Below are 130,403 nucleotides of genomic sequence, written 5' to 3' on the forward strand. Positions count from 1 at the left end.
TTCCAGTACTATTCCGGCTCCACTTCCTCTCACATTGGAGGCCCCATCAACTGAGAGTGTCCAAGACGCCGTTTTTTCTGTTGTTGGCGGAGTAGACATTTCCAATACAAAATCAGCTAGTCTTTGTGACTTGATGGCCCCTCTAGGTGAGAAGGTGATGTCAAATTCTGATAGTTCAACGGACCACGCTACCATCCTTCCTGCCAAGTCTGGCTTTCGGAGGACGTTCTTTATGGGGTAATCTGTTCTAACAACTACCTGGTGGCCTTGAAAGTACTGCCTTAATTTCCTGGCTGTGACAACTACTGCGAGAGATAACCTCTCTATTCTTTGATACCTTGTTTCTGCTCCCCTTAGGGTTCTACTTACAAAATATATAGGTTTTTCTTCGCCCTCTATTTCCTGAACTAGAGCTGAACTCAAAGCTCTATCCGAAACTGCGAGATATAGGTAAAGGGTGTTACCTGGTAATGGGCGTGTCAAGATGGGCGGTGATGCTAGGAACTCTTTTAGTTGTCTGAAGGCTTCTTCACATTCTGGTGTCCAAGAGAATCTTTCATTTTTCCTGAGGGATGCGAAGAAGTGGAAACCCCTTTCGCCCGCACATGATAGAAATCTGGATAGTGCCGCTATTCTGCCTGTCAAGGTTTGTACTTCTTTCACGGATGTAGGGCTCCTCATGTCTATGATGGCTTGGCATTTGTCGGGGTTAGCCTCTATTCCTCTGCTGGTGAGCATAAATCCTAAGAATTTTCCGGCTTGTACTCCAAAGGAACACTTCGCTGGGTTTAGTCTCATGTTGTACTTTCTTACTGATCCCATGATGTCCAACAGGTCATCATCATGGCGACTTCCCTCGGAAGTTTTTACTACCATGTCGTCGATATATACCTCTAAATTCTTCCCTATTTGCTCAGCAAAAACCCTGTCCATCAACCTTTGGTATGTTGCTCCCGCATTCTTCAATCCAAAAGGCATGACGTTGTAAAAATAGTTGCAGGTATTCGACATAAAGGCTGTATGGCAGGCGTCAGAGGGGTTCATCTTTATTTGATTGTATCCGGAGTAGGCGTCCATAAAACTCAGCATCTTGCACCCCGAGGCGCCATCAATTAACCTGTCAATGTTGGGCAGAGGATATGGATCTTTGGGACATGCCTTGTTTAAATCTGTGAAGTCCACGCACATTCTCCACTTTCCGTTGGCCTTTTTCACCATGACGACGTTTGCCAACCATGAAGGGTATTTTATTTCTTCGATGAATCCGGCCTCTTTTAGCTTCTCTACTTCTTCCGCTATAGCGACTCGTCTTTCTTCTCCTACCTTTCTCTTTCTTTGGGAGACTGGTTTTGTGCTGGGTGATATTGAAAGTTTATGTGTTATCACCCCTTCGTCAATCCCTGGCATATCTGAAGGCTTCCATGCGAATAGGTCAGCGTTATCCTTCAAGATTTTGATGATTCGTCCCCTCTCCTCGCTGGGCAACGCTGTTCCCAAGCTTGTTGTCTGGTGTGAGTGATCGCCAATTTGAACCTGCTCCAGGTCTTCTATAGGGCTTACCCTTCGATCTTGAAATTCCTCCCTCGGATCCATATCTGCGCTCTCTATGATGTTTATGCCGCCTGGGATTGCGGCTTGTCTTCTTCCGAATTTTCCGCTTGCGCTGGAAGTTCGGTGTCGTATCTTTAAGCTAGACTCGTAGCATTTCTTGGCGAGGAGCTGATCGCCCCTTACTGTTCCTACCCCCCCATTCTCAAGGGGGTATTTTATTGCTAGGTATAGAGTGGACATGGCCGCCCCTAATGTGTTAAAGGCGGGCCTCCCTATAATAATATTATAGGAGGTAAAAGGAGTTTTAACTACCAGGTATCGCACCTTGATAGTTTTGGCGTTGCTGCCTTCTCCAAACGTGGTAAGAAGGGAGGCGTAGCCCATTACGTCCACTTGTTCGCCAGAGAACCCAACCAGGGTTCCGGAGTATGGTTGTAGTTGCTCTTCTGCTAATTGCATGGCCTTGAAAGCTTCCCAGTACATAATGTCCGCTGAACTCCCTGAATCTATCAGTACTCTTTTTACATCACAGTTCAAAATTTGGACTTGTATCACTAATGGATCATCGTCATGGGGTGCTACCTCCAAACCATCCTTTGCCGTGAACGCCAAATCTGGTACGTCTAATGGCTGGGGCTGACTTACGAGGTATATTTCCGAGATGGCTCGGCGTACATACCTTTTCCTTGCTGAGCTTGATTCGCCCCCGCCTGAGAATCCTCCTGCTATTGTATTCACGGAGATTCTCCCCTTGGGAGGTTCTCTATTTGGCCCAGGAGGGTCTCGTGGCTCCTGTCGGGGGACTTTTGGCACGACAACCCGCCCTTGGGCGGCGTCGTCAATGAATTTGCGAAGGTGTCCGCTTTTTATCAGTTCTTCGATTAAATCTCTTAAGCGGAAGCATTTTTCTGTGGAGTGACCTCTACACCTGTGATATGCGCACCAGGCGTTATCGTCCAGCCCCATGGGGATGTTACTGGTTCTCCTTGGGGGGAGGTTTGCCAAACCAGTGGCCAGAATCTCATTTAAGACGTAAACTTTTGAGGCGTTTAATGGCGTGAGGTCTTCATTGGCGGGATGATTCCTGAATTCTCTTCTGGGCGGTTGGCGGTAGGGCTTCCCATGATGCCTCTGCCATGGGTCTCCTTGGTGGCCTCCCGATTTTGGTCGTGGGTGTTCGGGCGCTCTAGTGGCACGGCCCACGTATTCCTTCTCCTTAACGTCTCTTTGCCTTTTCTCGGCGTTACTTTCTTCGCCCTTTATATAACACTCCGCCCTCTTGTTCACCTCTTGCATTGACGAGGCTGGCTTTTGGGCTAAGGACTCATTGAAATGTCCCGCTCTTAGCCCATTGTGGAAGGCTGCCACGAACATCTCCTGATTTGGATTTGAGACTTTGATGGTGGCTTCGCTAAATCTGGCGAGGAAGTTACGCAATGACTCGCCATGGTTTTGGCGGATGGAGAAAAGACTGGTTGATGTGACTTTCACGTGTTTCGATCCAGCGAACTGGTGAATAAATTTTTTATGAAAGTCAGCATAACTCTCAATTGAGTTTCTTGGAAGGTTCATGTACCAACGCAGGGCGACATCCTTGAAGGTGCCGGCTAGTAATTTACACTTTAGATGTTCCGGAGCATTGATTATGGCGGTTTGTGTCCCAATTGCCATCAGGTGCTCCCTTGGATCCGTCTTTCCGTCGAAGGTAGGAAGGTGAGGAACCTTGATTGTTTCCACCACTTGGGCATCCCACAAGTGTTGTGCTAAGGGTTGTACGTCCATGACGCCCTCTCCCTCCTCCTCCTCCAAAATCAATTTTGCTTTTTCTTTCTCATTAGTTCTTTCGGCTTCGATGGCCGCAATCTGAGTTTGTAAGCGCCGTATCTCTACGACGGCGGCTTGCAGGGTGTTAACGCTAGAGCTATCGTTGTTTCCATGCTCTCCAGCCATGTGAAGATGTTTGATTTCTTGTCTAGTTGCTGTGATAGGCTGGGATCAAATGATTTTACCGCAGCCCCACGGTGGGCGCCAAAATGTTCTGGTAAAAAACGAGGGGGTTTGTATTATTGATCAAATGGTGTGATTACACTCAGTTCAATCCCAACAACCCTGGGAGTTTTATAAGTCAGAATTCGATCCTTTTACAAATGAGAGTATGGAGCTATTTATAGAGCTTCTAGTCTTCTTCTCCAAGCAAGGGTTCCTAAAAATCCGGTCCTTAGCATCTTCTTCGGTGGTATAGCGTGAAAATAGGGATGAGAACCTTGGTCTCCAAGCTATGGCAGTTGCGAGAAGTTTATTTCTTCCTTCTTAAGTCAGCGGTTGATACAAGGAAGGGGAAGATATTTACAGTAACACAGAATCCACCTTTTTTGGCATTGCCTTAGAGTTGCAGGTCACGCCCTAGCTTCTAATCGCCTATTGGGTATTTTAGGGTTTACTTGATTTGGGCTTATCATCCTTTTTACTCTAATTGGGCTTACTGGATATTTTCTTAAGCCCATTGCCCAGTCCAGTACCTAATAAACATTCAATCTCTCCAACCTAACATCTCTTAAAAAATTCTAAACGGATCCCACAAATAACTTTACATCTCATCAATAACTATACATCTTTATAAATGCATGCATAAGATGTTGTACCAGATGCTGGAGCATTTGTCCCTCTGTTTCTGTTAGTTACTTGCTTTGTAAGATAGTTGTTAGTTTGTTAGTTATAACAGGTTGTTGTAACTACTTTTGGTTTGTTAGTTAGTTAGTAACTAACATGAGTTAGTTACTCTAGTTAGCTTGTTAACCAAGCAATACACTACAATTTGTATCTCTATAAATTGTATTCATATGATCAATAAAATCAATGCTTATTGATGAAACTATTCCCTCTCACTCTCCTCTCCACTCTAACAAGTGGCATCAGTTAGCCTTTTAGGTTTTCGATCCAATTCCCTTTTCACTCAGAAAATAACCATTCTTTCTCATTCTTGTTCAAAATGAATAACAATAACAATTCCTTTCCTGCAAACCTTCCGATTCTTGATGGAAAGAATTGGGACCAATGGTGTGTGAAGATGAATGTAATCTTCAGCTATCAAGATGTTGAAGATTGTAAGACCCAAAATTCCACTTTTAATTTATATGAGTTTTTGGAGTAAATTAAGTGTGGAAAGGATGTTGAGTTTGGAAATGAAAAAAACAAGGTTTTGGTTGTTTTGTTGAAGTCTGAACAAACTCGTACCTTTTTGACCCCTTTACGTTTTGATTTGGTTTTTATGGTCAACATGAAAGTTGTAGATCTCTTCGTTAGCTTTCCAACGAATATTGGTGCGTCTCAATTGGACAACCAGAACTCAAGTTATGATCGTTTCCGTAAGAGGCGGATTCGCAGAAATTTTCCCACACTTCCTAGCACTCGAGCCAGGCACAGCAGAGGCCCATTTTAGGCCAAAACCTGACCATGGGGGCTGAGCATAGGCGCATGGTACTGTTCACAGGTGGACTTTTGTGACTTTTAGTTGACTTTAGGGGTTTATGCACCCAGGACCTTTGTTGCTTAGTTTTTCGCGTAGATTTCATTTCCGAGGTTTGTTGTTGGGCTAAGGAATGCTATTTGGATTTGTCTTATGGAAGACCATTAGTTATAGATAGGTTGATTAGAGTTCGAGAGTTATTAGTTCGAGTATCGTCGTTATTACGATATATTTTGCTGAGATCGTGCCTGTTTTGTGTTCGAATGTCAGAATGACACGGGGTTTGTTTTCCTAGTCTTCTTATAGGAATGAGGATGATCCTGTGTCTTTAGAATTTCATTTTTCGCGTTATGCTAGTTTTTGAGAAAACGGGCAATAGTTTACCCGCTGTCGTAAAATTCTACGGTTTCGGAATTCAGTAAAATTTTAGATAGAAGATTTATATGTCTGCGCGAGTTAGGATATGTCCTGAGAATATTTTTAAGAGTTAGGGAAGAGAATTACAGTCGCGGAAAAAGATTCGGCGATAAGTTTTGGAATTATTTTGAGACGGACTTCCGTTCCGTAAGTTTTCTGTTTTTACGAGTTTTGCTCGTCGCGGCGCGCGAGAGCTGTGGGGCGTGAGAGAAAATATCTAGATATTTGTTAAAGTAAAATGGATGGCTAGGATTTGATCTAGAGAAAGTGCTTTTGATCCAATGGCCAAGAGTGACCAAGACCAATGTATAGTAAGGAGGTTTAGCTTCTTTGGGGGACTTAGAAAAATCTGAATTTTTCCATTTCTCTTCCTCTCCAAACCGTGAAGCCATCCCCCATTTTCATACCTTCACCAATTTTTCATTTCATCACCAAATCATCTCATTCCAAGCTAGGGAAATCCATAGAACTTGCAAGGAAATCACTTCTCTTAAGGTAACTAACCTTCTCCTTGTCTTTTGCTTGGTTAAAACTCATGATTCTAGGAATTTTTGGTTATGTTCTTGAGAATTAGTTTTCTAGAAATTAGTTTTGGTTGTTTGTGGTTCTAGGGAAGTGTTTAGGAGTAGTATTTAAGCTTGTTTAAGCTTGGCATGTTGTGATTTCCATGGTGATTAAGATTTTCATAAAATCTTTTGTTAGGGTTTGAAAAACTTATTTGAAATGATCATAACTTTGAAAAATTGTTTTGTGCTTTTCTTTTTGGTGTTGTTTATGAGCTTAGTAGAGAAATGGATGTTAGATTATGGCTTTAATTTTGTGAAACAAGGAAAAATAATTTTGAGTGTGTTCTTGAGGATTTTATGAACATATTTTTAGAAACTTTTGTTTTGATGCTCAAAGTGGTTTGGTTGATCAATTCCATGGCCATGTGAACTAATAGATGCTAGCTAGGACTTTGCATTGGAAAATTTTGAGTGTGGTCCTTATTTTCAAAACTTTTGGTCATGAGAAATTTCGGAAAAGTGTGGGAGAGGTTTCAAAATTTGTCAGGGCTTTGAGGGAGGCACAATGGTGGCCTAGGGCGAATTACCATGCAAAAATTTTTGGGAAAAAAATGGTTTTAGTGTTGTATGTGTGTTAAAGAACCTAAAATTGAATTTTCGAAATTTGAGGCTTTGCCCGGAAAATTTTTTGGGGCTTGGATTAGTAACTCAGGGGTATTATGGGATATTACCATGCCCTCGGAAGCGAAAAATTTTGAGCGGAAGGGCCACTTTGTTTTTCAAGGGCAGAACCTAGAGCTTGTGTGGGGGGGGAAAAATTGTGAAATTGTGAAATTTTTCTAAGTCCACAATTTTGTGAAAAATGAGCATGCTTTGATGAAATGATCATAGGTGGGTCAAAGTTTGATTATAGGATTGTATTTGGAAAGAAAAACTTGAAACTTGCGACGCAAGAAAAACTCGATTATTTTGTCGAGATATTTTCGTAAAATTTTTAGGTTGTTTTCAAGTGTTTTGGTAGTGTATGAAAGTGTCCTTTGAAGTTTAAAACCATAGAGAGCAATGGTATGCTTTGAAAATGAAAATTTGTGGGAGAATGCCTTGATTTCTCAATTCTGGACGAACTGTGCAGGGGCATTTTCGTCCATTTAAAATTGTTTCAGTTCCCTCAAAACTTAACCATTTGATCCGTCTTTTCGAGACGAAGAGTTTGGCGTATGGTTCGTCTCGAGTGGACAAGAGTTGAATTAGTTATGGTCATTTTAGTTTGAAAACTATTTTGTCGAAAATGTGTTTGTTTTGTGAAAAATAGTGTATTTAACTTCGGGAATTTTTAATCACTATGGGGAGGACTCGGAAATAATATCCGAGAGTGTTAGGAAGTGCCTTAGATGCCTCTAGACCTTTGTTGATAGGTTTAGTTTCATTATAATACTTTGGGCGTGACTTATGGATTGTACGCTCCACTATTTTAGGGCGCACGAATTGTTGCATAACTCGGAATCGTTTGTAATTGGAAGTTTCGCCGAGGTAAGGGCACCTTTTTATTTCCGTCAATAGCATTAGGGTATGCTTGTGGTTATGCTTGTTGTGGTTCCATGCTTGTGTGCTTGGTTGTTTTCGATGTTATTTGTCTTACGTATATGTGGGAAATATATGTGTTGACATGTGGTTATGAATATGTGTATGTTTGTTGCATTAGTATATGTAGGGACGTATGCTCATGCAAACATTGTCGGTATTTGATCTGGGTGATTGTACCGGGTGATACTTCCGCCTTTAACGGAGACGGTATTTGATCTGGGTGATTGTACCGCCGTTAACGGAGCCGGTATTTGATCTGGGTGATTGTACTCCGGAGTATCCACCAATTGAGTTGGCATTTGATCTGGGTGATTGTGCCGGGTGTAATCCACCTTTTTCCGGAATTCATGCATGTGGCATTCGATCTGGGTGATTGTGCCACAACCATTCATTAGAGGTCTTGCATTAGGGTATGTGTGCACTTTATTTATTCTTCTTGGTGTGAGGATGTGATAAGTGTTTACCGCTTTCTATTCTGGTATGTGTATTCGGTATTTTATTACTAGTTTCCAGTTGGTGACCCTTATTTTGCATGCCATATCGCGGGCTCCTCCCACCCCCAGACGATGGAGCGCCATCTGAGACCGTAGGCCGTGTGGACGGCGAGGACTTCGTGGACTATCCCGGAGTGTAGGGAGTAGCGCTTGTTAGGCTACATTTTGGTTAGGCTTAGGGCCTAGTTTGTATTTTGGATGACTGTATGTCTTATACATTTATACTCAGACATGTTTAGTGCCTTTTGGCCTTGTGATATATTCGGTTCATAACTCGTGTCTTTTGGTTGATGAACTTAATGTATCCGCTGTGTGTAAATTATTCAGGTACACACTTTGCTTCGAGGAAGCCCTGTAATATAATGTGTTGATGTTATATTTATTTTTCTATTGAATGACGAATTGCCGAGATAGCTGCGGGCGTTCACGCGCGCCATTTTATTTAAGCGTGTTGTTAAAAAAAAAAAAAAAATAATACCCCTTTTTATGCTTTGAAAGACGGGGTGTTACATTTTGGTATCAGAGCTCGGCAGTAGATCTTCAAAGGGAAAGTGTGTACATGAGTTAACAGTCTGAGGTCAGTTAGTTTAGAGTTGGATTCGCGTCGGGTTAGCGAATCATTTATGGGTAGCAGTGTTTCTTGTTTGCTAGTATTGGCGCATTAACTCGTTTCGTTAATGTGTGTCTTCAACCAATCCGTGATTCAACTACGTTTGGCGCTTATCAAGTCGGATGTGGAATTGGAAAAAGATTTATTAGGCCAAGTGTGTCTCCGTGGGGAGCATCAGTCCTATGGGTGAAAAGGAAAGATGGACTTGGAGCGAATCAAAACTACAAGGGATTCTTGGAAGTGGCATTGGACGTGGCCACTCGACAATGTTGAGTGTGGACGAGTGGACGTCGTTCTTGTAAAGGATTGCAAGTACGGAATTATTTAGGGGAACCTCTTAAGAAAAATATTGGATGTCTTCTACGATGAGTTCGGGACGAGACTCGATGAAGCCGTTTAGTTGTCAAGAAGGTGCGACCGTTGTGGAATGGTGGAGCAGACAACGAGGTCAATTGGTATTAATTACGACGATTGGAAAATCATCGAGGCAAGTCGCACTAGAATTGAAGGACGTTGCGTGTCAAGAGTGAGTGAACCTTGCGTGGCTAGACGACGGTTATACCGACAATGGGTACCTTAAGGGTTTAAGTTGAGTGTTTAAGACATATGGGATTATGAAATGTGAGTATTAAGGTAAATCACGTGATGATTTAAGGTAGGAGAACAAATATCACGTTGATAAGTGATGAACTATGCGTAGTTCAGGGGATAGTAAGTATAGGTGTCGATGTGAGACAAGAATATAGTTGGTTAATTTTTGGATCAAGGGTGAATTTGGAGGGATGTTTAGGTAAAGAACGAGTAGTTCAACCTTGGAAAATGAGTTGTGTGTCGATGTTAAGCGATGCTAGAGGTATATAGTGTGGAAATACCTAGAGAGTTGTAGCCGTGTAAGCTAGAATTGTTAGTTTTGGCGGGTAAAACCTAAGAGAAATTAAATTTCTCAAGTAGTTTGACGGGATTAGACCATGAGTGAGTAGAGGCTCGGTATGAATGGGCATTTAAGTTAACGATTTCGATCGACCGAGAGGGACGAATGATCAAGTAGCACCTTGAGTTTATGATATCATAGGAGTTGAAGTGGAAATTTTTTGAGTAAAACAAGTTATGGACGGAAATTTTTAGAAAATTTTCTAGAAATGTCGTAGATGAATAAAAAAGGGGTTCGTTAGTAAGAGTACTAAGACAATGAGAGTGATAGTTGGAAGGACATTTTGTTGAATGTTAAGATGTAATGGGAAATTTGGATGATATGGCTAGTATTTTAAGTTCTTGAGGATTAGATTCAAGGAGTTGATTTATGTATCGGACCTATTACGGAAGTTATGGTAGCGTATGATTTATTCTTGGTGGGTAGTCTCAAGAAGACGAACATTAAGATTTGAAATAAGTGTCGGACACTAGATGGATGAGCAAGATGAGTCAATTTGGAAGTTAATCATAATGACGTTCTAAGGATAAGGTTAGAGATAGTTATGCATAAAGGGCTAATAACTAGGAACATGGATGGTTAATTATTTAGAGTGTTCGATTACGAGGAATGTGTTGGTTGCATCTTAGAGAAGGCTAGAAGTGAGTAAGAACTTTTTGAGTAAGTAGATGCGTCGAGATGAGCGGCAAGAACTTGTGCGCGAAGTGGGTAATTAGTATTAGAAAATACTATAACTTTAGATAGTTACGACGATTAGGGATTGGTCGAACGGAGAAGCACATGGCAACGGGGCCTGTGAGAACTAAGGAATTCGCGAAAAGGATTACCTCACACATAATTTGGAAAATTATGATTGTGCGTGTATGTTGAGGAGTCGAAAGCACCACATGAACGGAGGTCATGGCGGTGTGTTTGTTATATGTGGAAGTAAAAAAAAAAGAGGTTAGTAATTGTTCTAATGAAGATCGGCGTAGCATAGTGGAAAGTGCGCGTTGAGAAAATAAAGGACATCGGATGTTAACAATAAAGAGGAGAGGTTGGAACAATTAAGGAGGTCGAGGGTGACGAACTCTTTTGAGGAAGAGAGAATTTATTGGTAAGAGGAAGGAAACTCGACGAAGTTTTAAAATGGTTTGGGAATTTAACAAAAGATTTTATAAGTTGACAACCGCCAAGACAACTTGGGGAGTTGTAATCACCAACCGGATGTTGGGATGGTATTATTAAAAATGAGATTGGAATGAGATTAGTGTATGAACGAACGGTGCGGCGAAGTTACGAGATCAAAAAAAAAAAAAAAAAAAAATTTTAGGGATTTACGGACATTGGTGAAGTTGTAAGGTTCTACGGAGATGACAACTTCTTTCGGAGTATTTATGTTGTGGGCGGTTGCGACTCGTAGACAAGATCGAGGTAGTAAGAATTGAGGAGACATGTAGAAAACCTCGAAGAAGACGTTGGACCTTTGTGATTCAGATGAATTGAGTACAAGTGGCTGAGAGTGCTATTGTAGTTTGGTAAAGATGGTCTATGTCACCATCATGGTTGTCGACTATCTAGTGACAAATTGAGGAACTGATCGTCCTTAATCTCTTGTTATTAGTAGGCGGAATCGTGTTGACTGGAATGGACTAGTTTGACCAGCTTTGGTAGTGCGTAAAGTTTTTGAAAATTCTTTTTGGAAGGTAGCCGTCACTGTTTCGTGTAAACTTAATGAAATGGACTATGATGCGGAGGCAGAAGAATGTGATGTTGGAAACGTCATGTGATAACTTAGGTTGCGGACTTTCGTGAAGTTAATCTAAGTTATTACTCTCACTTTAGTTTCGAGGACGAAACTTCTTTTTGGTGGGTAGTAATGTAAGACCCAAAATTCCACTTTTAATTTATATGAGTTTTTGGAGTAAATTAAGTGTGGAAAGGATGTTGAGTTTGGAAATGAAAAAAACAAGGTTTTGGTTGTTTTGTTGAAGTCTGAACAAACTCGTACCTTTTTGACCCCTTTACGTTTTGATTTGGTTTTTATGGTCAACATGAAAGTTGTAGATCTCTTCGTTAGCTTTCCAACGAATATTGGTGCGTCTCAATTGGACAACCAGAACTCAAGTTATGATCGTTTCCGTAAGAGGCGGATTCGCAGAAATTTTCCCACACTTCCTAGCACTCGAGCCAGGCACAGCAGAGGCCCATTTTAGGCCAAAACCTGACCATGGGGGCTGAGCATAGGCGCATGGTACTGTTCACAGGTGGACTTTTGTGACTTTTAGTTGACTTTAGGGGTTTATGCACCCAGGACCTTTGTTGCTTAGTTTTTCGCGTAGATTTCATTTCCGAGGTTTGTTGTTGGGCTAAGGAATGCTATTTGGATTTGTCTTATGGAAGACCATTAGTTATAGATAGGTTGATTAGAGTTCGAGAGTTATTAGTTCGAGTATCGTCGTTATTACGATATATTTTGCTGAGATCGTGCCTGTTTTGTGTTCGAATGTCAGAATGACACGGGGTTTGTTTTCCTAGTCTTCTTATAGGAATGAGGATGATCCTGTGTCTTTAGAATTTCATTTTTCGCGTTATGCTAGTTTTTGAGAAAACGGGCAATAGTTTACCCGCTGTCGTAAAATTCTACGGTTTCGGAATTCAGTAAAATTTTAGATAGAAGATTTATATGTCTGCGCGAGTTAGGATATGTCCTGAGAATATTTTTAAGAGTTAGGGAAGAAAATTACAGTCGCGGAAAAAGATTCGGCGATAAGTTTTGGAATTATTTTGAGACGGACTTCCGTTCCGTAAGTTTTCTGTTTTTACGAGTTTTGCTCGTCGCGGCGCGCGAGAGCTGTGGGGCGTGAGAGAAAATATCTAGATATTTGTTAAAGTAAAATGGATGGCTAGGATTTGATCTAGAGAAAGTGCTTTTGATCCAATGGCCAAGAGTGACCAAGACCAATGTATAGTAAGGAGGTTTAGCTTCTTTGGGGGACTTAGAAAAATCTGAATTTTTCCATTTCTCTTCCTCTCCAAACCGTGAAGCCATCCCCCATTTTCATACCTTCACCAATTTTTCATTTCATCACCAAATCATCTCATTCCAAGCTAGGGAAATCCATAGAACTTGCAAGGAAATCACTTCTCTTAAGGTAACTAACCTTCTCCTTGTCTTTTGCTTGGTTAAAACTCATGATTCTAGGAATTTTTGGTTATGTTCTTGAGAATTAGTTTTCTAGAAATTAGTTTTGGTTGTTTGTGGTTCTAGGGAAGTGTTTAGGAGTAGTATTTAAGCTTGTTTAAGCTTGGCATGTTGTGATTTCCATGGTGATTAAGATTTTCATAAAATCTTTTGTTAGGGTTTGAAAAACTTATTTGAAATGATCATAACTTTGAAAAATTGTTTTGTGCTTTTCTTTTTGGTGTTGTTTATGAGCTTAGTAGAGAAATGGATGTTAGATTATGGCTTTAATTTTGTGAAACAAGGAAAAATAATTTTGAGTGTGTTCTTGAGGATTTTATGAACATATTTTTAGAAACTTTTGTTTTGATGCTCAAAGTGGTTTGGTTGATCAATTCCATGGCCATGTGAACTAATAGATGCTAGCTAGGACTTTGCATTGGAAAATTTTGAGTGTGGTCCTTATTTTCAAAACTTTTGGTCATGAGAAATTTCGGAAAAGTGTGGGAGAGGTTTCAAAATTTGTCAGGGCTTTGAGGGAGGCACAATGGTGGCCTAGGGCGAATTACCATGCAAAAATTTTTGGGAAAAAAATGGTTTTAGTGTTGTATGTGTGTTAAAGAACCTAAAATTGAATTTTCGAAATTTGAGGCTTTGCCCGGAAAATTTTTTGGGGCTTGGATTAGTAACTCAGGGGTATTATGGGATATTACCATGCCCTCGGAAGCGAAAAATTTTGAGCGGAAGGGCCACTTTGTTTTTCAAGGGCAGAACCTAGAGCTTGTGTGGGGGGGGAAAAATTGTGAAATTGTGAAATTTTTCTAAGTCCACAATTTTGTGAAAAATGAGCATGCTTTGATGAAATGATCATAGGTGGGTCAAAGTTTGATTATAGGATTGTATTTGGAAAGAAAAACTTGAAACTTGCGACGCAAGAAAAACTCGATTATTTTGTCGAGATATTTTCGTAAAATTTTTAGGTTGTTTTCAAGTGTTTTGGTAGTGTATGAAAGTGTCCTTTGAAGTTTAAAACCATAGAGAGCAATGGTATGCTTTGAAAATGAAAATTTGTGGGAGAATGCCTTGATTTCTCAATTCTGGACGAACTGTGCAGGGGCATTTTCGTCCATTTAAAATTGTTTCAGTTCCCTCAAAACTTAACCATTTGATCCGTCTTTTCGAGACGAAGAGTTTGGCGTATGGTTCGTCTCGAGTGGACAAGAGTTGAATTAGTTATGGTCATTTTAGTTTGAAAACTATTTTGTCGAAAATGTGTTTGTTTTGTGAAAAATAGTGTATTTAACTTCGGGAATTTTTAATCACTATGGGGAGGACTCGGAAATAATATCCGAGAGTGTTAGGAAGTGCCTTAGATGCCTCTAGACCTTTGTTGATAGGTTTAGTTTCATTATAATACTTTGGGCGTGACTTATGGATTGTACGCTCCACTATTTTAGGGCGCACGAATTGTTGCATAACTCGGAATCGTTTGTAATTGGAAGTTTCGCCGAGGTAAGGGCACCTTTTTATTTCCGTCAATAGCATTAGGGTATGCTTGTGGTTATGCTTGTTGTGGTTCCATGCTTGTGTGCTTGGTTGTTTTCGATGTTATTTGTCTTACGTATATGTGGGAAATATATGTGTTGACATGTGGTTATGAATATGTGTATGTTTGTTGCATTAGTATATGTAGGGACGTATGCTCATGCAAACATTGTCGGTATTTGATCTGGGTGATTGTACCGGGTGATACTTCCGCCTTTAACGGAGACGGTATTTGATCTGGGTGATTGTACCGCCGTTAACGGAGCCGGTATTTGATCTGGGTGATTGTACTCCGGAGTATCCACCAATTGAGTTGGCATTTGATCTGGGTGATTGTGCCGGGTGTAATCCACCTTTTTCCGGAATTCATGCATGTGGCATTCGATCTGGGTGATTGTGCCACAACCATTCATTAGAGGTCTTGCATTAGGGTATGTGTGCACTTTATTTATTCTTCTTGGTGTGAGGATGTGATAAGTGTTTACCGCTTTCTATTCTGGTATGTGTATTCGGTATTTTATTACTAGTTTCCAGTTGGTGACCCTTATTTTGCATGCCATATCGCGGGCTCCTCCCACCCCCAGACGATGGAGCGCCATCTGAGACCGTAGGCCGTGTGGACGGCGAGGACTTCGTGGACTATCCCGGAGTGTAGGGAGTAGCGCTTGTTAGGCTACATTTTGGTTAGGCTTAGGGCCTAGTTTGTATTTTGGATGACTGTATGTCTTATACATTTATACTCAGACATGTTTAGTGCCTTTTGGCCTTGTGATATATTCGGTTCATAACTCGTGTCTTTTGGTTGATGAACTTAATGTATCCGCTGTGTGTAAATTATTCAGGTACACACTTTGCTTCGAGGAAGCCCTGTAATATAATGTGTTGATGTTATATTTATTTTTCTATTGAATGACGAATTGCCGAGATAGCTGCGGGCGTTCACGCGCGCCATTTTATTTAAGCGTGTTGTTAAAAAAAAAAAATAAATAATACCCCTTTTTATGCTTTGAAAGACGGGGTGTTACAAAGATCTCATCACCACTTTTTATGAGCCCCTTGCAGCCAATGCAACACATGATCAACAAAACTGCTTTCAAAGAACTCAAGAAGAAAAACAGTAAGGCCTTGTTCTTGATCCATCAATGTGTGGATTCATCGAATTTTGAGAAGATTGCTGGAGCAAAGACTGCAAAGGCAGCTTGGGATATTCTCAGTAATGCTCATGGTGGAGGAGATAAAGTCAAGAAGGTGAAACTTCAATCTCTTCGAAGGCAATATGAATTGCTGGGCATGTTGGATAAAAAATCCATTGGTGAGTACTTTACAAGATTGCAGACTTTGGTCAATTCAATGAAAAACTATGGTGAAACAATTTCAGATCAGCTAGTAATTGAGAAAGTTCTCAGAACATTGAACCCTCAATATGATCACATAGTGGTAGCAATTGAAGAATCCAAAGATCTCTCCACAATAACTGTAAATGAACTACAGAGTTCACTTGAAGCACATGAACATAGGCTGCAAGAAAGAAAGGAAAGGAAAGAAAACAAAGTCAGTCAAGAACAAGCTTTGTATGCAAAGAATGGAGGACAATGGAACAAGAATGGTAAGGGAAAGAATAAATGGAATAAGCATAAGGGAAAGACTGAGTTCAGTAATGATCACAATGGTGATCAAGATCAACCTGAATCTTCAAAGAAAGAAAGTTTCATCAAGGGCAAGAATGGTGGAAAGAAGAGTGACAAAAGCAAGATTCAATGCTACAACTGTGAAAAGTGGGGTCACTATGCTTCTTAGTGCAGAAGGAAGGGAAAGAAGAAGCAAGATAGTGAGGCACATCATGCAAGGTATGATGAGTCAGATTCAGATGATGTTTTGTTGATGGTGACAACAAGCTCCGATGTTGATAACTCCAAGCTATGGTATCTTGACACTGGTTGTTCTAATCATATGACAAGCCATAAAGATTGGTTAATCAACTATGATAGCTCAAGAAAATCCATCATCATATTTGCAGATAACAGGACAATTACATCAGAAGGAGTAGGTGATGTATTGGTCAAAGGAAATGCTGGTAATCAAGCACTAATCACAGGAGTGATGTATGTTCCTAATATGCAAAGCAATTTACTCAATATGGGTCAATTAGTTGAAAAAAGATTCACAATGCATTTAGGGAACAATGAAATGAAGGTTTTCAATGCTCAACACAAGCTGATTTTGAATGCTCCATTGTCTCAGAGTAGGACATTTCAAGTCCAATTTACAGTTTCAGATTCACACTGCCTTGCTAGCAAAGCTATCCATGACGCAACATGGTTATGACATCTAAGGTATGGACATCTAAATTTCAAAAGCCTCAGTAATTTGAAAAATAAAGATATGGTCCATGGATTACCAGAAATTAGAGTGCCAAAGGATATGTGCAGAAATTGCTTGGTTGACAAGCAATCAAGAAAATCTTGTGTTGATCATATATCAGTAAGAGCTAGGGACAAGCTTGATGTAGTACACAGTGATGTATGTGGTCCTTTTACTGAATCATTAGGAGGAAATAGATACTTTGTGTATTTTGTTGATGAATTCAGTAGAATGATGTGGGTGTATCCCATGAAAAGTAAAGATGAAGTGCTGGTAGTTTTTCAAAAGTTCAAAGCAGTAGTTGAAAAACAAGCAGAGAGTAAGATAAAGGTATTAAGAAGTGATGGAGGAGGTGAGTATACATCTCACCACTTCAGAAGTTTTTGCAAAAAGGAGTGTATTTCACATGAAATTACACCTCAACATAATGGAGTATGTGAAAGGAGGACCACAACCATTATGGAAATGACAAGGTGCATGTTGAATGAGAAGAAGCTACCTAAGTCATTTTGGGGAGAAGCAGTAACAACTGCCTGTTATGTGTTGAACAGATGTCCAACTAAATGCTTAAACAAAGTGCCAGAGGCTATATGGAGTGGTTCAACTCCATCTGTGAAGCATTTAAGAATTTTTGGCTCCCTATGCTACATACACATACCAGGTCAGAAAGAAAAAAGGATGGATGACAAAAGTGAAGCTCTAATTCTGATTGGTTACCACACTGCAGGTATTTACAAGCTATACAATTCAGTCACTAAGAAGGTTATAGCAAGCAGAAATGTGACAATCAATGAAAAAGAACAATGGAATTGGGAAGCTGCAGGCATAAGCTCAGAACGTGCCTTACCATTCACTTTTGAAGATCAAGAGACAACTGACAGTCCACAAGCTACTGCAAAAAATTGAACCAACAGTAGCACATGATGAATTTCAAGATAGAAGGTCAGAAAGAGGTAGAGTATCAACCAGAAGCCTTCAGGACTTTGAGACTATTTCAGACAACTTGATCACAAATGATGGTGACTTAGTGCATTTGGCACTACATGTTGTCACAGAACCCTTGAACTGCACTAGTACAGTAAAGTCACATGTGTGGAGAAAAACTATGGAAGATGAAGTCCAATCCATTGAATCCAATGAAATGTTGTGGCAATCAGGTGTTGCAACAGGTATTGGAACATCTGTCCACAATGTGCCAGATTTTCAATTGGAAAGCTTGGCACCAGTTGCAAGATTGAAAACAGATCAAGTCAGCAAGGAGAAACTAACTGTGGTTCACTGTAGAACCAAATGTTCAAGTAGCAGATATCTTAACCAAGCCACTGAGGGCTGACAGGTTTAAAGAGCTAAGGAACATGTTGGGTATTGTGAAAGCGGAGAGATTGAATTGAAGGGGAGTGTTGAAGAACAATTCAATCAGTTGCATAAGATGTTGTACCAGATGTTGGAGCATCTGTCCCTCTGTTTCTGTTAGTTACTTGGTTTGTAAGATAGTTGTTAGTTTGTTAGTTATAACAGGTTGTTGTAACTACTTTTGGTTTGTTGGTTAGTTAGTAACTAACCTGAATTAGTTACTCTAGTTAGCTTGTTAACCAAGCAATACACTTACAATTTGTATCTTTATAAATTGTATTCATATGATCAATAAAATCAATGCTTATTGATGAAACTATTCTCTCTCACTCTCTCACTCTCCTCTCCACTCTAACACATACAAAATCATATTAGATACTATGAAAGACAGAGTGCTTATTTGAGAAGTTGTACCTAATTATTTTTTGCTCAAATAGTAGTACCTAATTAGGTACCATTTCTTATTGAAATAGGTACTACCATTGGAAATGGTCTAAATTACTTTAGAAACAAATCTATTCAGTATGTTGAAAGAGGGAATCTTCGGGAGAAAATTTGCACCCTATATGTGGATTTTACCAGAAAAACAAGAGGATGTCATTTCATGAGAGAGAGAGAGAGAGAGAGAGAGGTGATTTGTCAAAGATTGAAGAGACGATGCAGTTTGAAGGAAAATAGGAAAGAACTTATTTTTGGTGGTTTTCGGTCGCTTCCTTTGTTGATGAAGATGATTTTTTGGTGTCAAAATGATGAGAGGAATAAATCTTTTCATGGCCAAGATCATGAAACAGATACAAAGCTAAGTTTTTTTTTTTTGAAACAGATACAAAGCTAAGTTTAAAAGTCAAAAACCTGTATCCAATCTTTAATCTCAACCGTTGATTACTATAATGTTAAAAACCACATCTTTAAAACTGCGCAAAGCAAAATTGCAATTTAACGTTTCAAAGATTATGCAGACTTTGGAAGAAAGGAACGAAAACAGCGACGACAAACAGGGTTCATTTCACCATTATGACGAGTCCTGTATGCTTACTTCACAATATACAGTACAAAACAGTGTAAAGAGAGAATGACTGATATCAAACTCCAATGACATGATAAAATGACTTAGCAAATCTAGGGAGCATGTAAAAGTAAAACCACTATGTGAATTAATCCAGATGAGGAACCCAAAAAAATAAATATCTGGGCCAAAACAAATAGGAAAAATATGAAACAAAAATATCTCCCTCGTTTGCTATGCTGCTGTCGCAGATCAGGCAGCTCTTAACTTTAATTTCCTATCCTTTCTTTCCGTGATACCAAAACTCAATGTACTTTCGAATAATTTATTTTCTCCATTAAATAAAATTTGACCAGAACCCTAAAGAATCGTGTTTCAGGGTCTTGCTTCCCTTATTCTTCAATTCATGCAGGCTCTGATCTTCTCTTTGTTAAGAACAAAGGAAAGAAAGGAAAAATAACTGAATGCAACAGCATAATGCAGGACACACACATCATTGGTGAATTCCGCAAACCAAAGTCTATATAATCCATAAACTGTCAATCTCTCCTATCATCTGCCCTCAAGATTGGACAGCCAGCCTTTGCAGATGCTCAAAGAAAACTTGAAGACTAACATCATCGGTGAAGATTACATCTGAACCAGCAGCCATCTCGTGCGCATTATTATATGTTGCCGACGGATTCAGCTTTGCTAATAAAAATCTAGCCTGTTAAAGACAACAATGAAACCCTGGTAAGTTTCCGATTATGAAAAATCTCGACTCGGGGATCAACAAAAGGGGGAGGGGGACTGATGATGTTAAAAAAGTTAAATACTTCACATCATTATTGCTCGTGATATGATTGAATTGGGTAAGAAACATAAACAAAAAATCAAACAAATAGTGATAGAGACCCGAGTAGGAGTGATAACAAAAAAGGGATATCATGTAATAAAGAGTGTGGTGACTATATATGGTAAATAGTGGGCTATGCTGCTTAGTTGGCAGGTTTGTTAAGTTATGGGCCGAGAGAGAATTTTCTCCTTCCCTGGCGAGCTTAGCTCTAGGGTAGATTGGGATTATTTCCCTTTAGAGTTTTTCTTTCATCATCTACTGAATACATACTATTTTCTACTGTTTCATCTCTTTCTTTACTTAATCTCAGACTCTTAATTTCGGGCTCTCATCAAATAGCATTCAAATCAGTCTTGCTAAAAAATACTGACCTGGGAACCATGTTGGTCGCACACTACCAATCTGGGAACAGGGAATCGATCTCTAATAACTGCTTGGGCATCATCTTGTGGAGCTCGTAATAGTTGTGCAAAAGCCTGTACCATAAATTAAAGTTAGCAACAGAGAGAAAAAAAGAATAGTGGTAAATGCAACTAACTCTTGACAACAACTATGAAAATGCCTCTAAGCAAAACAACTCCCACATAAAAACTAACAGAAACTAACGAATACATACAGATTAAATTCTAAAATCTGAAGATAAATCGTGAACAGAATTCTCAGGTAATGACAATTTGTTTGGCAGGACATGACTGCACATGACTGCACACAAACCTGGTGTTCTGGTTGGTTCTGGTATCCCAAGTTGCGCCATTGAGCTATTGTCATCCCGTGAAAAATAACCACACTAAAATATGAATCTAGCAACAGAATCCGGTCTGCAGCAATGGAAGCAACATCCAACAATGCTGGTGCAGGGAGTGAATTAAATGAATATGATATTAAAGATGGCTGAATCATAACAGCCGCGTTACTAATATTTTCCCGGTTCAACAACATGCGAAAGTATGCAGTCTCATCTGGACTGTTGTTAAAAACCTGTCAATATATTTTACCATCAGCTAACAAGCAGAACTACAGAACAGGAGGAAAACAACAATAACAAGTACCTGTACAAACTGTGAGCGTCTGAGATTGAACATAAACTGGGGGAAAAGAGAAAATGATGGATTTAATGTAAAAGATGATGGATCATCCTTGCGGTAGTCCCCAAACTTAGAACAGAGGCGAATGAGGAACCTATCCAACCACCGTGTGGCGTCAAATGTTTCCTGATCAAACAAAATTGATGCTCAGCAATGCATTTATTTATATAATGTTGACTTGAAATTTTTCCACAGCTAACACATGACCAACAACTTCAATTTCACAATTGATAAAGTGGTTATTCATAGCATATTATTAACAAAACAATGGAACAAGCGCAAATTCCATCAATATCAAAGCAAAGCTATTGGCCTAATTTTATGTTTTACTGAAACTCCCCACTAGCACCCATTTGAACAAATATATAATTTGAAGCAGCTGCTTGAGCAAATAAGATCTATTAATCATCTGAATATATTTTAGGAATACTAATTACTAAGAGAACAACAGATATTAAGACGACCTATCACATACCTCTGTCTCCATTTTCAGAGAAGCATATCTAGCCATTACAACTGCAGCAGTTTCTTGGTCAAATCCTTGAACCAGTTCCTGAATAACACAATAATGTAAGTAATTAGAAATCCTGCTATTAATCAATCTAGAGAATAAACAAATGTCTTTCAGGTAACGGCATAGATATACACAATAAATACTATGTAAATGAAAACATTTAGATTACGTATTCACAACTCTACATATGACATAGCTTGAAAATGATATTTGACAGAATGAAGAAAGAGTAAAATTTTCATGCTTCTTTACAACATGATAAAGAATTTCATTCACATTGACAAACAAAATTGCCATCCGCAGCCACTGACAAAAAAAAAAAGACTGGAACTACCTCAGTGCTAACAGCACTATCTACCCATCTTCTAGTTACTGTTGTCACACGAAGCACTAATTGACCATCCGGGCTCTGGTAACTGCAATAAGACCATGACCATTATTAATGCTCAAGACCCAATGATATAGTAGGAAGACACACAAAATCATATATTAAGATCCTATTTATGAAATTTCCCAAACATAACCTTGTAAGGAACTGCAGGTACAGTTGTTGGTTGACAGCAGCACCTGAAGCATTTGAACGGTCACTTGATGAAAGATCAAACAGCACAGTCAAGCATGTACTCTTGTCAAGGCCACACATCTTCCATACTGTTGTGTTGCCCTCTCCTATGACAGTATCAGCAACAGAAGGCCCTTTCTGCAGTGTTATAGCAACAATCAAAATCAAGAAATATCATACTACGATTCAGTCTTAGTTCATTAACCAAACACAATCTCTAATTCCAGAATCAATGAGAAACACAAAATGAGGAGTTCGAAACATAGATCATCTAACCTTCTCCAACGATGTGCAAGGTCCAACGACTCCCTGAATTTTGATTTCCTTTGAGCAATTTATCTCAAGGGTTCCACTGAAACAAAAAAATAAATTAGCAGCAATCATGTTTGATCAAGGATAAGTGTTATTATGGCATCTCACTTGGCACCCAATTATCTGCAGCACCCAGCAAGTATTACTTGAAAAATAAGAAATAAATAAAAATAGGCAAGGAGGGGACATTAAAGGGGACAGAGAAATGGAACTGTATAAATAATAACTAAATATCATTAAAACATTTGAAATGAGAGAATGCTCACTTGAAACAAAGACCGAGAGATTGCTCCCCATCCTCAAAAACACGCTTAAAAGAGTCCTTGAAGACTGAATGACCAAAACTTTCAGAAAGGACAACAAGGCCACCAGTTCTTTCAACTGCGACTTTCATTTCTGCAACTCCAACCTTATAAATTTAAAACATCCATGAATCAGCACAAAACAAAAAAATAGCAAATTAGTTGCTAATTGTTTTTCAAATTCAGTGCAACATTGTGATGATATACTAACAATATTCATGAATTACTACTGCATAACATAAACAAAAACTTCCTTGCAATTTACAGCGAGAATTATCAGCTATTCTCTCAAGAAGATAAACGAATTCGTAAACTCGATGCCGTCAATATGAACAACCAGATGGATATATTAACCACATTGAATATATAGCTTTTCAGGTCTTGTAGCCAAGCGGTTCCAGATAGGGAGAAACAAAGGTAAGTTCAGAATATATACTTACTTAATCCCAAAAACTTTCCCATAAGGAATCTTATGGGTAACACGGTTGTAGTTAATGTATCACAAAAACGGTATAAATTATAACGCATGTTTATGAAATTAAATCAAGAAAAAGTACTCCACTTGTGATGTTGAGGGCGGTTTGTTTAGGCTAATTTTAAGAAAAAAGTACTCTTTAACTTGGTATATATCAAAACAAAATTAGACATTTGGAAATTCTATTTAAAAAAAAAAGAAAAAAGAATGACTTGTTGCATTTCAAAGCGTATCCAAGTGAGCACAAAATTGTTTAAGAAGAACATTTTCAAAAAAACCTAAAGTATTGAAACTGTCAAACCACACAGCAGAAATGCTGGATTGATGCCTTCCAATGTGGAATTTGGAAAAATTGAGCTGCATGGTAATTTTATATTTGATTATCAGAACTAACACTACATGTTTCAGCAGTCTTACTGAGCACTATGTATGATCTGCACGCATGCATTCCATTATCCAACTAACAAGAGAAATCATTATTATAAAAGTATGAGAAAATTATTAAAGTGGCACAAACCTGATCAAGTGCTGATGCAAAAACATCTAAAACATGACCCTGGCTAACCAGCTGTTTTGCAAGACCCTCGTAAAATTTGACAGCTTTCTTAAAGTAAGGTGCTGCATCTTTATCAAGATCTTTATGAGAACGCACCGGGTCAGATAGATCTTTCGACACAATCTGCAAAATCAAAATGTAATCAAAATCTCGTCATCAGAGACATTCTGTGGATGGATGATTCAGTGATTGTCAACATAAACAAAAACAAGCAGAAAATAAACCATAGTTCCCTGTATGTTATTCAAAGTTTACCACACAACAATTTGAACTTTCAATACCCCAACAAAAAAAAAAGCCATCTCTATCATGCATGACAAAACATAAATATTTAAATTTCTCAACAATAATCTGATTGCAAGTACATTATCAATTTATCATCATCTACCAACACAACCATGAAACATGGATACCGAAACGCCTAACAAATCATTCCACTCCTAATGATGAAAAAGCTTGATAAACAATTAACACCATTTTCCTATCACTAACTAGCTTTCTTTCCACCCAAAACAAAAACCATAGCACAGAAACAGCCAATTAATCAATTATACAGCAAAAAATAAAAAATTACTATTATATCATACCGTGCCAGGTCCTTCAGTGCATGGCCCTCCAACCAAAGCTATGATTCTAGCCCCAGTCCCAGGATTACAAGCACTGAGCAATCCAGCTGCAACACTCAATGCAACACCAGTGCAGCGAGCAGGACGTTTGCCAGGTGGAACAGGCCACTGATCTCTCTGCAATTCCTCTAACAGCTGTAAAAAAGAAAACAAAACACAATCAGATTTACGGAATTAATGGAAATCAATGAATGAATGAATGAATCATCATGAATTGAAATGGAACAAGCATTGGCGCATTACCGCATTGAGAGTATATTCACAATCAGATGCAGGCAATAAAAACCTTGAAACACCAGAATTAGGAAAAGGAGCAACACCCTTAATAGGTCTCCTACCAGAAACAACAGAAGAAGCAAGACCAAGGTGTTCTAAAATCTGATCTTTAGGAATCTCTTTAGAACCACGAAAAACATAAACCTTAGACATATCAGAAAATCCCAATTCATGAACTTGAACCTGAGTCCCAAAAGAAAGAAATCCAACAAGAGCATTATCAGGTAAAAGACCAATAGCACGACCAAGAGCAGATTTAACAAAATTGATCTCTTCTTCAATGATACAAGTATCAAGGAGAAAAAGAAAAACAGGTGAAGGAATCGGATTAGGATCAGAATGAGGAATAGCATATTCAAGGGTTGTATATTGAGGGTAAAGTTCACCAGGTAGATTTGTTTCAGAAATAGCGTTGTAATGAGGAGGGAAATGATTACGTTGAAAACAGAAAGGACAGATCCAGATCTTAGCGGTGAAATCGACGCGACAGAAAGGGTTGAGAGCGGAGGTACAGGTTTTGCAACGGAGAGGAGCGTAAGGGAGGCGGGGGATGTCGGGAGATGGACGGATGAGAGCGATTGTGGCGGCGAGTGGGATCACGCATTTGCTTGCTTCTACTTTGGTGCGTGGCCAAACGTTCCATGTCATGCGAACTCCGTCGACACCTTCGGGATCTGTGCTGGCGATTTCCGACATGGTTATGGGTTGGTTTCGATTAATTGATTTTGGAGTTAAGAGAATTGAGATTGATTTTGATTTTGATTTTGATTTTGTTTTCTCTATACACCTTTGTTTTGCTTGTTATACCACAATCGTAACGCTGCACAATGATCTTAAACAACAACAACAAACAAAAACACATTCAACGCCAATGCTATTCACCTTTTCACTCTTAATAAATTCCACTGTTTTCTTCTTTACTATTTTTTATTTTTTTATTATAAAATCAAATCAAATCAAATACTTCATTCTGTTTTTTTTATAAAATAAAGATAACATATATATTTATGTTTTTTTTTTTTTATAATCAACATATATATTTATGTGTTTAATGGATATGTTTGTCCTACGTCCAATAAAAATTCTCTATTTTTCTAATGTGATGTCATTAAAGTGAATGCACCGAGGTGAAATGGCGAAATACACTATTGTTATTGGATAACCGTAAAAAATAATGCTTAAGAAAAAAAAAATTATAAAATAAGTTTACATTGTCGGTGCAAATATATATTTATTCAATGATATTAACGGGTACTCGTACTCCTCTATTCCTTTTTAAGCGTTTTTTTTTTTATTTTTACACATTTTTTCTATTATACCCTCATTTTAATTAATCAATAAATTCTTTTTTTTTCACATACTTTCCCTTTCCAATAAATTTAATATATTATGTACAAAAAAAACAAACTTTGATATTCCAAATATATAGCATTAATTAGTTTTATTAAAAAATATGAGTAATTGACAAATGTATAATTGATAAATAGTAGAAATTCCACGGTGAATAAATGAGATGACTGAAGTTCGAACTTCAGCCCTTTTGCATATATAATATAATGTCTCTGTCAAATGTGTTAATACTCTATATTTCTTATTAGATTATTAAATCAGGCATCAAATTAATTCATGTTATCATGTAGATATTATGGATATTTGTATGAATATTTTAAGAACTAATCTTAAGTTATGAGTATTCTTTAGTTTTCACAAAAGTAAGTTTTTAATACAATTGTGGGATATTTTGTCAAAAAAAAATACAATTGTAGGATAATAAAACATACCAAATTACATGTAAAAAAAAAAATACAATCGTCAGTTGGTTCAGTGGTGATTGACTCTGAACTTGGTAGGAAGAACCGCAGTTCGATCCCCGCAACTGCGATCGGGAGGAGGTTGGAACCACTTGATGCTAGAACTTACCCCGAAACAGATTTAACTGGTGATGAAAAACTAAAACATAACAAATTACATGTACCCAAAATAAAAAATTAACAAAATACTATTCAACAATTGAAAGTTCAAAAGGAAAATATTTTTGGAATTAATAATATTTACTAAAAGTATTAAATATACATTGACTAGCACGTTTAGGATGTTTTGTTTTTATGCAACGTTTTTTTTTTTCTATATTGTTTTCATGACTGTTTTGGTGTAAAAGATTTGTGGTGGTGCCAATGGGACACTGTTGGGTCTGTTTGATTCGGGCATTTTGGAGGGGAGGTGGGGAAATATTTTAGATTTTATGTGTTTGGTTTATTTTTTTGGAGGGGAGGGGAGAGGAGGGGAGCAAAATTCTTCATATGGCAACTTTTTGCTTTCCCCCAAATTGGGGGGATTTGGAGGGAGGGAAGGAAGGTGAGATAGGTTATTATAAATTTAATTACATTGACAAAATTATCCCTAATTTTGTATTGAAATCAAAAACTATCCTTATTAAAAATTTAAAGATTAATTATATCTCTTTATTATTCATCATGCTTTCTTCAGAATAATTTTTTTTTTGGCTTAAATGCAGTTTTACCCCCCTATTTTGAAAAATGCGGAATTTTACCCCCTATTTTATAATTTGTTGGATTTTGCCCCCCACCAAAATTCTGCACAAAATCTACTTCTGAGCCTCAAGTTCAAAGCTTCGCACAGAACTCAATTTGGATCAATAATTCACCAAACTGGTACCGAACCGACCGAAATCGAGTTAGTTTTTCACAGAATCAAACTCTACTAAATTTGGAGTTATAGAGAGAGATTAATTACCGTTTTAGTGAAGGTATGTTCAAATTAATTATCGTATAAAACAGAGAAAAATTAGGTAGCTATGATGAAAATGTATTATTATGCTTGGTTGTGACTGGCGGTAAGAAACTAGCTAGGGACTATGGAGTTGAGTTGCAAATTACCACATGCAACAAGTGGAATCCCAACAATAAATTGAAACTCACTTGCATTCAAAGTTGGTATGGTGAGGCCTCGTGTAGTTAGTTACTAGAACTTGCATTTCAACTACTTGAACATAGAAACAATATAGAATTGCTTCCAACAATCATCTGTTTAACAAAGGTTTTCGTTCGAACTGGGACCAGTGTCTATACAAACAAGTTAAATTGTAAAATCATTGTCAAACGACTGAAATGTTGATATGGAACACAGCACACCAGACATGCAATAGAACTAGCAAGACCTGCAGCAGGTTGACATTGATTCAATGTTGCCATCAAATGAATGTACTGTATGACAATATGCTTGGTTGTTCCGCATCATTTTCATGTTTTCTGCCCACCGACGCGGTATCCAAGTTACTGTGATATACTTAGTCCCCACTATGAATGGCTTTTTTGCTGCATCTTGTGGTTTTCAATTCGTACAAGGTTTGCATTTGTAACCTTCTCACTGTATAGGTGCTTGAATCTGCAAAATTGCTAGAAATTGTGGTACTGTTAGTTGATCATATACAAATTTAGATATTTCCCTCCCGCTCCACCTCTCTTTCGTTCCCATGTGTTCCCACTCAAACATGTTCAGGATATGCCCGACACAACAAAAATAGAGGAATAAATTAAACACCTAAACACCTAAACAGAAATCAATTCCAACTTAACTGAAGATTAGTAAAGACACGCCAGTGAAAACAATATACTCCAAAATCGGCATTTTAAAAACGGGGATGTCTGGTTCTATTACATTACTATCTATAAACAAATAGGAGCATTATGACACAATAACTCACTACTATCTATAAGTTCTGGTTACTGATTTGAAAGAGTAAAAATAGAATAGGAATGTTACAGCACATGACTAATCAAAACAAGACAAACACATAGCATACTTAAGAATAGGAAGCAAAAGAGATAACCAATTAGTTATTAATCTCGTTTTCAAAGTTAGGATGGCCATTCTTTAAGTTAAAATGTTACCTCCAAAATTTGAGGACCGGACATGCCATTTCTGCACACACAAATTTGGGTGAAGTAGAAGGTCGAGTGAGCTTCACAAATAACATGGATTGTTTTCTGCGATTATCCAGTTCTAACATCGTTATCATCGGAGTCTAATTCCCACCAAGCACCTCTGTCATCCTTGTAGTCATCATCAACATCGCCGAAGATATCTTCAACATCATCATCTCCAGATGTTTCAGCAACCGCATCATCCAGATTGAGTTTCTTTGTATCCACATCAGGATTGTACGTCCACTCCAACCTTTTCAACATATCACGATATTTCCAATTTTCCACAACGGATACATCCTCCTTCTTAGCCTTCCCCGTCAAAATTTCCTCCCAAGAAAAGGCAGTATCAGCAGTCCTTTTCAAGACTCTGTCACTACTAGTATCCCCAATAACAATAGTCTTGAGACACCGTAGTTTTGCCTCCTTTATTACATCAACAAAATCAGAATCATCGGATACAAGAACCACACACTCAACCCGCCTATGATCCATCATATCCACCATATGCTTTTGCAACGCAATATCTGCAGCTTGCGGCCTATCCAACACAGTTTGAACCCAAAACCCTGCCCGTTTCAGCTCATCGGCCAAACCATACCCAACTTTAGGAGTCAAAACAGCACTCACAACCTTCTTATACTTTTCCATTTTCATAGAATACTTACCCACCAATTTCACCTTCCTACTCCCTCTAGCCGACTCTATCTGATTCACTCTTTTCGCATTCTCACGCTGATGCAGTTGCTTGAAATGAAACCATAATTAACCAATAGGTTATTCCTGTTCTTTTAGAAATCAAATAAACTCTTAAGAACACAACTGAATCCAATCAAGTTTCTAAAATAGAACAAAAGACAGATTAAAGAAGAATATATAATACCAATTTTTCTAAACAGATAAAAGATTGTGAATTTGATGATAATGATTGCTTAAAAGAAGTGCAATGCAAGTAGTCAAGTAGTGGTTATTAAGAACATGTCTTACTTACAGGGAGAGTTTCATTCCTACAATTTGATTTGAAGGAAATAGAAAAAGATAGAGAGAGAGAGAAGGGAGTGACCACTCCTGCAACGGTGGTTGTAGCAAAAGGAGAGCTTTGGGGAGAGAGATACAGAGAGAGAGAGAGAGAGAGCTTCAAATGTTTATTTTATTTTTTTCGACTGCAAACTTGAAATGTTTATTAGAAGGTGTGATTTTAATTTTTATTTTTATCGTGTAGTGTAGCTCAATCAACAGAAATGTGAAAATTGTTAGTGTCGAATGTTATGATTGGAGTTCGAATCCAGTCACTCCACTTTGTGTACGTGAGTTTTCAATCACCTTGTCATTTCGTCTATCAATAAAAAAAAATATTTTTGTTGGTATTATGAAAACTATTTCAAGGTGATATTTCTCATTATAGTAACAATTTTCTAATATGTATGTGGATCGGGCAAACTCAATCGACCTCGTTAAACTCACTCAATCAAATTCAAAAAAGTTGGTTGGATCAGGTCGTTATTTTAAAATGAAAAAACTATATAAAAAGTTGGGTTTCAGGTAAAACTCGACTCAAGCCGAAAAAATTCACTACCCACCGTTTGTGCTATTGTATTTTATTTTTAAAAAATATTTTATAAATACCAAAGATTTTTGATTATTAAAAGAGAAAAACTCAATATTCATGTGTGTATTTCAAATGGTAAATGTATTTTTTCCTGGTTTCAACGCATTCTCTAGTCATTTTAAATCTTGACTCTTTGAATTTGTTTTATGAAATTAAAATATGATGATATTATAATGCTAAAAAAATTAGTGAAAATAGATTATACTTAGAAAATTAAAAGATTGAGTGGGAAACCAAACCGGACAAAATTGCAACCGGAGCATACCCAGACTGAGACTGAGACTGAGACTGAGACTGAGACACACTCTTTCTTACTTTTCCCGTTGCGCGCCTCTCACTTCTCTCTCACCAAAACGCGCCGCCGCTTCCCACCATCCAGCCACCACTTCGGCGCCGCCACTTCACCCTCTCCTCTCGCCACTGTAAGTTGTGTTTTAAATCTCTACTGTGTTGGTTTATTGTTTGGTAATGAATTTGATTTTATTTCCCATTTGATTTCCCGATAACCCTAATCAACGCATAAAAAATTGGGGGTTTCATGAATTTCAAACGGTGAAAGAATCATGGTTTTGGTTAGAACAAGACCTTTCGAGTTCATTTGCTCTATTTCATAACTATAGAGTAACAAATTTGAATGAATTCATCTACTATGTTAGAAACATTGTGACTTGTTTTATGAGTTATCATGAGTTTTGAGCTTAAAACATTCAACTTAAATGTTTCATTGTTTTGTATACAATATCATTTGCATACTTTGGTTTATTACTTTAAGGATTACTCGCTTTATAAATTTTAGTTTATTTTAGGGGCATCCCTAACTTTTTGGTTTGCCTCCGCCACTGAAAACAACACATTTCTCTCAAATAGTCTCACAAAACTTATGTTAGTGGATAAACTGATGTTTATTGTGTTCATTATATGTTTTTAGACCAAAAGAATGGCTTTATTTGTTTCCACCGATTGTTTCCTTCCTGCACTTAAGTCTTAGCTTGGATTTGTGCATCATGAAGGCCAAAATCGTGCTTGTGGTAGTATTAACCTCTTGCATCTTCAAAAACCTCCTAAAAGCCCGTTTTTGCTTTCCGCACGAGGTTAAATTCCCTGTCCTTTCTATAATTTTTAAAGTTATTGGTTAACATAATGAAGAATCCAATTTTTTTAGTTTCAGTTAATATTGTAACTATTATGAATATTTTCAGCATGCTTTATTGTGCCCTTGACTTTGGTCATTTCTCTTCTTGTATTGAAGCTGTTTTAGTGGCTGAACAATTCACTGCTTTCCTTCTCTAGCTTTAGAAATTAAGCCACTTCAGAGCAAGGGTCGATCATCTTTTTCACAGACAGCTGCTGTGAAGCATCTGACAGGCTCTGTTACCATAACTCAGGGACTTCGTTTTGCCGTCGTAAGTTTCCCACAAATTTTTATTGTTAGTCTTATATTGTTTCCCTGCTTTTTAAATTTCATTTCAGTCACTATACATATAAGGCTTAGTTGGGCACTCTGATGTCTGACAGCAGCAAGCATGCCAATATCTCTATGCATTTGACAAAAATTACCCTCTAACATACTCACCAGCTGTAGTAGCCAAGCACCACAGAAAGGATAGGAAGACCACTTTTCCATAGAAACAACAATGCTAAGAAATTATCATTGAAGTTCTGGCCTTCTCTCCAATTATAGTTGTAAAATCAAAGAATAAGCTACACACCACCAAAGGCTATTTCTTCTTTCCTCCTGCGAAATCTTTTAAGCTGCAGATAAGAAAATTTATCCAAATATTTGGATAATTCTAGTTTTCCACCAAAATACTTAATAGTATGCACTAGAAATGTCTTTTTATTGACATAATGTGAGATTTAGCGGAGAGGGATAGAGAGAGAGAGAGAGAGAGAGAGAGAGAGAGAGAGAGAGAGAGAGAGAGTTTGCGTGGTTTACAAACCTGTAACAATCATGTATATTATTGCTAGTAAGTACAACAGCCCATATAAAAGGTTTTGCGTTAGAGGGAATATTGGGCCTTGTCTTCTAGAGTTGGATTGCAAGAATAAAGTCGTTTCCAGAGACGGGGATGGATAAAGAATGCGAAGCACACAAACAAGATATTCTAGTTTTAAAGCTTTTTAGGTGATGAGTTAAGGTTTTGACATTAATAAAAATTTGAAGAAATGGAAGAATTTTGGACAGCAAGGAAGTTGTTAATGGGATTGTTGTACATAAGAGGAAGTTATAAGCTGCTTACAAATTTTACATTTCTTTTTTACTTTAAAATGGATTATAATCTCAAAGATTTCCTCATTGTTTTAGGTTTATTTGGTAGTTTCTAAACACTTTTCTTTTAGGTTGTCGCACGGTTTAATGAAATAATCACCAGACCACTCTTGGAAGGAGCTTTGGGTACTTTCAAGAATTATGCAGTTCAAGATGAGGACATTGACGTAAGTAATCTGACTTACAAGTCACTGGAATATTACTTATTACTGTTTATATGATATTACTTCTGTATTCAGCTAGTATTATGTGGATTTAATGTTTAACTGTTTCAGACGTCTTTACAATGGTTTTACTCTTTGTATCCTTTAAAATACTGAATGTATCCTTTAAAATACTGAAAAATGTCTTGTTCATTCTGAAAATACTGAAGTACATCTATATAGATTATAGACAAAAATACTTGTGTAACAAGAAGTGCATTGCTATGTGTCATGTAGCAGAAACTAACAATCTAACATATTAAAAAAAATTATGGGAATCTCAAACTAACAGAAACTATAACTGATAACCAACTAGCCGAAGTTGTCGCTTCCACCGACTCCATTACACGATGTGAATGATAGTTTGAATTTAAATTTAAAATTGAAAACATTACCATTTCCTATCGTAATACCCTTTTTTTTTTCTGCGCTTTTCATTTGTGTCTACTTTGGTATGTTATGTCACCATAGGTCAAGATTTCAAACAATTTTTTTAGCACTGTTTTCACTCACAAAAGATATATATGGATTGTGGCAGTTTTGCCTTGGTCTGAATGTTAACATCACTTTCTTTTGCAATAATTATTGGCAGATATTTGTCGCTTTATTTTCTCCCTTAGGTTGTGTGGGTTCCTGGTTCTTTTGAAATTGGTGCTGTTGCAACAAGACTTGGTAAATCAGACAAATATCATGCAATTGTATGCATAGGAGCTGTGGTATGATAAATCTTGACAAATTTATAGAATTTGTATGGCCAATGATTACCAATCATCTGTATTTACGTTGACTTAATTTGTGTGTCTATTGTGGCCAATATTTGTTGTTAAAAGATACGAGGAGATACAACACACTACGATGAAGTTGCTAATTCAGCAGCATCTGGAGTGCTTTCAGCTGGTCTAAACTCAGGTTTGTATTATGTTATTGTCAATAGCAATCTCCAGATACCAACAAAGCACGCTTGACATGCGTATTCAGCAGCTGTCTGTTTCCTTGAAAAAACAAATAGAATCTAGAGTAGCACCAAGGCCGAGAAGAAACTTTGAATTTTAAGTAATACTATACCCATGTAAGTTAAACTCAAGACTGATCTTCGCTGAATAAACACCAAAACCTTTTATTCCCTATAATCTAGTCACAGCTTGGAAAAATAACATTTATTTACCAGGACTTTCTTTTGTAATTAATTTCCATAAACATTAACAAAATACTTAAATTTTGAGACGGTTTTGCAGGCGTTCCATGCATTTTGGAGTCCTAACTTGTGAGGACATGGATCAGGTAAACCTATGCTATAGCCTTTGTTATGAAAGTCATGAATTTTTCTTCTTTGATGAGCATTATCATTAATTGGATATTTTTTTCATTCTTTTTTGCCTATATCTGCAGCTATAAATCGAGCTGGTGGAAAATCTGGAAATAAGGGTGCTGAGGCTGCATTGACTGCTGTAAGTTAGCAAATTGATATGACAAATTAATTATACAACATACTGTAGTTGTTCACCCGTTCTTGTGCTGATTTTTTTTTTATAATGAAATTTAACTTCATATATAAAAGGCTCAGTCATGAGTGACTTTTATTACATTTCTAAAAGTGGGTCCTTCTAATTTGAACTGGTTGAAAAATGGTCCAAATGTGCACTTGAGAGTTATGGCCGTCTGATATACTATAATTATTGTGAATAGGGTATTTACAGTAATTCTGACAATTTTGTGAATCCATGTATTTATGACTCCATATATATAATGTTCTCCTCTCTGGGTAATTGAAACACAAGGATTCTCTCACAGACTTCTTGTGTTTTCTTCCTCAACATGGTATCTAGATCCTAATGAGAAATGCTAATATGCACTTACCTGTAGACTCCCTGTCCTTTATGATTTCTGCTTCCCGCCGCTGTCTTGCAAGTTTTCGGTGTGTCTCTGCAATCCCCGGATGCGTTCATCGGGAAGTTGTTAGATATCACTTACATATTTGTCTTGCTTTAAATTTTAGTTGGTAGTTACAACATATATATATAATACGTCTGTTAATTAACAAACACGTAATAGTACCTGTCTTGGTTATAGCTTGAATAAATACGAGTCTTTAAGTTGCATTCTGCATGTCATTTTCTTGAGAATTTCGACGTTTTTTGCTTGGCTAAACAGTTTAATCCAATCAATGTTTCATGTTTTTGTCTGTGATACAGATTGAGATGGCATCTTTGTTCGAGCATCATCTGAAGTAGTTGTATTTTGGAACAGTGGGATAATCCCTATTTTCATCTCCAGAATGGTTATGTTCTTGTTCAACGGTATTCATATCTTCTCAAACTACTGCTGGTTATAAATAAGCATAGAAGTAATGATTTTTCCTCCCATTAATATATGTTTTTGTATGGGCACTGTTGTGTGGTGTTCAGAGATGGGAAGAAATTTCATGTAACAATAACTTTGTAGAATAGCATTTCTTCCCCCTTTTATTTTTTCTCGTTTGCTCAAACCTATCTTTTGTTTGTGTTTTTGGTCATTTTATTATTAGCGTATTTATTCACGGATATACCAGAGAGCAAAGTTCATGTCCTCATTTATACATGAATCATTTTCTTTATATAAATTGGGAAAAAAATATCATTCCTTAATTAGTATTTTTTTATTTATTAAAAACATGAAAATTAAGACAAACATATGGCAAATTCAAATTGCAGAAAATTTGAAGTGTGCCAGAATGAAGGCTGGTCCAGTTTTGTGCAAATTTGCAGCTCATGTTCCCCTATCACGGTCGGACCTGAATCTGGGGTTCTGCTTTTTATCCCCCGTAAAATTTGGAACAGATGTGAATACCCGAACTTTATGGGTTTGAGTTTGGGAAATGCAAAATTCGTCCTTGCCCCATTGTCATGCCTAGATCCTATCAACCGGACACACCATCTAACCATCGCATTATCAAAAATATTTTCGATACAAGTTAAGGGTCAATTAAACCATAGACTCTAATACTACTTTTAAATTATGAAGATAGTTTGGAAATCACCACATTAAACCATACATAAAAGTAGATTTGAGTGCATCATCTTTACTCAAAATTCTAAGATTATATATACATTTTCTGAACACATTTGGATATATATCGGTACATCATTGAAATGAATAATTCTGAAAGATTCACAAATAATATTTATTAATTTTTGATCTACCTCAACAGCATACAAATACATATCAAATAAATAAGATATGTATCGAAGTGTTCGCGATCACAACTTACATCTTTTTCATCTTGCCATCTTGGAACTTCAAACTCACATTTCACATACTAGCTCCCAAGTCCTAACTCACATTTCACATACCACAGTACTAACTTATGATAAATTGACAAGAACTCAAAATCAAATGTGTTTTATGCACTTTGGTCTAGTATGGAGTGAATGCTACTGCGTTTACAAAATATACAAAACGAAAATGAATGAACGCATGTATGCATGCATGATGCATATCACTCAAAACGTGGCAGTCTTTGAAGCCGATAAATGGCACTTGTCAGCCTCAAACAAAAACACCAAATAAACGATTACGCATTACAAGCGTGGACCTGGAATGCAGCAAAAATAACAGAGTAATATACATGATACATCGTCTATGTCACCATCACCAACTTGGCATGGCACCATAACCCGAGGTGATAACTCAATTATTCCTCACAAAACTCCAAAACACCCCATCTCTATACTATACCCACAACATATATCAAATACACGGCATGCCACAGTTTACTAATTTTTTCCTACTATATATATCATCATGCATATTGTTACAACACTCCTCAAATTAATCTCCTTTCTTTATATTCACATTCATCCTCGTGCTTAATTACATATATAATCACTTATTACACATCCTAGCAAGAGTTTTACATGATGGCTATGACTTTGCCGATACTAATAACCACCTTGCTCTGCATTCTCTCAACAACATCATGTGGACGCGTTATAGTTGGAGCAAAAACAGAGATTACTGACGTGACAACAAACAAGGAAGTGCAGGAGATTGGGAGGTTTGCGGTGGAAGAGTACAACTACAAACAAGGTTTAAGCAACAGCGGCGGCGGTGAAGCGTTGAAGTTTGTGGAAGTGGTGGAAGCAGAGAAACAAGTGGTGTCCGGGATGAAATACTATCTTAATATCTCAGCCGTTGATCATAAAGGTGTTCATAGAATGTTTACTTCTGTTGTGGTGGTTAAACCTTGGCTTCAGTATAAGAAGCTTCTTCATTTTGGTCCTTCATCCACTTTCCACCAAATGCAACATACTACTATGTAATTAGAGAGCTAAGATTTGGTAATTTTGGAACTAAATAATACTAATAATGCTAATAAACAAGTTATATATGATGGTTTTCGGGGTCAGTTCTGGCATCAAGTGGTTCTCCTCCGATCACAGTTGTGGGATCGAATTGTAGTATGATGGATTTTTTTATTAGGCTAAGATGGTGCGGTATTTGTAATATATGGCAACTGAGCTTTTCATTTCTTTCAATTAATAAAATTTTTCTATGTTTTATGGGGATTGAGAAAATGGGTCGAATTTGAAGCAACTACTATAGCCTAAAGTTTTGATCTTGTACTATCTGAATTCTTAATTAAGATGCGAGATTGCTAGTTTGTCAAAGGTTAATGGCAGAAGCTGCTATTGGTCTACATAAATCTCTAGACTATGGAGTGTATCTACTTGTGTTTTTAGAAATTTCCTCTGTTTTATCAAAAAACAGAGACGAGGATCGTTTGAGCATTTTAAGTTGGAGAAGTAGGATAGAGTGTATCAAAGACAAAAATAAATAAATTAAGACAAATAGTTATCGATAGAATTATAGTTTTTTCTACTTTTTCTTAAGGAAGATGATTTGATAATTACCAAAAAAGAAAGAAAAAAAATTATACACGACTATGATGAAGTTTAGCATTTGGTTGAAGATCTTCAACCTAATAATATCAACTTTTATTGGTTGACAACCGGAGCTTATGGCTCTTTCTAACTTTTTTTTTAAACTAGTATGTTATTATACTAGAATAAGACCCGTGCTAATGAAAATAAAATAATGGATAATCAAATCCATACATGCAGCTATTTGTGTTCGGTTTATCTCCAATTTTAAAAGTCGGGTGTGGAACAGGTTATGAGGATACTGATATCATCACGAATTCGTTCTCGAACCCGCTCCACTTATATCGAATTACATTTTATCATTCTTAAATTAGAAATCCTTAAACGAACTCTAAATTAAATTCATATTTTTAAGTCGAGTATTAAACAATTTGTTTTCTCTATTTTTTCCTTTGTATAAATATTGTTAAAATTGTTTAAAAAAAATAAATATTGTTAAAACAAAATAATTTTTCCCTTTTAACTTTTTTTTAATAAAAAAAATACCAAAACACAACTCAAGTTCATACAGAGATAGAACGGAATAAGGATACACGAACCTCATGGGTAGAACTATAAAAATGGGTCGGGCTATCTGGCCAGCCCATTAGCCCTATATTTTTACATCGGTTGGATTTCAAAAAATAACGAAAATATGAACGGGCCTTATCGGGCCAGCCCCCAGGCCTATATTTTTCATGAGTCATCCTGGGTTGTCCCCGTGGGCTTTTGGGCCGGCCCCTTAAAGAATTTAAATAAAAACAATTTTCTCTTCCACCCCTATAATTAACTCTTTACCCCTACATTTTTTATGATATTCAAAATTTACCCTTATTATTTTATTTTTTATTTTATTCTATTTAACTTTTTTGGGATCTCTGCACACCCCCTCATACCTAAACACTTTGCATGAGTGTTTCGGTATGAATATTCATACCTAAACATTTTGTTATGATATGAATATTCATATGTACAACTTTGTATAAGTATTCCAGTATGAATCTTCATACCTAAACACTTCGTTCTTGTATGAATATTCATACCTAACAACTTTGTATAAGTGTTCCGATATGAATATTTATACCTAAATACTTTGCATGAGGGTTCTGATATGAGTTCTGATATGAACCGGAACAATATAGTGAAGGGGGTGTGTAGAGATTTTGAAAAGTTGAATAAAATAATTAAATGAAAAAAATAAAAAAAAATAATACATTAAAGGGTAAAATTGGAATAACATAAAAAATATAGGGGTGAAAGATTAATTGTAGTGGTAGAAGGAAATTATTATTTTTTCTTTCAATTTTCTTTCTTATCTGTTCAGTTAGCAACTTTTGCTGTTCTTCTCTTTCAAAGTAAACAACTTTGCTTCCACCGCTAATATTCCTTTCCGGCCATCCCTCGTCACCATCCGGTCTCCTCTGATCATGAAACAACAACCCTTAGACTCTTCTAATTCTCCTATACAAAACTCATCCTTTTGTTTCTCAGATCTATTATATTGATTTTTGTCACCGCCACTTTACAGACGTTTCTTCATGCATATATACCACAACTTGTCCATTTCTTCTGATTGAAACCATGAAATCAACTTGTCCATTTCTTCTGTTTTTCACTCAAAAATCATGAAATCTTTATACACATAAATCAAGCTCGTGCTTTTAATGTCAAACCGCCACATACAGCGTGACATGGAGGTTTGTAGCAGTGAGGATGCGTGGTTGCATTTTTCTGTGCTAGATCTAAAAAATTTGAGCAGGACTCAGGTGAAATCTAAACATGATTTATTCAATTGTGTCTTATATGATCATCATGTTTCAACTTTTTTCTTATGTAAACAAAATACTTGAATAAGTTTGTAACTTTTTTATTCTGTTTTCGATTTTGATTTTCAAGACACATTTATATTTTTTTCTTCTCTTCAAAATATGAAAAAGATTCCCTTATTTCTAGTATATATAAACAAAATCTCTTTTGTAGATGTTCTGCTTTATATATATGAGGTTATTTGGTTTTGAGTGGTGGGTAATATTTTGAGAGTCACCATATTAAAGGGGTTGTTGCTGAAATACAGAAGGACAAAAGCACACCTTTAGTGCAGAAGGTCTCAATATATATTATTTGTTCTAATTTTGATGGTGCTTCATTGGATATATAGTTTGCTTCTTTGTGATCATCATCCGAGTCATATAAATACTTGCAATGAAACATTATTCAGCCTTCTAATCCTTCTGTATTGCTACATCTGGATATATCAACAATTCAGTAGAGAGCAACATCAACCTAATTCAATAATTCATATATTGGCCTCTTTTTATTTTATTTTGATAATAATTGATACAATTTTATCAATTGTATTCTAAACTCTGCTTCAATGATGTTCATTATCTAGATGAAAGATATGAATTACAGCAGTGTTCAACAATTATAGACCAAACACCATTACAGGGTGATGATTCCCTAACACCACCAATTCAAAAATCACAATCAACAAAAAAACCCAGAAAAGGTTTCTTTATCAAAATCTAAAAAGATACAAAAATTGGATGGAGGTGATCAAAACTGCAAAGAAAGCAAAATATGAACAAACAAAAATATTAAACTTTTTCTTATTGGATACAAATAGAGAGAAAGTATGATAAAAAGAAATAAGATAGTCAAATATATTAGATATAACATTCACTTTATCAACTTGTGTCATACATGTTATCACACAGTTGTTGTTCTATGTTGCTGGATTTTTGTTGCACCATCTGTGTTGATGCACCTCCTTTTCTGTGTTGTTGGGTTGCCTGCTGCTCTGTTTTTTTTTTTTTTTTTTGCTTGAAATTGAATCTTTTGGGTGTATAGTCTTTCATTGCTTGGCAGCGCTTTTGCTTCCAATCCTTTGTATTTGTTTTGGAATTGCGGTGCTTTTTGTGTGGCTTACTGTATAGGTGTTTTCCTTTTTGGCTCTTTATAAGTCTTTTGTAGCAGGCTGAACTTGTTGTTTTTTCTCCAACTTAGGCATGTCTTCTGCTTTAATATGTGTAGTAATATATAGATTATTTTCTGTTGAAAACATAATATTGTTGAAGATGATAGTATATTGTTGAAGATGATATATTATAATTATTGTTTTATATTTGTGGGTATTCATTCACCGTTGTTATTGTTGCCTATTTTCTCAGGTCTCATGTATTGGTGTTGAAGACAAACTATGTAGAGAGAGATGCTAAGAAATTGGATGAATACATCAATTTCCAATTTTGCTAGTGAATATATAGTAAGAGAGCAAAAAATTACCTCATGGATTTAGTATCTTTGTAGAGGAGGACAACACTTTTAAAAAAGTTTCCTTTTTTTTTATACTCAGTGTACCTGCAAAATGATAGTCAATTTTAGAGCATGAAGTATAATATGTGAAAAGTGAAAACAATAGCATAGCATGAAATACAATTTATGAAAACAAAATCTCAAATATGATTGGCATAAGAAGAAAAGGAGATTTGATAATATTGCAGAAGATATGAAAACAAATTCTCAATATGAATGGCATAAAAGAGGAAGGTTTTAACAAAATACACCTCAAGATTTGTTTGCTCGTTTCCATCTAAGGGTATTTATACACAAAAAATATTCATTTTTTAATCTACTGATTCAGGACAGCAACCTGTATTAGTAAAGATCTGAAAAGCAACCAGATAATAATCTGAAAAGTACTTAAGATAGCTGGTAAAAATCAGGTTTAGAATGGGACAGAATACGAAACCAGCAGGAACAATTCGGTTTAGAAAGGGGCAGAAACGCAAACCACCAAAAATTGGGTATCAACAGTGAAAAGGGTAGTTGCTCTCTTTGTGAAGAGTATAGATTATTTGTTTAAATGCACTATTAATATCCAATTTTAATAAACTAACAAAAATAATTTCTTTTTAGATTTATAATTTGTAAAAAAGTGACTCATAAAATGCAGAATTACAAAATTAACTTTAGATTTATCTTACAATTTTTTCTATATGTCATGTTTTTAAATTTTTTTTTTATTAAATTATACTTTTAAATTCGACACCCTTGCCGTCTTCAGCTCTCTTAGTTTCAGTGAGTCAAATCATTGTGGACTGGATCTCTATTTATAGGCAAAAATATGGGTTGTTAAAACTACACTGTTTAAACATTGATTTAAAAATCATCGGGCACGCAGAAACTTTTGTTTTATGCCTTTTTATTTATCTTCCTAAAAGAGTGTCTATTTGATTAACAACATATTGTGCACATATCAATTATAAATTTATAAGGGTAAATAGGCTTTTACCCCCTGCAAAATAGGCGAATTTTGCGTTACCCTCCTGCAATTTTATTTTTTTTACATTACCCCCTGCAATTTGAAGATTTCTTGCCTTTAGCCCCCGGTTGCACAACAAGCGGGTGACATGGACAAAATCTTGACATGACACGTACACGTGGTATTTATCTAATTTTTATTTATTTTTAATTCACATCAATTGTACAAGTGGAATTTACCTATTTTTTTTTTAAAAAAATCAAGATAATCATATATATATTTTATTTTAAATAAAAGCAAATTAATTGTCAAAAAAAAAAAAAAAACTGCAGAAACGTTCATCTCTTCTCTCAAATCACCATAACCTTTCTTCATCTACTTCTTGAAACTCTTCACCGTCATTTTGAAACCCTTAGCCGAAACTGACAGAAACATTCATCTCCTCTCAAATAATCGTGAATTAAAACTCTTCACCATCATCTTGAAATCCTTTACCGGCAATTGAATATCTTCTCTCGGATTGCCTTCGTTTTTGTCATTCACAGAAGCAGCCCAGAAAATTAAATTCATCAAAACCAAACCTTCATAGGTAAACCCAGATATGGGGTTGATTTTGGAAATTTTTCTTTTAATTATGCCCTGAAAATTGTGTGAGGTTTGTGGAGATGATGAAAGTTTAGAGGTTGGGGTTGGCGTTCATTATCATGGTGATAGTTTTGATGATGGTTTTAACTTAACTCAGATTACTATTTTTTTAGTAAAAAAAAAAAGAACTAAACAAATTATATATTCGGAAAAAAAAACTAAACAAATTATTTATATTATGAGGCATTAATTTGTTTTTAAAAACAATGGTAAGTTCCACGTGTACAATTGACGGCAATTAAAAATAAACAAAAAATAAATAAATATCACTTGTACGTGCCACGTCAAGATTCTATCCATGTCATCTGCTTGTTGTGCAATCAAGGGATAAATGCAAAGAATCTTCAAATTGTAGGGGGTAATGTCAAAAAAAATATTTGCAGGGGTAATGCAAAATTCGCCTATTTTGCAGGGGGTAATGCAAAATTCGCCTATTTACCCAATTTATAATTACATTAATAGAATCATGCACAGTTGGGATGACCTTGAGCGACTTAGTTATGGTTGATTCTATCGACCAACTCCTTATAGGTTACATCTCCATTGATATCTTCCAAAATGTTCATCAAATGATAGGAGAAAGACTGATCCTCGATGTCGAAGGGTGCTTCAAAGAACTAAGCGGAAGTCATGATCACTAAAGGCATACATGCCAACAAAAAATAAATCACAAACAATTTGATCATTTTAAAGAAATACTACTTACCAATCTCTTTTCATAATAATTTTTTTGCTAGCGAAATCTTTAATAACAGGCAAACCTGAAAAATAAGAAAAATGAGTAGTTCTGACAAAGGAAAAAAGGAGATGAAAGCAATCGAGAAGATGTTGTGAATTTGCAAAGCAAAATCTTTACCCTTAATAGATGTTTCGCATTAATGTCTTTTGTTTTCTTATGAAAAGGTTAAAACACTTGTTTAAATATAGTTTTGGCTCCAAGTTTTATAACTGATTGATTTTTGTTAACCTCACATATCTATTATAAATTTATAATTACATTAAAACAATCATACATGGGTAGAGTGTAGTAGTTTAATTTTTCGAATGAAACGACATTTGATCTCCGTGACCCGCAAACGACAATAACAACATATCCCCTCTTGCAATTTTCTTACAAATTCGGTGAGTTGATGCATTATAAGTTCTTTTTTATCATGATGATCAGACATTACCTTAACATTGTCACCACTAAACGCATACTTCTCTAGCAACATGTTTTTTAGTTTTTCAGCCTTCGGTAGAGGGTTTTTCAGATAATCACGGCCAGAATATTTCATTCCTACTAATATGACTCTCTTGCATTTCCTTTGTGCCATTTGCAGAGGAGAGAAAAAGAGAGGAAATGAAATATTTGGTAGCCGGAGAGAAAAGGAGAAAGCGCGGCAGCGGATATAAGGATTGCGTTTATTTATTTTTTACAAAGGTTTTTTTATGTGCTAAATAGAGTTTATATTTTTATTTTTAATGGACCTTTATACTATGTTAGTTAATGAATAAAATAATAGTATATAGTATATACTATAAACAAATGATATTGCATTATTGCTAAACAAAACTATATGAAAATATCAAATATTTAATTTATTTCAAAAAAGTTAAAACAGTTTAATTTACACTATTTTTTATATAATTATTTATACTATTATTTATATATATAATTATATGAAAAAAAATATTTATTAAAAGGTATCTTACAAAAAAAAAAATTATTTTATCCCAAATCTCACCAAATTTCCTTTTGATCCTTATTATTATTTTTTATCAACCATTGTATGAAAAATTAGGATGGTCTCTCCACCTCAGATTATAAGTGTTAAAGTATGGATTATTCTTAGATTTACTAACAAATGATCTGAACATTAGACAAATGACCAATCACCCTACCCACATCATAAATTGTTTTAGTAGTCGAAATTGCATTAACTTTAAAACTATTTAACTAAGGAGTTCAGATCCACTCCATTATCTTATGCTCATTTTCCTCCAGTTTTTCCACCGATGGATGACACGTGGCAATTAAATTTTTCGATGGATGAGATTAAAAACACTAACTTATGAAAATCACAGAGAAACAACAACAACCCTTGTTTCTCAGTCTTCTTTGCTTCATCGTCTGGCCTTCTTGCCGTCATGACTCATGACCATCCATATCCCACTCCAGCCAGAACAATTTCTCTCCGTCTGTCCTATTCCGTTACGGTGGCGTTTGATTTATTTCAAGGTTTCACCTTTGTAACCGCCGTCACAAACCAACCCGCATAAACATAATTTTACTGTTGCAGCTCTTCCAAACAAGAAGAACAGAAACTAATGAAAGACGAACAGCTAGTTTTTACTAACATTCAAAACTTAAAATTCCATAAACTTCTACTTACTTAATCTTAAAATTTCATTTTTCTCCATTTTAATTACAGTCCCAAATTGAATCCTAAAATTGATTATAACACAACCAAACAACAACTTCAATCAACCAATCTTCAATGACAATCTTAAATTTTAATCAAACAATCTTCAAACTGAAAAAGATGGGCAGATGGCAGCACATAGAAGACACCACGACGGCGAGATGGCCACAGAGGTGAAAATGGCGGCGAACTGTGCTGTAACGAATATAGACAGAATGATGGCGGCGAGATGTCTATGACTGACGGAGAGGTGATTGCGGCCGAGCGTGATGGGCGGAAAAGGGAGGGATGTCCAGTGGAGGAAGCGGAAGAGTGGTAGTGTAGAGGAGAAAGAAGACAAAACATTGTTATAGAGTGTTTTTTTTCTATTAATTAAACAATTACTTATTTTAATCTAGACCATTGGATTTTTATTTTGCCACATGTCATCCATCGATGGAAAAACTGGAGGAAAAGGAGCATAAAATAATGGAGTGGATCTGAACTCTTAACTAAGTTTGCCTGCATGACCACTTCTAACAAGAAAGAGTGAAACAAGTGGTGCACGGTGCACCACTTGTCAATATCTCGATAACGAAAATAAATTTTATAAAATCCACCGTTGGATTGAAACTTTATATCATATAGATCATTCATATAAATTTTTAGAAAAATTGAACATCATTTAATGTGTTATTGAGACCAACCAAAATTAACGGTATTCTACCTATTAATTCTCTAGATCCATTTATTATTAGATGTCTCTTAACAATAAACTAGTGTTCAAATCTAAGTTGATGTTGATCAATCAAAGAAATAAACATATATCATGAAAGCAAAATGATTAACCATAACAGATTTTTGTGAAATGTGTGAAAAATAATTTTTTTAAAAAAATCTTCCCACTATTTTTGGACTGTAGAGAGTATAGAAAACCCAAATAAGCAAGTCCAGAATCAAGATCCAGATCTAATAAAAATTCAAAAAATCTATTTCTAATTTTCTTAACCAAAAAAAAAAAAAATTCAAAAAATCGAGTTTCTCTCTCCATCCCAAGAGTCAATAGTGCGTCCCCTCTCTATTCATTCAAAATCCGTTTCAATTTCTCTTCTTCCCCCCAACGGCTACTTCAAACTTCCCCTCTCTCTCTCTCTCTCTCTTCTTACCTCTCCCATTTCTTTCTCTCTCTTCACCGGAAAAAATGAAGCATTTCATGCTTCCAAGAAACGCAACCGCAAGAGACGCCGCAGAGCTTCCATCTTCATCAAGTCCTAGCAGCTCCGCCAAATCTAGACCCACTCGTAAACACAGCCAAACCAAAGAAAACTCAGATCCAAATTGCACCGTCACTTCTTCCCCTTCCCATGTCAAATTGAAAAGTCCATTACCACCAAGACCTCCATCTTCCAATCCTCTCAAACGCAAGCTCGCTCTTGATACTCTCGCCGCCGATAATTCACTCCCGGCAACTTCCGATTCCGGTGTCAAGGTATTTCCAACTGCTTTTTTAGGGTTTCAGATCTTGTTCAATTTTTGTTCCGTTTCTAATTTTGTATATATCTGTGTATGTGTGCGTTGTTTAGGTTATTGTGAGGATGAGACCGTTGCGCAACGATAAGGACGAAGGAGATCCTATTGTTCAGAAGATCTCCGGTGATTCTTTAACCATTAATGGCCACAGTTTTACCTTTGATTCTGTTGCTGATGTTGATTCTACTCAGGTATGGTTTCTATTTTTGTTTCTGATGAAACTGATTCAGAATTAGTACTTCATTTTCAGTGTGTTTAATTAGTGCATTTTATGATCTCGTTTTTCAGCTTGATATTTTTGAACATGTTGGGGTTCCTCTGGTTGAGAATTGTTTGGCTGGTTTCAATAGTTCCGTCTTTGCTTATGGACAGGTTTCTTTTTTCTTACTATACTTTCTTATTTTGCCGCATTTCTGTTATAATGCTAGATTTGATGCTATATATGCTTTTATTTTTGAAATTGTTAGACGGGGAGTGGGAAGACTTTTACAATGTGGGGTCCGGCCAATTCTTTGTCTGAAGAAAATGTAGCAAAGGAGCAACAAGGACTAACACCGCGAGTTTTTGAGCGACTATTTGCACGTATAAATGAAGTGAGCATTCAATTTTGTTCATTATAAAAATTATTTGAAGATTGTTTGCAGTGTTTCGCGTTGTTTACTAAAGTATTTACTGCACAGGAGCAAATTAAGAACTCTGATCAACAGCTCAATTATCAGTGCCACTGCTCTTTTCTCGAGGTTGGTTGATTGACTCCTATTTATTTCAACGTTTCTGACCTTAGGCTTGTAATTTTAGTTTTAGTTTACATAATAACACAAATTGTTGTTGCCAGATATATAATGAGCAAATCACAGATCTGTTTGATCCAAATCAAAAGAACCTTCAGGTAAAATCTAACACTACATGTTTTATTTATTTATTTATTTATTTATTTTCTCATGTTTTATAGATTTTTACTGGAACTAACTTATTCTTTGTCCTTTACCCAGATTAGAGAAGATGTCAAATCAGGTGTTTATGTTGAAAATCTTACAGAGGAGCAGGTGTCTACAATGAAGGATGTTACTCAGCTTTTACTGAAGGTGATTCATCATATATAACATATCATCCCTGACATTGTATTGATGCAAATATTATCACTATTTTTATTTTTATGACATATCTTTGAGTGAGTCTATCAAAATAGTCTTAGCCTGCTGTTATGCAGCAGGTCAACTTTTCATACTCTGAAGACTGAAACCCAAGTAGCTCAGTGGAAAGAATTCATGCTCTTATTGATTACCAAAAAATTGTATAGTTTTGTGTTATTTAGACACAATTAAATGGATCAAATGTTTTTAAACTTAAAGTGTCATTGTGTGGGTCATTTACTCCTTCACTAGTTTTACTACAATCCACACTTCATTCATTGTGCAGGGATTATCAAACAGGAGAATAGGTGCAACCAGTATAAATTCTGAAAGTTCCCGCTCTCACACTGTTTTTACTTGTGTTGTTGAGTCCCGATGCAAGGTGATGATACATTATTCCCTTATGGCACGCAGATTATGTCGATTTATTTAATTTTTGTAACATCAGCAAACTCCCGATATCATATTATAGAGGAATTCTGTTAAGGAAATATATTCATTCCATGTTTTTTTTAATCTTGGTAACTGTTTTTTGAAGAACTTGTATTTGGGAGTTCTTAATGCCTATAGTTGAGCTTTAAATCTGGAAGGGGGTTTAAAGTAAATTCATATTCGCAGAGTGCAGCAGACGGTGTGAGCAGATTAAAAACAAGTAGAATCAATCTTGTTGATCTGGCTGGGTCAGAACGACAAAAATCAACAGGTGCTGCCGGAGAGCGTTTGAAGGAGGCTGGCAATATTAATAGATCACTCTCACAGCTTGGGTATGGTTTAGCATACATGTGTATTACATTTAGAGATATAGATAATACACAAAATGATTTGGTGATGTGAATTGAACTCATACAATTTTCTAGAAAAAGGCGAAGTGAGTGAAGCTTTAGCCAAAAACACATTGAAAGCATAAGTAACATTTTTTCAATCTTCAATGGAAATTTATTAACTGCAACGAGACCCAGAAATAAGCCTAATAATAACAGATCATCCTGAAATAGAAGCTAGAATAAATGTTAATAAGGACAGTTGAAAGCTGATTGTTACAATTTCTTAATTTCATTTGCAGTTTGAAACTAAAATAAATACGAATGGATTTTGTTTTGTTTTTTGTCAAGTAGCCTAGTGGCTAGAATTCCACCCTTAAGGTGGATAAGTGGGATGACCGGGGTTCGAACCCTGGTCCCCTGCATATGCAATGTCCTTGCCAACTGAGCTAAGCTCACGGGACAATACGATTGGATTTTAAAATAGGAAAATGTGGAGAAGTGGCCAAACTATATTATGGCAGAGTTGTGGGTGATTTTTTTTGGAATCAATGATTTCTATTGGAGGTAGTTCTAACTGAGGTTAAATTGAACTGTAGGAATTTGATAAACATTCTTGCTGAGGTCTCTCAAACAGGAAAGCAGCGGCACATACCATACAGAGATTCCAGGTTGACATTTTTGTTGCAGGAGTCTCTTGGAGGAAATGCTAAATTAGCAATGGTTTGTGCTATATCACCGGCACAAAGGTAGTATGTAAACCACCAGCCATTTGAAATGTCCTCCCTAGTAATCCTTTTGTATTATGATTTTTTACATGACTTGGTATTGCAGTTGTAGGAGTGAGACCTTCAGTACATTGAGATTCGCACAACGTGCCAAAGCCATCAAGAACAAGGCAGTTGTTAATGAAGTTATGCAGGATAATGTGAACCACTTGCGCCAAGTGATACGACAACTCAGGGTATATTCTATTCCAATATTCTCGGTCATGTTTTTTATTTTATTTTGACAGCTATTCTCAGTCATGTTTTTGATTTAGCCATTTTATGAAAATTGAAATTCAATTGAATAACTCATCAGTGTAAGATATGAACAGGATGAACTGCATCGAATTAAAGAAAATGGTTACAATCCAATGGACCCAAGTGGAGGTCATTCAGCAGCTTGGGTTCGAAAAAGCTTGAACATATTACAGTCTAGCCTCAATAGACCGCCACCATTATGCCGTGTCGATGAAGATGGTGATGAGGAGATGGAGATTGACGAGGAAGAGGTTGAAGACCAGGATCAAGTAAATTTTGCATCAGAAAATGGCAACAAAATGGACACTGATGATCAAGATTTTGCCCAACCGTGTGAGGAGAAAAATAATGTCTCTGCTGGCACTAAATTTCTAAATGAAGAATCATCCTGTCCTGTGGGTGAACCTGACAGTGGAGATTTCTCCGGTTTTTCAGCCTCAGACCCGTCCGGTGATTCACCCAGTGCCACAGTGAACTGTGTCTCACCCGGTGGCCTTAGCATAGTTAAGTGTGAAATATCCCCAATCCTGAAATCCCCAACTCCTAGTGTTTCTCCTAGAATCAGCACCAGCAGGAAAAGTCTAAGGACATCATCGGGGGTATCTCCTTCTGAGAATGATGTTCACGTTGAACGTGAATTGGGCATAAAGACTAGCAATCTGAAAAGCTCATCCACTGCCTTTTCTAGTCAGACAGGTCCAAGTTTCCTTACAAAAACTGAAAATTTAGCTGCAAGCATTCGCCATGGTCTTGAAATTATAGATAGTCATCGTAGTGCAGCTTTGAGGCAGTCATCATATAGGTTTTCATTACGACCAAGAGAATCCAGACAAACGTTCCCAGTTGACAAAGTTGATGTGGGCGTGCAGACGTTTCTTGATGACAATGTTGAAGAAGATTCTATTTTGTTCACCTGTAGTAATTGTAAAAACAGAACACAACTTGATGTCAATGAGACTGACAATAGCTCAAACCTACAGTTGGTACCTGTTGATGATAGCTCAAACCTACAGCTGGTACCTGTTGATTGCTTCGGGTCTGCTGATAAGCCAAGCAAGCAAGTTCTCAAAGTAAGTTCGAGTGCCAGTGGATTTTTCAGTATAACTTATTCTTTATATATTAATTAGAATTTCTTGCACTTGCGTTGTAGGCAGTAGAGAAGGTCTTGGCAGGATCAATAAGGAGAGAAATGGCACTAGAGGAATTTTGTGCAAAGCAGAATTCTGAAATAATGCAGCTTAATCGCTTGGTAGATTCCCTTTCTCTACCAACAACCATCTTATTGTTTTCTTTCTATGTCATGATTTGTGACTGTTTTCCCATGCTCTTTGTAGGTACAACAATACAAGAATGCGATGGAATGCAATGCCGTAATTGCAAAGACAAGGGATGAAAAAATTCTTCGCCTTGAGAGCCTTATGGATGGTGTCTTACCTACCGTGGAGTTTATGGATGAAGAGCTGGTAGCTCTTACCCATGAACACAAGGTAGAAATATGTTCTTTTAAGTTTTGCCATTATTACTTGATCAACGCTTATCATGTAATTATTATGAACAGGTTTTAAAGGAGAAATACGAGAACCATCCAGAAGTATTGAAGATGGATATAGAGTTAAAAAGATTACAAGATGAACTACAAGAGTATCAAAATTTCTACAAATTGGGAGAGAGGGAAGTATTGATGGAAGAGATACAAAGTTTAAGAAGCCAACTTCAATTTTATATTGATTCTTCATCCACAGCAAGGAAGCAGTATCCATTACTGCAATTGACTGGTTCATCTGAACCCAATTTGGCAGCAACAACTCTCACTGCCATTCCAGAGTCAACAGAGGAGAGGAACGACACAAATGAAATTCAAGCATCAATCAAAGACAGTTTTGAAGTAAAACTTGAACAAGAAAGAATTAAATGGACTGAGGCAGAAAGCAGGTGGATATCTCTTTCTGAAGAACTGAGAGCCGATCTTGAAGCTAACAGGTCGTTAGCTGAAAAGAGGAAACACGAATTAGATGCTGAGAGGGAGTGTACTAAGGAACTTCAGGAAGCCATGCATACGGCTATAGAAGGACATGCACGGCTTTTAGAACAGTATGCAGATTTGGAAGAGCAGCACGTCCAGTTGCTTGCAAGGCATAGAAGGATCCAAGAAGGAATTGAGGATGTCAAGAAAGCGGCTTCCAGAGCTGGGGTAAGAGGTGCAGAGTCGAAGTTTATAAATGCCCTTGCTGCAGAAATTTCAGCATTAAAAGCAGAAAGGGAAAAAGAAAGGCGAATCTTAAGGAACGAAAATAGAGGGCTCCAAGCCCAATTGAAGGATACCGCAGAAGCAGTGCAAGCTGCAGGTGAACTGCTTTTCCGGCTTAAAGAAGCCGAAGAATCTGTCGTTAATGCACAGGTAAGTAAGGAATCAATTTAACTCCCATTTTGTGTTATGAACCAAGTGGCATAAATTCGTCAAAATAAATTTTGTGGCTCCTTAAATTCATATAATTTCACTAATATCTAATGCTTTCCCTGTATTGGCACCTTCAACCTTCCTACTTTTCATATACTTCTCCAGTGTTATCTTATTCGAAAATGTCTGTTTGTTTCTTTGATCCCCAGTGGTGATTTTTGAACATATTAACATCGCTTGCCTTGTTATTTATATTGATGGTGACTTTTATTTAAAGAGCTGAGTCATTTTATTTGAGATTGACTTTTACATGTCATTTGCAGAAACGGGCTATGGATGCAGAGCAGGAAGCCGCAAAGGCCTACAAACAAATTGATAGGTTGAAGAAGACACATGAGAAGGAGATTGTCTCACTTAATGAGCTTGTTGCAGAAGCACGTTTGCAGAAGGAATCGGTACCACCAGTTTATGATGTTGTCATGCCCAATTATGATGACGACTCAAAGGAGCCACCCTATGTTAGTGATCAGTTTGAGCCTTTTAATAATAATATTGCAGAAGATGTCGAGCTTGCAAAATTGGCAGAACCATCCTGGTTCTCTAGTCATGACAGATGCAACATATAAATCATCATTCTGTGTCATTTTGTATTAGCTTGTTGATATGATTTGAAGAAATGATTGTATTCTTTCGTTCTTACCCTTTGTGAGGGCATAAATGAGTCTGTATCACCCCCCATACCCTATATATCTAGTTTTTTACTGCAAAGCCGAATATAAATTGGCAGATTGTCATTATAAAGTGCAAGTCTTGTATGTTGTATGTCTTTGAAGAATCAAGAACCTCAGTTGTGTAATAGCTATTGACATTGATGCAAGTCTTGTATGTCTTTTTGTCACCCATTTTTCCTGTTCTTGATTACATTTTGATAAGTTGGTATCATGATAAACTTTTGGTACTCAAACTTAGGCATGGCAAGTGTTACGGTGGACTTTTGCAGTAATATGAAAAATCCCAGTGGAAATACCATTTAAAGTTATGACAACAGAAAAAAATGTTGTTGATGTGTAACCTAATAAGAGAAGAAAGATTATATAATTTCCACTGGTGTATTAAATAATTAGTAACAGTCGGGGCAGGCTTGAGTGGTGTATTAAATGTAAAAATAATTAGTATCTACTATAAATATAAGAAATAAAGATGATACCAAAAAACCGATTTTGCCCTTTAGGCACTTTTTTTTCGTTTTTTTTGCTTCTTCATTTAAGGGCAATTTTGGAATATTTGGCCTAAAGTTCTCTAATTCATTCTACCCCCACCTTTTTGCATATTGACTTATTTGACCTTCACATATTACACTAACCAATTTTTGGTGCAAAGGCAAGACATTGACCTTTAATGGTATTTCACAAAATTTCTTCACATTGCCCAATCAAAATTTGAACTACTCTCTTCTATGTTGTCACTTCTTTAACATCTATCACTCCAATTCCAACATAACACTCTATCTCCCTCCACTTCTTACACCGAAAAAAAGCAAAAAGAGTGTGGGAGATCAAAGTTCAACATCATCCTATCAAATAAGATTCTTTATGACAAAATTTATAGTTCAACCTAAAGTATTCAATGTCTATCCACTTCAACTTAACTACTACACTTTTATCAAACTACTACTAATCCATTATAACTTTCATGAATATTCATATATGAATGACTAAAAATTACATACCCATTATAAAATTGTTGAGAAAATATAGTTTATATTAATATTCCTGTATTAATGTATTTAGCCATTTATATAATTGAAAATATAGTAAATATTTTTGTATATTTTCAACCACATAAAGTATATATTATATTTAATATTGAAGAGCTAATATTAGTGTCAACAAAAAGATTCATCAGTCAATCTTTTACAATATGAGATGTCAAGTCAGTTCCAAATATAAGTCTCAAGTTCGATTCTCCCTTGTGCCAATTTTTGTTAGCTAAATCAATACAGAGCAAAAAAACTCTGGCTTTAAAATGGGCCCCCGCAAATGGGCACAAGGGGGATTCACCCCTTAAATTAATCGGTCCTATGGCCGGATACCAAGTTTTCAAATAATACAAAAGATAACAAGTCAGTTCAAAATCATCTTATTGGCTTCAAGAACTAAGCATCTTATCACCTAAGATTCTCCAAATATATGTTACTCTACTACAACTTTAAAGCTATCAAGCACATAATAAAGATGAACTTACTTTTACTATCTTCAAAATCATATTATTATCCAACGTGTAACCAATTGTGTACTACAACTTTATGAAACTATTACTAAATTATTAGGCCTCCGTCCCAAATTATAAGAGAAATAACTCATTTCTTTGTCCCAGATTGTAACAGAAAATTACCCAAATTATTTTTTATATATAATTCTTTATGCTTATTCTCATAAAATTTTTTGCAAATTTCATTTAGATTTTATCTATTTCCACTTTTATCGATAAATAACATTTTCACTATATATTTATTGTCAAATATACAAATACATTACTTTTTTTTACTAAATATCCACGGTAATATATTACTTCAATTTCAATAATCATTACTTATTTAATCTACAAATACATTCCTATTTATTATCAATATTTCATTCTGATGTAGGTCGGAAACCTCTCTCATCTCTTTCCATCCATCCGTAAGAAGAGGATGGATTTCATCTTTGTTGTATGTAACAAGATGATGTTCAAATCGATAATCAATTATTTTCCATTCTCCAGGAAGTTCATGTCCAAATTCACGAATGAAATTTGGATCCACCTCTCTAAATTTCTAATTCAATTTTCAACAATCAGTGAATAAATTAGTTTCAACATATATGAAAGGATTGTCTTTCAACATTATCAAATAATCAAATCAGAATTTCATACAAAAAACCAGAAATTTCTTTTTACCTAATTTGTCAAGAACATAGTTTTAAAGCTCCCAAGAGGTGTAATATCGATTAAATCGCTATAGTATGTCTCCATGAATGTTTGCAAGAGTACAAGGCCAAATGTAATATTTGTTGAGTAATGTTATCCACCAAACTATGTTTATGTAAATATCAATATATGTTATATTTATATTTTGTTTGACATAAAAAACATCAATAAAAGTACAACAAAATATTAGATTACATTAGGGAAAATTTTATCCTATCCAATCCAACTATCATTCTTTACCATGACAAGGTCACAATAATTGATACTCCCTCCGTTCAAATTTTATTGACACAGTTGACAGTTGTGCATTCTAAACACATATTGATTTGACCTTATTTTAAAACTAAAAAACAAAAATAAATATTACCATATAACATGTTTAGTTTGTGTAGGTGAATATTTTCATAATTTCAAATTTTTAGTATTCTTACTATTATAAAGTTAAAAATATTTATTGTCAAAGTTATTCATCGACACTCTGTTTCAAATTATACAACAACTTTCGGCTACAAACAATGAATATATTTTTTAAATTTTTTTAAATAATTAAATCAACTTTACATAACTCATACATCAAATTGCCCTAACTAACTTTTTATTATCTTCCGGAACGCAAATAATATTTCCATTAATAACTTTTAAAAAATGAAATAACCTTCCTTTATTCGATACTATAAAATACGAATGTAATTGTTATGCACCGACTGTATAAAATATTAATACACTCTAAAAATATACCAACTATATTTTCCGCCAAGTGACCCCACCTTATTAGACGATTGTGTACAACTATTTTACACCGGCAATGTATATAAGTTAAATTGAATTTTTTTTGGTTTAGGGCATATTCTCATCTTCAAATAAGGCTTTTTACTGTTGTATTTGATAAAAGTTTTTTCGGTCCAATTATAAGATTCATTTGGCCCAGTACAATATACCACACTTCCATCATTAGCAATCACTTACCCCTAAAAGCAGCTGCAACTCAATCAGGTCAGGTTTTTTTCCCCTTCTTCCTTAATACGACTTTTTTTTTATATTGTTAAACATAATGTTAAACTTCAAATTAGGTTTAGTATTGATTAATGAATCCATACATAATTTTATGTTTTAATATTACTCATTATTTTCTGATTTTTTATGACTGATTATGATAAATTCGCATATAGGGTAAAAATGGATTTTTAAAATAACAGGTATAAATCGATATTTCTTTTCCTTTTTTATATTTCAACTTTATTTACAATAAATTATTCCGAAATTTATAATATTATTACTCATCAGCCACAAAATTATATTATAAACCCTAATTGTAAATACCATTCGATCAATGATTTAACTTATGTTATTTCATAAATCTTTGTTTAACTTATATTTGATATATATTTCATGATTCTTATTCAATTCCATATTTTATTTGGTAAACGATATTTTCAATTCTTTCCCTAAAATAATCAATAATATTTGCATTCCAATTTCATAATGTTTTAAATGTATCTAACATAATTTTAATATTTATTTTTCCTATAGTCAGTTTGATTTTGACGAAATGGAACCAGAATATGCAAAATTTCTAGATGACTATGCTAAAAACTATGACTATTATGAAAGTCAAGGAACAACTATAACTGATGAAGACACATCAAATATTGAAAATAACATACATCAGTGTACTGACAATGTCTACATTCAGTCATTCGCTAAATTGTCAAATGGTACTCAAATTACTGCATCAACTGTTTTTGAATTCACTCTTGCTGAACTAAATAAGGCTACACACACTGAAATTGTAAGCTGTTTTTCCTCATCAAGTTTATTTGTTTCACTTATTTACATAGAACAATTCATGTTACACTGTCATAATCTAATAGCTAACGCTACTGTTTGTAGACATTACCTTCTGAATTTGACGATTATGTAAGGCGATACAATTTTCATAAGCTGATTCTCAAGTACCAACGAAAAGCAGTTCAATAGTTTACTTAAAATATCAGAATCATCCATCAGAGACTATCAAGATTGCAAGGGGATGGAAAAACTTCTGTTTTGACAACAATATTGATTTGCGAGATAGGCTAAGTTTTGAATTCAAAGAGCGTGGCAAGAATGTTTGTGAGGTTTTGATTATTTAGATTGGCTTCAACTGTTGCTTCATTATTGTACTCAAATGCTATCTTTTTATATGTATTATGTTACAAAACTCAACAACATTATCAAAGGAATTATTTGTAGTCATATTAAGTTGTTTTGAAAGTTATTGATTTTGCGCTAAATTGTCTTAATGGATATTATTTTTATTTTTTTTAAATTTTTTTTAACTATTATTGCAAACATATATTAAATTTATGTTGATCATTTTTTTCATATTTATAAACTAATTACATCGATTTGCAATGTCGATTAATGATAACACAACCATTTAATTCAACTTATTGCTTCTATTTATAAAAAAACAACTTCATTGAACCCAACTTATTCGGCGCGTGAAACGCGCCGTAGGACCCTTGCGACCTAACTTGCCGATGCAATGTAACGCGCCCAAGGCGCGTCCCATGCGTATGCACGGGTATGTACCTAGTTGGCCATTAAATGAAATGCGAGCTTTCCTCTCTTGGGATGTGCCTTTTGTAAACAGGAAAGACAACACGAGCTGCCGCTGTCCGACTGACCAACTCGATACAGTTGGACTAGGTTGGGTGTTGTGGTGTGCCCCATAGGGTATCCAATTTTAGACAGTGCCGCGAAATGAAAGATACCTAGTCTGTGACTCGACTGGTAATAATTTTTTAAATAAAAAAACATTATATAATAAAAGATAAAATAAAGTTAAACTATTTTCATAAGTTACTTTCCTTGATAGCTTATGAAAATAAGCTAAAAATAACTTATAAACATGTTTAGGGTTTATGCCAATAATACGTAAAGAAATAAGATATTTCAAACAGTGTTTCATGGTTTACGCCAATAATAATCTCAAACAAATTCATCGAATTAAACTTATATATCTTAAACATTTTTTTTAGTATTTCTTTAGTGATATTTAAGAACTAATGAAAAAAAAAACTAATAATATAAATTATTAATCTAGTTGTAATACTTCAAATATATATTAAACAAATTAAGGAGAATTAAGGACATGAAGAGAAGAGTGAAGTTAGAACATGATATCTTATTGTTTTCAAATAGTATTACATGAACCAAATTGTCGTATTTATACCACTAAAATTATGAATAAAATAACTCACATTTACTATTGTAAGTTGACATTTACATTGATAATTTACATTATTATATTAAGTTGATATTTTAGATAAATATTTCAACATTAATAGTAACACATGCGTCTCATATTATTTTAGGATAATTTAGTATTTTTCCAATTACTTAGGAACAAAATTCATTTATAAATTAAAACACAAAAAATAAAAATTTAAGAAAGTGTACTCAGATTTGAAACTATAAACTCATCCCCTCGAGTACAAGATAAAACCCTGATTACTCCTCTCCCCTCGATAGTAACTTTCAAGTTCGAATTTGAAAACGAGGCGAAACCGTCACTGAGTACTTTTCACAAACACCTAGCACCGATTCGCAATAGCAGAATCAGAAAATAGTAGCACTTCAACACAAACATGGCCCTTCCTCCCAAAGTTCTCATGGTCGCTGAGAAGCCTAGCATCGCTCTCTCCATCGCAACTGTTCTCTCCCACGGCAAGGTACTCTCCTATTTTCTTCTTTCTCATTCAAATCTCTCTTCCGTTTAATGTTTCATCTTTCTTAGGAATTTAATTTGATTTTTAATTTAGTAGATTTATTGTAATAATCAAAACAAAACTAGGAGCTGAAAATTGGCTGAAAAAGGCAATTAAGCTGTTCAATTGATTTATACAATGTTGATGACTTTATGAAAGATGTTTATATGAACAGATGTATACGAGAAAAGGAAGCACAGAAGTTCATGAATTCGAGGGGAAGTTTCTTCGAGGGCCTGCACGGTTTAAAGTCACATCAGTTATTGGACATGTATTCAGGTCCTTTTCCGATTAATTTTCAATGAAAATGACACTTATTTATATATTTGTGGTATTCTATGATTCATCCATGCTCCTTTATGTGGTAGTTGCGCTCAATTAAATGTCATTGGAAGTTAGGGAAATGAAGAAATTTTATATTATGATGTTGTTTATAGCGCACTAGTTGTTCGATACGGATATCTGTATAGTTAGTCGTAAAATTATATTGTCATTGGAAGTGTAGCAAGCGGCAATTGTCTTGCTATGTAATTATCTTTTTGAAAAATAAATGGCAGCTTATTGCAAACCATGCTATTCAGTATCTTTTGATATTGGCATGTCCGTTCCTGGTTGATTTGAGTATTCACTGCAGTTTTTCTATCTTTTGTTGATGATCTAGTGTAGATTTTCCTGGTAAATATCAAGATTGGGCGGCCACAGATCCTTTAGATCTTTTTCAAGCTCAAGTTATTAAGAACGAATCAAATCCAAAGGTATTTCTTTAAGGATATTTCCTTTCAGTTTTAGTTCTTCTATATCTTATCATATAATCATTTATGCATTATTTGAGCTATTAGATTGTATTTGTCTGTGTTTTTTTTAACTGATTCCCCATTACAAGAAATAAAATAATATTTTTTTGTCAGCAATATGTCTTTACTCTGCATTTCTTAAAGAATGTCGAGGATATATTATTGTGATATGTCTCTATGTTGAGGAATGAGGATATCATGCATTTTTGTGGTTTCCGATAGCAAATAAATAAAACACTTTATCTCAAATAATTATGTATATATACCACATACTATTAAGTGTTTTTCAGAAGTTGTTGGGCGGCTAATGCTAACCGCACAACTCAGTGATGCGCTTCCCTGTGCAGATTTGCAAAAAAAGAAGAAAGGATAAAACTAATGGGTTACAGAGGTCCTTTTGACCTTGTACTTTTAGAAACAGGGTCTTAGTAGCTTTGAAAATCATTGAATTGGAAACAAGAATTTCTATATCTCTAAAATGTATGCTTATGTTATGCTATTAGAAGTCGATCAGGTTAGATGCAAGAAAACAACAAATGAGGGAAAATCTTAGTTCTTATAGAGAGCGGAGAGATATTTCAAACCGTTATTTCGAAATCTGTATTTAAATATAACTTCAAATCAGTACAGTATCGAGATTTTATAGACTACTGTAATTCTGTCAGAGCTGCAACAGATTGACAGTTGTGCTATCTAAAATCTGCTACAATAGAATTCAGTTACACCTTAGCTCCGAAGTACACATGTGGATTAATACAGATCTAACTGATGCTAACACAATACACGAGCTGCATTGCTCTGATTCCCTAACTGATACAATCTAATCTAATCATACTGCAACATATGCGAACATATGGAAAACTCATACGTTTTTTACAATTTTGTGTTAATAATGAACCACCCTTTGGAATTTGGATTTAAATCTATTTGATCTTCTTATTCTATAGAGCATAATTTACTTGGTCAAATATGGTACCATTGCAGAGTTTCATTTAATCTTGACTCTTAGCATGGATCTACAGTTTTTAATATGTTTTTTAAATTTTTGTATTGTTTCTTATTTTACCACCCGACATTTCAGTGCCGTATAAAGACTTGATGGTTGATGCCATTTTAAATGCTTTTTTCTGGTGTCTACAAAGCTGAATACATCTAAATAATAACTTGAACTGTCCCCCCTCTCCCTGCCCCCATATTGGAAAGTGTTAGTCCATTAATGCTAACTGCTTATAAATTGTGTATGACTGCATGTCGAGATGCTTTGTCTACAGTTGATTTTTTTTTTCCAGTGATTTCTCCAAGTTATTAACATCATATGTTTCATTCAGGCGCATATTTGTAGACATTTAAATCAAGAAGCTCGTGGATGTCGTTATTTGGTATTGTGGTTGGATTGTGATCGTGAAGGAGAAAATATATGTTTTGAGGGTAACTTTTGTATTTTTTCCTCTTAACATAGTCACCACTCACCATCATTGTTGTTGTTTTTATTTGTTATTGTAATGTAAAATTGTTAATTTGATGATTTGGTTCTTGAGAAAATAAACTTTAGCCCTTCAAACAAATATACTCCTAGCTGTCGGTAATCTTCACAAAAAGAAAGTAAAAGACCATCACCCTTAAGTTTTGTCCTTTTTGTGTTAGATACTCCTCTAGGTAGTAAAAAGAGATTTTTTGGCTAACATTAGCCCTGTGTGCCAAATGTCAATTTGGATTTGTTCAAGGAATTAATGTGCCACATATTGTCAGTGCCTTTTCTTTATGGCCTACAATTGGCTTTCTCAACAATAAAATTTCCTTTACATGTGTAAGCACTTGACCCTGTCTTAAACCAAGATATATTGCTACGCACAGAATCTTGCCTTCTCTTTTAGTGTTTTTTAAATGATTTATATCTAATTTCAAACAACGTAAGAAATATCAACATACTAACCTTTGTCATTCCCAAACTGCTTTTTAACTGTTTGAAATATTGAATGTTGTTGCAGTTATAGAATCAACCGGTTTCAATATAAATGATGTCTATCGTGCACGATTTTCTTCTGTTACTGAGAAAGATGTTCTGAATGCTCTCGACAACCTTGTCAGACCCAACAGAGACGAAGCAATGGCTGTAGATGCTAGGCAAGAGATAGATTTGAAAGTTGGTGTTGCCTTTACACGATTCCAGACGAGTTTTTTCCAGGGAAAATATGGGAACCTAGATGCCAGAGTCATCTCGTTGGTTTTCTGCTCTCTTATCTCTTGTATTTTCTGTTTTGCCATTTTTGTAATTAGTTATTTTTTAATTTTTTTTATGAAGTACAGCTTGTTTTTTTTAGATTTATTAGAAAGTAAAATAAAGCAACCTGTGTTCATCCCAGATTATTAACAATGAATTGAATAAAGATTCAATGTTTAATGCTTCAAATATATACCTGTTTCGATAATAATGTCAAAACTAATATTAGTGAGTCAGTGTGATTTGAATGAGGGGTAGCTTAGTTTTAGGCTTGTAACTTGAGCAATCTGACATAGTCTAGGACTCCTTAAACACAGTAAACTGCCAAGTATATTGAGATCACCAGGCTTGAGGCTTCGTTTTGATTCTGCTAGTTCCAAAGAAATTTATTTGGACTGACCAGCTTTTGGTTCTCACAATTATACAAGTGGTTTTTAGATTAGCTTGGTGATTATCATGAATCCTTTTCCTTTAAGCTTGAGGTTATGGGACAATTAGTAGTATGACATGGTATCCTAATTTAATCCGTTATCCGTTTTTAACAAAAGTAGCTGGTAGTACTCCCTCCGTCTCAAATTAAATGTCACATTTGGCTTGTGCGTTGTTTTTAAGGAAACAATTAGTTGGGTTGATTTCAATGGTAAAATTATCATTTACTAAAACAGCCTTATTAATTGTAGTTCTTGGAGTAGTTAAGTGGAGTAAAATTCAATAAATGAGTATATTTAGTGGCAAAAAAATAATAAATGTTGCATCGGTATTCTAAAGTGACAATTATTTTGAGACAGAAAAAGTGCAAATTTGAAACTTTTTATGAGACGGAGGGAGTAATAAATCAGTAATTATGTCTTTAATATGGCCTTGCTGTGCTTTGTTCTGTTCATGTTTCAATTATATGTTTGGGAATTGGGATTGATTATGTTTCTAGGCTAGATATGCATTGCCAACAGATAAAGCAAGATGCAATATCTCCCTCCACCAGATTTACTGGCTTCTCAACTCTACTCAATTGTAGGAATAATGACATTTCACTAAATATTTGATCAGCCAACGTACTTGACATTATATCATATTGGTTAAGCATAGATAACATTATTAATAATTGCTTTATATTTCAGCTATGGACCCTGTCAAACTCCAACTTTAGGATTTTGTGTGCAGCGGTATTTGCAAATAAATACTTTCAAACCAGAAAAGTTTTGGAGTGTGCACCCTTACATAATTCAAAGTGGCTATGAAATTCTACTAGAATGGCAACGCAGCAAATTGTTTGACATAAATGTGTGAACATTTCTATTCTCGCAAAGTATCAGTTTCTCATATTGAACTTACGAAAGACGTCCATTTGATACTTTTATGCCTTTTCAGGTTGCTACGATGTTTCAAAAACTGGTTGCTGAAGATGGAATTTTGGAAGTGACTGATATATCAGAAAAACAAGAAACCAAAGGTCGCCCTGTTGGTCTAAACACAGTGAATCTTCTGAAGGTTGGTGATCAAATGGGGAAGATAGTGGTCAATTCTTTAACAAGTAATAGCAATATTTTAACTGTCTATTAGATCTAAAATTCAATCATTATATATATTAAATGTGTCCTTCAAAGTTAACTGGTATTCGGAATTACATATTATGGGTCAGCAAGTGGAAGTCTAAATACTTTTTTGCCATGGTATTCATCCCAGGTAAGGGAATAGGTATATGAGTAAGGTTGCTTGAGGTTTTGGAGTCAGCTTAGGTTTTATTCTATTCGCAATTTGTGAATGCAATGGAGAATATCTTATCCGTTTTTATTTGATAACTTTTCTTTCTTTCTTTAATTGCATTTTGAACCCAAAATATTTTTTTCTCTCTGATGTGATGCTAAAAATGGAATAAAGGAGTTTGACTTCATTTTCTAAGGGGATGGAAATAGTTATTGTATACTCAGCTTTCTTTTTATTATACCTGTTTGATAAAATAACTTCTTTCCAGGTTGCTTCAAGTGCTCTAGGATTTGGTCCTCAGATGGCTATGCAATTAGCTGAACGCTTGTATACTCAAGGCTTCATCAGGTTTTCACATAATTTGGTAGTCTATTATATTATAATGTAAGATTTTCATAAACACATGAAATAATCTTTGATTGGTTCTTGTATGGTGCTTCTTAAGCTATCCACGAACAGAAAGCACGGCATACCCTCCGTCATTTGATTTTCGTGGTGCTCTCTCTGCACAAAGAAATAATCCAACTTGGGGTAACTATGTAGAAGGGCTACTCACCAGTGGTTATCAGAAACCTCGATTGGGAACAGATGCGGGTGACCATCCTCCCATTACTCCGATGAGATCTGCATCAGAGGATATGCTAGGTAATGATGCTTGGAAGCTGTACCAATATATCTGTCAATACTTCATAGGGACAGTATCTCCAGATTGCAAGTATGTAAGGTAAAATCTATAATACTGTCCCAACAACATTTCTCAACTATTTCCTTTTCTGGTTTTGGTTCATTCAGTTGTTCCACAAATGTCCTTTGTTATCAGAGACAGTCTGGTTTGTTTATGCTTATTGTGGTCTCTCCTTGTTATCATATTTAATCAATATGAATTTATGATAATGGCAAGCCAAGCAATACTAAATTACTAATACTTAGTATTTTTTTTTTATGGAATACTTAGTATTGATGTCAAACATTCTTTACCAACTTAATAGCCCAAGACAATATCTCTTCATAAGTTCATGATGTGTATTCTCTGGAACCTACTGGAGTTTCCTCTTGTAGGACTGCTGCAAAAGTCTGTATGATAGAGGATGCAGGATATGGCTCCCCCCAAATTTTTTGTTATTACCATAAATTTGTAATCATATAATTGTTTGGTACTCTCTCTGGTCTTAAATATAAGAGAACGTTTGGTCAACAAAAGCTGATGTATTTGGTCCAAGACCGGATGGAGTATTATATTGGCATATTATTTGCATTTTTCCATCTAAGCTTACTCTTTATTTAAACCTTTGCAAATTTTCACTTGTAGATGCTTTGTCTTATTGCATGAATTGGATAAACTATTAGTTTTCTTATACACCATTGTCCTACTTCCAGGAAAAAGGTTGAATTTTCAGTTGGTGGAGAGTCCTTTCATTGTACAGGGCAGCATGTTATCACCAAGGGCTTTACAGCTATTATGCCCTGGTTGGCAATAAATGATAAAAGTCTTCCATCATTTACAAAAGGGCAGAAAATCAAAGTATCAAAAGTTGAGCTCTATGAAGTAAGTGTGGAACCTCCTGCCTAAAATTCAGTTTCTCTATAGTTTTTTGGATTTGTCCTGACTACTTGTTATTAATCTTGTTTTGTCTTTTTGGGGGGGTGTCATTGGGTTAGCCATTAGGGATCTGTTCATGGGTCATTAATAATTAATAATAATACACATTTGGGTTGGATCGTATATAACCATTTCATGGAAGATAAGATGATGTCACACAATTTTTGTATGTATTAGTAGTATTACTGATAGCTAACACCATAAATTCCACAGGGGAGTACCACACCTCCAGATTTTCTTACTGAAAGTGAGCTGATCTCTCTAATGGAGAAGAATGGAATAGGAACAGATGCATCAATTCCTGTACATATTAACAATATATGTGAGCGGAATTATGTGCAGGTAGTTGACATAGAGCTGTAGTTTTTGTATCATTTTCTACGATGCTTGGATATTCACCTCATCAAATTGCAGGTACAAGCAGGCAGGAAGCTTGTCCCAACTACACTAGGCATAACTTTAGTAAGAGGTTATCAATCAATTGATCCAGACCTCTGCCTGCCCGATATCCGTAGTTTTATTGAGCAACAAATTACTCTTATTGCTAAGGGTCAGGTCGATCATCATCGTGTAGTTCAGCATGTAATTGAACAATTCAAACAGAAGTTTTGTTACTTTGTCAAGAAGGTTGGCTATCTACTTTTCAGTGCTTGTTTTTGGTCATCTGTATCTACATGATTTTTTCTTAGTTTTCATTTGTTTATTTCATCTCAACTAAAAAATGTTTCTCGATTTAAGTTTGTTTCCAATCCCAACCTGAACATCATTTAACTTTGTGTTTTGAACTTGTTTGATTAAAAAATTTAAAATGACTTCATATTCTTGTTTTTAGTTAGATATACCATAATTGGATTAGGCGATGTTTTATATATGTTCCCGTTATCTATTATCTTCCTGGTTTGTTTCCATCTTTTAGTTTTTATGTCAGACACCTGTAATCATGTGTTTCTGTCAAACTTTTTTATTAATGAAAACAAGCTTGTGTGAAACTTTTAATTCTTCTGCCTACGGACAGAAATAAAGTCATCTATATATTTTAAGAGAGATGCTATTTGTTACGAAAGATTTAAGAGAAAAAATGCAAGAATTAACACATGGCAATATCTTAAAAGATGATGTCACTTTAATCTCCTTTTTTAGTGGAAATCATGGGGGTAGTTGATATAAATATGGGTGGAGATTTATTCTTCCAATTCTTCTTTTTAGATTTTCTTAAGAAAAAGCTTTTCCCATATTTTAAGTATGAGTTTATGGTGTGCTTTATGAAGCTTACTTTGTAAGTTAGTATTTATTATGATGCTACTCCAATTTTGTCAGAATGTTAATAACTTTCTCTGTCTATTTTTTTCCAAGCCAACATCATGATATATAATTGCATAATGATTTTGAACTTTTTATGGGAAAATTTCCAAACATGACTCATTTTAAAATAGCAAGTTTCACTGTAAAATTGTATCCATTCGAACTGGGGTCCGGGGTACTTTCTAAGAATACAAGTACTATTGATGTATGGCATCCGTTGCCTAAGTTTTAGGACTAAGTTTTGAAAGAATGTAACTGTAGAAATATCTGGGTTCCAGGAGATTGTATGGATGAACTGTTTAGTATCTGTGAGCTGCTGCATGTTGGATTTATTTGATCATGAGATGTTCCATAGCTTCTTTATATATTCTTTCATCTCCAAATTTTGTAGACCCTGAGTCACCATGATATTTGCAAATAAGTTGCTGATTCATGGATGTATTCTACATTGTTCATCTACTAATTGTGTTTCTTTTTGTCCGGGCTCAGATTGAAGCCATGGATGCATTATTTGAAGCACAATTTTCTGCACTTGTAGATTCAGGGCGTATTATGAGTAAATGTGGCAAATGCTTGCGGTATATGAAGTATATTTCTGCTCAGCCACCACGTTTGTATTGCAGTACATGTGAGGAGGTTTATGATCTTCCACAGAAGGGCACAATAAAGGTAGTATAATATAACCTGTTTAATGTATCAAAATCTAATTTCCAGCTTATCCTGTCTTTTCCTCTTTGTTTCTATTTATCATACATGATATTTTGATATATAGTAAACTGTTGAAATTGTTGTGTTTTTAGATAAGGCGGGAGGGAATGGAAAGTATAATATTTTTGAATTATGGTTTGATGCAAAAGACTAAGCACCAACCCTTATTTATATAAATATACTCCTAATACTAATCAGATAAGGAAACTAATCCTAATGACCTATAAGATATTGTAAATAACTCTAAAATTCAACCCAGGTATTATGAGAGACATTTTTTTAAAATATTTTAACCTAAATTATCAAACTTCCTTAACACTTAAACCCTATGTTTACAATTCTAAACAATAAGCCCGCTGTTTTCACTTTTCACCTGTTGTCCCTTGCAAAACAGTTCAGCTGTAGTGAACTGTGAATGTTTTCTATCAAAAGAAAATAGTATATGACCAATTGTGCTCAGTAGTCTTCCTTTTTCTTCCTTCTTATTCTGAAGAGTAAAGATTTCCCCTCTTTCTGTTTATAATTTGTCTCTCATTCTCTCCTGTCGATTGACCCTGTTTATATTCATTGTACAGTAAAAGTGTACTGTCTCTCGCACTACATCAGTTTTGTATTGGCCTGACTTCCTTTCAACCATCTGTGCCTTTTGCCTTGAAAAGAATATTGTGCAAAATGCTATTACAAAAAAGTCGTACAAAACCCTGATATTCTAAGCACTCAAGACTTCTGATCTGCACATATATTGTCACTTCAGAAGACTGTTAGAGTTTTGCCATTTTATTATCAGAATCTTTGTTATAGCTTTTGAACTTAGATCTCTCCCTCAGAATAGTTGCATTGAACAGCTGGGCCCTGCCAGTGACTTAAGATTATTATGAGTTATGACCATATTACATGTACTCTAGCATGCACCAGTGATTTAACCAATTTGTCTGGTCATGACCCTGAAGTTTTGCAGCGTGCCTTTCACCATTCATTCCTTACTAGCTTTGGCTGAACTCGTAATCATTTGCGTTACTAGGGATACTCTCACATGTGTATGAAGAAAAAGGTAAAAATGAAAATGCATTGGGTATCTGTAATTTGATGTCTAAGAAATTTGCTCCTGCGGGTTGAGTAATACCTGATTAGCAAAATTTCTTTGGAAGGTTAAAAGTGATTAGGAGGGAATCATGGTATCTTTCCATTTGATATTCATTGTTTTCATCATGCATTTGAGAATGCTTTAATTGCTTTATTATATTGCTCGAATCTCGATGTGCCCCATATCTCTTACCCTATTTTGCACTATCTGCTTCTGCAGCTGTACAAGGAACTGACTTGTCCTTTAGACAATTTTGAGCTTTTGATCTGCTCCGTGGCCGGCCCAGAGGGTAAATCATTCCCACTATGCCCTTACTGCTACAGCAATCCCCCATTTGAAGGTATCGAATCACTCATCAATATGGCTAAAACTAGTACTTCTGGCAAGACTGGCAAGGGAGCTGGCATGCCATGCAACCTATGCCCCCATCCCACATGCCCAAATTCTTTAGTTTCCCAGGGTGTATGTGCTTGCCCAGAATGCAGCGGGACACTTGTCTTAGACCCTATAAGTGCTCCCAAATGGCGACTTTGTTGCAATATGTGCAATTGCCTAGTTTTTCTTGCACAGGGTGCTCATAGAATCTCGACAACTAAAGAACGGTGCCCTGAATGTGACTCTTCAATCATAGAAGTGGATTTCAACAAGAAAACAACTCCCCTGGCAGACGGGGCTACGTTGCACCGTGGTTGCATTCTTTGCGATGTATTACTACATTCCCTTGTGGAGATGAAACATGGGAGAGGCTTCAAGCGGATGAGTTCATGGGGAAGAGGAAGAGGAAGAGGGGGAAGAAAAGGCGGACGGGGTGGTAAAATGATGGATCCAAAAATGAGTTTCCGAGATTTCTAACTTATTATTTCTATTTCTATATATAATATCACTAGTATAACTTACCCGTGCTATCGCCCGGGTTAATATTCTATGAAAAATATAGATCATTTTTTTTCATACATGAAAAATATGGATTATTAAAATTTTAATATTGTAATTTTTTTAATTATTTGTAAAATTAATTTTATATTTAATGTAATAGTTTATTTAAATATGATAAAAGATCCAAATTTTGGAGATTTTAAGGAGAAATGACATAATGGAGAGTGATACTCCACTCCCCGTTCCAAACTCACATGTTCGTATATTTGTTCTTTTAGTTTCATAAAAAAAAAGGTCATTAAGCAAAAATTAATCTAGCGGTTAATATATATTTGTTATTAATCGTCATCTCTCTCCTTTAGACATTTGTTTTCTTCAGGAGTATTTTATCTCATGTCCCCGTGTGAAAAAAAATTCACATTTGAGAAGCAAAATGGGCCGATTTTAATTTTAATATTATTTATTTAAAAGTAATGAACAGTAGAATTGTTTGTCATTTGCTTGACACAAAAAAAATTTATATAATTTTTTTAAGCATATCTCATTTGTTAATGTGCAAATTTTAAAAAATGTATCTATTTGTTTTTATTTTTATTTGTTTATTTTACAGTGATGTATGGAGAATAAAAATAAAGTAATACATGATATTATTGCTTTTAATTCTTTTTTTTTTTTATATATAAAATCATTGTTATTTTCCCTGCTTTCAATTGATATCGTATTTTTTATATAATAAAATCTACAAATGTATGTCTCACCCCGTGTAAGTTATTTTTTGCTTAATACCTCCATGTAGGTTATTTTTTTTTATCAATACCCCCGTATTTTAATATTTTGTTTGGTACAAATCACTATGTATTTTTTTTATTAGAAAAACCACATTAAGGTAAACCATAATTAATAGAATAATAAAATGAAATAGAAAAATAATCTATGAAGTCAATTACTTGATTCCTTTTATATTTCAGACAATGACACATTTTTCTCTACTTGATGAATATGAAGTTTAAAAATATATTTTTTTAAGCATATCAATTTCTCAATTCCACATTTTTCCAATTCATTCTATAGTATAGTCATTCGAGGAGTTTCTATTATTTTATCAGTGTATTTGTTAAATATCACATGAAAAATTAGACAAATAAAAAAATAATGAGTAAAAAAATAGAGTACAACATTTATTTATAAATAATAGTAAAAAAACATTTATAAGCATGATTTAAATCCAATAAAAAATAATATGAACAACAATTCTTTTTTAATAAGTAAACATATGATTAAAAAAAATGACAATAAAATATAAAAAATATAAATAAATACTTAAAACTCTAACATCAATTGATAATACTTAATCCTAATTTGAATAACAAATAATATTGTTCTTCCGTATATGGACCTGCAAATAAAGAATTATAACTCAAAATTAAATTCATTAAAGTCAAATATATTGATTCCATTTTTAATTTTAAAAATATATTAGTAAATTAGTAATTAGTAAATTAGTAAATAAGACATATTCCATTATATTATAAATAAATTAAATAAATTAATACACATGAATATAACACACATATTCCAATTTTTTTAAATAATAATAAACTATTAATTATATTATGTGACTCTATATAATTATAAAATTATGAAAATATATAATTTTTTTTACCGTAATACAATATATATATATATATATATATATATATATATATATATATATATATAGATATATATATATATATATATATATATATATAGAGAGAGAGAGAGAGAGTTTAATTGTTGTGCATCGTCAGTGTAATTTTTTTTTACACATACATCCAATGACGCGTTGCCACATCATTTAATGAATGTGTCGGTATATTATTGGACTCATGTGCAAAACAACTTTACACTGACGGTGCATATAAATTAAATTCATATATATATATATATATATATATATATATATATATATATATATATATATATATATATATATATATATATATATATATATATATATATATATATATATATATATATATAGGGGTTTTCTAACTTAGACCCTAGTTAGGTCTAAGTTAGCAAGGTGCACCTTTTGAGTTGGACAAAAATACCCATTTGAATTATTTAGAACCCTCTTGTGTACCTCACTCTCCCTAGTTCAAGTCACGAAATTATTTTCACAAATTCCGCTGATTATTTAAAACCATTTAACAAATAATAATGATAATTTCATAGATTTGTACTCTGAAACCAATTGTTTTTTTATTTGTTTCTAATAAAATATTAGATAATATTCTGGAATTTTTGGTATATTTTATGAAATTTTTTGAGACCTGAAACTATTTTTCGTTAATTAAATGAGATAAAACGGTAATTAAAAACTATTGTTTGCTTCTGAAACCATTTAGCTGGAAGAATGGTTTCAGAGAGTTATACTGTGAAACCATTCTAGCAGTAAAATGGTTTCAGAAGCAAACAATTAAAAATCAACTCCCCTGAAACCATTCTATCAGTGAAATGGTTTCAAAGTACAACGCTCTGAAACCATTGTACCAGCTAAATGGTTTCAGAATGGTTTCAGAAGCAAACAATTAAGAAATTACTCACTGAAACCATTCTACCAGTAAAATGGTTTCAGAGAGTTATACTGTGAAACCATTCTACCAGCTAAATGGTTTCACAGTATTATATAAAGATAATTAAAGGTAGTGAAAAATTGAGTTTTTTTTTTTGTGTCCAAATCAAACGAACCAAGTCTCTATTTGTAGACAAAAAAAAATTATGAATTTTGGTATAAAAATAAAAAAATAAAAAATTAATTTACAACGAAATAATTGAGTTTAAAGTATTAAATGAAAAAAAAAAACACGCCAACCACCCAGCAGTTGACACGTGTCCTGCTTTTTTAAAATGAAATTTTCTCTCTCCAGGCGCAGATCTAGTGTGGTGCACGCGCTGGCTTATCATGGAGATGGATGATCTGGACTGTCTGATTGATCCGACAGCCATGATGAGATCATCTCTTGGCCGTCTGATGGAAATCAACGGTCTGTAACGGTGGTTCTGCGGTAGGCGCGCGACACTGGATCAGCGCCAATATGTTTTTTTTTTTTTTTTTAAAAAAGAAAGGGTATTTTTGTCCAACTCAAAAGGTGCACCTTGCTAATTTAGACCCAACTGGGTCTAAATTAGCAGCCCCCATATATATATATATATATATATATGGGGTTTTCTAACTTAGACCCTAGTTAGGTCTAAGTTAGCAAGGTGCACCTTTTCAATTGGACCAAAATACCCATTCTTTTAATTTTTGAAAGAATAGAGCAACAGGGGCATTTCTGTTATTTTACATAAAAAAAAAAATAACAACACGCGCCCCACCTTCTTAAACAATTAATAGACGTGGATCCAGTGTCGCGCGCGTACGGAAGGACCATGGTTACAGACCGTTGATTTCCATCAGACAGCCAAGATGTGATCTCATTAAGACTGTCTGATCAATCAGACAGCCCAGATCATCCTGATCTATCAGATCATCCTGTCTGCGCCACACTAGATTATAAGCTGGAGAGAGAAAATTTTGCTTTTGAAAAGGCAGCCACGTGTCAGCATATGAATGGGTCTGCGTGATTTTTTCCATTTTATACTTTAAACTCGATTATTTCGTCGTAAATTAATTTTTTTATTTTTTATACCAAAATTCATAATTTTTTTTTTCTCTACAAATAGAGACTTGGTTCGTTTGATTTGGACACCGAAAAAAAAATGCAATTTTTCACTACTTTAAACTCGATTATTTCGTCGTAAATTAATTTTTTATTTTTTATTTTTGGTAGAATGGTAGAATGGTTGCACATAGTTGTATTCTGAAACCATTTTACTGGTAGAATGGTTTCAATGGGTAATTTATTAATTGTGTTTGCTTCTGAAACCATTTATCTGGTACAATGGTTTCAGAGAGTTGTAATCTGAAACCATTTTGCTGGTAGAATGGTTTCAGTAAGTTGATTATTAGTTATTTGCTTCTGAAACCATTTAGCTTGTAGAATGGTTGCACATAGTTGTATTCTGAAACCATTTTACTGGTAGAATGGTTTCAGTGAGTAATTTATTAATTGTGTTTGCTTCTGAAACCATTTATCTGGTAGAATGGTTTCAGAGAGTTGTAATCTGAAACCATTTTGCTGGTAAAATGGTTTCAGTAAGTTGATTATTAGTTATTTGCTTCTGAAACCATTTAGCTTGTAGAATGGTTTCAGAGATTTGTACTCCGAAACCATTTTTCTGGTAGAATGGTTTCAGTGAGTTGATGTAAGGTAGTGAAAAATGAGATTAAGGTAGTGAAAAATTGAGTTTTTTTTTTCTGTGTCCAAATCAAACGAACCAAGTCTCTATTTGTAGAGAAAAAAAAATTATGAATTTTGGTATAAAAAATAAAAAATAAAAAATTAATTTACGACGAAATAATCGAGTTTAAAGTAGTGAAAAATTGCGTTTTTTTTTCGGTGTCCAAATCAAACGAACCAAGTCTCTATTTGTAGAGAAAAAAAAATTATGAATTTTGGTATAAAAAATAAAAAATAAAAAATAAATTTACGACGAAATAATCGAGTTTAAAGTATAAAATGGAAAAAATCACGCAGACCCATTCATATGCTGACACGTGTCCTGACCTTTCAAAAAGGTTTCTCTCTCCGCGTCAGCCTTCAGACCACGCGCGCCTGTCGGCGCGTGTGATGCACGCGCGTGAGTTTTGTCCAATAATCGCGTGACACGTGTCCTGGGGGGGAAAAAGAAGTGGGGGGCGCGTGTAAAATTGCAGAAAATTACAGAAATGCCCCTGTTGCTCTATTCTTTCAAAAATTAAAAAAATGGGTATTTTTGTCCAACTCAAAAGGTGCACCTTGCTAACTTAGACCCAACTGGGTCTAAGTTAGCAGCCCCCTATATATATATATATATATATATATATATATATAGGGAGGGATCAAATTACACCGGTGTAACATTTGAGTAATGTTACACCGCTCAATAACGCTTTAACGAATACAAATTTTACAAGATCCACCGTTGGATGAAAAAATTATATCGTATAGATCATCCATGTTGAATTGTATAAAAATCTAAAATCGTTTGATGTGTTTTTGAGATAGATCAAGATTAACGGTATTCAATAAAAATGCATAAACCATTAATCTTTATCGGTCTCAATAACATATCAAACGATTTTAGATTTTTGTAAAATTTAACATGGATGATCTATAAGATATAAGCTTTCAATCTAACGGTGGATTTTGTAAAATTTGTATTCGTTAAAACGTTATTGAGCGGTGTAACATTACTCAAATGTTACACCGGTGTAATTTGATCCCTCCCCATATATATATATATATATATATATATATATATATATATATATATATATATATATATATATATATGTGTGTGTGTGTGTGTGTGTGTGTGTGTGTGTGTGACCTTAATATTTTGATACACGACCATTTAGAAAAAAATTTGTGAGAGAATAATTTGGAGACCATAAAGATTTAATATTTTTTTAATTGAATTTGAAGACCATAAAAATTATTATATCCAGCTGATGCTACTAACAATTAAAGGCAGTATTCCTAAAGTTTTGCATAAACTTTTACAGGATGTCAATCAATAATTAACAATTTTAAAAGAGCAAATAATCTCATAAAAATGGAATCAAGTATATATAGAATATAAATCATTATATTTTAATTTTCTAATGAAAGTTGGATATAATTCCAAATTATGCTTGACCATTGATTTAATTTGTTTCCATTTACGATACAATTACAATTATTACTATTTGATATTAAATTGATTAATATAGATTTTTGTTTATTTTGAATTTGTTCACTTTTTGATAAGTAGAATGCCATTAGAAGTTGCCACGTAGGATTAAATTTTTTGAGGAGTTTTGAGAGAATGCCACATAGAAATTGATAAATGAGAGGATGACATCTAGGAAATGAATCATGAAAAAGAAACTCCTAAACATATAAAATTATAAATAATAGATAATAATAATAATAATAATAATAATAATAATAATAATAATAATAATAATAATAATAATAATAATAATAGATAGATAGATAATAGATAATGGGGAATGATTTGAATTTATTTTTTGGTAACAAATGATTTGAAATTTTGAATTCACATTAATTGAGAGATCGTGTATTAATGATTTTGAATTACTACTTGATTTGATTTAGTTGAAATCATTTGATTGATTTGTGGAATTGATTTTTTTTTAACGTTATTTATTTTACGGTGAAAGCAACCTGTATGCATGTATTACTAATGTTAACATTATTTCTCTAAAAAATATATATTTGAAGTTTATATTGACGGTTGTTATTTTTTTTATTTTATTTTGTGTCTTTCAAGTGTGCTTAATAATATGAAATGAGTTTTTTTCTAAAAAAATAAAATGGATTGGTAAAAAAAAAAAATAATAAGAATTCATAATGATTGTAAAGAGAATTTTGATTTAGAAAAACACTAAAGAAAAAATATTCCTTATATGAGTACCACACATAAATTCTATTGAAGATGTTCTCTAAATTGCCATATAGAAAAGATGTTCTCAATTGTTGCCACATAGATTATGATTATGATGAATGAGAGGATGCCACATTGGATTAATAAAAATTAAAATTCATAAGAAAGTAACACGCAGATTTGTTTCCTTGAAAAAAAACTCTTAAACATATAAATAATAGATAGATTCACAAAAATAAAGATCTCCTTTTTTTTAAAAAAAGAAGTATAAAATAAAAATTGCAATAGAAAATACAATAATGATGAACTTAATACTATTGGAAAAATACATCATTTGATTAATTTGTTAATAGATTCATCAAGTAAATACATCATTGATATTCCAACTTGTATCCAAGACATCATTGATATTGATAAAGTGCTATAAGCAAGATTTTCTAAAAAAACAAAACTACAGTTGTTAAAACAGACTCCGAGCTCTCAATTCAATCCATTTTGTGAGAATGTGATGCATTTCGTCTTGCCTCTCAATTATTTCCCTGTCACGAAAATAAATAGGATTAATAAATAAAAAGATGACCAAAAGAAAATAATCTAAAAGGTAAAACAAACAATATATTAAAAATATAAGAAATATCGAACAAAGAAGAAAAAATAAAGAAATTTAAAAAGGTGACAATATACAGAAAAAATAGTGATTATCGAGAGAGATGAATAAGAGATAATGAAGATTGAAAAATTGTGAGTTTTAGAGTTCAGACAAATGTTATATATATAGTATAAAAAATGGACAAATGAGTAATTTTGTCTTTAATATGAACTTAAATTCATTAAAGTCAAATATATTGATTCCATTTTTAATTTTAAAAATATATTAGTAAATTAGTAATTAGTAAATAAGACATATTCCATTATATTATAAATAAATTAAATAAATTAATGCACATGAATATAACACACATATTCCAATTTTTTAAATAATAATAAAATATTAATTATATTATGTGACTCTATATAATTATAAAATTATGAAAATATATAATTTTTTTACCGTAATACAATATATATATATATATATATATATATATATATATATATATATATATATATATATATATATATATATATATATATATATATGTGACCTTAGTATTTTGATACACGACCATTTAGAAAAAATTTTGTGAGAGAATAATTTGGAGACCATAAAGATTTAATATTTTTTTAATTGAATTTGAAGACCATAAAAATTATTATATCCAGCTGACAATTATACCTAATTATTATATGCTGTTGGCAATCTTCCTTTCATAAAAAAAAATTTAAAAACAATTGCTTTGGTACAAAAATAATTTTTTTTGATGAAATTGGTACAAAAATAATTATTAGAGTAAATTTATGATTTTCGGTCAACAAAAATAATGACTATATAATTGCTTGCTATATATAGCACTTCAGAAACAATTCCTTTTGTAATAATGCAAAAAAAAAAATGAAAAATCATATAAAACATTTAATTCATTTATGGCCAAAAATATGGGAGAAAAATGCATTTGGGAACGCCATGTGTATAAAATCCTTCTATCAAACCCTCCCAAATAATAATAATAATAATAATAATAATAATAATAATAATAGATAGATAATAGATAATGAGGATAGATAATAGGTGCATTAAATACGATTTATAAACAACAATTGAGAAATGATTGAATTTCCAAATTAGCCAAAGATTCTAAGTAAAATGATATCATCATGTATTAGAGAAATTGCAAAGGCCTTCATAGTTAGCCACATAGGAATTGGAGAAATATTAGAATGCCATATAAGACATGAATCAAGGAAATGATGCCACATAGGAATAAGACCATGAGAGAGAAACTCCTAAATATATAAATAATAGATTACTTATGTTGAAATTTTTTTGCCATATTTATTGAACTATCCTGTGATTAATTTATTTATTGTTCAATTACTATAAATTTGTTCTTGGAGGAGTGCTAGCAACACACTCTTTAACAAACACACTCTAACACACTTTTTTCTATTGGTTAAAATTTATACGGGTCCCATAAAAGTTATATGGGTTCACATTTTTTTATGGGACCCATGTGAATTTCAACCAATAAAAAAGAGTGTGTTTGTTAAAGAGTGTGTTGCTACCAAGTAAAACAAATTTGTAGATTTTTATGTTTTCAAATTTACGTTTTTATTTTTTTATAAACAATGATTCTATAATATGCTTTTAAAGTTATATTTTTTGTATAAAAGATACATAAGAAAATTTCTTTAAAAGAAACTTAATAGTTGCAACTTTTTATTGATTTTTTCCCTCTTAAAAAAGAAACTTAATAGTTGCAACTTATTTTCTGTGATTAATTTTTTATTTAGGGGATCAAAATGAAAACTACAAAAATAAATTAAAGGACCAAATAAGCAATTTAGCCAAAATTAGTTGGTGATATTTGTTTTGACTAGTGGCCGGAGATATAATTAAAAAACTTTCAAATAACACTCCTCTAATATTGTTCAAATAACATTTTTCTTAAATATATATGAAGCACATTGACAGAGTGTTAAACAATGTTGATATCATATATATATATTTTAGTATGGAGTTGATAGCATATGTGAAACAACGTTGTCATACAAGACATTGAACGGAGGAAACATCATCTATTCGATCTATATGATTCATAAATAAATATGAAAAATTATTTCAGAAAAAAGCTTAAATAATGTGATTGCAACCACCACCACCACCATGTTTGTATTGGATGGAGTTTAGAATGACGTATATCTTGTTTGTCCCTACCTATATCCATATCTATAAGAAACAAACATCACAAAGTTGGCAAACATAAATAATTATAATCCAATTTTGATAGTTTTGTCACTTTGTCTTAATCTTCCTCGCCATTCACTCAAGAATATTCTTACACACCAATATTTTATTTATTTATTTATTTATTAGTAATAAGTAGTACTAATAATTTATGCAAACTAAATTGATTGAATTTAAGAAGTTAAAAATATTTCAAGAATGAAGTATCCGAAAAAATTTAACATTATAGTTTTTAGGGAAAGGAGATCCGATAATTTTGATTGCCGAAATAATTTCTAAAAATTATTCCAATATAAAATTAAACTCGAATTCTTTCAAATGTTTGGTCGAACTCACTAATCACTTAAATTTAATATTTAAGTGAAATAATTTTCAACTAGTCTTTATTTATCTTCTAACTGAAATTCAGATTATCTACTTATTACATCATAACCCACATCTAAAATGAAACTATAGAGAGAGAGTGGCGTGGTGCCTTCTCCACCATCCCCAAATTTCCATTATTAACCATCACCAAGCTCTCTACTCTCTCAACAACCTTTCCTCTCTTTCAAATGGCTCTCTCTTCACCCAAATTCAATTCCCAAATTGGTTCAAAAAACATATCAAAATTGAATTCTTCTATTAACTCAGATACCACAATTTCTTTATCATTTTCTCATAGTGTGTCAATGGGTCTTAACTTGAGGTTAAACCTTGCTTCTTCTTCTTCTTCAACTCGTTCTACTAAGAGTAACAGGTTTAGGAACCATGGTTCTCCTTTGAAGGTAGTTTGCATTGATTATCCACGACCTGAGCTTGATAATACTGTTAATTTCATTGAAGCTGCTTACTTGTCTTCAACCTTTCGTGCAAATCCTCGTCCTACTAAACCTTTGAAAGTTGTTATTGCTGGTGCAGGTAGAAAATACCCATTTCATTTTATGTATCAAAATTGTTACTTTGCTGCTAAATTTGTTATTTTTCTTGCTTTTGTTATATTTGCTGTTTTCAAAATTAGGACTTACTAGCTCAACACCTATGAAGAACCGACGCAAACACAGACACCGGACATGACACATACACGTGACACGTCGTCGACGCTGATAATAATTTGAGAAAATGACGTAACGTAATCATAAGTGTCCGTGTCGTGACACCGATGCGTCGGGACACACCTAATTTGAGGAGTGTATGTGCTTCATAGCTCAACACTAAATATAGGATACGAGTAAACCACCAAATTAGTCTTTGACTTTGTAGGTGTTCTCAAATAGGTACATGAGATGAGATGATGAATATTTCAAAAAGTTGGTCCCTATATTTAACCACTTATAATCAATTAAGTCCCTGTATTTTAATAACTTATTACTATTATCAATTTGGTCCTTAAGTTTATCCACTTACTACCGGTGTAGTCCTTAATATACTCTAAGAAGGACTAGTATGAGTAAATTTGATAGAGTCAGGGACCTTTTTGAAATATTATAAAGTCAGGAATTTGTTTGAGTGCCCCCTACAAAGTCTGGGACGAATTTGGTAGTCTACTCGATAGGATACTGTTGTTGACTAGTAAATCACTAGAACTAAGAAAGTTGTTATTAATTTTGTTAATCATTATTATTGTTTGTACAATTTTACCTTTCAAGAAGTAGAAGTAACTTCTTTAGTGTTAGGAATTGGGAGTTCATTTCTTTTAACAAAATATAGGTATACATATCTGAAGGCTTTATCACATTGTATGAGATCCCGTGTCAATAAAAAAAGGTTTTCGAATTGATTGTAGCATAGCGTTTTCAATTTTTCATAAAATTTCAAATGAATGGGACCATATTATCATGTTTGATATTTAAGCGAAATCGATTATGATATTTGTGTATGAGGTTTGACCTCTTTCTTTCTCTTTTGGTTTAATGTGTATTTGAAAATATCACAGGACTGGCTGGTTTATCAACTGCAAAGTATTTGGCAGATGCTGGTCACAAGCCTATATTGCTGGAGGCAAGAGACGTTCTAGGTGGAAAGGTTTTCCGGCTAATTTAATCCCATTTGTCAACAAGTTTCTATTTCGTGTCTCTTGTTTTCATCATTTTAGCTTTCTGTTTAATTAAATAAGTAACCTGTTCTTATTTGAGTGTTGCTAAATAATCTTATGTATGCAAATTATTTATAGATAACTCAATTTTAAATGTTTTCACACCATTGTCTCATTTTCTAAGGTTGCTGCATGGAAAGATAAAGACGGAGACTGGTATGAGACCGGCCTACATATATTCTGTAAGTTCGTTACGATCTCAAGCTTAACTTTTTCTATTACATATATGTTAATTTAATAATATCACACTTTTTGCGAACCTTCTTTTCTTTGCTAAAAGAGGGAAAAAAAAGTAAAAACTGGAGGATTACGAATCCTCCTAGAGCATCAAAAGATCCCACAGGAGAAAAAAAGTAAAGAGATAAAAGAAAATGTCTTAACAAAACCCTTTGATCTTCTACTAGTGTATGCTCTCAGTAGTTTTGGTCTTTCACACGGTACCAAGTCAAAGGCCTTTTGCCTTCATGACCAATTGGTCTTCTCCTAACAGTGCTTGTGGACCAGTTAGCCCTTGGCACAAGTATTGACTATTTTGATATTTGTTTTTAGTTTATCATTCTAATTAAATAATTTACTGGAGCTCAATGCTAGTATTTAATCAATATGGTTATTTTAATTATCTGAATCCTTTTTTATAATTATCCTTGCTTTACATTATCTTTTTCTTTTTCCCAAAGTTGGGGCTTACCCTAATGTGCAGAACCTTTTTGGAGAACTTGGTATTAACGATCGGTTACAATGGAAGGAGCATTCTATGATATTTGCTATGCCAAGCAAGCCTGGAGAGTTTAGTCGATTTGATTTTCCCGAAGTCCTTCCATCTCCATTAAATGGTAAGATGTAAGACTTAACACATGATTGCATATTCATATAACAACCTGAAGTTGAAACTCTTTTTAATGCACATGAAATGCCTTCTACTTTTAAATAACGTACAATATTGGTATTTGCATGTCAGCTGCAAAATGTACAATACATTAATACTATCTGGCAATTTTTCTGCATATTCAGATTAAGAAATAACCCTCAGAAGTTTTAACACAGCATACCAGTTAAAATTTGTTTTTGAATATATTTTAAGTCATTTTGAAGCTATAGGAGTAGTCTTTTAGTATAAAGGAAAGGATAAGGAATATATTGATATGATATTCCACTTATATTTTTTGTATAAATATATTGATATGTCTTTTAGTCATTTTGAACCAACTTATTTTCTTCCTATGTTTACCCGGAGTCTGCATGTTGTGAATGCGATAACAGGAATATGGGCAATCTTGAGGAATAATGAGATGTTGACCTGGCCAGAGAAAATCAAATTTGCAATTGGACTTCTTCCAGCTATACTTGGTGGACAAGCGTATGTTGAGGCTCAAGATGGTCTTTCTGTTAAAGAATGGATGAGAAAGCAGGTATGGCAGTTGTCTTGATTCCGTAACTGTAGAAATTCAATAATAAATTAATGTTACTTGGCTCTGGATAACCAGTCAAGGTCATGGCCTGTTATGACTTGAAAATTTTGTCAGTTTGTTAGCTGAGTCTTAACCATCTTAGTGATAGTGTGATACTAATAATAACGAGTCCTTTTATCATTACAATTGAAATTATTCGAAACTTTATATTAATTTGTTTTCATGCTTTATAGCTATCAACTCGAAAAACAAACTGATATTATACTTGTATTAAATAATGCACTAAAAGATCTTTTTATAAAGAAGGACTTTCCTTACTTCCAAGACTGGGAGAATGAATTGTAAAATTTGTTCTCATATTTAGTTTATGTCTTTCTTTAATGGTGGCAGTCTTAGTAATTTTCATTACTGGGAATTATAGAAAGGATATCTGTAGTTTTTATTGCAACCTTCTCATGGCCTACATATTGCAAAATGCAAATAGTTTGAGAAGAAAACATTGTTTACTCCATTTTACAGGGCATTCCTGAGCGGGTAACTGACGAAGTGTTCATAGCAATGTCAAAGGCTCTAAACTTCATCAATCCTGATGAACTTTCAATGCAATGTATTTTGATTGCTTTAAATCGATTTCTTCAGGTGCGACCATTTCCTTTCTTAAGCACTATTCTTCCTGCGTAAGCATACATCTAACAAGGACATTTTTAATTCATATTATATTTGAATGGAATTAGATTAGCAACAAACTGGTTCTCAAATCCAGGGTTTGTGAAACATAGGATCAAGTTCTTCTCAACTAATTTTTGTATTATTGAATTGTTCAATAGGAGAAGCATGGTTCTAAGATGGCCTTTTTGGATGGAAACCCCCCTGAAAGACTTTGTATGCCAATTGTCGATCAGATTAAGTCCTTGGGCGGTGAAGTCCATCTTAATTCGCGCATTAAAAAAATTGAGCTAAACGATGACAGTACAGTGAAGAGCTTTTTACTAACTAATGGGAAGGTGGTTGAAGGGGATGCTTATGTGTGTGCAGCACCAGGTATGCTAATAATTAATTGTTTTTATCGGCACTCTTGGTCTCCATCTCTTCACATTTTTGAGGATTTTCACCCTTTAAAACAGTGGATATTCTGAAGCTTCTTCTGCCTGAGAACTGGAAAGGGGTTCCTTATTTCCAGAGATTGGAGAAATTAGTTGGAGTTCCGGTCATAAATGTTCACATATGGTAAGTAATGGCTTTTTATGTTGAAAACCATGACCGAGCGAAAGTCATACTCCTTTTGATGTATAAACTCTCATGTTCACCGATAATTTTGGAATAGAAATTTGTGTAAGTTATATTCTTTTTTGACCAGTCGTAATAATAAATGAAAAAAATACAAAGATAAGATTGTTGTGTAAAAACCTATTTCAACATGTAATATGTAAAATAATCACTGGCATTAACTGATGCAATCATATACTTTTGTTGTTAAAAAATTTCCTCTCATTATACTGGCGCATCTCAAAATTCAGAATAACAACAAAATTAGTTTATAATATTTGTCCATGACAATTAGATTATCCGCTCCACCAGTGTGCTGACATACTAATTACATATCACCTTTGCAGGTTTGACAGAAAACTGAAGAACACATATGATCACCTTCTCTTTAGCAGGTCAGGTCTTTCTTCCACTTTGAAACACTTGTGATGTCTGGAAGGGTGTGGAAGGGATAAAATCATAAAATAATGTTCACTTAATTGCCAATGATATGGAGAAACTTATATTGTGCTTACTTCTTAGGATGGAGGGTTTTTAATTGTGTTTTATAGTGATATGGTATCAGTACATCACCAATTTATTTGCTTAGGATAGCGGAGTTTTAATTGTGCTTGTGTATGTTGCAAGTGTCTGAGGTTTTCAGCTATGAGATCCTGTTTTTTATTGTGTCAAATAGTCCTTTTTCCTTCTTTGCATTCCTGATAGCACTTGTGGATTATAAATACCTCGTTTCATCACCTCACATCTACAATTTATATTTTTCTTCATGCAGAAGTCCCCTTCTGAGTGTATATGCTGACATGTCGTTAACTTGTAAGGTAAAAGCCACCACCACTCAAATGTATTGATTGGAACTGATGTATTTCCTCTATCCAATCCATCCCAAAGTTGTGGCCTCAATTATCTAGGGTAGCATATACCTGTATATGTTTGTATTAAAATGAGACACCAACATGAATAGAATAGTGCTTTCTGGATAAACAGTAAACTCTGCACACATTTTCAGTTTTGTTATCCGTGACTGAGTTTTCTTCTGCATATAAATATTTGTTTGGTTATCACTGAACGTTGGTATGCTGTTTGATAACTGTGTTTCACTATCTTATTTAGGAATATTATAACCCAAACCAGTCTATGTTGGAGCTGGTCTTTGCACCTGCTGAAGAATGGATTTCACGCAGTGATGAAGATATTATCGATGCTACAATGTCTGAACTTGCCAAACTTTTCCCTGATGAAATTTCTGCAGACCAAAGCAAAGCAAAAATTCTCAAGTACCACGTTGTTAAAACACCAAGGTTTGAGTCTCATTGAATTGGATTATTTTAACAACTTTTCTGAACATATACTGAACTTGTGTCTTTTTTTTTTTTTGCATTCTGAGTCCTAATGGAAATGACTACATTGTTTCAGGTCGGTTTACAAAACTGTGCCAAATTGTGAACCTTGTCGTCCCATACAAAGGTCTCCTATAGAAGGTTTCTATTTATCTGGAGATTACACAAAACAAAAATATTTAGCTTCTATGGAAGGCGCTGTACTTTCTGGGAAGCTTTGTGCACAGGCTATCGTACAGGTAATTAAAATCTGTCACAAACATATGCCTAATAATTCACAGCAGAAGGATAAAAGAACCATCAGCAAGAAATGCTAAATTTTGAATACATTTGAAATTATAATATGATATGAAGAATTAGTATTGTTGAGGGTTCTATATTGGATATTGCTTATTTTATAAGTGGTGGACTTCTTATCTTACAAACCGATTTTGTGAGGTTGAGTTAGACTCTGATCTACATTTTACTTATATGATGTTTGAACTAGTAATCCACAAAAGTTTATCTATTAAATAAAAAGGTTTCAGATAATTTAGCTTTAGTCTATCATTTACCTATCACATTGCTGTCATTGAGGCATGCTAAAAATACGCAGGATTCGGAGCTACTTACTACTCGGAGTCAGAAAAGAATAGCTCAAGCAAGTACTGTTTAACAAAAACAAGATTTGAAGATGGATTATGGTAAGAGTTCATGAGCATCATATCAACTACGCCACGTGAGTCGCCATATCAGTTCATACGCAGACAGGTCCACGTCAAATATTTTGACGATGATACGCAATCAACTCTAGGGAAAAGCCAATATTAGCATATAGAAGATCATGACTTTATTTTTAGTGTGGCCAATTCCTGAAATGTAGCCATGCTTGTAATATCATGTCACTGTTTATTATTTAATTCTGTGTACCCAGTTTTTTTCAACAAAAAAATTACTATCTTGTATATTGGCATATATCAGTCAAGTAACATTTTTCAAAATCTTTAGAATAATTCTCAATGAGAACTTGTATGAGAGTGTGTTGTTCCTAATACAACCGGATGTATTCACAAAAGAAGACGACAACACTATAAGACGATTTCAGTTTGAACAACCGATGTATATAAAACTTATAACAAACATGCTAAAAGACATGGTGTTAGGGAAAAACATTTATCTAAGTTTGATGAAAACACATCAACAGCTGTTCACTTCTCATAATATATATTATATACAGTGCTATTGATAAAAAAAAGTTCAGTAACATTGAAATTCAGAACATAATGTTTTCACAAATTAAAACAAATTTTAAGATAAGACAGCTTCTTCGAGAACTTCCTGGGCAACACATGAAACCCTAGACCAATTTAAACTGGAAAACTTCTTGAAAACTTCCATGGTTCCTTCTTTACAAGTTTCATAGCATAACTCCATCATAACCTTGACACAATACAATAACTTCTCTTCAGAATACCCTGTACACATCTTCAATTCATTGCTCCAATAAGGGTATCTTCCAAGAATAATTCTTGCACAATACACAGCAGAAGCAGCAATCGTAGAAGGTTTATAATCACACATAACATAATAATGTGTCAAGCTGAGTTCAGAAAAGAAAAACGCCATATTCTCCATGATCTTGTCTTCATCTGATAAAAGACTTGCCCTTATGTTTCTAATAAGAAAAACGTAAGGTGTTGGAACGGTTAAAATCCAATCAAGTTGTTGCAATATACGTTTTTCCATTACACATATCTCATCAGGAAAATAAGAATATTCAGCCATATATTCAATATCATAAACTCTAATTGCACTTCTTTGTTCATATTTTGAAGCCAACAACATTGAGGACAAACCAAGAAGCTTAAGTTTATCTTTTGTTGCAACTTCAAAACTGGATTTGGAAAGGAAACGATCAAGGATGTTGACACAGAGGTAAAGAGTCTCTGGCATGAGTTTTTGTTCATGATGTGTTTGGATCAACCAATCTATGACATTTTTTCTCAGTTGAGAATCTAACTTGTAACCATATGAATTTGTGGTAATTTGAGACTCTTCATGATGATAGAATTTGTAGAGATCATCATCATAGTCACTCAATTTTTCTAATCCAACACTTGAATCACAAAAAATATTCATTGTTGAATTGGAAAAGAAGAAGGAAAGAGGATATTAAAAGAAAGAGTGAGAAAAGAGATGTATTGTTTTTTGAACGAGAGAAGAGAGATGTGTTGTTGAACTGGAAAACAATTCAACTGTTGCATATATATACTTTTAATCGAATCTTAACCTCCGAGTAATAAAAATCTTAATCAAATCTTTTTTTTCGGATCTAATCTTAATCGAATCTTAACCTCCAAGTTTGTTAAGATATTTTTGATAAAGATATTGTTAACATTTTCATTCATATTTAAAATCAATTTAGATATTATCCAATAGAAAATCAATCGTAGATTTTTTTTTTCTAAAAAAAAAAAAAAAAGAAGAAAATCTATTGTGGACTATGGGCATGGGCATGTTTGTTTCAGATTTTTTACTAAAAAAATCTATTTTTTTATTTTACTTGTATTTATTTTATATTTTTTTAAAAATCATTTTAGTAAAAAAATCATTTTTTTTCATCAAAATGAGAATATATTGGGCCTGTTTGTTTGAGATTTAAAAAAATGATTTTTTTTGAAAAAAATTATTTTCAAGAAAATAGATTTTTTTTTAAGAAAATCTAACGATGTGTTTGGATGGGGGAATTTTTTGAGGTAAAGTAATGTTTTGAGGGAATTCAAATGATTTGAGGTGAATTCTATTGTTCGGATGAAAATTTGAAGATTTTTTAAATTGATGGAAATTTATGAAGTATTTTGTTCAAGTTAAATTTAGAGAATTTCAAAATGACACCTAAAACTAAAGAATTTGAAATTCCTTCTTCTCTATAAACTTTTAAAAATTACTAATTGATCGTAAAACCTAAAATTAGCTGAAAAACCTAAAATCGACGATAAACGCTAAATCGGCCGAAAATCCAAAAAATCGGCAGAAAAAACCTAAAATCGGCCAACAGCCAAAAAATCGACTATAACCCCTAAAATCGGCAGAAAACCCAAAAAATCGGCAGAAAAACCTAAAATCGACCAAAATTCCAAAAATCGACTATAAACCTTAAAATTGGCCGAAAACCCAAAAAATCGGGCAAAATTCCAAAAATCGACTATAAACCTTAAAATCGGCCGAAAAACCAAAAAATCGGCTGAAAAACCAAAAATCGACCAAAAACCCAAAAAATCAGCTGAAAAACCAAAAATCAACCGAAAACCCAAAAATTCGGCTGAAAACCTAAAATCGACCGAAAACCCAAAAAATCAGCCAAAAAACCAAAAAAATATGCTGAAAAACCCAAAGTCGACCTTAAAGCCAAAAAACTCGGCCGAAAACCTAAAATCGACCAAAATTCCAAAAATCGACTATAAACCTTAAAATCGGCCGAAAACCCAAAAAATCGGGCAAAATTCCAAAAATCGACTATAAACCTTAAAATCGGCCGAAAAACCAAAAAATCGGCTGAAAAACCAAAAATCGACCAAAAACCCAAAAAATCGGCTGAAAAACCAAAAATCAACCGAAAACCCAAAAATTCGGCTGAAAACCTAAAATCGACCGAAAACCCAAAAAATCAGCCAAAAAACCAAAAAAATATGCTGAAAAACCCAAAGTCGACCTTAAAGCCAAAAAACTCGGCCGAAAACCTAAAATCGGCCAAAATCCCAAAAATCGACTATAAACCCAAAAAATCGGCCAAAATCACAAAATTTGACTTTAAACCCTAAAATCGGCCGAAAAACCAAAAATCGATCGAAAACTAAAAAAATCGACCGAAAAACTTAAAATCGTCCAAAAACCCTAAAATCGACTATAAAACTCGCGAAAACCTAAATTCGACCCAAAATCCTGATATCGGCTATAAACCCCAAAATCGGTTGAAAAACTTAAAATCGACCAAAAAACCAAAAAACGACTATAAACCCATTTTTCGGCCAATATTAGTGTTTATAGCGGATTTTTGGGTTTTTGGCCGATTTTAAATTTTTTGGGTTTAGGGTCGATTTTTGGTTTTTCAACTGATTTTTTTGGGTTTTCGGCCGATTTTAGAGTTTATAGTCGATTTTAGGGTTTTTTGTCGATTTTAGGTTTTTCAGCTGATTTTGTGTTTACGGTCGATTTTAGGGTTTTTGGCCAATTTTAGGGTTTTCGGCTTTTCGGCCGATTTTCGGTTTTCGACCGATTTTATGGTTTATAGTCGATTATAGCCGATTTATAGTTTTTGACCGATTTTTGGTTTTTCTGCTGATTTTTTCGGTTTTTCTGCCGATCTAATGGTTGATAGTCGATTTTAGATTTTTTGGCCAGTTTTATGGTTTTGGCCGATTTTCAGTTTTTCGGCCGATTTTTTTGGTTTTTTGGCCAATTTTTTGGGTTTAGGGTCGATTTTTTTAAAATAAATAAAATTAAATGAAGGAAATTCAATTACATTACCCAAACAAAGAATTTTACAATTGATGGAATTTCAACACCTTATCCAAACACTGGAATTTGAAAATCAAGGGAATTCAATTGCATCAATTGAATTGCCTAGTATTTAAAATCCCTTGAATTTATGGAATCCCTAATTCTATCCTAAGTAATGCCTCATCACTTCTCAAAATATCATATGAGGAAATTTTTTGAGGTAAAGTAATGTTTGAGGGAATTCAAATATTTTTATCTAATTTTTTTTTTGTTTGGATAATTAATTTACAAAATTTACAAAATGAAGGGAATTTGTGGAATATTTTATTTAACCTAAATTTAAGGAATTTTAAAATGACACAAAAAAACTAAGAATTTGAAATTCCTTCATCTCTATAAACTTTTGATAATTACTAATTTATCAAAAAACCTAAAATCGACACTAAACACGACCTAAACCCTAAAATCGGCTAGGATATATAAAATCACCTATAAACCCTAAAATCGGTTGAAAACCCTAAATTCGACCCGAAACCCGACCATAACCTTAAAATAGGTAGCAAAATCTAAAATCGACATGAAACCCTAAAATAACCCTAAACCTGACCTGAACCCTTAAATTGGTCAAAAAACCTAAAATCGACCCTAACCCCTAAACTTGGCCCGAAACCCGACCATAATCATAAAATCAGTAGAAAAATCTAAAATCAGCCGATAAGCCTAAAATCGCCCTAAACCCGACCTGAACCCTAAAACTGGTCAAAAATCTAAAATCGACTCTAAACCCTAAAATCGGCCGAAAAACTTAAAATTAGCCAAAAACCCAAAAAACGACTATAAACCTTAAAATTGGTTGAAAACTCTAAAATTGGCCCTAAACCAGACCTGGACCCTAAAACTGGTAAAAAAAAAACTAAAATCGACAAAAACCGAAAATCGAATATAAACCCTAAAATTGGCCGCAAATCCTAAAATTGACCATAACCCGACCCAAATCCTAAAATTGGTATAAACAAAAACCGAAAATCTTTATATAATTAATTCAAAATAATATTCAAATAATATTAATTACAATTAAATAATTGTAATCATTATATTAAGATAAATAAAATTAAATAAAAGAAATTCAATTACATTACCCAAACAATTTTTTTTACAATTGATGGAATTTCACCACTTTATCCAAACAATGGAATTTGAAATTCAAGGGAATTCAATCGAATCAATTGAATTCCCTAGTATATAAAAATCTGTTGAATTTCGAGAATCCCCCATTCAAACATACTCTAAGACCCATTAAGAAAATTATGGAGATTAAGATTGAAAATCGTGATATTAAATTTGTTGACAATTAATATTATTTTTACAATTTTGTCTTTTAAGAAAGAGAATGAGTTAAATTTGTAGAAAAATATGCACTTTAATTAGGGGTATGTTGATAAAGAAATACTCCCTCCGGTCCTTTTTATAATAAACAAAAGTGAATTTTTTTGTCCAATTTTCAAATGTTTTAAATGTTTGATTTTACTTATGCCCTTATTTACTATGAGAGAGAATATTAAAAAAATAAGTAAGTTAATTTAATTAAGAGTAATTCACTAAGGGTATATACGAAATAAATTTAAATTTATCACTATGTATAATGTGCTTCATATTGGGCCGACCATATCCGAGCATGAAAATTGGATTGATCTCCTGAAATCAAATCCTACAACCATATGTGAGCTTTTTAAGGGTATAAAATAAAAAAATAAGAAATGTATTTTCTCTTATAATAGTTGATTTGTGTGATTTTTTGAAAGTGTTACTTATAAAAAAACAGAAAGGATAATTAATGTAATTGAAAATTTGAGAGAAGATCTTATAAAAAAGATGAAGAATTTTTTAAAATGGTCTTATTTAGAGAGAGAAGTAATATTGTAAAGAATATTTATTTTAATTTTTCATAAATTTATGAAAGTATGTTTTATTGCAAGGAATATTTATTAGATGGAATTTATTGTAACTAGACTTGGTAAATAAATAAATAAATACATCCACTGCCCACTGGTTATGTATATTACCAGCATTGAGTGACAGCAGTAGATAACAGAGCAGAAAAGATATTGGTGGTTGAAGAAATGACACATGAAAGCTAAATTTTATTCTATCTCTTAACAATATCCAAAATTCAATCCAAACAAACCCTAGCTAGCTACTTCTTCAGCGTTGCAACCAACAACAACAATGAGCATCTTCTCTGCAACGCTAGGTTCATTCAATGCTATCTCTTTCCTTTCACTCTCACATTCACATTCACAACACGACACTTTCAATTTCTTCCCTAAATTCCCTCACAAGTTACAATACTATCGTCATCATAATCATCATCACAACACTTGTTCTAAAATCATGATGGTCTCTAGTAGTAGTAGTAGTAATGATACTCAAATCGATGAATTCGACACTGCTCTTCTTCAACGCCCTTTTGCTCCTAACTCTCTAGATACTCTTCGTCAAGCCAGGGTTTGTCTTTCTTCAACTTTCACATTCACATGCTTTCATTATATATAGATTAGTTATTCAATAACCATATAAAAGAAAATTTATCTATCTTATAATAGGGACTAGAGGGATTAATTAATATTATTTCACCTAACAGCATGTTAGTCAGTTAGTTAGTCAGTTAGTTAGTTGTGCAATCTCAATGATCTCTCAATGACTTAATCAGAGATTGAGATTGAGTTAGACATAACTAGGGGTGTAAACCAAATATTCAAACCAATCCAAATTGGGAAAAAACCAATTTGTTCTGGTTTGGTTCAAAAACCAAACTGAATTGATGAAAATCAACTTGGTTCGGTTCACATATTCGTTTTTAAAAACCGATAAACCGAACCGATATGTATAATAACCTTACTATTATGTAGTCCATCCTTGGTCCAGTCCAATATGAAAATTGAATAAATTGGTGGATCTCTGTTAATTTTTAGTTTGCTTTGTTTAGCCACTTGCTCTCTTATTTAGAAGTTTGCTCTTTTTTGTCCTTGAAAATTTTGGGGGGTTTTGGTTACACAATCCTTAAGTTTAAAATTGCTCTTTTTTTCACATCCATATTTTAAAGGTTTTGGTTACGTGTTTGCTCTTCAATTTTTTGTCCATGTAGTTTGCTCTTTCCTCGTATGGATAACATCTTAAGGGGTTAACATATATATTTTAATTCATGAACTTGTAATTTTTTCTCAAACTACAAATTTCTATCTCAATTTTTTTCTGCACTAGAATAATAACATGTTATCACATTTTTTCTTAATTAATAACAGTTGCTGCGTATACTTTAAGTCCACAATATAGGGACAATTGTTTGCTTGTTTTGTTTGAAGCTTCATTTTATACTTTGAAACATTTTAAGTTTAGGGTTTACTGGTGCCAATTTGGGTGGGCTAATTTAGCTTCTTCAAAAAAAAAAAAAGTTTAGGGTTTGGTGTTCTTACTAAGTTTTTTTTATAGGTAATTCAAATTTGAGGCAAGTGTAATATATATTCTTATCAGTTTAATATCTGATATGTGGCCCATTGGGTCACACGAACCAATTACACCCCTAAACATAATTATCAGTTTAAATTGATGTCAATTACTGTCACTTCAGTATGTATTGTGTTGTGTTCTGATCACCAAAGTGGTTTGGCATATATGGATGGTTGAACCTTCCGTTGACAGTAGTTGTGGCTTGGGTTTCAAAATGAAATTCTCCTGCTGTTAGGTTGTGTGTAAATTCCATTGTAAATCCTAGCTGCGGTTGGTGGTGATTCTTCTTGTTGGTCTTGTGTGGGGATGGTGGTGTGCCTCCTCTAATTTTAATTTAAACACCACAATAAAGTATGTCTTGTATTCTAAAACTTCATTTGTGCAATGAAGTAGAGATCGTCAGATTGGAAGGCTGCAAATGCATACAAAGATAGTGGACTCATTTACAATGGTAGGGTTGAGGGTATTAATTCTGGAGGCCTGCTGCTTCGGTTTTACTCTCTCATGGGATTTCTCCCGTACCCACAGTTGAGCCCGGTGCATTCATGTAAAGGTATCTACCCATATGTTCTTGCTTAATGTTTAATGGTTTTGGTTTCCATAACCTATGATATTATCCATGCCATTTAGTCACTTAGTTGTGTGGACTGTGGATGTACTTTAGTTGCTACAATTTAGTCATAATAGCGGCTGCAATTGGCATTACTAACTTATTGCAACTTTGATCCTTTTTTGTGCAGAACCAAATAAACCTATCCAAGAAATTGCAAAAGACATGCTTGGTTCCATCTTATCAGTGAAGGTATTTATATTATTTAACTAATGAATACCTTTTTTTTTTCCGTGTGAATACAACACTACATGCCTCTATCTATTAGTCCTGAAACTCCGGTGTAAAAGAACCATGATTCGCTGAAACTTGAAAACTAATTTATATTCTTGTAGTACTAGAGCCATATGATTTGAGCCATTTTCAAGCACTATCTGAACCTTGAAATGTATATCCTTGTTATCTTTTATATTTGAAAGTATTTAGTGCTTCCTGCATCAGTTTGGCATCATAATCAATTGTTTATGCTAAATTAGGTTATAATATTTTTAACCTGCTTGTTAGGTATTGTTTTTAATTTCTAAATGATGGGAGTTTCTTTTGCCTTTAGGTAATTGATGTAGATGAGGAGTCAAGGAAATTGGTCTTATCTGAAAAGAAAGCTTCCTGGTCTAAATATTCAAAATATGTCAATTTAGGGGACATTTTTATAGGAAGAGTCTGTTCTGTTGAGGACTATGGTGCTTTTGTTGAGCTGCGCTTCCCTGACGGTAACTACTATGCATAGGCCTCATGTTCATGGTTTACCTTTTCACTTTATCATGGAAAAGTTACAAGTAACATCACAGAATGCTGCAGGTCTTTATCACCTTACTGGACTAATACATATCTCGGAAGTGTCATGGGATCTAGTTCAAGATGTCAGAGACTTCTTAACAAAAGGCGAGGAAGTTAGGGCCAAAGTTATCAGTGTTGATCGGTGAGGTTCCCAATATTTATGCCTGTTTAAGAATGTTTTAATATCAGTATTGCTGGAAGACTAAAACATGTTTAATATCATTGGGTTAGAGGGCCATTGCCCAATTTTCTTGTATAGTACTCTGGCCATTTTAAAATGAGTGTTATTTAAGGTTTTTACACAGATTAAAAAATGCAATAATGTTGTCAAAATACATAATACTTTTTATTTTTTTAAACCTATATAGTACTTTTATTAAAATAACCTTATTATGTGTTTCCCACTATTGTAAATGCAAAATGGAATATAATATTTTGGGAGTAGTGTACATAGTATCAATTGGAGGGTATAATTGAAAATAAAATACATTGAATGACATTCATTTTGAAACAAACTTTCTTTGATGAAGTGGCACTCATTGTGAAATGGAGGGAGTAGTTAGCTATGTTGCTGCCTTCAAATATAGTGAAGCTGTGTTTTGTTTTTTCTCGAACCGTCTCTCTTGGTTTCTAAACTGTTGTGTGCATATGACGTCTTACCTTTTATTTACAATAATGAGGCAATGAAGATCGAACTCTAGACTATATGTTTTTGGAGAGTCTAATACCATGTCATTAACTATTCTAAAAACTTAAGTTATTAGGTGGCGATAAATGAATGGATTTTATATCTAACATGCATGATGACTTTTTGCCACATGATCTTGCAGCGTAAAATCAAGGATTACACTGTCAATTAAACAGCTAGAAGACGATCCACTTCTAGAAACTCTGGACAAAGTGATTCCTCAGGTTTGTATAAACTAAATTTATACATATTTAACTATAAACCAGAAATCTACATACATGGGTATCTAAATGTATGTGTGTGTGGATATGTGGCGATGTGACTACCTAACTGTGTGTATGAGCATGCATGTGTCTCTGGACAATTTTGTAACTCCCAAGTTTTATTTGCAGGATGGTTCAGCTGCTCCTGATTCTGTCAGTGATATTATTAAGCCCCTTCCAGGACTTGAAACAATTCTTGAAGAACTACTGCAGGAAGATGGGTATGTTCCAAAATAATCACTGTTTGAAGTATTTAACTACTTGAAATACCCAAAAGCGAAGGGAGAGACAGTAATAATGGGTAAATGGCTAAGGATAAGAAATCCTTATATAGAAAAAAGCGAAGGGAAATGCCAAAGTGGCTAAAAAATGTAAACAGCTACTTAATGTAAAAATTGAAATTTACTAAGCAAAAAAAATAAAAATACACCATATCACATTACAAGAGACCCTTGAATGCTGCACAGGAAAGTGTTAACAAATAAGTTCAATGACATGTAAATAAGAATGTTATGATTGCGATGATTAGCCACACAAAGCAACATAAGATTAGGATTTATGTATTATTAAAGAAAAAACAGGGGAGACTAAATTGTGAAAAGATGGTAGAATCTTGGTGTTAGGTCGGTGGAGTGTGGAAAAGATGAAGTCCAGTAAAGAGAACAAGTTAGATAAGTTATAGTTAAAAGGTGATCAAGTAAAATTATAGAGAAACTTTTAAAGATAGAATTGGATCCAAAAGCTGTCTCTAGAGATGGTTTATGATTGGACATTATATATGATGCCATTTAATTAATGTCAAGGATCCCACCAAACGGAAATGATTGTTGTTGTCGACTACTGTTTTTCTGGAAATTGCTTGCTCTGCGAGTTTTACATAATTCCTGTTTCTGCTAGAAAATTTCTCCTTATCTTATAAGCTAAAGAGAGGGTTGAAATTGTAATTTATTGTACTACTAACACCCCCGCTTTCTGAAATGAACAATGCTATTTAGTACGAATAATTTAAACAAGAAAGAAAAGAATACACAAAATTAGGGAATTTGACCAATTAGATTTTGGCTTACCATACATGGGGTAGTGGGTGGTTATCATTTGGGGGAATTACATGATGCCACATAAGATTCATAAGATTCTTCTCTTGCAAATAAATTTCTTACTAAATAGCATTTTCCTTCTGAAATATGAAAACCAAGCAGATTGGAATGAGAGCTTTCTTTTCTAACTCGTTATTACACTCACTGACTACTCTGTAGTAATACAAGTCTACATCTGAATTCTGTGAATCGCCCAATAAGTTATGTAGTTGTTGTGTTGATATTAAGTGCTCTTTGATCACTAAACCTAAGACCTGCTCAGATCCTTTTGTTTACAAAACTAGTGATGTATGTAGTTTAAAATAATATTTTGATTGTGACAGAGAAGAGAAAAACTGATATTTTCCACCATAATGTAGTTTCCACCTTCTTTGTTTTCTTTATTACAAAGTACAACAAGACTTGTCGCATAAGTAACGTGCTGAACAAATCTTGTACATTTATTGAAAGAATTAGATATTGATGTCACAGGATTGTTTTAATTCTTGTGTGCAATATGTTTAAGTTACATATGATGTTGAACTAATTCGACTTGTTGAAATCCAAATCCATAATATGACTGTGTGATGACTTTTGTTTGACAGCATATTTGATGCAAGAATCAGCCGTCAGGGGTTTGAAAAAAGAGTGGTCTCACAAGACTTGCAGCTTTGGCTTTCTAACGTGAGTTTTCAAACTTATTAGTACAATTTATATATATAAAAATGGTGTTTCTAATTACTGAATCTTTCATCATCATAGGCACCTCCCATGGAACAAAGGTTTACTCTCCTTGCTCGAGCTGGAAGACAGGTAAATTTCTTTAATCAAATAACTAGTGTTATTTACTGCTATAAGAATTTCATCATAATATTATCACATTCAGCACTAATATTAGAACTTATATTTTGGACAAAATTTCGACACCGTATAAAATACACAGTTTCAGTGTTTGGATGAGAGAAAGAATTAATGTGTTTGGAATATGGTGTTTGATGTCAAATTCTGATGTAAAAAAACATTTCTATTAACACATTATTACATGATTCACATAGAAAATGTTAAAGCAGTGTCCTTTTCTAATTTTTTGTGGAAGTTATAATAATATATCCTGTGATCCTTCCAGGTGCAAGAGATACTTCTGAAAACATCCCTTGATCAGGAAGGTATCAAAAAGGCAATACAACGAGTTTTGGAGCGTGTTCCCTAAATCTTTAAAATCACAATAATTTTGTACAGCTTTCACATTTTTAAAGTTTCAGAAAGCCATAACATTACACTTGTATTATGATGTAATGTAAAAACACTCCATTTATTCACAATTTCCTTTTATTTAATTCCAGTCAAGTCATTCACAAATGCCAATACCTTTAGATTTCTAATAATACAAAGTCTGATACAAAGTTTATTATTGCACACTAGTAGTATCTTTGTTGTAGCAAGTACTCCTCATAAGGGTAGCCCCTATAAATTATTACACAACTTTGATCTATGTTTCCATATTCAAACAAAGACTCTTGTGGCATAAGGGGGAGGTGATTCATGGTTAAGCTCAACCTCTCTGAGTCTTGTCTCAATGCCCTTACCTCCACCATTAGCCAATGCATGAATCCCATGTTTTGGTCCTGTCATATAAGCCCTATTATTTCTCTCCTTCTCAAAATCTACACCCATACGCTCCACAACCCCTTGAACAAGATGATCATAAACTTGGCCATCTCTAGTAAGAGCCATCATGAGTTGAGGTATCCCAAGTGGAAGTTCATCACCTCTATCAACTTGCCAGAAATGGTACACTTTACCATAAGTCTTGCAAACTTTCTCCATGTCTTTGTGTTCAATAGGTTTAGGGACATTTGGCATGAACAAAAAACCACTCTTTACCTCGTACAAATGTGAATGCCAGAGACGCTTCTCTTCGTCGGGAAGAGTCAAGAAAAGATCCTCGGAGATGATATACTCGAGACCTATAAGCCTTGCATTCTTATCTGGGCTGTCGTAGATAAGACACTGCCTCATCTCCTCGTTTTGGTGTCCGCAATAGTGGTGTGCCTCCACTTGCCTTGTCATGTCGTGAGAGTAAAAGTGGAACCTACAAAACAAAGTTATCAATATTTTTTACATGAATTTTTTGTAATCAAGTGTAACAAAGTTAATCAAGTAAAGACTTGTCCACCACTAAGTATATCTCAGTCTTGTCCTCTAATAAGTATATCTCAATTCAGAGACATTATCTACAAACAAACTTACGCGCAAAGGTGTTGGTGGATTTTGTTGATGGGACCAAAACCTTGGATAGTAGATGTGACTGTCTCAAGGACAGAAGTGGTGGTGTCAGTTGGCTCTCCGGGTACTTGAGGATGGCCATTGTTGGTCGACATTTTTCTTGGATAGATGCTTCTTCTCTTCTAGTATTGTCTTAGTTTGAGGGTCGGCATAATATATGCATGACTGTGGAAGTGTGATTTTAGGAGGAATTTGGTCATGTAATGACAGCATTGCAGACATGCAGCTTTACGCGTGGTTGTGGAACTTCGACGTGGCGGGATTTACAAATTTTGTGCAACTAGTAGACGTGTCTTTTGTGCACCAAGTTTCTAACTTCAATTACATTTTTGGTAACATTGTTTCAACATTAAAATACTGGTAAATTCTAATATGGACCACTTCATCAAGTGGTTGATGGTGGACCAATCATGAATAACATTATAACGAATACGAATTTTATAAAATTCACCGTTGGATTCAAAGTTTATATCATATAGATCATCCATGGAAAAATTTAGAAAAATTGAAAATCATTTGATATGTTATTGAGACACATCAAGATTAACGGTTTATTAAATAACGTAAATCTTGATGGGTCTTAACATATCAAATGATTTTCAAAAAAATTTCAAAAATTTATGGATGATCTATACGATATAAACTTTCAATCCAACAATGAATTTCGTAAAATTCATATTCGGTAAATCACTTGTCCGCGGTGAATCAGTTACAAATCTATATATATATAGTGGTGTAACTAGGAAAAAATATTCTGGTAGACTATTAAAAAAATTATAATATATAAATTAAATATAAACATTAGGGATTAATTGACTCCAAGGGTAAGTCTAAAAACTTACTCCAAATCTTGACCATTAATTACAATAATAATCAATAGCTCAAATTAATTATTAATAATCCCCATAGTACATGTTATTAATCAATAATAACATATATCATTCCTTCAATTTACAATTCTGCTCAATTGTACACACACCAAGATTCCATCAATTAAATGTGCTAGACTATATGATATAAACTTTCAATCCAACAGTGAATTTTATAAAATTTATATTGGTTAAAATGTTATTGAAAGGTGTAACATTTGATGTCAAACTAGTTTGTGTCATTTGATAGTCTACATGAAATTTTACAAAAATGATATATATGATATAAATTTTCAATCCAACTGTTAAGAGTCCCACATCGGTTGAGAGATGACCCGACTAAGTGTTTATATACTAGAGGCAATCCATACCTTACAAGCCGGTTTTGTAAGGATGAGTTATGCCCAACACTCATTTCTAAGATTGTATCAGAGCCTCTCCACGATCCGTTGGACCACATGTTATCAGGTTTCCGCTATCGGGCCACCCATCGTTTATATCCACGCACCAAGCCCAATAGTGCTAGGCGTGAGGGGGTGTGTTAAGAGTCTCACATCGGTTGAGAGATGGTCCACCAACGGTGGATTTTATAAAATTTATATCGATTAAAACGTTATTGAAAGGTGTAACATTTGGTGTCAAACTAATTTGTGTGATTTGATTTCGACCTACTTTTATATATATATATATAATATATATATATATATATATATATATATATATATATATATATATATATAAAGATTCATATATATGATTCGTAATATATACCAGATATATATCACAAGTATAGCTTGTGCAATGTCCATTTTCATGAAATATATTGTGTTGGATTTTCATGTAAGAACAAAAAAAGTGTTGGATTTTTAGTACATGCTTGATTGGAGGAGTATTTGTATATTGGAACTAGTCTTTAGCCCGTGCTTTCGCACGGCTCATTAGTTTTTTTTTTCCCTCAACAAATGATACATTGGAAATTAACAAAAACAATTATATTTTTTACTTTCTAGCCCAAAAAGGAAGAACAAACAACTACTAAAAAATGAATTCACTAAATAAACTTGAGAGAATAATACCTACAAAGATGCATTCTTATCCCATTCCATAGTATCACATTTTTTAAAACCGCAAATTAATGGGCATAATAGCCATGAAACTCCAAAAATATCACAAAAATCCAATAAAAAAACAGTAAGAGGCCCAATAATATTATTTAAGAAAATAAATAAATAAATAAATAAATAATGAATTAAGATAACCATTACTGCACCTATGAAATACTTAAACAAATTGTTCATACAATTAATAATTAATTAACACACCAAATCAATGAATCCAATGTACTTTATTTATATTCTTTGAAATACTTCAGGATATACAACATTTATAGTGGATGTTTTTGGCTTACCACTATCATCAGTTATAAGTATTTTTAATCCACATCGTGATTTTACTTTAGATACAACTACATATAACTGACCATGAGTAAATACTGGTCTAGGAAGATACAAACCAACATGTCATAATGTCTGCCCTTGACTTTTATTAATGCTCATGGCAAAACAAACACACAACGGAAACTGTCGTCGCTGAAAACTAATAGAGATATTTGCATCTGAAGGAAACAACCTCATGCGATGAAGATAAACAACATGACCAATATTTGTCCCAGAAGCAATCCGCACTCCAATAACATGTTCTCCAAGATAAGTTACAGTGAGGCGCGTACCATTACAAAGACCAGACGAAACATCGACGTTTCTCAACAACATAACAGGAACACCAACCTTTAGAATCAAACTATGATTAGGTAAACCAGAACACTTAATTTCATTCAAGAACTCAGTTGTAATCCAACGATGATCGACAATAGAATCACTGTCACTCCTTGATACTGAATCACAACTCAAATATTCCTTAGGTTCATCAGGAATCAAAGACAACACATAATCATTTACTTGCCCAACAACTTCTAATGTTGGCGCAAGAATTGCTCGATCTTCAAAGAAATTTGAAACAAACATGTTCTTGAGAATATTAGGATAAATTGCATCAACAATATCCCTAATTGGATTCGTAACATTATGAACCAAAATATCATAAGGAATCTGAACAATTGCTTCACCATCATCAACATCACCAGCCTTTCCATCACCAACATCAAGAATCCATCTAGCAAAAACAGCCAAATTTTTGTTCTCAACCTCATCAGGTAAATATTGAAGTCTCATATTTCTTGAAAGTTTTAACACTCTAAACCTACGCCATAAATAAGAAGAATTAATAGTGGCATGAACAATATCAACACGAGTACCCTTGGGAACAACTGGTAATATTTGCCGAAAATCTCCACCGAAAACAACAGTTTTCCCCCCAAATAATAAATGTGAAGTTTGTATGAAATAATCAAACTCGTCATCATTAACAACCCTTCAGAATGAAGTTTGTATGAAATTGTCTTCCACAAATACGTTTTACTAGTTCCACCATAATCATCAACAAAAAACATGGAACCAACATCATTGTCAACAACACTAATAATTTCTTGAAATGCAACCATTTGTTCATCATTCAAATTAGAAATGTGTTCATCAAATAATCTCTTCATCTCATCAGGATCATATTTTAATTCATTTTCAATCAATATATTATTGAAACGATCATTATTTGAGATACGACGTTTCGGCAAGCATCTTCAAGACATTTTCCATTCTCTCGAAGAAAATTATCAATATCAAGCAAACAAAGTTGTTCTATATCTTCAGAAGAGATCATAAGTTCTAAAAAAAAAAAAGTTAGATAAAAAACAAATCATTTTCGGAAATCAAAAATATAAAACACATAAATAGACCTACCAGGATCATTTAATGCTCTACGTCTCTGATATAAAATACCACCCATCAAAATATCCTTCAACTTAACCCAAACATTAAACGGATCACTCATAGTATTTGACGCTAATAAATTAGCAAACATCTGCCTAACGGATACTCCTGAATCAAGAAGTGCAATGTAACACCCCGATTTTTGCTAGGATTATTTATTTATTATATTTGTTTAATTGCTTGTTTGATGTGTTTGATTGAGATTTAGTAGATTTTTAGACCAGAGGGGTATTTTGTTCATGTTATGACTAATGTCATTTTTGATAATTTTAGAATGAAGGGTATTATAGTAATTTTGGGTGTGTGAGGTTATCTAATGAAGTTAATAGTAACTTTGGTTTGGCATAATTATTAAGATAGTGGTGTATGAGTATTTGGTAGAAGGGTATTTTAGTAATTGATGGAGGAAGGTAAACCTAAGTATAAAAGGAGGATTTAGAGGGAGAAGTAGTCATTTTTTATGAAAATTGAGAAATGAGGTAGAGAGAAGAAAAGAAGAGATCGAAGAAGAGAGAAAGAAAAGGTTTTGGGAAAGTTAGAGAGGAAGAACAACAAGATTAACAAAGGAGAGGAACTCAATGATTCATCAAGCCAAGCTATCATCATTTCTCCAATTCTAGAGGTAAGGGAAGTTTTGTTAATGGGTAGAGGTTGGTTGATGAAGGGAGAGAATGAAATTCATTCTCATCTCCCAAGATCCTTCATCCCTCTCATTAGATTTGGGTTTTGTGATAAAACCCTTGGGTGTAGATTGTTGTTTTTGTTGTTGTGAATAATCTTATTGATGTTTTAGAATTCATGTTATCTTGTGTGTTGTTTTGAGAAAAATGAGTTTTTATATGATTTAATGAATTAATGATGATGAATCTTGATGATTTGGTGTTGATTGTTGATGGAATGATGTTTTTTGAGGTTCAAATATCATGAGTGTTGATTAGTGAAGTCTTAGGACTAATGGGATTCAAATTGGGTTTTTGGAAAATCAAAGATTGAATTTTCAAGTTTAAGAAAAACTGTTTTTGATAAAGTCTGCAGCAAAAACGTGACAATTTGACCCTTTTGCGTTCTGAACTGGTTTTTGAGGTCAACATAAAAGTTGTAGTTCTTTCCCTTAGCTTTCCAACGCATGTTTACGCGTTGAAATCCGATATACGTAGCTCAACTTATGGTCTGCGCGGTGAGCAGGTCAAAACCTGCAAAATTCTGCAGGTGGATGCTGTCTTTTGCGCCTCATGCGCAAATCGCAGTCCTGCAACTCTGGTTTGCGTTGTTCTGTGATGTTAGGTCTATTTTTCCGATCCCTTTTTATCCCTAATCTTTATACGAATTAATCCTAATTATTAGGTGAGTTTAGGAGAGTTTAAATCACTACTTTTCATGATAAAACTTAGTGATTAATTAGGAGAAGTTGTTTTCGAATTAAAACGAATCTAGTAAAGAATAATTAAGAATTTTGGGAAATAGAGAGAATGTAGTTGAGTGGAGTTAGGATTAGCTAAATTATTTTATCTAATCTTCGAAAAGATAATGGTGATGAATATATGAATGAAACTAAATTGATGTGTTGGTTAATGTATTTAATTGATAAACTTTATTTGTGAGTTTATTGATGAAGTGTCATTGACGTGGATTATTGATAAATTCTATTTGTGTATTAAATGATGAATTTCATCGGTGTATGAATTCTTTTGGTGTATTAGTGATGTGTTCGTGCGTATGCACAATGATGGTGTTTTCGTGCTTATGCACAGTGACGAGGTGTGATTGTTCATGAATATAACTAGGATGCTCAATTTATTGATGATAATAAATAAGGATTTATCATGTGTAGGTATATTCTAAAGACGATGATTTAGAATATTTGGATTATGTTATCCATATTATGTTGATGTTATAGTTGAGATAAAACCATATGTTTGGTATATGCACATTCATGCATTCATAAGTTGTGTTTATTGATGAGTATTCTAGAGACGATGATCTAGTTTACTGTTGTTTTAGAGACGATGATCTAAAACATTTGGAATAAGTTTTCCAAAATTATGATGAGGGGTACCACATGCATATAGGTCGTGTTTAGGGAGACATTGCATACTTAATTTCAATAGATGAAATGTTGTGGACTGATAAATTGTTAATTGATGTTTGCATAATTGCACACTAAATGATAAGTGATAATTTGTGTGTGTTAATTGGTGGGTGCTAAATGATGTCTAATGGTGAGTTGGATATTTAGTAATATATCTCCGATATTGTAAGTAACTAATGTTGTATGATTGATTTAATTAATTGATTAGTGATGTGTAAATTGAGGTGTTGATTAAATGGTATAAATGTTGCATGAATTATTAATGTGATATAATCATGTTTATACCTTGTTGTATATTTCCTATTTTTTTTGCTCATTACATAAACTCACCCTGTTATTTGTTATTTGACTGGGCACTTGGGAGCTCAGTTTCTCAGGTGTTGCGTTTTGGTGTTCGTGTTCCGGTGTAGCCTCGCTCTGATTTGGACACATAGGGAGGGTGTATAGTATTTCAATTTTATTTATATGGTCTAGGTTAAGACATAAAAATGTACAAGTCACTAGTAAAAGATTTTCATCTAATGCACGTGTATACTAATTAAATTTATAGCAATGTAATTTGGGAATAGTAATACCCTAATTCATAATATTCATCTATCTCCATCCTTAATTATTAATCAATAAAGTTTTATTTTTATCCGCTGCGAAAATTTTAAAACAATCCTCTTATAAAACTAGAGTAATACGAGTATTCAGGTTAGGGTGTTACAAAGTGGTATCAGAGCCCCGTTGGTCCAATCGGACTATGTGGGCTAGGTGTGTGTTATGTGTCGATCAGAGCAGGTCTGTTGAGTCAAGCCAAGTGTGCATTGAGTCGGTTGTGTTTGTTTATCGATTGATCTTTTTATGAGTTGATTGTTGTTTACACTTGCACCTTAGTCATTTAGTTATCTTGGAAGTTGGTGAATTGCTTTATGAAGTTCGTTGTTATTTTCTTCATGACATGTTGCTTTACTCGATTCTCGATGTTGTGTTTTAATTGGTAATGAGATTAGAATTTATAAAACCTTGTTGAAAATCTAGATTCTTTTCTCTTTAATAATTGAACACTAATTTTTGTATAAAATTAGGAAGATTAAAATATTAATAGTGAAATTAAGTGAGCTTTAGAATGTGCATGATATACGTTGTCATGTTTTCCGAAAAGTTGATAAATGATGTTGTCTTTCTTTTGACGGATTTTGAAAAGTGATGTGAATTTAAATGTCAGTGATTCATTTTCTTAAGTGTTCTTTTTAGTCATCACATGATTTTGAATACAACGTTTTGTTATGAGTATGTTAGTTTGATAAAGAGAGTTATGCCACAATCATGATTATCGGCAGCCTATTAGCAAATTAAGGATCTGATCACCCTTAATCTGTTGTTAATAGTAGACGGAATCATGTTGACTGGAGTAAACTAATTTTGTCAAACTTTAGTAGCATGTAGAGTTTGCTACGAAATAAGAAATGATTGGTTATGGAAAATGTAATTTTGTAAAACGTATTAATTGTGTTTTGTGAATTCAAACTTTTGTGGTGATTGTATATAAATGTTATAAATAATTTTGTGTTGCTTTGTTGTTTGATACTAAAACATGTTTAGGGATATGCTAGTTGTGTGACTGTGTACGAATTTATTGATGTTTGTGTTATTAGTATGTGAGTTTGTGATTTTATGAAGTTGATCTCGGCCTTATGTCTTGTTCGTTCCTATAAATCACTTGCTAAATGCGTTGTTCTTGTTGTATGTTGTTATATGTGTTGTTTTCTTCCGTGTGATTGTTAGATCTAAATTCTAGATGTTCGATTTTCATAAGTGTGCACTATCTATTTTTATTATGCATGAATTCTATTGTGTTTATGGATGTTCTTAACTAGTTATGCGAATAGAATGTTAGACTTATGCTTGTAGAGTTGGTATATGTAAAATAGCTCTTTTGTGATGAATTGATTTTTTTGATTGGGATGAATTTGTGTTGAATTGTTTTTGGAGGAAACAGGAGTAGTGCGGTTTAGAGGGAATGAGTGTTGTCGGTAGAGTTTATCGTCCTTAAATAAAGAGTTGAAACCAGACTCTGATACCTAGTTCACCTATCGGGAGAATTACGATATTGATAGAATTTAGAGTTGTATTTTACGGGTAATTTTCGAGGACGAAAATTCTTTAAGTGGGGGAGAGTTGTAACACCCCGATTTTTGCTAGGATTATTTATTTATTATATTTGTTTAATTGCTTGTTTGATGTGTTTGATTGAGATTTAGTAGATTTTTAGACCAGAGGGGTATTTTGTTCATGTTATGACTAATGTCATTTTTGATAATTTTAGAATGAAGGGTATTATAGTAATTTTGGGTGTGTGAGGTTATCTAATGAAGTTAATAGTAACTTTGGTTTGGCATAATTATTAAGATAGTGGTGTATGAGTATTTGGTAGAAGGGTATTTTAGTAATTGATGGAGGAAGGTAAACCTAAGTATAAAAGGAGGATTTAGAGGGAGAAGTAGTCATTTTTTATGAAAATTGAGAAATGAGGTAGAGAGAAGAAAAGAAGAGATCGAAGAAGAGAGAAAGAAAAGGTTTTGGGAAAGTTAGAGAGGAAGAACAACAAGATTAACAAAGGAGAGGAACTCAATGATTCATCAAGCCAAGCTATCATCATTTCTCCAATTCTAGAGGTAAGGGAAGTTTTGTTAATGGGTAGAGGTTGGTTGATGAAGGGAGAGAATGAAATTCATTCTCATCTCCCAAGATCCTTCATCCCTCTCATTAGATTTGGGTTTTGTGATAAAACCCTTGGGTGTAGATTGTTGTTTTTGTTGTTGTGAATAATCTTATTGATGTTTTAGAATTCATGTTATCTTGTGTGTTGTTTTGAGAAAAATGAGTTTTTATATGATTTAATGAATTAATGATGATGAATCTTGATGATTTGGTGTTGATTGTTGATGGAATGATGTTTGTTGAGGTTCAAATATCATGAGTGTTGATTAGTGAAGTCTTAGGACTAATGGGATTCAAATTGGGTTTTTGGAAAATCAAAGATTGAATTTTTAAGTTTAAGAAAAACTGTTTTTGATAAAGTCTGCAGCAAAAACGTGACAATTTGACCCTTTTGCGTTCTGAACTGGTTTTTGAGGTCAACATAAAAGTTGTAGTTCTTTCCCTTAGCTTTCCAACGCATGTTTACGCGTTGAAATCCGATATACGTAGCTCAACTTATGGTCTGCGCGGTGAGCAGGTCAAAACCTGCAAAATTCTGCAGGTGGATGCTGTCTTTTGCGCCTCATGCGCAAATCGCAGTCCTGCAACTCTGGTTTGCGTTGTTCTGTGATGTTAGGTCTATTTTTCCGATCCCTTTTTATCCCTAATCTTTATACGAATTAATCCTAATTATTAGGTGAGTTTAGGAGAGTTTAAATCACTACTTTTCATGATAAAACTTAGTGATTAATTAGGAGAAGTTGTTTTCGAATTAAAACGAATCTAGTAAAGAATAATTAAGAATTTTGGGAAATAGAGAGAATGTAGTTGAGTGGAGTTAGGATTAGCTAAATTATTTTATCTAATCTTCGAAAAGATAATGGTGATGAATATATGAATGAAACTAAATTGATGTGTTGGTTAATGTATTTAATTGATAAACTTTATTTGTGAGTTTATTGATGAAGTGTCATTGACGTGGATTATTGATAAATTCTATTTGTGTATTAAATGATGAATTTCATCGGTGTATGAATTCTTTTGGTGTATTAGTGATGTGTTCGTGCGTATGCACAATGATGGTGTTTTCGTGCTTATGCACAGTGACGAGGTGTGATTGTTCATGAATATAACTAGGATGCTCAATTTATTGATGATAATAATAAGGATTTATCATGTGTAGGTATATTCTAAAGACGATGATTTAGAATATTTGGATTATGTTATCCATATTATGTTGATGTTATAGTTGAGATAAAACCATATGTTTGGTATATGCACATTCATGCATTCATAAGTTGTGTTTATTGATGAGTATTCTAGAGACGATGATCTAGTTTACTGTTGTTTTAGAGACGATGATCTAAAACATTTGGAATAAGTTTTCCAAAATTATGATGAGGGGTACCACATGCATATAGGTCGTGTTTAGGGAGACATTGCATACTTAATTTCAATAGATGAAATGTTGTGGACTGATAAATTGTTAATTGATGTTTGCATAATTGCACACTAAATGATAAGTGATAATTTGTGTGTGTTAATTGGTGGGTGCTAAATGATGTCTAATGGTGAGTTGGATATTTAGTAATATATCTCCGATATTGTAAGTAACTAATGTTGTATGATTGATTTAATTAATTGATTAGTGATGTGTAAATTGAGGTGTTGATTAAATGGTATAAATGTTGCATGAATTATTAATGTGATATAATCATGTTTATACCTTGTTGTATATTTCCTATTTTTTTTGCTCATTACATAAACTCACCCTGTTATTTGTTATTTGACTGGGCACTTGGGAGCTCAGTTTCTCAGGTGTTGCGTTTTGGTGTTCGTGTTCCGGTGTAGCCTCGCTCTGATTTGGACACATAGGGAGGGTGTATAGTATTTCAATTTTATTTATATGGTCTAGGTTAAGACATAAAAATGTACAAGTCACTAGTAAAAGATTTTCATCTAATGCACGTGTATACTAATTAAATTTATAGCAATGTAATTTGGGAATAGTAATACCCTAATTCATAATATTCATCTATCTCCATCCTTAATTATTAATGAATAAAGTTTTATTTTTATTCGCTGCGAAAATTTTAAAACAATCCTCTTATAAAACTAGAGTAATACGAGTATTCAGGTTAGGGTGTTACATGCAACCTCGTTAACTGCATGTACAAACTCAAGATCATCATCCAATAAATGCAAAGCACCACAGGCCTCCCTAAATGAATCATAAACACGACCATTAACAGTTCTCAAATCCTCGTAGCTTGTACAACCAACTTTAACATTCAAGAGCAACCTCAAGTAAAATAAATCTCGATTACTATGAGGCACAAAAGTCAACCGACTTATTGAACAACCTCTCTGTCGAGGTTTCCAGAACCGTCCTTCAGAATCAGATGGAAACTGACTATAAGTTAGATGCCGACCTTGCAGATATCTTTTATTAGCATCCATCCATGCCAAAAACATAGTAGGCCTGTTTTTATTATTTCTCAAAATGGAATTTAAATCAGAAGAATCTCTAAAAATAACTGGTTGTCTCTGTTCTTCATGAAAAGTTAATCTATCCACTGAAGGATATCTATTATGAATACTCACCAACCTCTTCCTAACAACCTGAATTAAATCAAATACAAATACAAATACTATAAGACTGATCCTTTTAGAAATAATCATAACACATACACTACAATCAAAACATCACCTTTGATGGAACATTGAAGAGTCTCTTCTCCTTAAAGTAATCAATAACAGAGCGATGAATAGAGACACAAACCACATCAAAAGAGCATCCAACAAATTCAGGACCATGGAAGGTCTTCTTCACAATCCACATCAAACTCTTTCCCATTATTCCACTGAAAGCTCGATAGAAACCATTATAACTCATCTCCTGAAGAAATAGGAAACATACAAACACTTAAATAAACCACCGAACAATGAAAACAAACACTATGTAAATCATACTATATTCAACAAAATAATCAAAATAAACCAATAATAACCTGAGTATCCGAATCAACAACAACAAGATTAGCCATAACATGATCAAATGACTTGAAAAGAGCAAATCCTGTCTCATCTTCCACCTCAAGAGTCAATTTTACCCTATTCACATAAATCCCAAAATAATTAAACAAAACAACTTCTCAGGTATCAAATACAAAACATAAAAGCCAACAAACAACATTATACTTTCAAAAAATCATCAACATACTTGGGAGATGGCTTGAACTCAGGTACATTGCATTTGGTACAATGGAAAGCTCCAATATACTCTTCGAAAATCTTATTGCACTTACAAATTGGATACCACCAAGGATCTATGTTAACAATATCAAGCATTCTTGCATTAACAATGAAAGTAACAAGCTCTGGATCAGATTTCAACTCAGCAAAAAATTTCACAGTGTACCCCCTAATAAAATCAAGCTTTTGAGATAGAAGCGATTGTCCAGCCGAATGAAGAAGACCACCATAGTTTGTACTACCAGTGAGAAATAAAAGCAACCTACAAATAAATTTAGTCCAAAACCATCATTACCTGTAAATAATCCAACATATCTCTAAGCAAATTCTCAAAAAAAGGTATAACTCACCCATTCCTAAAGTTTATCACTTCAGCAGCATCTGGATTAACATGAATCTTAGTGATATTTTCAAAACCTTCCACTAATGTAGCACCTGCACCACATTACAACTTCAGCAAACATACCAAAACACATACAGCAGAAACAAACACGCATCAACAGTCAAAAGAATAACAAATAACCCTGAACAAAATTAATCTTGACAAACTGCAAAGCCACTATAGGTAAACCATCAGCAACAAACTTCACACGGTTCCGAAAATCATCAGCAAGATCACCAAAAAGCTCACAAAAGAAGGATTTCCTACACCAACCCATCAACACATCAAACGATAGCTTTAACATAAAACCGACACAAGTGATAACTATAAACAGAAAATAATTAAAAAAAAACTCACACCTTTGATCATTTAGCTTAAAAGTTACAGATCTAGTAACTCTTCCATCACCATAGAAATCCTTGTTATACCTTTGTAACCACTCCAACAACATCTGAATTTAAACAAAAACATAATCATCTCAACACAACACCAAAAGATGAAAAACTATGTATCTAAAACAGACGAACAACACAACAAAAAATCACCCACACACACCAACCAAATACTGATAACACTTCCTATTCTATTTTTTCTTGAGAACATCCTCAACAGAAATCAACGATAGCCCATAAGTTGGAATGAAACAATTACCAGATGGTTCCACCTTAGAATACTCATTAAACTCAAACTTATACCTATGAAAAGTTGAGAGGACACAACCAGTATTGAATCTCATAGAAATGTCGACATCTTATACACTCTTCCCTCGATAATCTATTCATCAAACATAGAAAGAACATCTTTCGGAACAACAACTTCAATCTTGTGACCCTATTACGAAAACAACACAAAAAAATTAAAAAATATAACGAAATACAACACGAAGGAAAAAATCATAATGTTCAGCTAATACCTACTGATTTCACAATAGATCTAGACAAAACAACTTACATGTTTGTCAATCAGAATCATTCCAGCAGAATCAAACATCTCAACCTCTGAACAGCTAGGAACCCTCCATTTCTTGAGAACTCTTACCTCATAGACTCCATTCGTGCTAGACGACCTAACACCTATAACAGGATCGAAAGACTTTTCCCTAATTGAAGCCATGATCCTTCAACTTTCAACAACTACAACAAAACAAATGCATGAATCAAAGGATGAAAGGATCAAAAGACAATAAAACAAACCAAACTCTCGGAGCACACAATCCTATCCTATCATAAAACAAGCGACACATCACCTCTGATTCATTGTAACACCTAAACCCAATATTAGCCTTATTCTACCTTTAGAATATTATTTTCAAAAACTACGCAGCGGATTAAATAAAGTCAAAGACTTAAATCAAAAAGATTGATAAAATATTGGTTCGAGATATTACAAATTACTTCAAAACCTTACTAACAACATTAATTGGTAGAATACGAGTTTAAACAAATATTTGAATTAAATAAAGTATTATTAATTATACAAAATAATTAAGACTAGAGGACTCTACATATATAAAACCCTTTTTTCCCGTGTCACAATCAGAGCGGAGCTTCATCAATACTCGAACACACGACCTGAGAACCTGGACCCCCAAAGGTCCAGCACATACACAAAACAGAGAGTTAGCAAATATCCGACTAAGTGCAAGTAACTCGATTACTACCCACACTTGAGTAAATAAAAGTAAGGCATAAGCATATATGTTCCTACACAATTCTATCTAATAAGCATACTCATTAACAATATAGCATAGCGAATTAGATAACAAATACACACATAATTATCAAAGAAACACTTATGTTAAATCAATGACAATTATCAAGTACAAATGACACATAATTCCTAAATGCACACTAATGTCAATTAGAAATGTATGTCTCCTAATGCATATCTAATGCATGTGGTACCATTCCATTTTGGATAAACTTATATCCCTCTGCATCTCTCATTTGCTTACCAAAGCGGTTATGCATTTGACCAATTACATTGGATTTCCAACCTTACCAAAGGTCAATCATACAACATGAGTGCATGAAATGTTCACATACCAATTATATGATATTTACATTTACACATATACCAATATGTATGTACACTATCAATCATAATTACTATTCCAATTAATTATCATCTCCATGATCAATTAACAATTCATATTATGATTCAATAACAAACATCATTGTCACACATAATGCATTTATTCCATCAATCAACAATTCAACTATCATTGAATAGAATACTAGCATATATTCTTAATTGTTCAATCATTTGAATTCATAAAACTCATTTTATTTCAAAATCATGCTTCTAACATAAGAAATTATTAACAAGCAAGCATTATTCCAGAAAATTAACTTCAGATTCGGAATCTACACAAAGAACTGTGAAAAATAGGTTCTGGGTGCATGAACCATCGGAAAGTCAACACTCAGTCAACAGTCAAACTGTCAAACCAACAGTTGCGTCGGTCATAGCGTCGATAAGTTTCGACGCAAGGACCTGTTCATACTGCATAATTATTATGCAGAAGAATTAGTGACTCCATAGCGTCCACCTATTCGACGCAAACACTGTATGTTGCAGATTTTCAGAAAAACGGGTTTTGAACGTGGGTTTGATCCAAAAGTGCTTATTTTCACCAAAATCACTTATTTGAACTTAGGAAAAGCACATACATTTAATACCCAACATATAACTCATATAAAACAACTTAAACATAAGTTAAAACACTAAATCATCAAGATTAATCATTTATCTTCAATTTATTAGATTTTATCATAAATCTCAAAACCCACCATTTTTGCAAAGCTTGAGCAATCAATCAAAAGCAATGACATCATATATGCATCAACAAGGAATATAAACACACTCCCAATTCCCAAATTAACCACAACCCATAGAGATGAAAGAGTTTGGGTATGGAGAAGAAAGGTTCTTCTCCCCTCTTTATGAATCATCTCAAAATGAATAAATTACTACTCTCATACCTTATTGATGTTGGATTCTCTAGTCCTTCATCTCCTAGCTCTTCTTCAATCTTCCCCTCTACTTAGCTTTCCTCTTCACTCTTTGTTCTTTCTCTTCTTTTCTCTAACTTTCTCTTTATCTATTCTTTCTTGAGAGCTTCTCTCTCTACCTCCATCAAAATCATAATTTATGACAACCTCTCTCTAACTTGGTTCTTATATAGTTAGGTTTACCCCCTTCTTCTTTTACCAAAATACCCCTCTACTAAATGGGCCTAAAACATATTCTAACACATCACTTCCCTCATTCTATTCTTAATGAGTTATTTCTATTAAAAACACGTAAACCACCAATTAACACATAATTAATTAATTACATTAAAAATCACAAATAAAATAAATGCAAATAATCAATTAATTACTAATAATAAAATTTGGGTCGTTACAACTCTACCCCACTTAAAAGAATTTTCGCCCTCGAAAATTGGCTAAAACAATCTGAACAAGACCACTTCATCTAGTTTTCCAATCAAAACATCCAAAACTCTAGACACTACCAAAGTTTGACAAAATTAGTCTCATCCATTCAACACGATTTCATCTACTATCAACAAGAGATCAAGGACGGCCAGTTCCTCAATTTGTTAATAGATAGACAACAATCATGATGGTGGCATCAACCATCTTTACCAAACTATAATAGTGCTTCCTTAAACATGAAACCTCCATTGCATATTAAATCTAAAGTGTCCTTTACTTTCCTTATCAAGTACTACACTTATATTACGTCTGTCTTCACTACACCAAGTACCATGAATTAAATCTTCCTAATCCTCACCAACTTTTCCATACTTAATCTTTTTTTAATAGACAGTTACTTATCTTGCTCTTATTCCCGAATAATCAAAAAAATGTTCTCCGGTACTTATACTTAGCACGTTCTTCCAACGACTAACTTTCCTATTCCATATCTTTTGTTAATGACACTTTGCACTTAACTTCATCTTTTATTCCAAAATCTCATTCGAAATTTTCCAACGTACTTTTTCACTTAATGATTCCAACATTTTGATTCCGACTGTAACCTTCTCCTATAATTCTTCTCTCGAGCTCGGTTAAATCCAACATATAAATTTTTCCTCATTATTTCACAATTTCATCCTCAGCTACACGAATAGTCCACTTCTTTACTTTGACTAAGTTGCACCAATCTGTCCATTAAATTCAACTCTATTTCCCGACCATTTCTAGTCTCTTCAAGAATATAATTAGTTAACTTTATTATCCTCAACTTCACACTTATAAACGTCATCTCATGTATCAATCTTACATTACTGAACTGCTTAATCAACTTCAAAATTCTAATCGCTTCTCTCTGACTCATATTCAACTCTACTTAATCAACAGATACTTCAAACTCTTGAGATCACTTGAACACTTCAAATCTCGTCTCATATAAAATATTGCTCCCGAATCAACAACAATTCCAAATCATGAACCAGATACTTTTTCCCATGAATCTTCCACTTCGTTGACACATAGACCACCACTTGTCCGTCTGTAAAAGCACACTACTCAAACTCATTCTAGAAGAAACTTCCAATAAGTTTTCGATAACAATCAGTTAATCCTAGAAAAATTATAATCTTAGCAACTGATTTAGGCTTTCTATTGCAACACGACATCCACCTTCGACGAATGCACAACTATTCCACCACTCTATAACACATGATTACAAAACTCACTTCTTGTAACCAAAACTCACTCTTCGACGACTTCACATACAACATCCTCTTCATATAAGTCATACCAAACGACATTACTTGCATCTGATGACAACTTGATTCCAAATTTCATCTTACTTATCACACTAGCATTCAATACACTGACACCGGCTAACTAATCCATAAAACCATCAAATTGTATCCTCATCCAATTGCTGATAATCACTATAGGTCTTATGTTGTCGTCCATCTTCTTACACAATTACGATAACGTCCTCCACGATGAAACAATTGATCTGACAAACTTCTTCTATAACAGATCTTTCATCTGCTCTCCCAATTCATCCATCTCCGAAACAAAGTTTACAATCGTCTCCACTTTACACCTGAACACTTTCCTTCGGCGACGTCTCCACTTGGCTTGATTCCTCACTCTCAAGACATCCAAGAAGGGTATAATCTTCTCCCCTACTTATCTTAAACCAACCTACAATCGTCTACTAAAACTCCTGATTCTCACAACTAACTGTAGGTTTCTACGGTTCTAACTTATCTTCCCAAGAAGAAACTAGTATCGACGGTGTTCGCACACATGTCGCATACAAGGGTAATTACGAACTAGTACACATGAACATCTACATAAAAAATTTCACACAAGCGAACATAACATTTCACATAGATATTCAAGTAACATACATCTTCTATAAATCTTAAAATTAAAAGTCGAATCAAATTAAGAAAAGATGAATATTACATAACAACAATTTCAAATAGTTCAACAATTCATATTCATATACACATGTCATGCAAGAAAATAATTAGCTTAACATGAGAATTATCATGGTAACATAAAGTAGTCAAAACATGTGCAACACATTTACCAAGTTCATCTTAAAGAACCTAACATAGTTATTCACTATATCGCATAGTTAACAAAACGACAAGTCAATATTTCATGGCAATTAATCTAGCACATATCATGTAAAATAAAACACAGTTCAAACATATTTTAGAATCCACTCTTACTACCAATTTCTATCCTTATAAAAATAGCATAACCACCTATTATCAGTAGCGGACCTAGGGGGGGGCTGTGGTGGGCCACGGCCCACCCCCAAAAAAAAAAAAAAATTTTCATACCATGGGAATTTACTATACTACCCCTGAAAAAATTATATGAAAAGAAATACTATGTTTTCCTTCTTTCATTCGCGCTCTGTTCTTTAAGTTTAACACCGCCGTACCTGAAGCTTTGTTCTCTCGCTCTCGACGGCTTCGATCGTTTCTTCTCCGTCTCCGGCAACCTCACTGAAACACGACTTCATCTCGCCTCTAACCCTCTGTGAAATACGACCATCTCCTCACTTAAAATCATTCATCGGTGTCGACGGTCGACGACGAATCGTTCTCCCTCTTTGTGACACTTCTTCTCTGTTTTTAGAAAGGTAAGCACTTTTTTTCTCTATTCTTCACGTTTTTTATTGTTTAGTTTGAATGAATGATTTTGTTATTGGAAATTTTGTGAATTGTGAAGCAATTTTAAAACATGTGGTTTGATATTGAGAATGTTTTAACAAACTAAAATTGATTACAATCTTTGAAAATATTATCCTTAAAGTATTGATTGTTGTTGATCTTTGTTGATTGTTATAATTACAGCCACACCACACAACACAAGTTAACCCTAAATCCCCTAACCCTAATCCATTTGTTTGTTATAACTTTTTTTGCTTTTTTATTTTAGTTTGTTCAACAAGTTATATAGAGGAATCAGAGGATGTTTCTTTTTCTTTTTGGGTTTACTGTAAAAACTTAACAAGATTTTTAACTATGATATGAACTTTTATTTACTTATCTTGGCTGTGTTTGCAATTCAAAGACTTAATTTTTCATCATATTGCTTCAAAACATTGTACCTGTTACTTGAAAGATAAATAAACAAGATTTGATTGTTAGTTTTTTGTTTTGGTTATAACTTGTGCTTTTATTGTTATAAATTATAATCTATTAATATGCCTTGTTTTGTTGATTGTGAGTGTTCTTTTTTTGTGATTGTTCATTGTTATAATGCTAAATATAGATTATTTGATTGATTGTTGTTGATTTCTTGTAAAGCAGAAAAAAAATGAAGATGAAGGATGGAAAAATTAATCAATTTTTTAAGAGGAAAGCTTGTGACGATGCTTCTACATCTGAACCCGTTAAAGTTGCAAGAATCAAAGAAGCTGTAACTTCAATCAAAGAAGCAGTAACTTTTATGCCTCAACCGGTTGAACGCTTTCCTTCTATGCCTCAACGGGTTGAAGTTCCGTCAATTGAAGAAGTGACAACCGCTATCCCTCGACAAGTTGAAGTTCCATCAATTGAAGAACACTTTCCTTCTATGCCTCAACCAGTTGAAGTTCCGTCAATTGAAGAAGTGACAACCGCTATCCCTCAACAAGTTGAAGTTCCATCAATTGAAGAAGTTGAAGTTGATATTTTGAATTCTTTAGAACGTGATCCCGGTAAGCGTCCTCCAATATGGAAATATCCACCAAATCAAGTCGATCAAATACGGAGAGCTTATATGAAATGGGGTCCATATCAAATCCGTTTAGACGAATATCCTTTGTCCGGTAACAAGAATCATCCAAGACGGTTTCAAGAAACTTGGTATGAAATCTTTTATTCATGGCTCGAATATTCACCTTCAAAGGACGCCGCATATTGCTTACCGTGTTATCTTTTTAGCAAAGGACCAAGTGGAAATTGTGGATCTGATGCCTTTATTACTACGGGTTTTAGAGGTTGGAAAAGAGTGAGAGATGGAAAGAATTGTGCTTTTCTTAAGCATATAGGGAAGGATCTTCGCTCGGCACACAACAATGCAATGGAAGCTTATCAAGACTTGTTGAATAAAGAGGCACATATTGAGAATGTTCTCCAAAAACAAAGCTCAAGTCAAAGAAAGAAGAATCGACTATGTCTTAAGGCTTCAATTGACACCGTTCGTTGGTTGACACTTCAAGCTTGTGCTTTAAGGGGCCATAGAGAATCTAGTAAGTCAAAAAATCGAGGTAATTTTCTTGAGTTGGTAAAACTTTTGGCATCTTATAATGATGAAGTAGCAAAAGCTGTGTTGAATAATGCTCAACAAAATGCCAAATATACTTCACCCAAAATTCAAAAAAAACTCTTGGAGATTATTGCTAGTAGGGTTAGAAAGCATATTCGTGAAGAAATTGGTGATTCCAAATTTTGTATCCTTGTCGATGAAGCTCGTGATGAGGCTAACAAGGAGCAAATGGCTCTTGTTTTAAGATTTGTTGATAAATTTGGTTTAATACAAGAGAGGTTTTTTGATGTGGCACATGTGAAAGACACGACGGCATTAACTCTTAAGAAAAAAGTATGTGATATACTTTCTCGACATAAACTTGATGTTTCTAACCTTCGTGGTCAAGGGTATGATGGTGCAAGCAATATGAGAGGAGAATGGAACGGTTTACAAGCACTATTTATGAAGGATTGTCCTTATGCATACTACGTCCATTGTTTTGCTCATCGATTGCAACTTGCTTTGGTCACCGCTTCAAGATAAATCACACCAGTCAATGAATTCTTTGAAAAGCTAACTTATGTGGTCAATGTTGTTTGTTCTTCACCAAAGCGACATGATGAGTTACAAGAAGCCCAATTAAGAGAAATTGAACATTTGTTGGAGATTGATGAGATCATTACCGGTAAAGGTCAAAATCAGATTGGTACTTTGAAACGAGCGGCGAGTACTCGTTGGGGATCACATTTCAATTCTATTTGTAGCTTGATGAATATGTATGAAGCTGCTTGTCGTGTTTTAACAACATTATCAGAAGAAGGAGGGAGTTATAATACAAGTGGGGATGGTCATAGTGGTTACAATCACTTGAAGCGATTTGATTTTATATTGATCATGCATTTGATGAAAGAAATTATGGGGATAACAGATGTGCTTTGTCAAGCTTTACAACAACAAACTCAAGATGTGGTTAATGCTATGAATTTAGTTCGTTTAACAAAAAGTCTTATTCAAGAACTGAGAGAAAATGGTTGGGATAAGTTGTATGTTAATGTGACATCTTATTGTGTATTACATGATATTGAGATTCCTGATCTTGATGATACTCGTGCACCAACAAGATATGGACGGTCTCGTCTTTTAAAGAATAAGGTCACATTGGAACATTACTTTAAAGTTGAAATATTTTATGCAATTATTGACCAACAATTACAAGAGTTGAATAACAGATTTAGTGAGCAAGCAATGGAGTTGTTAACTCTAAGTGGTGCTTTGAATCCTAAGGGTAATTTTAAAGCTTTTGATGTTGATACTATTTGCACTCTCGTTGAAAAATTCTATCCTTTGGATTTCAACGAGCAAGAGAAGATTACTTTGCCATATCAGCTTCGACATTTTGTTGTTGATGCTCGTCAATCACCAGATTTCAAGAATTTATCAACTATTCAAAATTTATGTTCGTGTTTGGTTGCAACGGACAAGAATAAAATTTACTTTTTGATTGATAGACTTCTTCGTCTTGTCATGACCCTTCCAGTTTCTACTGCCACAACCGAGAGATCTTTTTCGGCAATGAAAATTATCAAGACTAAGTTGCGAAACAAGATGAAAGGCCGGTTTCTAGCAGATAGCATGACTGTTTTCATTGAAAGGGAAATTAGTGCAAGTATTAGTTCAGATTGTATTATTGATGATTTCGCGTCGCTAGATACACGTAGAGTGTTATTTTAAGGTATGTAGTTTAATTTTCTAGTATCAACTTTGTTTTTATATGTACTACTTAATTTTTTTTTTTTGGATAAGTTGTACTACTTAAATTTTAATTTGCAATATTATAGTTTATTTTAGCGGCCCACCCGCGTTTTTATTCCTGGTTCCGCCACTGCCTATTATACCTCACAAGGAACAAATCAAGTTTCATGGTAATTATCTACTGCATGATATAAACAAAACATATATCAAACACATACTAGAATCCACTTAACTTTATTACCAATTATACTCTTCTTATTTATATAAAATTAATTTCATTTATTCAAAAAGAAAATAATTTATATTTTCGACAAGATTCACATCATAAAGAATTACTACTAGTTCGAAATTTATTTTGTGTCATAAAGAACTACACACAAAGATACACATAAGGACATGCATAAGAATACACATAAACTCTACTACAATAGTTTAATTAAACATTTAATGTCATTAACTCATTCAAGTCTTATTTAAACCTACGTTGCATAAAATAAATTTCAATATCTCATACAAGTTAGAATAACAAAACCATTACTATCTTTGCATTTAATTTTTTTTTTTTTTTTTTTTTTTTGGTATATCTTTGCATTTAATTTACTCACAATAAAATACAAAGAAAACAAAAAGTCTCATATTCAAACAACTAGAGCAAAACATCATCTATTATTAATCAATAGGAATCACATCATGTCATAACTTTAAGCATATTAAGTTATATCAAGCATAGAAGCATAATAATAAACATGAATTAACTTTCAAACATGTGAAATTAGATAATCATCGCATTTTTCTCATAAGACTCATAGCAATTCAAGTATTAACGAATTAACATTTTAACAATCAAACATGAAGCGAGAATTATAAGTGCTAAATTCAATATCAATCAAAATACTAGTCTCAAGAATCAAGTAAAACACATGCCAATAACAACAAGATTCAACAAACTAATCACACATATTTGCAAAATAATTAAATAGTGACTAATGTGCAAGTGTAACTACAAAATTACATCACAAGAAGACACAAGAGATACACAAACGCGACTGACACTACGCACACTCAGTCCGACTGCACAGACTTGCTCTGATTGACACACATAACCCACGCAGTCCGAAGACAACGGGGCTCTGATACCAACTTTGTAACACCCAAACCCAATATTAGCCTTATTCTACCTTTAGAATCTTATTTTCAAAAACTACGCAGCGGATTAAATAAAGTCAAAGACTTAAATCAAAAAGATTGATAAAATATTGGTTCGAGATATTACAAATTACTTCAAAACCTTACTAACAACATTAATTGGTAGAATACGAGTTTAAACAAATCTTTGAATTAAATAAAGTATTATTAATTATACAAAATAATTAAGACTAGAGGACTCTACATATATAAAACCCTTTTTTCCCGTGTCACAATCAGAGCGGAGCTTCATCAATACTCGAACACACGACCTGAGAACCTGGACCCCCAAAGGTCCAGCACATACACAAAACAGAGAGTTAGCAAATATCCGACTAAGTGCAAGTAACTCGATTACTATCCACACTTGAGTAAATAAAAGTAAGGCATAAACATATATGTTCCTACACAATTCTATCTAATAAGCATACTCATTAACAATATAGCATAGCGAATTAGATAACAAATACACACATAATTATCAAAGAAACACTTATGTTAAATCAATGACAATTATCAAGTATCAAGTACAAATGACACATAATTCCTAAATGCACACTAATGTCAATTAGAAATGTATGTCTCCTAATGCATATCTAATGCATGTGGTACCATTTCATTTTGGATAAACTTATATCCCTCTGCATCTCTCATTTGCTTACCAAAGCGGTTATGCATTTGACCAATTACATTGGATTTCCAACCTTACCAAAGGCCAATCATACAACATGAGTGCATGAAATGTTCACATAGCAATTATATGATATATATTTACATTTACACATATACCAATATGTATGTACACTATCAATCATAATTACTATTCCAATTAATTATCATCTCCATGATCAATTAACAATTCATATTATGATTCAATCACAAACATCATTGTCACACATAATGCATTTATTCCATCAATCAACAATCCAACTATCATTGAATAGAATACTAGCATATATTCTTAATTGTTCAATCATTTGAATTCATAAAACTCATTTTATTTCAAAATCATGCTTCTAACATAAGAAATTATTAACAAGCAAGCATTATTCCAGAAAACTAACTTCAGATTCGGAATCTACACAAAAAACTGTGAAAAACAGGTTCCGGGTGCATGAACCATCGAAAAGTCAACACTCAGTCAACAGTCAAACTGTCAAACCAACAGTTGCGTCGGTCATAGCGTCGATAAGTTTCGACGCAAGGACCTGTTCATACTACATAATTATTATGCAGAAGAATTAGCGACGCCAATGCGTCCACCTATTCGACGCAAACACTGTATGTTGCAGATTTTCAGAAAAACGGGTTTTGAACGTGGGTTTGATCCAAAAGTGCATATTTTCACCAAAATAACTTATTTGAACTTAGGAAAAGCACATACATTTAATATCCAACATATAACTCATATAAAACAACTTAAACATAAGTTAAAACACTAAATCATCAAGATTAATCATTTATCTTCAATTTATTAGATTTTATCATAAATCTCAAAACCCACCATTTTTGCAAAGCTTGAGCAATCAATCAAAAGCAATGACATCATATATGCATCAACAAGGAATATAAACACATTCTCAATTCCCAAATTAACCACAACCCATAGAGATGAAAGAGTTTGGGTATGGAGAAGAAAGGTTCTTCTCCCCTCTTTATGAACCATCTCAAAATGAATAAATTACTACTCTCATACCTTATTGATGTTGGATTCTCTAGTCCTTCATCTCCTAGCTCTTCTTCAATATTCCCCTCTACTTAGCTTTCCTCTTCACTCTTTGTTCTTTCTCTTCTTTTCTCTAACTTTCTCTTTATCTATTCTTTCTTGAGAGCTTCTCTCTCTACCTCCATCAAAATCATAATTTATGACAACCTCTCTCTAACTTGGTTCTTATATAGTTAGGTTTACCCTCTTCTTCTTTTACCAAAATACCCCTCTACTAAATGGGCCTAAAACATATTCTAACACATCACTTCCCTCATTCTATTCTTAATGAGTTATTTCTATTAAAAACACGTAAACCACCAATTAACACATGATTAATTAATTACATTAAAAACCACAAATAAAATAAATGCAAATAATCAATTAATTACTAATAATTAAATTTGGGTCGTTACATTCATGACAAATGTTGAAGAACAAAAGAAGCACACACTCACCTGTGATATTGGACAGAACAACTAAACACTACAGCCCCTAAGAGCTTAATATATAAGCAAAACCCAACTTTGAAAGACAACCATGACATCACCAAATACAGTAAACAGTGTAATTAGTTTTTTTTTTTGATAAGCAAACAATATATTATAAAGGAGTACAAAGGGGTACTTAATCCCTCACAATATAAAGCAAATTATAGTATGCTTTGAAGACATACAATAGGATCTAAACACCATTCAGAAAAAGAGAAAGAGGACTTACGACCAAAACGACCCTTAAACCAAAACCAAGAAAAAGTTTTAATATCATCTACAAGTTTGGAAGCATCCGGTAAGTCTCCATTAAAAACAACATTATTTCTAAGCTTCCATAAGCACCATGTAGTAGCCAACCAAATCAAATGACGAATCCGATTAGCTTTTCTTGATTTAACCAAAGAACCAAAGGATAAAAAGTGATTCCAACCTTCCAAACCTGTCGGTAAACTCTGTCCTAACCATCTATATATAGTTTCCCACACACCTTTAACAAAAGAGCAATTGAAGAATAGATGGGAACAGTCTTCCATTTGCATATAACAAAAAATACAAGAAATATCATGCGGATTATTCAATATACCTCTATGATGAAGGGCTGCCCGCGTAGGAAGCTTCTCTAGAAGCAATCTCCAAACAAAAATATTAACTTTAGATGGAACATCGTTTTTCCAAAGCTTTTGGATAGCATCCAAAACATTTGACTCCAAAACAACCGTGTTAGAATATTGAAGCAACAAACTATAACACGATTTAACCGTAAAGAGGCCAACCGAATCCGGCACCCACCGCCATCTATCCGACCTCGCTTGATCAAAAGGACAATCAAGTAAAAGTTGCTTAAGAGCTCGAAGATGATGTGCGTCATTGTCAGAAAGTTCTTCACACCACTGCCAATGCCACTCGGTATCCGTTCCATTTCGACTCAACCTATCTGAGATCAAAACATCCTTAAAAGCTTCTTTTGCATACAGATTAGGATATAATTCACCAAAACTGTTATTTCCAAACCACTTGAATTTCCAAAATCCGATATCATTACCATCACCAACGCAACAACCCACATTCGATTTGAAGCAATCCTCATCAGCGGTTCTGCCTATGCTCAAAATATCCCTCCACCAAATAGAGTCCTTAGCCCCAACCTGAGGTGTTGTTCCAGTCAAAATTTTAGTAGGTAGATGCCCATATCTATATCGCAATAAATCAGCCCACACCCCCTGTCTTTCATCAATTAATCTCCATTTCCATTTGCTAAGCAATGCCGTATTGAAAAGTTCTAAATTTTTTACTCCTAATCCACCCTGGTTCTTTGGTAAACAAATATGATCCCACTTAATCCAGCATAGCTTCTTCTCCTCAAGACCGCCTCCCCATAAAAAATTTCTTTGAATCCTCACTAATTGTTTTAAAATACAACTAGGAGCCTTAAAGAAAGAGAAGAAATAAAGTGGCATACTAGCCAAAACCGAGTTGATTAAAGTGATGCGCCCTCCAATTGATAGCTGACGGCTACTCCAAGAACTTAATTTGTTAGATATAACATCCACCACCGATTTCCATGTCTCTCTCCTTCTAGGATTAGCCCCTACTGGTATTCCTAGAAATTTAAAAGGGATAGAATCTGAACTGCAAGACAAAAAAGATGATCCAGCTTCCAAAAAGTTCACATCTATATTTATACCATAAAGCTTGCTTTTCACAAAGTTTATTCTCAAACCGGACACTAATTCAAAGCTTCTTAACAACACTTTGATAGACCACAAATTATCCCATATGCCTGTCCCCATTAAAATAGTATCATCAGCGAATTGAAGGATCTGAAATTGAATACTATCATTTACCTGGAATCCTTTAAATCTCCCAATCTCTACTGCTCTTCTCATCATTCCAGTTAAACCTTCAGCTACAATTAAGAACAAAAAAGGGGATAAAGGATCACCTTGACGTAGGCCTCTTCCAACCTTGAAATCTTCTGTTGGGCTTCCGTTAACAAGAATGGACATCGAACTCTCAAAGATACAAGCCCGCTTCCACTTTAACCAACCATCAGAAAACCCCATCTTTACCATCATGCGTTCCAAAAAACCCCAATTCACAGTATCATAAGCTCTTTCAAAGTCAACCTTAAACAACAAGCATTCATCTTTTCTTCTTTTTGCTAAATCGAGAATCTCATTGAGAATAAGCACCCCATCAAGAATCTGTCTCTGCGGAAGGAAGGCAGATTGGCAGTTGGAGATAACTTTGCCCAAAACTCTTTTCAGTCTATTAGCCAAAATCCTGGACAAAATTTTATAAAGACTACCAATCAAACAAATGGGTCGGTAATCAAAGAGAATTTGAGGATGGTCCTTCTTTGGAATAAGAGTCAAAAAAGAAGCTGTCACCGCTTTAGGGAGAATAGCGTTGTTATGAAATTCTCGTAAAAAAGCCATCACATCATTTTTCACAATAGTCCAGCAAGCCTTAAAAAAGTTAAGATTGAAGCCATCTGGGCCCGGACTCTTATTACCATCACAATCCCATATAGTATCTTTCACCTCCTCTTCTTCAAACGGTGCTAACAAAAGAGCATTGTCTTCGGCGGAAAGAGAAGAAAAATCAATGCCTTGCAAGAAAGGTCTATTATTCCATTCTTCAGAAAAATGCTTGGAAAAGTGTTCTTTCACTTCTTTTTTAATGCCTGTCACCCCCTGTATCCACTCCTCTCCATCCTTTAGCATTACAATTTGATTTCTACGTCGTCTTCCTTTTATGCTAGCGTGGAAGAAGCGTGAATTAGAATCGCCTTCCTGGACCCACTTCGTTCTAGTTGAAAAGTTGGCATGTAACAAAAGTTGGCCTGTACATTATTTATCTATTAAAAAACACAAAAGAAACTTCATTGTTAAAATATTAGACTACTATTTTAGAAAATAAATAGTATCCTCATCATAAAAATTTTTTTTAAAAAAAACTCATAACCTTCTTTTATTAAATACACACACGTGTACAATAGTTTGGGCCACCTATATAATTCACCCAAAGATAGATTGATGCTAATTCAAAGAAAAGGGAAGATATACCATTGAAAAATACACTCAAAATACTTCTTAACTCAGACAAAAAAAAAACCTTTTTTTCCAACTAAATAAACTTATTAACTAAATTACCCAAACATTCATATTTTTCTCACAACACAAAATAAAAAATTATAAAATATAGAAAGAAAAAAATATAAACACACCAATCCCAACTTCATATATAAATAATAAACAAAATAATAAATATTAGCTCTTTTACTCATATATATCTCAAAACCAATTTCTACATTTCCATATTTTTATATTTTTATAATATACAAACAAAATTTCAACAAAACCTTACACTTAAGAGTAATGCCAAATATAATAACTTTACTCTTATATTAGGACACTACTAAAATCAACATTACACATAACTCAACCAATTATTCTACACTATATTTATTTTTTAAAACACATAACTTGGAGCAAAAAAAAAAATCCCATAACCCATAATAACTTAATCATTAATTCATCTAATCTAACAATCTAAGTCAAACCATGCATTCAATAATTTTATTTTATTTTTATTTTTATACTTAAATGCATTCCTTTTTTTGCTTGTCAATTCATCAATAACATGAACATGGATAAAAAAGAAACACACCACCAAATTCATACCAAAATATACTTGATAAAGCTTCAATTACAAACACAATACATTATCAATAATTTAATACAATAACGATACACCATTAATAATTTAATTTAATAATACACCACAATAACAATACAACATGATAACACTACACAATAACACCACCCTACACACAAACAACAACATAAATCTAGATACGGAGGATCCACACCCACGTCGCAATCCACCACTCCCAAAACCAGCATCAAATGAACATATCATAGGTTCCAACACAAACAAATAAAAACCTTCTACTTATCATCACAACCAGACAACTTAGCTTTCTTGTTCCTCTCAACACCATCATCAAATTGCAATCTCCTCTTAGCACAGCTTTTCCTCCTAGCATACATAAATTTCTCAACACATGTAGATCTTCCATTTCTATTGTTTTTTCTTTCACACCGGAAGTTAGGCCCAAACATCACAGGACTGAAATCCATCTTTTCAGCAATACATCTGCTTGAAGAGCTCATCTGCACAATAATAACAAAAAAATAAACCAACCAATCTCACATCAACGAAAATACAACAACAAAAAAAAAGAAACATGAACACTTTCTCACATCTTCCACAACAACTTTGCTGCAAAGACCCACAACATCGGCATTGCCAACATCATGTGAAACATAATAAGCAAGCACGCCTTCATCAGGATCCTTCAACGAAGCAACATCCTCAGCCACAATTTGTTTCATGACAACCATTATCATCAATCGATCAACACGTAAGAAAAAATATAATATAACAACCAAGATACGAACACAATCATCAATCCGATTCAGATACTCGTTAACAAACATGTCAACAACATCAACTTCATTGCACACAGAAGTTACTTGAAACGAAGTCAAATCATCAAAATCAGCATCTTCCCTCTTCATAACCTTACAAAGATATACATCACCATAAAAACACTCCATCTCATCTGGATAGAGTGAACAACTCTCATCCTGCACAACAAATCAAAAGACCATTACTAAAAAAAAAACAATAACAATAAAACACCCAGAATACAAATCAACCACTAAAATATACCATGGACAGCAAAAGAGGACAAGTTTCCATCACCAATTTCTGTACATCCTTGTCAAAAATTATAAAGACAGCCATGTCATTGTCATGCTTAACCTTCATCCTCATCCTAAACCTGTCACACAAATAAACAACAGATCAATTGACATGCAACAAATTATTATAACTACTAACAACAATCTAAAACAACAACATTCTTAAAACATTATCACAAAAAATAATCAACTTTGGAATCTCCTTAGATTGATCATCAGAAAACCACATATCAACCCCCTTAATAACAGAATCAAACCAAACAGCCACAACAGAAACACCGTCAAACCGTGAATCAAACAACTCATGCAACCGTCTCACCGGAAGACCAGCAATGAATTCCTCCAACCTCTTTGAAAAGTCACCCCCTTTGCAATCATTTTTCACTACACATGCAAAAAACTACAGGAGAGAGTGTAACATATAAAACAATCTAATGTCACTATAAATAGGCAAAAACAGTGGGGTCATTCACTTTAAATTCCTTATTAGGAGGGAAAATATTTCCGAAAATTTTAAGCAAAAAATTAGGCACTGTAGTTATAGTAAGCAAAATAACCTAGCCCAAAAGGGCTATCCAACAAAACTTGATGTTTTTTCGAGTTGGAGCATAGAAAATCACAACCCAAATTATTTATAGGTTCTTTAACACAGTCCAATAAAACCAAATCAAAATATAGGCCAGTCAAATGGCCCACGGCCGGCATACAAAACCAAAAATATTATAATTAGAAGATATTACAAATAAAAATAGATACAAATAATATGTTTCCGATTAGTAAAAATAAGACATGACAAAAACGCGTACGCACCATACGAATAAAATTAGAGCTCACAAGAAAATCATACACATTGAATGAGTAAAAATATGGCACACAAGACATTCGCAGACAGCACATGAGTGAAAAAATAACACGCAACAGACTTGTATAAAGCAGATACGAAAAATACAACGCAAGAGAATTATTATATATATAATATAATATAACACAAGTACCGAATAGATAAAAATAAGACACGAAAAAATTATTAATCCTATTTATAACGTTGAGTTTAAATATTAAAAAGAATATAAAAAAAATGCGCAAGCCCGAAATGCCCACAAACCGAACCGGACTGGAGCACTAATAACTATGTCCAAAATCTCCAAAACAATGATATAAAATTTCATTTTTTATGTGCAATCCATCATAGATGCCCAATTATTGAAATTCTTCCAGAATTTGTTTAAACGGTGATACTTCTTTAAGTTTTTCAGGAACTAGTTTAATATGAATTCTTCCGGAATTCATTAACGGATGAAAAATGAGTTTTGATCTAAGTTCTTCGGGAACTAAGATTATTGAATTCTTCAAGAATTCAAAGATTAAATTTCAAAGTTATTCAAGAACTAAGACTGTTGAATTCTTCTGAAATTCATGGATTAAATTTATAAGTTCTTCAGTAACTATATAATTGAATTCTACTGGAATTCATAGATAATAAAGTTAAACTTATAAGTTCTTCGGAACTATATATGTATTTATAATAAAATAAAATCTCTTTTGCAATCCTTTAGGGACTATATGTATATTATTCATTAAGAGTGCACTTTACGTGATACATATGTTATATTTAACATCTATCTTCTTATACGTAATTATATAGTTAGTCACTAGAGGTTGAAAATAAATAAATTACGACTAACCTCGGAGAGTTTGACATTCATCCTTGCAAATATAGCCAATAAAACTTGGATGACTTTACGATTATCATAAGTACTTTTAGGGTGTCATCTTAAACAGTTCATAAGCCACAAATCAAATTGTTATATCAAAATAAAATACTCTAGTAACAATTGACTCTTAATATATATATATATATATAAATTAAGAGCATTACGAGACATCATAGTGACTAGTAGACATCAGAGAGAGGGGAAACTATACAAAGTGGGGGATCAAACCTTACCCACGTAAAAAGCAAAAGAAAGAGAAAAAGAAGAACAAAAATAACAAAAGCAAAAGCAAAAACAAAAAAAGGAACAAAAACAAATCTAAATTAGAGAGACTATTCCTAAACTAGTCCTCAGTGAGGACATGAAACAAGGTTTCCCACAAAAGAAATGGTAAGTTGCAAGAATGTTAATTTTCAATTGCCTTCAAAATTGCTCAAAATTTCATGATAATATTCCACAACTTATTGAGAGAATAATACAGATTTGTTTCAAATTTAAATTAAAAGAAACAAATCAAGGAAAGTTATTTGCAAAGAGAACAATCTCAAAAAAATAATAATGAGATACTTCAATCCAAATTGAGAAATATGAAATAGAAAGTTTATGATTCTTTGCCAAACCAAACCAAACCAACGAATACAATATAGTGCACAAAGTATTTGCCATTGAATAAAAATTTCGGGCATTGTATATAATAGTAGTATAAAATACTAAAACAAAATATACACATATAATCCACAAATAGAGAAAATAAATTTACCTCAAGATCCAAAGGATAATCATGATAGTCCTTATTAATGGTCACCCAAAATTTGATCAAATAATATTGATAATGAATATGATCAAAATATAAGTATACGAGTATAAAAAAAAAAGTAAATGCTAAATAAAAGTAGATGACCAAACTCAAAAGGCAATACCAATAATTTCAGGATCTTTATACATTTCCAATATATCTTTGTTAAATAAAATTCCAAAATTTGTGACCTAGAATTACCGTTTAAGGTTCACAAACAGCAAGATAACCCCTCAAGAAAAATTAAAGATGATAGTCTCGAACCATGATTTCCAATTCAAATTTATATATGATAGTCTCGAACCAGTGATATAGATGAAGACGGAAAGAAGAGAAAAATAATGGTGTATAT

General features: G+C 33.7%; 9 protein-coding genes, 5 long non-coding RNA genes and 3 pseudogenes across 17 annotated transcripts; 12 read left to right on the forward strand and 5 right to left on the reverse strand.

Moving 5' to 3' along the window:
- The first annotated feature begins 5,512 nt into the window (after positions 1–5,512).
- Positions 5,513–8,128, forward strand: LOC123908089. Its single transcript, XR_006809554.1, has 3 exons — positions 5,513–5,929; positions 7,416–7,470; positions 8,088–8,128. It is a non-coding gene; the product is annotated as an uncharacterized LOC123908089 (long non-coding RNA).
- Positions 8,129–12,370: 4,242 nt separating this feature from the next.
- On the forward strand, positions 12,371–14,892 carry LOC123908090. Its single transcript, XR_006809555.1, has 3 exons — positions 12,371–12,693; positions 14,180–14,234; positions 14,852–14,892. It is a non-coding gene; the product is annotated as an uncharacterized LOC123908090 (long non-coding RNA).
- A 4,093-nt stretch (positions 14,893–18,985) lies between these two features.
- LOC123908086 (protein transport protein SEC23-like) lies at positions 18,986–25,505 on the reverse strand. The gene is made up of 12 exons (XM_045958594.1): positions 24,501–25,505; positions 24,219–24,392; positions 23,593–23,754; positions 22,565–22,707; positions 22,263–22,338; positions 21,949–22,124; positions 21,759–21,840; positions 21,386–21,463; positions 20,875–21,036; positions 20,540–20,803; positions 20,197–20,301; positions 18,986–19,696 (listed from the first exon to the last, which is right to left on the reverse strand). The coding sequence occupies exons 1-12, from the start codon at positions 25,227–25,229 to the stop codon at positions 19,550–19,552; spliced, it is 2,298 nt and encodes a 765-aa protein (XP_045814550.1). The 5' UTR covers positions 25,230–25,505; the 3' UTR covers positions 18,986–19,549.
- A 2,022-nt stretch (positions 25,506–27,527) lies between these two features.
- LOC123908088 lies at positions 27,528–29,629 on the reverse strand. Of its 2 annotated transcripts, none has more exons than XM_045958602.1 (2): positions 28,445–29,629; positions 27,528–27,938 (listed from the first exon to the last, which is right to left on the reverse strand). In XM_045958602.1, the coding sequence occupies exon 1, from the start codon at positions 29,132–29,134 to the stop codon at positions 28,547–28,549; it is 588 nt and encodes a 195-aa protein (XP_045814558.1). In that variant the 5' UTR covers positions 29,135–29,629; the 3' UTR covers positions 27,528–27,938; positions 28,445–28,546. The 2 variants fall into 2 exon arrangements, with proteins under 2 accessions (XP_045814558.1, XP_045814557.1); XM_045958601.1 differs by having other exon boundaries at positions 27,528–27,949.
- A 1,394-nt stretch (positions 29,630–31,023) lies between these two features.
- LOC123904907 lies at positions 31,024–34,789 on the forward strand (annotated as a pseudogene).
- Positions 34,790–36,339: 1,550 nt separating this feature from the next.
- Positions 36,340–37,200, forward strand: LOC123909854 (cysteine proteinase inhibitor B-like). Its single transcript, XM_045960781.1, has one exon. The coding sequence runs from the start codon at positions 36,452–36,454 to the stop codon at positions 36,854–36,856; it is 405 nt and encodes a 134-aa protein (XP_045816737.1). The 5' UTR covers positions 36,340–36,451; the 3' UTR covers positions 36,857–37,200.
- A 1,583-nt stretch (positions 37,201–38,783) lies between these two features.
- On the forward strand, positions 38,784–40,884 carry LOC123903710. The gene is made up of 2 exons (XR_006808160.1): positions 38,784–39,222; positions 40,627–40,884. It is a non-coding gene; the product is annotated as an uncharacterized LOC123903710 (long non-coding RNA).
- LOC123903709 lies at positions 40,038–40,883 on the reverse strand. The gene is made up of 2 exons (XR_006808159.1): positions 40,742–40,883; positions 40,038–40,471 (listed from the first exon to the last, which is right to left on the reverse strand). It is a non-coding gene; the product is annotated as an uncharacterized LOC123903709 (long non-coding RNA).
- A 4,720-nt stretch (positions 40,885–45,604) lies between the features above and the next one.
- Positions 45,605–52,494, forward strand: LOC123908275 (kinesin-like protein KIN-12A). Its single transcript, XM_045958863.1, has 16 exons — positions 45,605–46,238; positions 46,333–46,470; positions 46,568–46,651; positions 46,747–46,872; positions 46,960–47,019; positions 47,115–47,168; positions 47,272–47,364; positions 47,699–47,794; positions 48,031–48,176; positions 48,773–48,922; positions 49,008–49,137; positions 49,273–50,268; positions 50,349–50,447; positions 50,533–50,685; positions 50,757–51,596; positions 51,920–52,494. Exons 1-16 carry the CDS (start codon positions 45,951–45,953, stop codon positions 52,220–52,222), a joined length of 3,756 nt encoding a protein of 1,251 aa, XP_045814819.1. The 5' UTR covers positions 45,605–45,950; the 3' UTR covers positions 52,223–52,494.
- A 5,512-nt stretch (positions 52,495–58,006) lies between these two features.
- On the forward strand, positions 58,007–77,143 carry LOC123909074 (DNA topoisomerase 3-beta). Of its 2 annotated transcripts, none has more exons than XM_045959848.1 (15): positions 58,007–58,279; positions 58,491–58,594; positions 58,977–59,070; positions 60,438–60,537; positions 61,098–61,329; positions 62,449–62,611; positions 62,699–62,818; positions 63,303–63,382; positions 63,480–63,758; positions 64,412–64,580; positions 64,848–64,976; positions 65,049–65,261; positions 66,426–66,605; positions 67,948–68,610; positions 77,027–77,143. In XM_045959848.1, the coding sequence occupies exons 1-14, from the start codon at positions 58,196–58,198 to the stop codon at positions 68,578–68,580; spliced, it is 2,580 nt and encodes an 859-aa protein (XP_045815804.1). In that variant the 5' UTR covers positions 58,007–58,195; the 3' UTR covers positions 68,581–68,610; positions 77,027–77,143. The 2 variants fall into 2 exon arrangements, with proteins under 2 accessions (XP_045815804.1, XP_045815805.1); XM_045959849.1 differs by having other exon boundaries at positions 58,982–59,070.
- A 1,199-nt stretch (positions 77,144–78,342) lies between these two features.
- On the forward strand, positions 78,343–85,053 carry LOC123905480 (15-cis-phytoene desaturase, chloroplastic/chromoplastic). Its single transcript, XM_045955100.1, has 13 exons — positions 78,343–78,868; positions 79,884–79,972; positions 80,167–80,224; positions 80,720–80,875; positions 81,303–81,451; positions 81,971–82,090; positions 82,279–82,492; positions 82,576–82,678; positions 83,065–83,112; positions 83,490–83,535; positions 83,828–84,015; positions 84,131–84,293; positions 84,650–85,053. The coding sequence occupies exons 1-13, from the start codon at positions 78,523–78,525 to the stop codon at positions 84,707–84,709; spliced, it is 1,740 nt and encodes a 579-aa protein (XP_045811056.1). The 5' UTR covers positions 78,343–78,522; the 3' UTR covers positions 84,710–85,053.
- A 139-nt stretch (positions 85,054–85,192) lies between these two features.
- Positions 85,193–86,289, reverse strand: LOC123905481 (G2/mitotic-specific cyclin-2-like). Its single transcript, XM_045955101.1, has one exon. The coding sequence runs from the start codon at positions 86,170–86,172 to the stop codon at positions 85,342–85,344; it is 831 nt and encodes a 276-aa protein (XP_045811057.1). The 5' UTR covers positions 86,173–86,289; the 3' UTR covers positions 85,193–85,341.
- A 4,300-nt stretch (positions 86,290–90,589) lies between these two features.
- On the forward strand, positions 90,590–96,791 carry LOC123908786 (30S ribosomal protein S1). 2 transcript variants are annotated; one of them, XM_045959516.1, is made up of 10 exons: positions 90,590–91,038; positions 92,434–92,593; positions 92,781–92,842; positions 93,201–93,360; positions 93,449–93,569; positions 94,258–94,339; positions 94,508–94,599; positions 96,060–96,138; positions 96,217–96,267; positions 96,581–96,791. In XM_045959516.1, the coding sequence occupies exons 1-10, from the start codon at positions 90,760–90,762 to the stop codon at positions 96,662–96,664; spliced, it is 1,170 nt and encodes a 389-aa protein (XP_045815472.1). In that variant the 5' UTR covers positions 90,590–90,759; the 3' UTR covers positions 96,665–96,791. The 2 variants fall into 2 exon arrangements, with proteins under 2 accessions (XP_045815472.1, XP_045815473.1); XM_045959517.1 differs by having other exon boundaries at positions 90,900–91,038; positions 92,431–92,593.
- Positions 92,040–92,096, forward strand: LOC123911918 (annotated as a pseudogene).
- A 166-nt stretch (positions 96,792–96,957) lies between the features above and the next one.
- Positions 96,958–97,850, reverse strand: LOC123908787 (oil body-associated protein 1A-like). Its single transcript, XM_045959518.1, has 2 exons — positions 97,705–97,850; positions 96,958–97,546 (listed from the first exon to the last, which is right to left on the reverse strand). The coding sequence occupies exons 1-2, from the start codon at positions 97,833–97,835 to the stop codon at positions 96,958–96,960; spliced, it is 720 nt and encodes a 239-aa protein (XP_045815474.1). The 5' UTR covers positions 97,836–97,850.
- A 3,842-nt stretch (positions 97,851–101,692) lies between these two features.
- Positions 101,693–108,326, forward strand: LOC123909486. The gene is made up of 3 exons (XR_006809932.1): positions 101,693–102,116; positions 103,953–106,243; positions 108,079–108,326. It is a non-coding gene; the product is annotated as an uncharacterized LOC123909486 (long non-coding RNA).
- An 8,514-nt stretch (positions 108,327–116,840) lies between these two features.
- LOC123904744 lies at positions 116,841–119,513 on the forward strand (annotated as a pseudogene).
- Positions 119,514–130,403: the final 10,890 nt, after the last annotated feature.

The sequence above is a fragment of the Trifolium pratense genome, linkage group LG2, assembly GCF_020283565.1.
Source record: "Trifolium pratense cultivar HEN17-A07 linkage group LG2, ARS_RC_1.1, whole genome shotgun sequence".
Classification (NCBI taxonomy): Eukaryota; Viridiplantae; Streptophyta; class Magnoliopsida; order Fabales; family Fabaceae; genus Trifolium; species Trifolium pratense.

Excerpts from the sequence above, each read along its gene's own strand:
- LOC123908086 (XM_045958594.1), bottom strand. The coding sequence starts at position 25,229 with ATGTCGGAAATCGCCAGCACAGATCCCGAAGGTGTCGACGGAGTTCGC. Across the intron at positions 21,037-21,385 it reads CTCTGAAAATGGAGACAGAG|GAAACATTTGACGCCACACG; the intron begins GTATGTGATAGG and ends TTGTTTGATCAG. Across the intron at positions 19,697-20,196 it reads GCGACCAACATGGTTCCCAG|GCTAGATTTTTATTAGCAAA; the intron begins GTCAGTATTTTT and ends TGTCTTTAACAG.
- LOC123908088 (XM_045958602.1), bottom strand. The coding sequence starts at position 29,134 with ATGAAAATGGAAAAGTATAAGAAGGTTGTGAGTGCTGTTTTGACTCCT.
- LOC123909854 (XM_045960781.1), top strand. The coding sequence starts at position 36,452 with ATGATGGCTATGACTTTGCCGATACTAATAACCACCTTGCTCTGCATT.
- LOC123908275 (XM_045958863.1), top strand. The coding sequence starts at position 45,951 with ATGAAGCATTTCATGCTTCCAAGAAACGCAACCGCAAGAGACGCCGCA. Across the intron at positions 48,923-49,007 it reads GCTATATCACCGGCACAAAG|TTGTAGGAGTGAGACCTTCA; the intron begins GTAGTATGTAAA and ends TTGGTATTGCAG. Across the intron at positions 50,269-50,348 it reads CAAGCAAGCAAGTTCTCAAA|GCAGTAGAGAAGGTCTTGGC; the intron begins GTAAGTTCGAGT and ends CTTGCGTTGTAG.
- LOC123909074 (XM_045959848.1), top strand. The coding sequence starts at position 58,196 with ATGGCCCTTCCTCCCAAAGTTCTCATGGTCGCTGAGAAGCCTAGCATC. Across the intron at positions 65,262-66,425 it reads TTTGTTACTTTGTCAAGAAG|ATTGAAGCCATGGATGCATT; the intron begins GTTGGCTATCTA and ends GTCCGGGCTCAG. Across the intron at positions 66,606-67,947 it reads CACAGAAGGGCACAATAAAG|CTGTACAAGGAACTGACTTG; the intron begins GTAGTATAATAT and ends CTGCTTCTGCAG.
- LOC123905480 (XM_045955100.1), top strand. The coding sequence starts at position 78,523 with ATGGCTCTCTCTTCACCCAAATTCAATTCCCAAATTGGTTCAAAAAAC. Across the intron at positions 80,225-80,719 it reads GACCGGCCTACATATATTCT|TTGGGGCTTACCCTAATGTG; the intron begins GTAAGTTCGTTA and ends TTTTTCCCAAAG. Across the intron at positions 82,493-82,575 it reads TTATGTGTGTGCAGCACCAG|TGGATATTCTGAAGCTTCTT; the intron begins GTATGCTAATAA and ends CCTTTAAAACAG.
- LOC123905481 (XM_045955101.1), bottom strand. The coding sequence starts at position 86,172 with ATGAATATTTTTTGTGATTCAAGTGTTGGATTAGAAAAATTGAGTGAC.
- LOC123908786 (XM_045959516.1), top strand. The coding sequence starts at position 90,760 with ATGAGCATCTTCTCTGCAACGCTAGGTTCATTCAATGCTATCTCTTTC. Across the intron at positions 92,843-93,200 it reads GTTCCATCTTATCAGTGAAG|GTAATTGATGTAGATGAGGA; the intron begins GTATTTATATTA and ends TTTTGCCTTTAG. Across the intron at positions 94,600-96,059 it reads GAACTACTGCAGGAAGATGG|CATATTTGATGCAAGAATCA; the intron begins GTATGTTCCAAA and ends TTTGTTTGACAG.
- LOC123908787 (XM_045959518.1), bottom strand. The coding sequence starts at position 97,835 with ATGTCGACCAACAATGGCCATCCTCAAGTACCCGGAGAGCCAACTGAC. Across the intron at positions 97,547-97,704 it reads ATCCACCAACACCTTTGCGC|GTTCCACTTTTACTCTCACG; the intron begins GTAAGTTTGTTT and ends TTTGTTTTGTAG.